Source organism: Gasterosteus aculeatus, chromosome 17 (genome assembly GCF_964276395.1).
Source record: "Gasterosteus aculeatus chromosome 17, fGasAcu3.hap1.1, whole genome shotgun sequence".
NCBI lineage: Eukaryota > Metazoa > Chordata > Actinopteri > Perciformes > Gasterosteidae > Gasterosteus > Gasterosteus aculeatus.
Window position 1 is genome coordinate 3,894,588 of NC_135705.1, and position 144,179 is coordinate 4,038,766.

The 144,179-nt window shown below is 42.7% G+C and overlaps 4 protein-coding genes and 1 long non-coding RNA gene across 14 annotated transcripts in view; 4 read left to right on the forward strand and 1 right to left on the reverse strand.

The window, feature by feature from the left end:
• Positions 1 to 247: 247 nt before the first annotated feature.
• On the forward strand, positions 248 to 77,940 carry LOC120835433 (metabotropic glutamate receptor 4). 2 transcript variants are annotated; one of them, XM_078092858.1, is made up of 11 exons: positions 248 to 1,264; positions 34,148 to 34,364; positions 52,117 to 52,252; positions 52,391 to 52,545; positions 52,887 to 53,027; positions 59,551 to 59,751; positions 65,786 to 65,922; positions 66,820 to 67,755; positions 74,136 to 74,382; positions 74,664 to 74,699; positions 76,171 to 77,940. In XM_078092858.1, the coding sequence occupies exons 1-10, from the start codon at positions 596 to 598 to the stop codon at positions 74,681 to 74,683; spliced, it is 2,859 nt and encodes a 952-aa protein (XP_077948984.1). In that variant the 5' UTR covers positions 248 to 595; the 3' UTR covers positions 74,684 to 74,699; positions 76,171 to 77,940. The 2 variants fall into 2 exon arrangements, with proteins under 2 accessions (XP_077948984.1, XP_077948983.1); XM_078092857.1 differs by lacking the exon at positions 74,664 to 74,699.
• A 24,479-nt stretch (positions 77,941 to 102,419) lies between these two features.
• LOC120835082 (uncharacterized) lies at positions 102,420 to 123,735 on the reverse strand. The gene is made up of 3 exons (XR_005714535.2): positions 123,633 to 123,735; positions 107,842 to 107,871; positions 102,420 to 103,216 (listed from the first exon to the last, which is right to left on the reverse strand). It is a non-coding gene; the product is annotated as an uncharacterized LOC120835082 (long non-coding RNA).
• igfn1.1 (immunoglobulin like and fibronectin type III domain containing 1, tandem duplicate 1) lies at positions 104,041 to 123,468 on the forward strand. Of its 8 annotated transcripts, none has more exons than XM_078092864.1 (26): positions 104,041 to 104,199; positions 104,470 to 104,766; positions 108,364 to 108,450; positions 111,672 to 111,791; positions 111,889 to 112,031; positions 112,276 to 112,375; positions 112,485 to 112,529; positions 112,914 to 112,947; positions 113,027 to 113,210; positions 113,319 to 113,432; positions 113,523 to 113,691; positions 113,931 to 114,203; positions 114,301 to 114,981; positions 115,477 to 115,581; positions 118,162 to 118,286; positions 118,416 to 118,557; positions 118,707 to 119,000; positions 119,110 to 119,406; positions 119,663 to 119,842; positions 119,957 to 120,085; positions 120,184 to 120,492; positions 120,907 to 120,992; positions 121,082 to 121,274; positions 121,377 to 121,673; positions 122,032 to 122,358; positions 122,480 to 123,468. In XM_078092864.1, exons 3-26 carry the CDS (start codon positions 108,402 to 108,404, stop codon positions 122,482 to 122,484), a joined length of 4,401 nt encoding a protein of 1,466 aa, XP_077948990.1. In that variant the 5' UTR covers positions 104,041 to 104,199; positions 104,470 to 104,766; positions 108,364 to 108,401; the 3' UTR covers positions 122,485 to 123,468. The 8 variants fall into 8 exon arrangements, with proteins under 8 accessions (XP_077948990.1, XP_077948993.1, XP_040059559.2 ...); XM_040203625.2 differs by lacking the exon at positions 104,041 to 104,199 and adding an exon at positions 109,580 to 109,615 and having other exon boundaries at positions 104,578 to 104,766; XM_078092863.1 differs by lacking the exon at positions 104,041 to 104,199 and adding an exon at positions 109,580 to 109,615 and having other exon boundaries at positions 104,745 to 104,854.
• On the forward strand, positions 123,736 to 132,453 carry igfn1.3 (immunoglobulin like and fibronectin type III domain containing 1, tandem duplicate 3). Its single transcript, XM_040203628.2, has 24 exons — positions 123,736 to 123,992; positions 125,343 to 125,416; positions 125,553 to 125,675; positions 125,775 to 125,911; positions 126,023 to 126,122; positions 126,218 to 126,259; positions 126,352 to 126,397; positions 126,467 to 126,650; positions 126,756 to 126,869; positions 126,990 to 127,152; positions 127,281 to 127,553; positions 127,660 to 128,127; positions 128,218 to 128,342; positions 128,429 to 128,570; positions 128,685 to 128,978; positions 129,063 to 129,359; positions 129,448 to 129,627; positions 129,741 to 129,869; positions 129,966 to 130,274; positions 130,362 to 130,447; positions 130,565 to 130,757; positions 130,860 to 131,156; positions 131,661 to 131,987; positions 132,084 to 132,453. Exons 2-24 carry the CDS (start codon positions 125,365 to 125,367, stop codon positions 132,086 to 132,088), a joined length of 4,086 nt encoding a protein of 1,361 aa, XP_040059562.2. The 5' UTR covers positions 123,736 to 123,992; positions 125,343 to 125,364; the 3' UTR covers positions 132,089 to 132,453.
• Positions 132,454 to 135,336: 2,883 nt separating this feature from the next.
• The window catches only part of LOC120835796 (immunoglobulin-like and fibronectin type III domain-containing protein 1), a 13,704-nt gene continuing 4,861 nt past the window's right edge, over positions 135,337 to 144,179 (forward strand). The window contains exons 1-13 of one of the 2 annotated variants that reach the window (XM_040205020.2): positions 135,480 to 135,615; positions 138,590 to 138,680; positions 139,311 to 139,337; positions 139,806 to 139,928; positions 140,128 to 140,267; positions 141,033 to 141,132; positions 141,251 to 141,332; positions 141,431 to 141,623; positions 141,705 to 141,818; positions 142,042 to 142,210; positions 142,338 to 142,610; positions 142,699 to 142,905; positions 143,273 to 143,317. In XM_040205020.2, coding sequence (XP_040060954.2) covers positions 138,635 to 138,680; positions 139,311 to 139,337; positions 139,806 to 139,928; positions 140,128 to 140,267; positions 141,033 to 141,132; positions 141,251 to 141,332; positions 141,431 to 141,623; positions 141,705 to 141,818; positions 142,042 to 142,210; positions 142,338 to 142,610; positions 142,699 to 142,905; positions 143,273 to 143,317 — 1,519 coding nt within the window. In that variant the 5' untranslated portion in view covers positions 135,480 to 135,615; positions 138,590 to 138,634. Of the gene's footprint in view, positions 135,616 to 138,589; positions 138,681 to 139,310; positions 139,338 to 139,805; positions 139,929 to 140,127; positions 140,268 to 141,032; positions 141,133 to 141,250; positions 141,333 to 141,430; positions 141,624 to 141,704; positions 141,819 to 142,041; positions 142,211 to 142,337; positions 142,611 to 142,698; positions 142,906 to 143,272; positions 143,318 to 144,179 lie in introns of both variants that reach the window. The other variant, XM_078092957.1, reaches the window with a different exon arrangement.

Genomic DNA, 144,179 nt, shown 5'->3' on the forward strand with positions numbered 1-144,179 from the left:
GCCCTCTCAACCTTCAGTGTCCATGGAAACCTTTTGAATTCAAAATGGTAGGCGTAAGAAGACTAAATAAGAAAAATAAACGAGGTTGGGAGCAAAACTGTCTATCCTTTCCACACTGCACTTAAGCACAAAAAAAATACTTAGTGTATTGAATAGCTCGAACCAATACGAATCCCATCGCCTCCTCTTTTTTCTATTTTAGTTGTGCATTGTCTCACTGTCTTCTCTTTTTCATCTTTCAGGAATTGGCTCTGAAGCCCGTGGACCCGAGCAAGCCTGAGGGCTCTGACATATACCAAAATCCCTGCCCAGGGGAACAGGGGAGATTAAAAACTTCTGATTGAGGTGGAGTGGAAAAAAAGACACAAAGAGAGAAAGGGAGAGAAAAAGCTTTCCGTTCACCTTTGTTCTCTCTAATGCCCCAAGTGAAGGATGCCCACAGGCAAGTCTGTGAATAACAACAAACGTAAGAGCAGCTGCCCACCGCTGTGGTCGGACGATGGAGTGAAAGACGAGAAGAGGGCAGGATTGCACCCCTGTGAAATAGCCGTCCTCGTATTCTAAATTAATTGAATGACAGGGAGCGAGGAGAGGCATGAGAGGAAGCCTCTTCCGTGCCAACCGCTTCGAGAGGCATCGCGATCAACCCTCCGGCCGTCCTAAAACAATACCCGGCTTCTGCCCTCCTCCGATTGCCGGGTTCGGTTGCACCGCGTCGCCGCGCGCTCGGGCCGCGGCCATGTTTCAAGCCCCGGTGTGCAAACCGGATTGGAGCAGGCAAACTCTGCTGCTGCTGCTGCTCCTCTGCAGCGCCCTCAAGGCCGCTCAGGCTGCCAAACCCAAAGGGTCGGGACAAACGCATTTGAACTCCATCCGCATCGACGGGGACATCTCCTTGGGCGGGCTCTTCCCAGTGCACGCCAGGGGCCACGACGGCAAGCCGTGCGGGGAGCTGAAGAAGGAGAAGGGCATCCACAGACTGGAGGCCATGCTCTTTGCCCTTGACCGCATCAATAATGACCACAACCTGCTGCCCAACATCACGCTGGGGGCGCGCATACTGGACACCTGCTCCAGGGACACACACGCCTTGGAGCAGTCGCTCACCTTCGTGCAGGCTCTGATCGAGAAGGACGGGACGGACGTCAAGTGCGTGGGCGGGGGAGCGCCGATCATCACTAAGCCTGAGAGGGTGGTGGGCGTCATCGGCGCCTCCTCCAGCTCCGTCTCCATCATGGTGGCCAACATACTGCGCCTGTTCAGGGTAAGACCTCCGCGTACCTTTTATTTGTGTGTTTGAAATGCACAGAACAAAGAACGGGAGCTGTGTTTGCTGTTGAATATCCCCGCAGACACGTGTGCCTCTGATTTGTGTTGTTTTTAATGCTATCGATCCTCACCCTCATATATTTGTTTAAATAATTAAAAGCGCTGGGCTGCAAAAAAAGGAACGACAGGAGTTGCAGAACAGGTGTGCTGGATGTCTGTTGCCACACGACGGACACTTAAGGGAGAAGATGGGATGGTGGATCTCAACACTGACTGTTGCCCTGCAGGAGTTGGTTGCTAAGCAGTGAGAGGTATTGCCTGTCACAATACAGAAGGGATTAATAGAATACGACTTAATTTCATTTTCACCCCTTAGCCAGTCTTCCAATCGGTCTGTGGTTTACATCTGCTTGCAAGGTGAAGAAGAATGTTGTGTTCATTTACATTTGATGAAATATTTAACACATGTTTGATCCAATGAAATCTTTCTACTTATGCTTTTTCTTGTTGTTTACTGCACGACTCACTGCAAAATAATACTTTTTATGAATTGCTGTCACGGGTCTGCAACAGTTTCATGGGTAATTAGACCTTTTAGCACAGATATTACTCAAATACTTTTTTTTTCTTAGATAACACTCAAACTTTAAAACCAGCTTTAAAATATATTACAGAACCTCTGTGCTCTACGTTTCACCTAAAAAGCCATTTTGGAAATGGAAAAGCCATTTTGAATCCTCACTAGAGAAAACCCGCTGTGATGTGATGTTCTGGGTGGTCAGCTGGTGGCTCAGTCACATGACTATCCCCGCTGCAGCAGGCCAGGTGTTTGGAGTCACCGTAATGTGCCCACTGCCACCATAGATTACATCATGCAAATAATTCTGGATTTCTGGTCCTCCAAACATCGATGATTCGGATTGCCGACCGAGGTTAGCTGAAGGATCACCTGTTTTGTTGTCACTTCACAAAGCAAACTAAGTGTCAGCTATGGAAACTGTCTTTTTGATGAATTAATAATTTGAGTTATTGAGCTTTTCTTCCGTTCTTTGATTACTTTACTCTCTTTGGTGATAATAAATTCTATCTTTAAGGTTTTTACAATGTCCACTTCTGCTATTCTCTGAAATGTTATCAAACAAAAAAATGACTGTATTAATCCCGGCTGCTCATTTAATCATGAAAATAATCATTAGTTGAATTCATGAATGATGGAAATGGAAGCTGGGGGGCTGCATGTCATGTTTTCTCATCCTTGTGTCTGCTCGCCCCTTTGAAGCTCTCTGTATTTAATACTGAATACTACACTCTCAAACCAGAACCGACCCTGGCATCGCTTCCACCGCGATCAACACTAAACCAATGCCTTGCTGGAGAGATGCTCTGCAGTGTGACAGGAAATTATCACTGTGGTACGATTAGTATAGCACTTCATGGGCAGGGGAATCCTGGCAATTTTCACTGCTGATGATCACGGTTGATGCGAGGATAGTGAGTCATGAGGTGAAACACGATTTCGCATGTTTAAGGCTGTGTTGTCGCATCGATGTCGTCATCAATGACAGGAATACATTGGTTTTACATGTGAGTCAGCGTCGTTCCACCGGTGATGAAAGGACACCCTATGTGATAGACGTCACGTAGCTCCAGATGTTGGTCATGTGAAGAAAAGGCCTTTGTTTCTTTCTCAGTTTTTCAGTGGAATGTGAAAGATTTGACGTCTTCTAGCGGCGAGGATGCAGATTGCAAACTGGTTGCAGAGTGTCACAAACCGAAAAGCGTGCAACTTCCTCGAGGAGATCCCCAGCGAAAACCGCCCCTGGGCGTCTTTCACATGTTCTACGGTATTGGTGTTCCTTTCATGCACGGTCGAGCATGCACGGACTCTACACGTCTTCATGTCTCACATTTAGAAGATGCGTGTGTGCACTCTCACTCAGGTAGGAGTCGACGCACAGTAATGAGCCTCTCCAGCAGCGTGTTCTTGATTCCTCTCTCACATTAGGCGCCGTAAATCCTTCGTCATTAGCGCACAGTTCCTTCCCTCTTCATTAATGCACGTCAGCGCCATCCTTGCAGCTTTAATTTATATTTCTCTGATGATGTTGTTTTTTCTTCATCCTGAACATATACATTAGCATTCCCCTCTTCTTCCCTTTTTTTTCTTTTTTTTTTTACATTCAGACAGCTGGAGGACGAGAAAGCCAGCAGGTCGGGTGGATCCACATAGTGAGATTTCATTTCTGCTCATCTTCCATCGCCTGCTTCATCAAGCCGCTGTATTGAAGGTCAAACACTTTTCAAGATAGTCGCCGATCAATCAACATCCACTCTAATTGAATAACGGTCGTTACAACAACCAAAAAAGAGAAAAAGCTCCTGACGTGAAGTAAAGCGATCCGGCCTGTTGTATAGATTAAACTGTAAACCTTTAATGGAGAGTGGTGTGTGGTCATTTAGGTGGAGTCTTGAATTACGGCTTCCCAGCAATCCATGTCAGGTCAGCCAGAAGCCAGCTGGCTCCTTATGGAGCTGCAGATGGTCCCGGCAGGTAACCGACTTATCTTTACGACCGTGTCATAAAATGCCGGTAAGACGCGATGCGGCAAGCGGAAAGAAGAGGTCCAACCCCCGAACACCGCCGCTGCTGCTCGACATGAATGTTTGCTTTGAATGGAGGCAACGCACGCGCTCGGGTACAACCGCAGCATACCGATGAAGAGCGGGAGGACCCCTCGGACACGTGCAGGCATGCAGATTTCTGTAGAGGCACACGCGTACTTTGCACAACTGTACCACTCAAACACGCACCGCGTCTGTGAACACGCCAGCGTACGCGAGCACCTACGCGCACAAACCACTTCAGAACGCGCCATCGGCGTCGGCCCGCCTGGTGTAGTTAGCGGGTTTACCGAAAAGTGTTTCCTCAGCACTCCGCTGCATACAGATGTGGTCCAGATCAGCATGATGAATATTTCACTCCGACCTTATGTAATGGTAACACAGGGACCAGGAGCTGGAGGTGGAGACCATGTACGCGTGGTTTGGCCGGAGCTGGGAGCCGCCGCGACGAGCAGTTGGGGGGAAAAAGATCATTCGTGACCACAGTGGAGATATGTGCGATGATTACATTATGCATTTGCACGGCAGACGCGCATCACCTACAAACATGTTGTACTACCGGGCCGGTCCCTCTTGACTAGTAAAACAGAAGTCGATTCTGACAAGGATTTCGTTTTTCTCCAAATCAACCGGATTTGAAAGGTTTAGCTGTTGTTATGAATTTGTTTCCTTCGCTGATGCACAATTGGAGCAGAACAGAGAGGCAGTGACCCGGGCATAAGAAGAACAAAGCCTTGTCGCCTGCACTGCTCAATGGAAAACATTTTGGCGGGTTTCTTGTTTTGACAGTGCAGTTCACCGATGGCTGGACAAAGCATCTCGCATGCACCGAAGTGGCGAGTATGAGTAGTAAAGGGGACTATTACAGAAGAGTAAAAAAAGGCTTTATTTAGTGGAAGGAAAGACGAAGGGAAATATAAAATTCATGCAAGAGCACACAGGCCTTCAGCATCCCACTCATTCTGGCATTTTCCCTCACCCCTTGTTAATGCCACAGAAGCTGCGTAATTGTTAATGCACCTTCATGTTGTGTAGAAAACTGTCTTATTATGGCAAATCATCTACGCGTCCCAGAGGGTCCCAGAGGGTCCCAGAGGGTCCCTTTTTTCTCTTTTTTACATTTGATCTAGACCCGCACTGCTACTGCACCACTTCACCACGGCATTGCTGTAATTGGTGTTTGGCAGTAAAATTTGTCTCAACCCTTGTGGGTAAGTTAAGCGCTTCAAACTGTCAACAAAAAGTAAAGCAAATAACATTTAGTGTTGAATAAACACTAAATGCAATGAAAAGTTGATTAGGGATCGCCCCGAGCTGCCATTGGAGTGTTATTTTCTCATGAATTCATTTTATACATCGTAACATTGCAAAGAAAAGCACGTAAATAGTGAACTACGGTGTTGAATAAAACATTTTTAAGGCAGACTAGCGGATGGGAATGTACTGGCTATTTTCTACTATAAGCTAATAAATCAAGCCGGAATCAAGAAGAAATACATGCTGTATTTTTTCAGCCTTTCTACTGTTGGATGCAGAGAACAATAAAATACCCTGTAGTTCCAACTATAGACGCTAACTTCCTCTTATAGTTCCAATCAGATCCTCAGTCTGAAGTTGCTAATTGTTTTTGCCACAAACGTTCCTCATTCACATTAAGGTCAGTTATTGTAAAGCTGCAATTACCAGACGGCGGTGGAGGTAAAAGCTATCAGTGTCGATGTGACTCAAAGTGAATGCGAAAGCCGCCCTCCAAGCGCACTGTGAGCGCGATGGCAGATATCATTAGCAGTTGACAGTTTCTTTTCATGATCCCTCGAGTGGCCGAGCCGATCCGTTCCGTTCTGAGGGCGTTTTCTTTTTTATGGTCAGAGCTCCGCCACATCCCTCTTTCCCGAAGGTGTTCGCCATCTGCTTCCTTGCCATCTCTTTTTAGCGGGATAATGATTATTGCCCCCCAGTGGATCCGCTGCTGCGCTTATCATTCTCGCTTCTTCACCTCGGCCCACAAAGTCCGAAGTCGCAGAATAAAAGAGAAGCGATAATTTCTCGAATTTGCAACATGTTGCCCCGTTGGCACATCAGGGCTCTAAACGAATGCACACCGGCGCACCGAGGACGGGGCCGCAGGGAGCAATTTGAGGTTCAATATCTTGCCCGAGGACCATCGGCCATGCGGACTGGAGGAGCCGGGGATCAAAACTGGGATCTCGCTAGGAGGACGACGCGCTCTGCCTCCCATCAGACATTGGGAGCTGCGCTCGAAAAACCTCAGTCAAAGCCTGCAATGCAAAAAAAGAAAAAAGAAAAAATGAAGGAAAAGGACATTTGTTACAGCTCGCAGGCCAATGCCCAGCCACTACTTTGGTAACGGGAGGGAAATGCGGACGTTTAATCGGTTAGTTCAGTTGACACGCAAATCCCTACAAGCAAAACATGCAACTTGGCCTGGGACTGGACTGGTAATATTGAACACAACACGCGGCGTTTCACCTCCTCCCCAACCGCTACTGACATCTGCTGAGTCGGGGGATGCCGTGTTGAACAAGATTGGCCCGGTTATTGTGTTTTATAAAAGAACATAATATTAACAACATATGTCATATTGCGTACCGCTAATCCAATAGAGGCTGAATTTAGCGCTGTGACGCTGTTGCCACAGGTTGCAGATGTGGGCGACTTTTCAATTTCCCTGAAAACGTCTTAGTGACTAATGCCCCCCCCCCCCTCGTCAGCTTTTCAAAACAACCCATTCGAGTTACATTTCATCTTTTAGCCGTTGGACTCGAAACTCATTTGGAACGAAGCAATAACCTGGATCGAGCTTCTATAGAAACTCAAATCTATTTATTTAAATGAATGCTTTTCATGTTGATTTAGAGTTTGTACTCAGACACAATTAGATCAGAGGTAAAAATAATTGAATCCGCTTGAAGAATAGGTTATTAATCTTGCCCCCCCCCCCAAAAAAAATCATGTTTTATTTCGGTCTTGCCTTTATGCGCATAAAAGGAAGTTGAAGATTGACAGTCCTTGCAATCTATTATGTAGCCTTATTTTATAAGGCACTGGTTCAACTTCTTTCACTGCTTGGTTGAAAATGAGTCCTTTTTCTTGTACTTTGTCCAAACTTTTAGTACCTCTGGATGAGCCTAATAAACAGCGTATGTTTCATCATTTAATATCTAATAGCATTTATTTTAAAGTCTTGTTATGACCTCCGTACTCCGCATTCTTAAAAAAAAAAAAAAAAAAAAACCCTGTTTCATCTCATGAAATTTTATGAATCGTCTCACCTTGTTCCAATGGCTTCCATGGTTTTTATCCCCCAATAAACCTTCTAGTGACACAGTAGAATGACGGCCCTGCGTCACAATTGATTTAGCAGCTCGTTTAGGGGAATGACAGCTGAATCAAGATGAACTAGTATCGGCCCATCGAGGCATCTCGCTTCAAGCGTTCAGAGAGCCAGCAACGGTGCGCTTGTTCACACGGGCTGCTCAAGTCGAAGCCATTAAAGGCAGTTTTCTTCCTCCAAGTACGCGTACTTCAATTTCATGCAAGAAGGTAATATTTTTAATGATAGTCTTTATTGTTAGCGAGAGCGATTTACCCTTTGCTACGTAGTTCTGTGACAAATGTGCATAACTCGGAAGGCCCATCGGAGAGCAATACTGAACACGTTTAATTGGCCAATATTACATGTGGATGTGCTGTCTGACTTTAGCAGATATTGATTTTTAAAGAACCTAATATGGAAAGGGGCGCCTGAATCATTTGGAAATCATCACATAGTTTACCCGGCAGAATATAGTCGTAGTCGTAGACAGGGGCAAACGGCCTTGCCACGAAAAGCAAGACGTCAAACCGATGTCTCGCAACACGAGGGGACAAAAACTGTTTTGCCGTAACAAAATACAGCAAATTTAACCAACGACTGAGTCCAGCTGAAGGCTTTAGGCAAGCATGATTGGAAAAGTGGGCCAAGCGTATCGCTACAACACATGCTAGCTTCCACTAGCTTAAGCCTATTACATTTAACACCAGCAGCCCTTTCCTAACTTGAAGCTTTTCTACTCTAACTTTGCTGTAAGTCACTGCCTCTCCCGGCTGGACACCACTATTGAATTTCAGCCTTCGTGCACGTTTTTTTTTCAGCCTAAATGCATTGCAACAGTCCAGCTAATAGCCTGTTGGCAACGAGGGGAACACGATAGGGAACTACCTCTGCTTGCAATGAGCAGAACAGAGGACAGAATTAAGCAAAAGAAAAAGATCTTCGCAGTGAACCGAAATAAAGCAAGTGCACATGAATCTGGTTAATTAGGGTATTTCTCCCTTTAAGGCAAGCATAGGTAAACACTTTGTACTATTATTACTCTTGAACTAGTTGGGTAGCCTAACACATCATGACCCTTAAAACACTCGGCTCGTATTTGACGGATGGATGCGCTGCATGGAGGCCTCTGCTTGCCCTGTTGACCTCTGGCGGTGCAGACGGTGTGATATCGTATATTGGTTCAAGTTGTTGATTCCCTGTTTTTTAGTCATTGGTTGTCGTTATGTTTTGGCTTGTTACCCCATGAATTGAAGCAGTATCTTCCCGTGGTCCTCGTCCCCGGCTACATAACAATTGCAACTGAGTTTTTTTATTTGAAGATGCACCGCACAAAAGGACAGAGGAACTCATAAGAAACAAATCAAAGATGGATTAAAGTTTAGAAGAGATTAACAGTATTTGTGATGTAGTGGTGGTAGTTTTTTTTTTAACTTCCTGTCATATTTAACATTGGGTTGTATTACATTGCCAGTGTAAACAACAGTTTGCTTTTACCAAGTGAAGCTCAATAGTGCTTTTAAATGTACAGCTGGTATGTCAACAGGGCACATTGCTTTACTTATTTTTAAAATGACATCCTTCTTCCTTTATTTAATAATGCATTTACACTTAAGTGTTTATTATCGGTTGATGTTGATACGTACCTGCAATTGGGCAATACAGATAAACTGGATAGGTCAGAATATCGGTCTAGTTCTAAAGGATAGAATTCCATCCGTGTATGTACTATGCACAGCACTGCGGTAATGCGTTGGGTACTTATTAGGGAAAAGTGGCATACTAGCAGTTCTGCTTTGACATAATGGATGAACTGATGCTTTTGCAGCAGCCTCACAAATAACAGTATCTTCTATATTGCTTTATTTTCCATTAGCGTGATCTCGTTGCTTGGTGAGTGTTGATTCACGGTGACTGTCTGTCTGAACACGTTTCGACATCACACAACATAGCAAGACCGACACTTTATATTGACGCCCGTGAGACTGTACGACAAATGTATCTCTGGTGTTTTACAAAGTTAAAAGCCTGAATGGAATTGTGTTTCTTTTTTAAGTCTGGAATAATTGCTGACTGCGTTTCTTGTGATTCTTTGCGATGGGTGTTTTCTTTTTCTTCAACGTGTTGGTTTTCCTCGCATTAAGGAGACAAATTACCGGTGGGATGTTTTGGCCTCTGTGAGATTTTCTCTGTGCTGTACACGTTGTGTGCTACTGTATAATTATATTGTTTTTCTCTATAATCATAGTTTTCATTTGTTGTGATCTCATCTTAGTGACCGATTGTTCCTGCAGATCAGACGTAACGACGTTTCTGTATCTTCGGTAGTGGACGAAGGTCCTTTCAGAATCCAAATCCAAACCGTCTACCATCTGTCAGCTTGCATCACATGCCAGAAACGTCAGTTTTTTTTCTGCATGTGTGTGGGGTTTGTGGGTTGGAACACATATGTGCAAGTGTGTCTTCAGGGCTGTGTATTTACATGTTTACTGTAACTATGTATGTCTGCTTAGTAACATGGACAGTCACCAATTCAATAGATGCATGTTTCTGATGAAAGTACATTTAAAATCTACATTTGGATGTTGGGAATCCTGTTTGGTAAATTACTCAAAAGACTGAACGCACACAACAAAAAGAACTGGACCGATTGCAATCCAGCTGATCCTGCACAGCAGCTGGCAGTACGACACACACACACACGCACGCACACACACACACACACACACACACACACACACACACGCACACACGCACGCACGCACGCACGCACACACTGCACTTGCCTGAGGGGAAGGTTATCTTTAAAAAAACATTCATACCATTGGTTTAATTATTTTATAAATCCAAAGTTCACATGGATCCTTAGAACTGGTCAGTAACTTTACCTGAATAAAAACAAATAAAATATTATTACAATATATTACAGTAATTAAACTGAGAGCAATATCGTTAAGTGTACAGCAAACATTAAATTATATAAAATAGAACCTAGACTTTATAAAAGCATCGTAGCTGATAAGCAGATGTAAAGAGACTTGAAAGTCGACAAAGACAATCATTTTTGCTATAAAGGTTTAATGAAGGTTGTTAAAACTACTGCATTCAATTGGAACATCAGCCTGAATGCCTTTTAGTTGCCAATCCCTGATTTTGCTTCATTGTAAATTTAACGAAATTGTCCGCAAAGCAGCAGGAGGAGAGCTAGTTAGCGGTTAGCCGCCAGTGGGCAGGAGCTCCTGTTTTGTGAAGAACTGGAGCGAACGGGTATTGTTCACAGAGTCGAGCTCTATTCAGGAATAATTAGTACAGGGTAGAAGCATTTTATAACTTTTGTAAATCTAGACTGATTGGACGGTTTGCGAGCAGCATTTTTAACCATTTTCTGAGCTTCAAAACAATCACCGTATCCCATTGATTCCGATAATCGTCAAGCTAATCCGTACTTCTTGACAGTTATTAGTCGCAGCCACAGAAGAATGTTTTTTCATCCGGTTCTAAATGCACACTGAGTCTTTGCAAAAAGTCCACACCGCATTGAACAATTTGTCCACTGAGAAATATCACCCAACTGAATGCAAACGGCGTCATTCGCGGTACGTCGATGCCGTGCCTGTAGTCACTGTGATCCTTGGCATGTGCTAATCTGGCTGTGAAACGTCTATTGATTCGCCATTGAGCTACACAAGCTTGATCACATATTTTCGATGGATTTACAGATCACTGAACTATGTGATTTCATCACGAAGGACTGTAAAACACATTATATGTTTTATAATACAGAGTCTCAGTAAACGCATGGTATGGATTCATCTGGATGTGGACTTGTGTGGATGTGGCCACGCTCCTGATTACAGAAGTCAATTTATCATGAAAGTTCCATAACTCCCCCCCTCCTCCCTCCTGCCTAATATATCTGTTGACAGGCAAATGGTCGAAGTGGTTTGTTATTGGACAAGATGACGTATTGATCTTTCGACGGGGCTTTCGTGGCTTAGCTGCGCTCTTTTCATCCTTATCATGCCCACACCTACAAGTGATTACAGCTGCTTACAGATTGCTGCTGTAATAGACTGGTGTCAGACAGTGAAAAGGCCACGCTGTGCCCACAAAACATTATCACCTGTCTATGGGAAGTCTGAACACTTCTTATCAAGCGGCACGGCTCAGCGGCACAGATCGATTGTCGAGATGCTGTAATATCAGATCGACCACGGCAGAGAGAGAAGTTAAATCCTGCTATGGGACTTTCATTTATTTTTCTCAGTGACACCTGGTTCATAAAACCGGACATATCCTAACCTCTCTAAACAAGAAAAGCCCCCCCCCCTCGTGTCTCACCTTCAGCTTCTGGGGCATGGTTGAGTGAGTAATTATTTAGAGAGGCTCATTTTCAAGACACCTCGGACAACAGGCGATTCGGGTTTTTGACCTATCGAGATTGTCGGGGGCTGACACAGAAGTCGACAAATGCCAAGCAGCGGAGAGAAACCGCAAACAAACTGTGCTCGTGTGCTTCCCCCCACAGCCGGCGCACCAGTGCGCTTGTGTGCATGTGTCTGTGCTTAAGTGGCTTCAACCTGCGTGTGCAGCCTGTGTTTGCGTTTTGGGGGGGAAAAAGGCCACCGGACCTGTCGGGAAATGTGGCGTTGACCCACCGTGGTTCGATTCCCTGCGTAGCTTTTTCCGCAGACCGAAGACAGTCTGCAGTGAAGCACGAGAGGGACCATACGGGCGTATTCCTCAATGAGGTATTTGGGGAGTTGTGTATGCTGAAGGAGGGTCACGCAGTCACAAAGCAGGTCTGTCTGCTTAATTCTGACCAATATCGTGACATCCGCCCCGTGTGGCAGGAAGCGGGAATCCGGAGTTGATTCGGTTTGTCTTGATTCAGAATATTACGATTATTATAGACGCACCAAGCAGCGAACCTTTGAATGTGTGGAAACAGAGATTAAACGTTTGAGCATTTTCTTTTACCTGTTGCTCCGCAGGTCTCAACGAGATTAAATCAAAGAGTCGATTACATGTAAAAAAAATCTTTATCTCATTCAACAAAATTAGTCATTGGAAAAAGTTGTTGATTAAAATATAAATTAAAAAACTTGCTCATACACGCCCAGATATATTTCTTCGTTTTATACTAATCTTATTCCAAAGCATGCCGATAGCTGCACATTTTAGCTGACATCAACTAATCAAATTCTTATTAGGGAATAAAATCACCATACTGCTGAGCATCAGCGTGCTGTCAGGAACCCAAGATGTTTTTAAGACCGGGGGGGCCAAAGTCTGTGTGACCTATCAAGAGACACTTTTTCAATTACTCACTTACTAATCAGGGCAACTTAATACAAATATCTAGTAGGATACAATGAAATAAGGAGATCTGTAGAAAAATGGATGTTATCCAGACTGAAATAGAATTTCATGTACCACAAATAAAACTCTGCAAGATAGCGAGAACCCTCACCAAAAGGTGGAGGAAGTATGTCACCACCAGGACCTCAGATCCGGCTGTACCTCCAAGATGGATGATAGTGACCGAGAGAGCCTCATCCAAGAGGCCAAGATGACTCAGCAACCTTAAAAAAAAGGGGCAGCGCCGTACGCAGGAGTCTCTTTTTGTCTTTGAAAGCCCCTTCGGGGGCCTCGTGTTGGTCTGTTGTTTTGAGTGGTAAAATGGAAAATGTGGACCAAAGGACCCGTTTTTTATTGAACAAGAAGACTCAACAAAGGATGAGGGAGCATGCTCTACAGCCAGGTTTAAAATAAACTAAAAAGGTTGGATACTAGTTGTATTGATTACTAAAATATTTCTTGGCATTTAGCCCGTCGGTGCACTGTGCACCAGTCAAGATGAATCACTTCACACCCTTCAAATCCAGAGGATAGAGCTTCTGCTGGTGAGCAGGATGATGAGAGCATCACGCCGTGCGCTTCTCTCCAGCGAGGGACGAAAGGTCTGGTCATGCTTGAGGAAAAAAAATGAACAGCTCCAAATACCAACATACGCTAAGCTGTGAAAACAATCTGCTGCCCTCTGAACAAAATAGAAAAGTTGGAGAAGGATGTCCATTTTTTACCATCACAACAATCTTAAACACTGAAAAATCCACCGATTTGAAGAGATTAGATTAGATAAGGAAACACTTGTTGCAATCATTACTGTACACAATGTTTGATACGTTTTCAGTTTTTTGGTAAAACATATATTTAATAACTGCACTGGATCGTGCGAATGCAGTGAGTCTCAGCTCAAAAATGCTAAACATTTAAAGTGCTGACATCTTCAACAATTCCGCGTTCCACCCGCACGTCTTCGGACTCCACGCGTCTATCTGAAGGGAGCAGAAGACGGCTCCTTGGGACGCGGGAAAGCAGAACAATGTCCCCACTAATGCTATAGGTTAGAAAAATAATTAGCCTATTCATGCAGCAAACAAAAGCCAAAAGTACAAGGTCTTGTTTTCTAACCAATATTTCTGAGTGAAGCGAGAAAGAAACGAGGCGAATGAGGCGCAATGTTGCGTCCCACACAATCCAAACAGGGGAATTTAGTGACCATGTAAATCGTCGTGCCCGACTCATAGTCTGTACTTGTTATTGCCAACATCAAAAATAATGAATAGTGATGAATCAAAATACAATGTGCCGATTGTATTATTGCAAAGATCTGATATGACATATTAAATTCTTTAATTTTAGCCTCCAGGGATCCAACTCAATAGGAATCAGCTGAAATAAAATCTTTCCCTCATGAAGTTTATATTAGTTTGGCAATGTAATTATCCAATGTAAATGAATATCTCATGTGCTTTTGTTTTACTGATTATCAAGCAGTGCCACGACGATTAATAACCAAGTTTTATATATGTTTTATAAACGCCAAGAGTTCCTAAAGTAACAAGCAATGCGAGCTCACTGTATTGGAAATTCAGACTTATACATGGAGACATCACAGAGCACCATTCAGCCAAATACACAACCCCGTCTATTTGCCACTTGCTCATTCGCCATCTTCCTCTTTGATTTGCAACCACAAGAGAAGGACACCCCCCCCGCCAGTCCCCCTGCGAATAGCTCGAAGGAGACATGTCTATAACTTCATTGCACAAACACGCTACAGTCAATCACATCTTTGTGTGATGTGATGCAGAAGATTTCCCATTACCCCAACACTGCTGTACCTCGGACATGAGTGAAAATGATCTGAAGTGAAAAGGCTGTCAGGCCCTTGTGGGCTCGGGCGATATTGAAATCCCCCTAATGACGATATTTCTTTAAGAAAAACAACACGTACAAAAATGGATGGATGGCGATTGTCAGATTGATCAAACCGGTAGCGACAGCCTGCGTTCGGTCTCGCCACCGTTTGCGGTCACACGCTGTCGCCTTTGCAGAAGTCCCAAAGGATTGATGATCGATTGCTCATCTCGACGGGAGTATCGGTCCGGGCTGCTCTTTGAGGAACGGAATCAGCGGCGGACTTCTGTTGGATTGTAAAATCAACAAACGGGAGCCGGGATGCGTCACTTTGTTCGCGTTCTCTAAGAGTTCTCCAAGGGTTTCGCCGACACTTATTACTCCTTACTCTTCTGTTTTTTTGTAAACCATGTGACATTTGACCGACGGCGGCGTAGAAAATGTTCTATGCGTGAAACTAAGACCCTTTATGTTTGATAATAATTGAATTGTCAGAAATAAGTGTAGCATATAATTGTATTTTGGACATTTTGCATGGCTGGCTTACTTAAAAAAGAAATTGAGCTCAGAGGTGAACGAGATGAAGTTAATTAAGCGTCCCCTCCCTGCAGCGTCTACCGGAACCTGTGGAATCAAGAAGATGAGGAATGTAACTTTTTGAAAAAACAAAACCCCTCCTCTTCTCCACTTCTGCGTCGTTACATTCATTTCTCTTCTCTTTTCATGGTTCCATTGTCAACCTTTTTGTTGTCTTTATCTGAAAATGTGTTTTGTCATTCTCCATTTCCATTGAAATGGACCCCCGCCCCTCACCTGGTCTACTTCATAGTATTGTTCATGTAGTAGTTGATGGAGCTCTCGTGGGCTGAATGACTTTCCTCCTCTTCAGTTATCCTGACTTCCTTCTTCCCACCGCGTCCCATTCAGCTCGGGAGTCTCCGAGGGGCCGAGCGCTGAAGCGGGTGTCTGATGCAGACCGCCGTATTACAGAGATTGATGGCATTTGTTGAACCGTAGCTTCTGCTGTGAAATAATAAAAGTCTGGCGTGTCAGCCGGGGTGTTATTTGAAATACGCCCCTTCTGGGAGAGATTCGTCTTATTTCCCTCTCTATTTGTAAGGTTTTGGAGAACCGATCGTAGTTTTTTCTAATTAATCTTTCCTGCTTTGAAGGGGTCAGTGTGTTTTCCTTCTCCGGCCTTCATCGGGGGCAATGCAATTCTCTCTCTCCTCCACATATCACAGGCTCGGGGGCTGAAATCTGATGATGAGCAGAGAATGTGGTCTTCTAAAGGAACTCCGCTGGGAATTCATGAAAAATGCATGAGTGCCGGCTGCACATGGATGCTTTCTTAAGCTGAGGCTCGGAAAATGTGACAGTGACAAACAGTGGTCCGATATGTCACTGCTACTTCACGCAGGAGGAGTATTTCAACGGATGTGTGGGTGGGTTGTGTGATTATATGTGTTTAGTTTCTCCGTGAAATCTTGTGGAACATGTTGACTATAACGCAAAGCCGTGATTGTGACCTGAGACCGAAGAGAAATTCACCCCTTTCCTTTTTTAAATGGTGCAGCCCCTGCAGTGCCATGTTATTGTATAGATAAAGAACGACGATGGAGCGTATCCCCCAAATGGAGATCAACTGTCAGTGACAGACTGTGAAGATGGGATCTGCTGTAATCCTCAGTGACACATGTTGCTCTGTATTCCCCCAGTGAAGCTCAGCCGATTAAAGAATTCCTTTATGAAACACGACCAATAAATCTTGAAGCCCCTTACCTTTATTCGCCAAAACAGGGGCCTCTGAATCAAATTGGGCGATTGAAGTATGAAACGAGGCAATAAATTAATTCCTGTAACACCGTTTTGTGGTCACGGTTATCAAAGGGGTGACACGGCGGGGGAGGGAAGGGAGGGGGGGAGGGCTGATAAGCCAGGGTCTCACATGAAAGACGTGAACAGCTAACAGGCCGATATTAGTTCGATTTCTCCTCTAATGCTGATAGTCATGGTCTATTTTCAAACCAGAGCTGATAACGCTGCTCCTGCATGTTTGGTTTTTTAAAATCAAACGGGAGGCGGAGGAAAGCTGAATCGGAGGAGGAAGGAAGGAGTTAGCGTGAGTAAGTGAAATGAATGAAACAAGAAGGACATTCTCGACTCTCGTTTTAGTGAAACAAGAGCGAGTTAGTGAGGTGAAAAGAGTAAAATGAAGCCAATGTGATGAAATAAGAAAGAAGAGATTAAGAGTTAGCCGAGTCAAATGCAAGCATTAAACTTTTGCCAAAGGGGGGAAAAAAAAGGCGGTGTTTTTTTTATCAGCTGGGGAAAAAGCACCATGATTAGAATTTTTGACTTTTTAAGAGTTTTTTGAACTCCGCATAATCCTTATTATTTTGGGTTTGATTTTGGCTGGGCGTTGCCGTGCATTCGCTCACGCCCAAAGCTCGCTCGGTAATGGATTTTGAAACCCCATTTTTGGTGACTCATCCCTGCTCGGTGGACAGGAAAAGAAGGTCACATTAAAAGAGGATTTACACGATGCTATCCGCACAACTATCCGTTCTAGAGCCATTGTGGCAGATTTTGAAAGGCACATAAATGCTTTTGGAGAAACATAAAAAAAAAAATGCATCAGAGACAAAATGATTAAGGATTCGGTGGCAGAAACATTTTGCCATCTTGTCTTTTAGTATTTGTCCGTGAAGTGTTTACCATTTTGTTACGAGGGCGAACGCATGATGTCACATAACTGCCTTCAGGGATTTAAATTCCTGCCCCCCCCCCCCCCCCTAAAAATGAATCTTCGTGCACCCTGAGCCCTTCCTTGTTGCTGTCAAAGTCTGTGTGGCTGCCTATCACTCTCAGAGTAACAGAAGAAGCGTTCGATGGTGCAGCAGGGAACACCACCGCAAAATGACAGGTTCTCACCCCGTCGAGCTCAAAGTTTGCACAATGTTATAGCGTTCGTCAAATGGTGATACAAAGATTTACGTCCCAGGTGGCCCTGTTCACAACATTGGACGTACTTGTAATATCAGGCAGCACATGAAAGACACTGCTCTATTCCAGGCTGGTGTTATTCCATATAGGCGAGCCGTTGATGAGAGCTGTCTAATTGAAACAGCGAGTTGAGCGAGGGATCGATGCGCTACGGCGATGCGGGGAGCTCTCCTCGCGCCAGTCATATTATTAGATCAGACCCTTTTGCTTTTGATTGATCTCTTCCATTTAAAAACGGTCAGTCCTCGGATCGATGGCTGTGCCGCTACAGCCGAAAGCAGCAGAAGGCCTGAAAACGCCGGCACGCGGCCATCACCCCCCCCCGGGAAACCCGCACCTCATCCCGTCCCGATGCTGAGCGCCACGATCGGCATCTACAAGCTCGCCCCTGCACAGTTTATTTTATCTCCCGGTAAGCCTCTGTCAAAAATAATTATGAAGCAGTGTTTCTTTAATGGCGCCTGTCAGATGAGAATACAAAAGAGCCTTTCACTCAAAGGGTCCTCACTGTATTCCCATCTGATCTTTCCACAGTGCCTTTCTAAAGACGTGGGGCTTGACAGTGAGGGGAGGAGGGCGAGCTAAGCAGAGCTAAGTGCCCCTCTCTAATTCTCTGAGCCCGAATCTCTCGACGTAGCCTGCTGGAGCTGGTGGGTGTAGCCGTATGAACCCAAAGGGCTGAATGAACTGTAATGAGATTAGTAACTACAGTGCGCTTCGTGGGGCCGAATGGCTGGTATTGAATATCCTCTGTGAGCTGATCCTGCTGCTGAGCTCAGGCTAAGTGTATGTAACCTGTGAGAGCGTAATCTTAAAAATGAAGAAACTCCTCGGCGTATACGTGTATAAGCTTCAGCGTGTGCAGAACATGAAAGTATGTTGTTTCTATTTAGGCAGAATGTGGTGCACAATAGACGGGAAGGGAGCAGCTAAAGAGACGGATGATTTCATCTGTAGTTGTGTTCAATTGGTCCATTACCAAGGGTCTGTGTTGTAATGCTATAATAACGTGACTGTATCACATTCTCGACACGAGCGATATTTTAAAAGATTGCCTTGAGCAAATCCTGCTAATGTTATAATCTTTTATGTAATCTTAACCCAATACCTCAAACACATCGTGATAGCCTCCGTTATTTAGTTCCAGCTGTGCTGCCCTCCGACAATTAACGTTGCATTTTTGAGGCATCTGTACCAAACACTGAAGCTGTCTGAGTCTGAAGAAGATACAGATGTTGTGCCTCCTGGAATTTGAAACCGGCAGCCGGCCATGTTGCCGTTGTGTGGTTTTATGTAGACATATTTGACCAGTTAGTTACTTAGCAACTTGGCTAATATGGCGTGGACACGCCCACTAAGGATTTAGTGACAGGAGATATGTAAGTATGGAGGTTTGAAGGTAAGCTAATATTAAATCCTTCTGCTGACTGTGTGCATGTCTCCATGGGACTGAATCATCACGGTTTGATTCCATCTTTAAGCATTCCTCTTCCGTTACGCTCTCCGGATGGAATTTTGATCCGATATTTGGGTTTTCAGAAACTCTGTGGTTCTCACACTGCATTCTTTCTACCCTTGAATTAATCCTCATGAAAAGTTAATGCATTCTCATATACAAGCGGAGAAAAGATTACCAGCGGACAAAGAGGGAATACAAGCAACACTCTTTCCTCAGTGATCTTTCATTTCCTTAAAGCCAGTAAATGAAAAAAATGAAAATGGAAGCGAAAGTACCATTTTGATCCATCTTCTCCTTATTAAATCGGAAACTTAAAGTTCAGCTTCCGAAAGGAGCTTTTTGTGTTTCCTAGACTAATCATTCAGACAGGCCGAGCAGGAGAAATCCACGGTCATCCTTGTTGCTGCCGGGCCTCATTGGAACCCTTCTCCAGGTCCTGTAATTAACGGCAAAGGAACAGAAACGCCCTCGCTGCTTTCAACTGGGTATCATGGCCACTTTCAATGTTCATTAGGATAATTGTCCCTCTCGTCACGCCGGATGACGTGGGATCCAGGGTGGGCTTAGATCATCCATATCCTCTATACCCAATTAATTCCTTAAAGTAACGTTAAATATAACTAATTGTGGTATTATTATCATTACAGAACTTTAGCCAATTTGCTTAAGCTCCTTATTGAATAGCGTATTTTTCATAAGCTGGCTTCTCCACTTGTGGCAAAGTAATTGCTCACCCTGTGATCCGCGGTGCGATCGCTAATGAGCTTATGAAAATCATAAGTTCCTGACAGAAACAACGCTGATTGTTAATGAACGGACCCCGAGCTGAATTGGGAGATGAAATTAAATATGAGGATAAGTCTGGATTCTTTCTGTCACAGCGGACAATCAGCTAATCCCCTCTGCCCCCCACCCCATCCCGCTCCCACAACATGGTGGAGGGAGAGAAGAGACAATAACAGTAATTGGTGGGCAGGGTCGGGTTCGGGGGCGGTTTGCGAGTGCCGGTCTGCATAATTAGGTGGAGTAATAAGGTTGTAGTAATCACTCACACAAAAGAGTAACAGAGGCTTGGAGGCATCTCCTAAATGATGCAGCCAAAGTAAGACCAACGTTAAACTAAAATGTCTTTTATTCATTTTTTAAGAATAAACGGTGCCGTTATAATCGATCAATCAAGCAACGGCAACAGTATGTGATTGATTTCATTCTTATACTTGGACTTCAGCTCTAAGTAGCATATTTTTATTTGGGGCCACAGACATAACAAGCACGACTTTAACTTTTGACTTTAACACATTAAAAACTCATCTGGCAAACGTGTTTATATCAGTATTCATCTGAGGTTGTGTTTCTGACTAATTCAAGTTGAATATTTTTTTTAATTTTTTTTTTACCTCTGTCAGCTCAGGAGCTGAACCTTCTTGTGCAAGGACTGAATCCAAACTTTGTGGACAGGGCGGAATCTTTTGCAACATGTCCAGTTCAATACCCATCCTAACATCCTGATTATGAAAAGATTAAATTTGAACTCACTTTATTCTGCCTGCCAGATCTAATTAGTCCTGGGTCTCATGGCTCTGTGCGTGGATACTTTTCTTATCTTCCTCCTCTTCACTTTCGTTTTCTTCCTGTCAGCGAGCGACTGCTGCCAGCCTTCTGTGACCCTGCCGGCCACCATACTGTTATGATCATTCCTCCGACCCGTCCTGTGAACGGCCCGTCCCCCCCACCGTGTGCCCGCCTGCCCCAGCCTACTGATCAGAGAGAGCCCCCCCCCCCGTGCCAGAAAGGGAGCGTCCCGGGGCGCCGTGCCAGGGCTATTTGAGGGTTGCCGTGGCAGCGTGGATTTATTTATCCTGCATGGATTCATATTCAGTCTGTCGTGCTGTATTTGAATCTGTTGCACGTGGGTCCTTTCAAGGAGAAGGATCCCTCCCATGTTTGCTCTCCCTCAGGTGTCCTACCTGGGAGGACAGGGCAAGTCGTCTATTGTCCTTTATGGTGAATTTGTGACTGGAATACAATAATAATGCAATTACTCCACTTGACACGCAACGACCTGCAGGGTCTGCTGAGTGCAGTTCTTTGTTTTGTAGCCTCATTCGAACGGTTCATGATGCAAATAATCAGAGAGAGTGGAAGAAAATCTAAAGTCGCACATCTCGACACGTCTGTGAAGAGACTGAACGTCAAACTAAACCCGTTAATTACTTTGTTAATTCCGACTCGAAGCGTGATGGAAGAATCCCGTGAGAAATAAGCCCTACCTTTCTAAAGAGGAGGAGTGGGATTTCATGGAGGAAGCTCACTGCTCAGAGGCTTCTGTTTGAATGACTCGCTGTGACCAATAGCATTTTCTCCAGCTGTTGCATTCTCTAGCTTATTCTTGGGGGCAGGGAGACCATCTTACCGACTTGCCAATAAAATGTCGGTTGCCAGTGGAAAAGAGCAGGAACTGCCAATTGGTTTTACCTTATCTACCTTAAACATGCCTCTGCTGCCGACTTCATGCTTCTTTCCATTTCCTTTTCTTTGCACTTTTCCATTGTTTTTTTCACCCCATCCTGCCTCTGCACATGCACATAGAGGATTTAATAAATTACTGAAAATAAGTCCTCAAGCTGGAGCTTTCAAAACAAGTAACTTTGCAACTCATGAAGAGTTGTATAATTATTCATTTAAACATTTCATCAAAACAATCCTGACCGGTTTGATTTGATATTGTCTCTTTACTATCCCACAACAACGGAGTTGTATAGTTTAAACTGCATATAATTAAGTGTTTGTACAGTATTTGACAGGGACTGGATACCTCCTTACTTACTGGAGACAGGAGAGGAGGCCAAGGGAGGTACAACTGGTCCCCAAGTGCCCCTCAAAAGCAGGACTCAAAAACAATTTGGGAAATATAGACGACAAAGCCTGGCCAGGGAATTAATCGCAAAGGGTCTGATTGAAAGCTTGCGTTAGGGAGGCTGAAGCAATCAAAGGACTTGTGTGTTTCGAGACAAAGGAGGTCATGTTGAGAGCATTGTGAATCCGGCATCCTGATCCACCATTCAAAGGCAGCTCTTATCTTTTGTTGGGGCAGGTCGCCGGTGTTTATCCCTCTGAGATGTTGCCCCTCCATCTGCTTCGAAGTGCAACAGTCCTTGTTGCTTCAGCAGCATCTCGTTTAATTACCCATTTGATATACTGTTGCATTGTAATGATGCAAACTTAATATTTTGAAGAAAGTCGTTTTGGGGGTTGAGGCAAACCGAAAAGGATGAGGTGGCAGGTTTGCTGGGGAAACAACCCAGTAATTAAGGAGCCGTCTGTCGGCTCCACATTCTGCCAAGATGCCAATTAGCAAAGGCGCAGGACACCTGCTTGCTCACATAGCAGCGTATTAAGGTTTTCCTCAAACAAATACATGTCAGGCACCCTACAATCATAACATTTTGACAACCTATCGATAGTCCAATTAGTTAGTTGCTTAATAGTAAGATTCTCCAGAAAGAATTATGCAAAAGCTACACTTTTAATTGTTTTTTTATATAATCATAAATTTTTTGAAAATTCACATCATTCACAAAATCTGTAAATTATTGACTTACACAATCTTAGTGAACGCAAACAATCGAGGGCAAAGTGAAGCAAAGTGAAGCTGAGAGGGCAGCGGATGACCTAAATGTAGGATGGCAGAATCATATCTCCAAATAGATGCTAACGCTTCGGTCTGTCGGGTTTGTAAATAGGCAATATTGTCGGTTAATGGTCGCCGCATCCAAGTCGTAAAGTGCTAATAACTCAGCGTTGTGTTTTCAAAAAAATCAATGTTTTTTTTTGTTGTGCCATTTTGCCCATTTTGCTTTCAATGGATTGAGACTGGTTAGAAGGAAGGAAGGGGTGGGGCGAGGGGGAGTTGGTGCCACAGGTCAGACTTTCCTTCCCACCCGGTTTTCCACCTCGTGACCCCTCAAATCATATAGGTGAGCACCCAGCACCAATCATCACATTTAAGTAGGAGCTGTTTTTTCCTTTTCTCCAAGTCAAGCACATTAACCCCCCCGGCACCGCTTTCAACTACAGGCACAATTAATAATTTAGGAACCCCCGAAATAATCAATAATTGAGCCGCTTATTCACGGAAACCAAAAAAAGGGGGAGCAAGCAGGGAGAGAGTCAGTAAATAGCTCTGCAATACGCATCACGAGCTGACAGGGAAGCCCCATCTTCAGACTGCAGATAGGACTAAACCAGTTACTGCATTACAACGTGGGAGTTATATCTTCTGCGGTTTGATTCCCCCGGTGGGAAGACAGATATGTGGTATGGATAATTGGGCTGGCGATAACTGTCAGAAGAGCACTTGGTTCGACGGCTCAGTTAAGGCTATCTAAATAAATTTCCCTCCTCTGCATACTTTTCAAAAACGTTTTTTTTTTTTTTAAATAGCATATTATGTCTTAGATTCACATTGTCCTGATTTGAAGTTAACATTTTCTGTGCTTCAGTGTGTTTTATTGTGTAGCAGGATACAAGCACGAGTACTCTTAGATCTCTCACCTACCACTTCATTACAATCAGGACCAAAGCTGCTCAAGAGCACTATTTAGGGAAAGACTGCAAGTCTCCCTCCAACAGCTTGGGATTTTTAAAAGTATTTTTGTTGCATCTCTCCTCGGCTCCGCAGATGCCGCGCGCACACTGTTAACAACTGAAGTGCTGCTGCCATCAGCAACTTGCATACTAATGCGAATCATGGGAAGAACTTTTATTATTGCATTCCCAATTTATTCCCCGTTAACAGCTAGCAGCCACGCATCCCATGAAAAAAAGGAAAGAGGTAGAAAAAGAAAGAAACCGTATTATTCTCAACGCTCTGCCTGAACGCGCTCGTACTAAGTGACACATTTACATTTGAGAGGAATTCTGGACAGCGCTTTGCTAATTAATTCATTTGTAATGTATTCTGCGATGAATTAGCAGCGGGTAGTTTTTGAACCGTACTTATAGGAGGAAGTGGTGGTGCGTAAATGGCAGCATCGCCCTGCACGTTTCTTTGTGTGATTTTGTTAAAAATAGGAAACTTGAGCTGATGTTCTGAAATGAGGTGCGTTCAGCTTCACGCGTATAGTAATGCAAACATCACCGAATGTTATCATGGTTCGAACTTCTAACAAGGCCACTGCAAAGTGATTTATCTCATTGACCAGAAGGAGAAAAACAATACATTTCCTAAATACAACCAAACGCAATGTGAGTCACACACCTTGAAGCATGACAAACACACCCGCTGGTTGTTCTTATGAGATTCATTTTAGACAATTTATTTTCCTTGACTACGCGAGGAACACTTCTGTCAGACCAAAGCAGCGTGTGCGTGGTTTGTGCACTGGGTTTGTCTGGACAATTTGTAGTTTTCCTCCAACGTCAGATTGACAAATATTGTATCTGCTGATGGTTTGTTCTTTTTAAATGTCGTAAAATAGAGGTAAATGCCTGTGACGGCTTCTTAAAGCCAAATGTGACGTCTTCAGGCGCCTTATCTTTGTCTGAACAACTACAGCTCATTTTCACCTACAAAATCTGTTGCACCTTAAAATGATTTGTGTTTACTATTAATAATATTTCCCATCCATCCTGTTTTTATATCTTGTAGAAATGCCAAAAATGTGTGACCATGTGACCTCAATGATTCACCAAATTCCTTAAAAGTCTACAGTTCATGATAATATGATATAATATAAATATATAATAAAGTGTAACTCGACTTGTTAGCGGAGTCATCCAACCGTGAATGATTGCATTTTTTTCTTTCACAATAGAAAACTGTCACTGTGGATCAATCATTGTGAAATATAAATACTGCATTCGCTTCACTCACTCTACATGTCAAATTTCCATAAGATAATTGATGTGAATGAATGCAAACTGTTTTTCTCAGTATGCGGCATGTGGACCTGGATCAAATTTGATCTTGCCTGGATTTTATTGAATGCCTTTATCAATAACCCCTGAGTAAAGACTAAACTCCTAACAGTCACACAGAACACACACAACAGCAGACCAGGGAAATGATTAATGCGCAATCATGCATGTTCACTCGTTTTTGCTTGCTTCCGCTGATAGAGGGTATGCCGATAATCTGTCAATGCTTGCAAGTCCAACAATGTGTAAGTAAAACAAAAGAGAGCTTTTCCTTTTTAGGAAATATTTTCAATTGTGTAACTAAATGTTTCCTCGGGGCACAGAGACCATTTTCCACATTGATCATTTCATTTTGTGATGAGTCAGCCTTGGGGAGCATCATCCCCGTGACACGTTGCCTCATCCAACGAGAGCTCCTATGAGCTGACAGCTGCTTCAGGGTTAACGGATGATCTGGTTGGAAATGGTTGGAAGTCATCATCTTCACTTCACGTCCTCAACCACCAGCCTGGAGCTCTGATACAAATATTGAAAATGCGGGCAATCTCTTTTCTTTATTGACTCGCGCGTCTGACGAGAAGAGCATCCGCTCATGTGAAACAACCGTTTAGGCAAATGTAGAAAAAAAACAAAAACGGTCAAACGAGCTGGTGCAAATCTTTCTCTGTTATTGTGAAGCGGTGTGTGTGTGTGTGTGTTTCTGTGTGTGAGAGAGAGAGAGTGATGTCTTGCACCCGGGTCTCAATAACCCTCGCGTTTCCTCCGGAGCGAAATCAGACCCGGACGGATGGTGTGAGGATGGGTGATGCATCCGTGGGACCAGAGCAGGAGGAAATGAGACACACCGAGCCGCCGGATACGGTGCGAGAGCAAAATCCCCCTGTCGTCACAGCAGAGGAAACCCTCTTGTTTCCCCCTGCGTTCGCAAAGAAGATGCTGAAAAACTGTATCAGCTTATCAGTCTTCATCTGCGGCACAAGATTGTGAGGTTGTTGTTGTTTTTTTCGGGTCCCTGGAACAGCAGCCGGGCCTCTCTCGTGGCATCCAGGCACTCGAGTAAATTGTCTACTGAACTTGTGCGGCTCGAGTAGAAGGTCACTAAAGGTGCCGTCTTGTGTGCACACCGAGAGCAGAGGAGAGGAAGGAGACCTGCACAGCAGGGAGGCGATTCCTCACACACTTCCTCATGAGGTCTTTAACAGATGGAGGGTGCTATGTTTAGCACAAACAACACACAAGCTTTTTGTGTATTCAAAGGGCTCTGGGGGGAACCCATGTGACACAGTTTGGACTTTTAGCATGTTCTGTATTAATAGTGAATGCGTGCTTCATTTTTGTTGTTGTTGTTGTAGTAAAGTGTTAGTAGAGTTGTAACTCATATAGCGTGTTATATCAAAGTCTGTGATGAATGAAAAAGGCACACATCACTGATTCTACCAATTGTATTGGTGATATAAGGGACCATATCTTAAGGAACATAAACATGTTTCCAAAACATATTTTGATTAACTCGAATATAGATAATTGAATCTGATTTTTAAGGAGGAGCCTGTTTTTTTTAACTTCTTTCTTTTTTATACCGGCTGGAAATGGACACCACACTGTCCCTAGAATAAAGTCATATCTCCGAAAAGGAAGGGAAAGCCGATTTAATCAAAACGTGTGAGTGTTTTTCATGAAGAGGCGGATATTACAAAACTCCTGCGGTGGCCTAAGGTCACGTCGGTGGCGATCGAGAAAGCTCCCACCAACAGGGTTTAGAGATGGAATTAAAGGTGTTTTCATTAAATGTATCGGAATAAACACAGGCGGTTCAACCGGTCTGTTGGATCAGAAGGAGTCTCAAAGGTTTAGGATCACAGACCTCTTCATCGTCGGTCTGAGCTTCTCCTCTCTGGGTGAGATTTACATTTACATCTTTCAAAGGGTAAAAACGTATTTAATATCTCACCATCACCCTTTTGAATACTGGAATACTGCAATATGATATCTCACGCGAGGAGTTTTCCATACCATGAATGCACATGGTATGTGCATTCATGGTATGAAATGGTCTGATAATGTTTTTTTAGTGGCTTCAAACACACTTTAAGTTTCTTGTTGTCGCTCAACCTATTCTATTATGTTTTACGTAACTATGTGTCTCTACAGCATCTCTCCATTTAGTTCAAGTCCCTGTGAAGCAGAAGTTTTTGTATTTTGAGGGATCTTGATCAAATCAAATCTGTTGCATGTGATTGGATCGCTAAAAAGAGGAGGTCACTGCAGCATGCGTTGTGCATGTTGATGAAGATACTGTTGGCTATATATATATATATATTTATATATATGGACATATAAAGTGAAATAATTTAACACAGCAACACAGGTGATCTGTTCGGGACAGATTGAATGCAGATTTATACGTATTTATGCTCTGGCACTGATACATAATCAGTGACTTCTATGAACAGAAACAACTTTCACTTACAGGATGAAACATTAACCTACATTAGGTGTTACTGCACTGCGACAACTTAATTTATCCGTCATTATTGTATGAGTTAATTGACTCTTTTGAACAGCTCATTAGAAGCCTTTGAAAGTTTGAATAACATTTAAAAGTTCTTCAGCATATGAACTTTTTAAAGAGCTTTTTCCTCCAAAAATGAATAGCTTCAGATCGGGCATACGGTTTAAGTTTGTGGTCTAATGCGGGTAACATTTATTTCTAATCAATCTCAGGTCAAACACAACGCTCCGCCGAGTAACAGTAAGGTCATTGCTCTCATCAATTCCAAAAGGTTGACAACTTGTTGAGCTAATCTGAGCCACCAATCAATACCTGGAAAGTCCTCTGACCGAGAACACACATGCAACACGGCAACGGCAACACACCCCGAGTGTGCAGGGCGGCGATCCGGGTCGATGCTGTGCGATGGTCGAGCTCAGCTGGTCCGTGTGGATTTCAAAACAGTAAGTATTGGAGCATCGCTATATGTACAGAATGGCTTGAATGTAGATATAATACAATTTTAATGAATTAAGTTACAGCAAAACTTCAATATTTAATCCACGGATTTATATTGATTTGACCAGTTTACATTATTTAAGAACCAACGATCAAGGAGCCGGCAAGCAGCTGCCTGTTATTAGTGGGGAACATCTCAAGGTAACCTGTCAAGTTTTACACCATCCTTACTGGTCACATGACCAGCTTGTTCAACTGTTCATACAACCTTTATTTGAACTGAAGAGGTTCGATCGCATAATTAGAGCTGGAGTGGGCGCCGGAGAGACTTTGGTGCCCTGGAGCGATCTGCGTGATTGAAGCGGGATTTATGTCGGGCTCGGTGAAAGACAATGCGGGGTGGGTTCAATTCCGTCGGCTTTTCACTCGTCTCTCAATTCATTGGAATGTCAAAATACCGAAGGTCAGGTCTGAGCGATGGAAATATTATGAGAAGGTCCGAGGCGTGCTCCGGGATTTTATTGGCAGCCCCTCGGGGGTTGAGCATTTGGAGGTGGACAGTATGGACTCAGTGTGCTGCTGTAGCTGGACGGTGGCTCACATCAACACCTCCCAAAGTTCTTCCCCTGCTACTCCGCCACACTGTCACCACCTGACTAAATATGACCACATTTCTGTGGTGAAAAAAAGATGTATTTCTATAGAGCCGCAGACAGAAGGGGCTGCAACATGCAGCACGCGGCTTTACCCACGACGTGGGATGTAAAACCGATTCACCCAAAATAAAAAGAGCAAAGCTGATGGCTACAGATCGCAGAGTGGGAGTGAAGCACCAGATCACCTGGAAGTTGAGTGACACCATTAAATGAATGCAATAAAGGAACAACAGTGTTCCTGTAGACCCGGGTGGTTCTCCATTAGAAGTGTCTGTAGTCATTCTGTCTAACTTTGTTATGCAGGATTGCATAGTGCTACTTAATCTGTACTCTGCGACCATAAATTCCACAGGTTTTTAAGTAAAAACACAATGTTTTAGTAACAAACAACGAGTATCAACATTGCAAATGCCGAACACAAAACCTGCCAGAGCAGTTAATTCAATGTTGACCTAAACATTATGACTATGCATTTATACAATGGTGATAATGAATTTTATTTCCACTGCTATACTCATGGCACTGGTCCCGAGTTGTGGCCGAACGTCTCCATTGTCTTCCAGGACGTCGTCGTTCATTCCCTGCGCAGTGAAACTCTGTTTTCCTATATATCGTTACGCGGGAAATTGGTTTTCTATTCGTGAGGCTCCGCTATTTGCTGCTCCACTCACCCCGAGAGGAAGAAAGTGAAACTTTAATCTCCCCTCAGTGCCGACAGCAGCTGATAGCAATTAAGGAGAAGGCCTTGATACTGAAGGGGTGCGTTCGACCGAGGGAGCTGACGCGCATCCCTCCCTGCAAAATATAAACCACTTCTCTCCACGCAGCCGCTGTCCAGGCCCAAATTTCTTTTCAGGCCCTTAAATTGAATTAAGGAGCTGCGTGAATGAAATAATTCAGCGGGTCTCTATTGTCTGTTTCAGTGCCGACGTTGAGCACGTATTAAACTTTTTTTTTGTCATAGTTATTGTTGTTTTCATTAGAGGTTCCACTATCGCCGTGAGTGGCCATTACATAGCTAAACAACACAAATTAGACGTCATCATTTCAGTGAATTTAATCTACGTGAAGCTGGGGCAGAAAACTGCCGGTGTTATCTCTCCGTGAATGAAGTGAGTTCCCTGCAGTTTGGCCCGTTGACAAATACAGTATGATGATAATAAAAAAAGCAGCTGTTGCATCCAACACACACACACACACACACACACACACACACACAGCTCCTGCTTTGTGAGTGAGGGGCTTCTGCTCGGCGGCTCTCTGTCACAAAGTGAGACAAACCCTACCGTTGGTGGAGTAGAAAACCTTAAACTGTTTAGACGTTGGAGCCCGGCGGATGTTTTACTGTCTGATTAGCTCTGCTGCTTGTTTTCACATTAACGCAGCCCGACAATGCTGTGAAATGGCTTTTGCACAAAAATATAGGCTGTGCTGAGGAGAAAGACGGCAGGTGGCCTCCTGAGCAGTTTAATGCAGTTTTCTATTTTTCTCTCTCATAAAGGCATGACTATCGCCAACCAAATGTATCCATAACTTGTCACTTGAGATCATCCTAGCAAAAAGCTTGCTTGCTGCTTCTTCGTTTCACATTGTCAAAGTAGAACTGCTGTGTGTCTTCCCCCTGGACCACCACCGGTAAGTCAATGGAATATTGCGAAACCATTATCGGGACACGCCGTTGCATTGGAGTGTGAGTGCATCCTTCAACTCAAACTTCTAATGATTTCTCAGCCTTCATCGTCCCTTCGTCTTTGTTGTGTAATGTGAAAATCGAATCGGACTATTCAAATTGTTTGGCGTTATATTGTTGTTATCACATGTCCAGGTCCTGAAGGAAAACAGCTTGGCTGGCTGAAAACTGCATTCTTTTGTGCTGGAATAAGATTGCCAAGTAGTGGGGATAAACCCTGTTTACTCATCCATGTTTTCCATATACAGCGTGATTGAAGCAGATGCTCTGCTATTGCAACGCGCTGCAGGTTGCAAGGATCTGTCAGGTGCCTCGATTACAAATGCAAATATAGTCAGCGGTTTTGCATGACGGCATAATTTGCCCAGGAAAATACTTCACACTACACCCCGGGTCCCAACATTATCATCGTTAAGTTGATCCTAACCTGAACAGGATGCTGAACCAGCCAGGCGAGAGAGATGTGTGTGTGTGTGTGTTTGGCGCAAGACGGTCACTAAGAACTCCACCAGGCCAGGGGATGCAGCACAGTATTTCTATGTCTCATTATTGTTTTGGAGAGTGGCCAAGGACAATGGTAAAACTTTAAAACTTTAGAACAGGTTATTAAAGCTACTCGAGCTATTTGTGCTGCACTGGATTCCCAGAGAGTGTCGAGAATCAAATCCGAGGTGAAACAGGTGCTGCAGTAACCCAGTACACATTAAGACAGGCGAGGCACATTTCAACAACAAGGCAATTCAAAGTGCTTCACACATAACCATTAAAAACATCCAAACATAAACTGATTTATAACAGTTAAGGACATTGGTACATTGAAACATAATAGAAAAACAGTCATTAAAAGGATAAAAAATGTCTTTAAGAATTCTGACTTACAGAAACGGTCAATTAAAGGCAGCAGCAAACAGAAAAGTCTTTAATCTGGATTTAAAGGAGCTGAGGGACCTGCAGAATTCACATGACTAACTGCTTTTCTTGAGTGGCTTTAAATGTGTTTTTCCACATTGGGAAACATTCAGGTGGTAACAATGCAATATTCTGTTATTTATGAACACTTTTACATCGCTGCCAGCAAACAGCCGATTATCACCTTCACAGAAACTGATGCAGTGTCACAGAAATCTGGTATTCTTGTCAAAAATGTTTCTTTCTTGTCTAAAAGTCACATGGCGAGCAGAAGAACAAACTTCTACTCTCAACCCTTATTCGCTTTCTGTTGAAAGACCTCGTTCAAAAAAATGCACTCTTGAGATGCCGAGAGACGACAACATTGTGCTGACCTTGATACGTGAATCATGTTCTGCAAATGTTTTCTTATTAAAGAATTCCATTTATTCTTGATCATTTGGTGCAGTGCAGGTCCATTTTGTTCCTAATTTGTGAAGGAATATGAAAGAAGCAGCTGGATGAAGAGGAGGGCACACCAAGCCTGTAATTAGTAAGATTTTTAATGGCGATAACGTAATCAAACAATTACTTTGATTACAAGGACATTTTACAAAATGCATTTAAAGTGCTGACGGAAAGGCCTAAAGACCGAGATAGAAACATCACAGTAATGGAGAACAAGACAGTCAAAAGGCTCATGAAACATTTCTCAAGGAGCCTTTTAGTTACATGAAGTATGTATTATTCTTCCCTAAATAGCCTCTATCTGTTAGGCTTTCATAGGGGAACTCTTGAAATTCCAGCCCATGAATACACATTTCCATTATTTCAGAATGTATTCCATATCCCCGTTTTTCCCCTGCTGAGGCTCTCTTGGCGAATCATCTCCAGGTCCTTTTACTGAAGTGATTTACCTCGGGGACTTTTCATCACCGATCCTGCATAGAATGAGGTGAAGATACTAAAACTATTGGTTTGGTTCGGTTGCATTTAAAACCAAAGATAAACCAAACAGAATACGCAAGCTTTGTTCCTAATCCATAGTAAATGTGCATTATATGTACAACATCCTATATATAACTTAGTTCACAATCTATAAATATATTTTGAACTGTGTTGTGCTGGATAAACTTCACCACCAACAAGCAACAATTTTTTCTTGATACCGGTTCTCTATTTCCCTTTAGTGCATTGCATTATGGGAGAAAAGAGTAAATACAATTCAAAATGTGACTGTATCTATTATGCGTTCTGTCTCCTTTCAGTGTTCTTTATCTTATCACACTTTTACTATTGATAGGCTACGTTGAATAAATAAAAAACCTGCTTAATTAGTTCATAATATGGAATTTGGACAGAGTGACATTTTCAATCCAACATGAAACAAAACACACAAACTAGACAAACCCTAAAACAGCACGTAGCATAGAGTGAGTATCTATTACTATATTAAGTCAAAGACACAGAATATAAACAAGAAATGTGCATACTGTTCATTTGCTGTCTTACTGACCCAGAACACAATGTGGACTGTTGTTGTAAAATACAACGTTTCTTAGTGAAACCATCTCAGGATAGCAACTTTCATGCTGCTGTTTCCCTCCAAACCCGGCAGAAAAACCAACAGGGGACAAACAGGACCGGCTGTGTTCAGTTTTTCCAGAATCACTTGTCCCAGCATCCGCTATCCGCAATCCGCTGCTGCTCGTTGGTTGCTGGGGAGAGCCGGCAAAAGCAACCGCGGGAACTAAAAGCGCCGTCAATTCAAATCAACGCAATTTCTTTTTGCTCAATGTTTGACTCCTTTCCTTTTGTGCGTAAATGAAGAAGGGAGATTTGAACACGTGTGCTCTCAATGCCACATTTGTGCAATGAACATTTACTTGATGATGATAAGTTAATGTGTGTCTGTGTGTGTGTGTGTGTGTGTGTGATGGAGGGGGGTATCTGTTTCACAGGCTGCCAGTCTGGTGTCTGCGATAATGAAATGCTACATGCGGGAAAGAGTCCTCACGAGTGAAAACGTGGCTGTTTTTCCACGAGGATTATGTTTCAGCGTCTCCTCTTTTTGTTTAGGGACGCAACACAATGACGACAGTCCCTGGTCGAATGGGCATATCATCACTAGGAAAGTTCCGTGAGCATGTAAGGATACAAAATGCCGAAACACGACGACAACCACCACCAGAAAATCAAAATGATGGTCGCTGAAGACCGGCGTCGTGCCTCAGCTGACCTATTTATTTTCCGACTGACGCCTCTTATGTAACTTTGTGCTTTCTTCAGCACGCGCATCAGTAAATCTTTGGAGCAACAGAAGCCCGCCGTGACGAGAGACCTTGCGTTTACGAAGCTTCACTCTTTTAAAAGCTGCTCATCATCATGTACCCTGTCAAGATGCTACGGCCAAGCAGGCACATTCTGCTGGGTGTGAAACATGTGTTAAGACGTGTGAAGCAGGTGACCCCTACGCCTGAATCTGACGCGCTAATCCTCTGGGAGTGTGAACTCTCCAGCCCGCTGCGGCATTGGGAGGTGGGGAGGGGCCTTACCGGGTGGGGGGCGTTTAAAGACTCGGTGAGGGTTCAGGGGAATAAAGAATAGCGATTATTTAGTCTCGTCTCAAGGACTTGCATCTCAGCAAGATTCCATGTGTTCATCTCCACTACTGTTGCGTTGTGTGTTGTGTTCACTCGCATCTCCGTGGGAACAAAGTTGATGGCTTCAAACCATTTGTCACATTTTGAAACCGGCTTTGTCTTTGGTCTACAAAGCGCTCCATGTTTCAGAGCCTCATCCTGACCTCTCAGATTGGTCGGCTTTCTGTCCCTGGAGCTTTTAGCTAGTTTTGCAGTTAGTGAATTGCAATCAGTTCATTTTTCCCTGACTATTAATGTTGCGTTGTGTTTGTTTTACCGTTTAATCCGTTTAATGGTATTGAATCACACGTTTGTGTTTCGGTAGATCTTTGTCTCAAAGGTTTTCTTCCCCCTGTGTGAAGCATTTTGAAGTACCGTGTTGTTGAAAGGTGCAACGGAAGACAAATCGCTTCGCCCTTAAAACTTTCCTCTCCCCGTCCCGCCCCATTTTCCCCAGACGTTACGCCGGCGCTCCTGATGTCATCAATGTTCTCTCTCCCGTGCAGATACCCCAGGTGAGCTACGCCTCCACAGCCCCGGAGCTCAGCGACAACACCCGCTACGACTTCTTCTCCCGCGTTGTGCCTCCGGACACCTACCAGGCCCAGGCCATGGTGGACATTGTCAAGGCCATGCGCTGGAACTACGTCTCCACAGTGGCCTCGGAGGGGAACTACGGAGAAAGCGGCGTCGACGCCTTCATTCAGAAGTCCCGGGAGGACGGTAAGCACACCTGGCCTCATGTATCATCCCTGCGTGTCTAGCACCGGACCCGGAAGGGTTTTATGTCCTGCAGCCGTTGTGTATTTTAGAAAAATCGGTAAAGCTTATAAAAAAAAAAATCTGATACTTTAACTGGAAATCAAAATGACTTTTATTTGTTATTAAGCATTGAACAGACAGGCAGTTAAACTAATAAGGGATTGGGATGACAGTAATTCCTTGTGCTTCATTATTGCATGCTCACAAGGTTGTTATAATGGATCGACTGGTGGAAATGAAAGCTTTTTTTTTCAGTCACACTCTTTTTTCGTGTAGACGGTAGCAGTGTTTGGTTTCTTAAGACTGATTGTTTTTCGTCCCCTGGTCCAGAAATAAACTGCAGAAACCCATTTTCAGACCAACAAAGTGGATACTTCCTGTCTCAAAAAAATCACACAAAGCTGAACTATATATTTTCATTTCATAAAAGTTGAGTATCTAACAGAAGTTATCTGGTGAAGATGGAGATCAATGGGATTCTCACGTGGCTCTGTGTGCTCTGGATGTGTAAGGCCAAATTAGCTTTGACAACATTTTTAGTTGACGGAATGCCAGTATTGAATTTCTGAGTTTGTTTGGGAGTTTTATGTCATCAGGTGTTCGAAAATAGCTTGTAAGAAACCAGAAAATGGGCTTTTGGATTGAAGCCAAGTCTTTGAAAGTAGAAATAGCTTTCTCTCAAAAAACATTGATCCCAGCAACCCAAGAATAACCCCCAGATCTGAAAGACTTTAGTCTGTTTCAGAAATCAGCCCAGGGGCTTAATGTACAGGGTCAATAAGAAAAAAAAAGAAGGATGAAGATGAGGGTGAATTTGAGAAAAGTAACTTCTCTCCATAAGTGGAGCATGACCTTTCCGTTAGACTGCAGCAAAAGGGTCGGGATCCACTCCCATTTTCCCCCGATCCACAAAGTGACTGCTAAAAGATCTCCCCAGGAGTTTGAGTGTTTCGTTTGGCGAAGCACGAGTGTAATGAAAAAGGGATGGAACCTAATAGATGCTGAATTTTATGGAGTTTAATCATCGTAGAGTTCCGGCCAAGTTTGTTTTCAGCTCTGAGTGGATAACAATTTCTCTAATCAAACTTATCAAATCTTAGTAATTGAATGTTTTCCTGCCAATGCAATGGCTTTGAACCCTTAATTGAAATGTTTCCCACTAGTGGGCTTTTTCAGCATTAAGCCCGAAAATCCCTTTACTGTGCAAAGATTTTATGTTGATACATAAGGCCTTTTTTGTATATTCACTGTTATTTTGCTGCTGCACCAGCACTCTTACTTTGCCAGCGTTGTTTTGAGCAAAATGCGCCATGAAAAATGATCCAAGTCAGCTCCCAGCAGCCCCGGCAGCCCGGCATCCACCTGCTGGGGGTTGCACCAGCTCACCTCTCCCTTAAGAGGGCTAGCAAATATAACTGAGTACAATGTGGGGAAAAAAAGCAGATGATGAAAGGTAAATACGATTTCCAGGAGGGGGGGTCTCACAATCTTTGCTTTTGTATCTCAGAGTGCCTGGAGCAGGTAACCCGTTGGCCTCCGGGGCTCCGGTTCTTGGGGCATTTGAAGGCGAGCGGCTTCTCATCTCTCGTGCACTCACCCGGGATGTCAATCCTCCTAAAGGGAGTTATGAGACTAGATGCATAGAGATGGAGAAAGAAAACAAAACACTTCAGGAAAAAATCAGTTGTGTAAAAATGCAACTGAGCCGGTTGGCCTTCAAATACTAACTCAGAAGGTACCCTATTAGCAATGTAATACGTTGAAATAAATGTATAGTGTATATGATTTTACAGCCTCATCTTGACCCTTCTTTGCTTCCACACTTACAGAAGACGCTCAATGCACATCTTGTAATTCTATTTAAATGTTGAATAAATGAAAGCAAACAGCAGGAGAGTGGGCCCTTGAGTCAGCAAATAATTCAAATGGAACATCTCAAGTGATGTATTATATCCTGGCTGATATGAATCCAGTTCATTTCTTTACTTATCGTTCATTTCTTTACTTTCATAAGGCCTATTTTTCTGAAACACGCATTCAGTTTTCTAAAATGGAAAGTTCATGATGATCATCTTGGTGTCTAGTTTGGTATTCATGAACATGAAATGCTTTTTTGAGTGCAGCCTTTTGAAAACAAACAGGACACAGAGAGGATAATCAGGTTCGGGCAGAAGAAGATCAGAGAGTCCCATCTTTGACCGCAGACAGCTCCTCTGGCTACAGATGTTGATTACTTTGGAGCAGGGCCCAATAGATGTCATTAATCAAGTTAATGAAACACGATGTCAATAAGAAGCCTAACAGGATTCCCATGCAAAGCAACGGCCTCCCTTCAACATGGGAAACACTGCTAATAGAGCATCTGATGTCCCTATTCGACGGGTAAGCATTAGCCACAGAGTTGGGACGAATGTGGGGAAAGTAGAGGGAGGGAGAAGTTCTGCGTTGCTCCTGGGTGATTTATTTCTATATACATACACTATTAGACTGCATTGGAGTTATGCCTGGCAACAAAACGTGAAATATGAAGAGGGAGGTGGCGCCTAATTTATCACTTTATTACCTGATGCTTAAAAAGAAAAGTTTTTAGGTTCATCAGAAGTTGGTTTCTCTGAATAATTTATTAAGAAGGAAGCTGGCGATATTCTATATATTTCCTGTAGTCAGCAAATCCTGTGAAAAGACCAAAAGGTATAACTAAAAGGTATGTGTATATGGGTATGCGTATATGAAAAGCAAATGTCTCCACACAGAGAGACATTTCAACATCTGTATTCTAAATGGCTGCCGGGGGGAAACCGATCACATCACACTGATGTTCCTGTTTCCATCCACATGGCCTTTTGATCTCTGGTTCACACCTGTGTGTGTGCGTGTGTGTGTGTGTGGTGTGTCAGGCAGTTACAGCTTTATTTATTATTTGAGAGCTCGCAAAATGACCCCTGAGTGCCTCAGAAATGTTCCGTTGCAATTTGCTTCTGCAGTTACTTGTCATCGCTTAATTGGTCAGAGCGAACGGCTGAGTGATCGTCACTCATCTCTCCTCGCCTCCCACTCAGGGCCTGTCAGTGATGTAATGGTTATACGTCTCTTAATGCATGGATATCGTAAAGCCTATTTTCTCCAGCTAGTGTTGCTGCTTGAACTTTGATCTTTATTATAAGATACCCAATAGAAATATTATCTCCTGAGCTTTTCTTGAACTGAAAGGTAAAGACACAACATTTTCCCTTATTTTTTTCCCTTTATTTTGTAGTGTCTATAAGTCGGTGTGTCTGTTACTAAATATTAAAAAAAGGATTAAGTTGTGGGGGAGGTTACAAATGAATTGACCATGAATTACCCTGTGAGTGCTGCACAAACTGGCCGCAAAAAGCGACGCAAATTGGTAAAGATACGGCGGGTGGTGGCTGCTGAACTAATATACATAATTACTTGCAAAATAAAAAATAGATGAAAGGAGGATACTAACTGAAAGAGATCAATAACGCATTTGCTGCCAATCGATAGGCCGTTGTGTTGTCACGTGTCTAAAAGTGGAGCTGAAATGAGAGTTGTTGGGTGTCAGGTTGCACTCACCACCAGGAGACAATCAATAAACTGTACAAGAGGCATTAAAGCCTCACATTAAACATGTTTGTGGAACTTGATGAAGCAAAACTAATTCCGTTGTGTAATAGCTCCATATTTCTTATTTAAGAGTTTAAACAATGTTTCGAGAATGAAGGATGCCACCTGTTATCTTCCCTAATTATTAGGAAGGAAGAGATTTCAATTGTTCATGAAACAAGAATGTAAAGAAAATTGCTGATGCATCTAATCTGGATTACAACTGTGTAGCTAATCCACGCAGCTCTTCTTCATTTAAAAATATCTATCACTTTTTTTCATAAGGACACTAACATTAGTACTCTACAACACAACTGAAAACTACCAGCTCAATAATAGTTTATTAAATTACAGCTAGAACAAGTAAATAGTACCTATTACATTTTGGTCCGCGTAGAGAGATAACGAGTTGTAATTTTCGGCTGCCCACAGTTTTCAAAAGTTCAACTTAAAATGCATCACTTCGTCGTCATGACCTTTTTGCAGCATCTGTAGTTTTTTCCCTCTTTTACATATTTTACATCTAGATTACCACACCCAGTGTAGCCGGTGGCAGCGTGTAGTGTGCTGATTGAGCCATTGAGTTATTGATTCCCTCAGCAAAATCAAATCATTCCGTCAACAAAAGTGATACGATTTTGCAAAGAAGAGGATAATAGGATCCCACAAATGTTCACTAATGAAAAAGATTACATTCAGAGTAGGGGAGTGATCATTCAATGTTCTGTTTTTGTCACTCTTTTCACTTTCTTGACTTTGTACAATGGAAAAGATCTTTTGTGAACCGTATATAGATTTAATAATGTGTTTTTTAATGCAGTATCTGCATCCGAGCAGACGGTTTACAACGGCTCTGTTGTAAACCGTCTATAGTGTGTAAAGCAGCGCACAGCATGGAGCCCTGAATGGAGACCAGATAGAAGGCGAATGCATCTGTCAGCGCATTCCCCTTCAGAAATGTTCAGACTCGTTCCTGGTAATGAGCAGATGGAAGATGAAATTGTTTTGTCAGCTGCTCCTCTAATCGGATTCTCTATCCTGATACTCCCTTCCTAAGACAGAAGCTTTAGCTAAAAAACACATAAACATATATTTTAACTCCAATTTAGCGTATTTCAGGATAACACGGGAAGTGTTTTGATCTTGCCTTGAAGTTTATTTGGTTGTATTTTGAGTTTTCAGTTAAGCCAACAAAGGCATCGTGGAGCCAGCAACAACACCCTTTCCTTCAAAAAATAAGTAGCTTTCCACTTTGAGTGGTAATATTTTGATTCGAAACCCCCCCCCCCCCCCCCCTCTGTTGGTGTCATTGCCCCTGTCATATGTCAATCTGCAGTGATTATTATTGAAATGGTAATTATCTGTAATTAAAGTTTAAAGACGGTTGCAAATGAATATTGCGCAGACACGATTATTTGCACATCTGCTTAGAGACCCTGTTGTGTCCTTGGTCTCCTGCGACACCCCAAAAAAACAACCTTTTGCCCCGTTTCCATAATAATTTCATTACTCTGCAGTGCTCACCACTGTCAAAAAGTCCCAACAATTTCTTCAAAACTGTATGCTTCCTCTAATGGAACATAAATCCAATTTCATTCCTGCACGAGCACCTTGAAGGGTCAATTTGGGAGCGATGGTAAGGCACCCTTGTGTTAGCGCGGTAGCGAGACCACGATGGGGGAGGAATATGGGAAATTGTGCACCAACCCACCGGTGACTATACAGGACAATCTCCATACACAGTGTGCGGAAATTACCTGGATGTTCGGGACTGAATTGGACTTAAAAATAAATGAATGGATGCCGTGTTTTGGATGCAGCGTATGGTAATAGGCTGCACGGTGAGAGACAAATTGTGCCATTAGTCCAGATGAAATGCGGAAGGCTGAACATCCACAATTGATTGAAAGGAATGTCAATGCAATTATTGTCATTTGTGTCAAAAAGCATTCGTTTTTCTGACCACGGCTGCAGAACAAAGGTGTTCATCTAATCTTTTAATGTAGTGTGTGGGATTTTCCTCGAAGCGTTTGGTCCAACAATAAGCGCACAGCGTTTATTTAACAATATGTTGATCAATGTGTCTCTTAAAAAATCAAGTCTGTGTGCATTTCTGACCAACTGTGCATTCAAAAGCACATTGTATTGTATATACATTTTATTTGTTTGCTACAATTTAAAAGTCGAACATAATGCCCTTCATTTGCTCGGGCAGATTTCATACCCACCAAAGAGGGAGAGGAAACTGGCAGCTTTCTCTCTGAGGAACTTGAGCCAAAGACTTTGGCCAGCATTCGTGATTTCAGGTGTTACACTGGAGCCTTTTTGGGGATTCATGCGGGACGTGTGCAGGGGTTTTCTAATTTTATTGTCAACGAGGAATAGGGCAAGAGGGATTTAGCCTGGCGGGAATCACGAAATTCAATTTTGACACTGTGTCACTTTGACTCAGGGCGTGTCATTACCATCACAAATGACAATGCGCTCGCCAGTCCTGGGGAAGAGAGAGAGAGGGGGAGAGAGAGAGAGGGGGAGAGAGGGAGGGAGAGACGGAGGAGAGGCGTATTGGTGAGACGAAGCAGGACAGGATTTGGAGGCCGGGGAAAAAGGAGATGGTTGCAGAATCTATAGAAACAGTTGTTTGATCAGCCAGCAGCAGGGAAGCCGCTCTCGCTCTGGAATTCCCATTACGGGGTTTTCGGGTTGAGGAAGGTTTGATCAAAACGCTTCACTCTCTGCTGTTAGTCGGAAAAAAAACAACACAATTTGTTCAAAAAAAACTCCCACGTACGTTTTCTCGTTTCTCACAGTCTGCAGGCGAACCGGTCGCAGAGGAGAGCGGTGGGATATTGTTCAGGGATCATTTTTAATCTCACACTTCCATTTTTTCTTTTGTATTGATCCGTTTTGTACCATCAGCACGCTTTGTGGATGGATTAAGCCGCCGCGCAAACAAAGCGAAACGCGGTGTCCCAACATCAAGGGTGTCAATCAATGGCCGAGACTCACCGGGTCAACAGTCTCAACGCCTGTGTTTACTGAGGCAAAGCATTGGAGCAAGAGGGGCTGCTGCAACAGAGGGTGCAAACCAGAATCAATACGGCAGCTATCATCATTCTCGGGGTTTATTAATGGCTTCGCCTCGAGCCGACAACGAGAGAGAGAACACTCACTTGCATTTAGGGAACCAAGAACTCCAGCGTTTATGCAGCTCTCCACCCATCAATCATCACAGCGCCGGGTGCCCCCAGCAGTGGTCCAGCTACCTCCACTCACCTCGCAACCACGAAGCCTCCCTTCCCTCAATCATGTAATGAATGGCATCAATTTTGTGGCCAGGCTGCCAAGATATACAAATGATTCCTGAATGGGTCGCAGTCTAAAGGCTAGAAAATGTGCCGGGCTGGGTTCATTTACTCTATTTCACCCTCCTCCTTGCAGGCGGCTCAGTGGAGTTTTCATGAATTCTAAAAGGTATATCCACCTGTTCGAGACTGACAACGGGATCAGTCACACAGGACACAGCCACGAGGCACGAAACACTCGCACCCACAGGTGCTGCCCAAGATTTCCCCGTAGATAAGAATCTCTTCCCAACCAAAGAACGTGTCGTCTGCTACATCAGACAGCCGGCAAGGACACTCGCTGCTTTTCATAGAAGTCAAATTGTTTCCAGAGGATGTGGCAAAATCGGTAAAATGTCATGGCTGTGTAACCAAATGAACAATTCCTTTTTCCCTTCTGTTGAAAAAAAGAGAAATACGGCTCTACGTGACTCATTTGATCAATGTAGAGGAAGAGAAGCAATTCGATAGTTTGATTTCTATCAATTAAAAGCAATGGCACTGACCCTAAGCACAACATGTTCAACAAGTTCTCCTTGTTCTACTTCTGCCGTGTGGCTCACAGGCCAGACTGGTACTGCACCTTGAGGTGCTGGCCTCAAGGTGCAGTACCACGTCCATTGGATTATCCCGCTTTAACCCAGCTCTCATTGCGCTGACCCGCACATTGAGAAATTGTAGTGCCGCTTGGGTCTGAAGGTCTGCTCCACCTAAAGCGGATTAGCATATTTGATATGAGGTACCCTGATGCGAGTGATCCGCTTGCCTCTTCTTTCACCATTGTCGTTGTGCTGCTGTTAGAAGGCGAATGTGTCACCTTGTGTGCAACTTCAGGAAATAAGCAGCATAACAAAAGCAGGAGTCTGATGATCTTTGAAGATGTATCCACATTTTTTTTACAGTACTTCATCTTTGGTCGTACTAAACAAAACAAAAGGCTTAATTGAAAGCTACCGGTGAAAAAAAGAAGGGTTATTCATCATCTTGGAGATAAGAAGCGTGTTTGTAGTGATTTACCACAGGACAAACATATTAACGAGTTGTCTGCTGAACGTACTGCTTACTAGTGTTCTTTCATTACGGGAAAAGAACAATGTCTCCATTCCGCTGTGAATTCTCCACAGAATTCTTGACAAGGATTGAAAGAGAACGCGGCCATCACGTAGTCAGATCTCAGTACGTGTGGTTGTGGAACTAGAAAGCAACTTGCATGCAAATCAAGTTGCTTTTTTCCCCAGTTTCATTAAAAAAAGAAGAGGTACTTATCGTGAAGTCCATAAGTCTCCGTCAACAAAGCAATTAGCAAAAATCTTAAATATATTTAATATTGCAATAACTTCAATAATAATGTTTACAGCTGGGGTTGTAAGATAAACCATATTTTTAAGTAGGCACTGATCACATCTAATTTTTTTTAACAAAGTTACGGCAAATCTATTTCGCACATTTAGCTGATTCAAATTATCTTTAAATACAATGCTGGTTCACAGTTGGCCTTCAGTCATATGTTGGGATATTTACTAAATTATGCATATCAAAAAGAAATAAGCACATGAAAATAGACGGGGCCGGCTGAGTGGTTGATACGCCATGTCTTCAGGAAAACATCACAATGGCTCCGAGGCCACCGGCATATTAAACTCTCGTCGTTATCTGACTTCACTCAAATTGTTTTTACCGAACGGAACGAGTGTGCGAGGGACGGCTGAGATGTCTCTCGCCGAGGGCACTCTTTTAATGTGCCGCCGTGCTTTCAAGAAATAGTTAATTAATCGACTTAAGCGGTGGCCCAGAGATTAAAGACGGGGTGGGGTGAGTGGGGGGGGCTTTCATCGTGTCAAACCCCCTCTCAGTGTCCTCATATTACATATTGAGGTCCTCAGAGAAGACATCTGCAAACAAACTGACAAGTGTTGTTAAGCAGGACGTGGATATTTCAGATTGTACTTTTCACTTTACAAAAGACTATTTATCAGATTATGAAGATATACACGCAGGATACAGCGTTTACGTTCAGGTCTGTAATTTTATTGACTTTACCGAGCAGAAAAAACCGTGTTTGAATTGCGGTACAAATAGAGCATCCTCCATCTGTAGAGGAAATGTTGCTGCAAATTATATCACTGTCGCTTTGAATTCTTTTCATGTGGATCCTTTGATGCAAAATTGGTTTTGTGCATCTGAGCACTCAACAACATCAAAAGGTATGAGAAATGTTTTCCTTTCTGAACACAATCCTGTTTTGGGGGATTGTTTCGTCTTTGTTCAAGTATTATCTCAAATATGATCTCCAAAGTGGAGTCTTAAGATCAGTGTGTGTGTTTCACACTGTAATTATGCCACCACTAACTCACGTATATATCTTAACAAACACAAGCGTCAATATACACACAAATGCATTACTATTATGCAACTACTTGAAAACCACATGATCAAACAATTGTTTCTCAGAACAAACATTGTGGGTCTTTATAGCCTAAACATTGAATTCAAATTCAAAAGATTTTGAAAGAAAGTGAAAAAACGACTTGTTGGCGGATCGGTGAGGCTCCACGTGAACCGATGGCGCCTTATTGCTAAGGTCAGCCGCTAACAGCTGCTGGCTTTGGGAGTGTTAACGCGGGGATGTTTGGAAGGTACGTCACGTCCAGCTCTTTTATTCTGCCCCACGGCAATCTTTACATGATGATAAAAACCACAAGTGTTCCAAGATAACCGAAGAAACTTCTATTTATCTCAAGGGGGAAATAAAGCTCTGTACTAAATTCAATCCGTCCCATAGCTGGTGGGACATTTCAGTCACAGCTACACATGTGATCCTGCTGACGGTGCCGAGTCTCGGGTAAATTTCACGGCTATCTGCCCGATAGCTGAGGATATAAACCAGGTGGACCTGGAACCCTCTGAGTCCGTCAGGTCAGTTTGTGGGACGATTACTGCAGAGCTGTGCTCACGCTGGAAGCCGCGGAGCTGCCACAATGCTTTCTGTGCTGAGATGGGAAACTACTGTCTGTCCCGCTGGGTTTTCTGCTGCCATGTTTAACAGCTTTCACAAGTAAAATCCGGACATGTGGATCAAGTTTTGACAGCGAATCCTATTGGCATCATAAGGGACTAATTGGAACGAGTCCAGTTTTAGAAATGTTTAAATGAAGTTATTTATTCATAGTCATTTATTTTGAGGATATAGTGAAAAAACAGCTCAAACTTCAAGCTGTTAACTACATAAGCTCAAAAAGGCGAGCTGTGGTATTCAATTGTGTTGTTTTCTGAGGTGTTGTTGTTAATTGGTCAATTTGTGTATTGTTGGTTGCCAATATAACAGATTCATTGATTATTATAAAAACTTTTTTAGAGATATCTATTTCTTATGTTCTGGAATAAAGGTTGATTCGGTATGTGAAAAGAAAATCTTCTCGATACATCAATGCAAGTAAGCAATCAAGTATTGATTAAGGGTTAGAAGACATTCTTCAGACATGCTTTTTTGAATTTTAGTTTTTTTTAGTTTTTCCATTTTTTTGTTTCCTCTGCAGGCAGTTTAAAAAAGATATTTATATCATATGTTTTCGCAAACGTTCACAGATGTTTGTATCACCTGCGTCACAGGGCTAAAGCTGCATTCTATAAATCAAATCAACCACTTTAGGGAGTTGCATCCTAAAAACACCACATGGATCGTAGTTGATAGAAAAACCTGAAAATCAATCAGTCGATTAGAAGATGAAAGCAGCGGTGTTTAATTGGCGGGGCGGGCATGACGACGAATGGACAGAGGTCACTCATTTTCTTTAGGACGGGAACAATCGAAGGCTTCCCTTTCAAGGTTCAGGGAAGCAAAGAGGTTTTCATTTAGAAAAGGGAGTGGGCACATTATTCAGCCATTTTGAAAACACTTTACTCCGCGCCTCGGTCTTGAGGTTGCTCTTACTTTCCACTCCTTGGCAGTGTTCCTCCAGGTCTGCATTCATTATGCATAACACAATTCTTGATGTGATTTATACAACCCAACATAATGAATTTACAAAATGGTTTGTCGCCCACATATTTTACCCGTATCTCTGCAGTTATGATTTCGCAGCACTGTTATCTCACAGGCCTGGAAGCTTAACGGCTCGGTGGAAGCTCCTGTGCTCCCAGGCAACAGGTCTCTCTAATGATGGGCAATTATGCTTGTGGCACGTCAATTATGGTGCAAACATACTCAAAAGCGGCTGTGTATCATTTTTTGAAGTCTCAACATTTTTCTGTGAAAAGGTTTTCTGTGCTATTGGGTATCTCTCACCGCTCACGGTATCTCTCACGAACCGCCCCCCCCCCCCAAAAAAAACCCATATTGATATTTTTTTTTACTTAGTAAGAATTACTTCTAAAACAAATTCAAGATGACCTTGTTCCTGCTTACATCATAGAAGAATGACACGGTGAAATTCAAGAATAATAGGAACCTTTCTGTTCACTTTGTCCTCCCTAGGGAGCCTGTTTATTCTCATAATTTCCATTAACACCTTTTAATTGTGAGCATTGGTCCTTTTTCTACCCGGGACAGAGACACAATCTCTGGAGGAGACCTTGGCTCTGCAGTGAGGATCGACTCGGAAATCCTAGTCAATTGAATTTTCTCAATAGCTCTGCTAGAATTTAAACTCTAACATAAAGAGAACAGACACTGTAACGAGCGCATGCCCCCTTTGCTGAAATGGCTAGCTTGTTAGCATACATTTGAATATTTAAAAGGACTCTCAACCTTAACATGTTAATCTACGCGATTAATGTTGCCCGAGATCAATGCGATAAATTATATTAACGCAGTTAATGCAACTTTGTTTACTCCCAAAGCTGACCGCCGAAACGAGACCGCCGCTACCTGCAGTCAATTAGATCGGAGAGCGCAAGTCGGAAGCTGAAGATGGAGAGAGCCCATCTGCATTGGAAATAAGTCAAACAGAGGCGCGACTGTGCAGAGGAATGTGTCAATCAGAAGGGGGGTGAGTGGCAAACGGACCACTTTACGCACCGCTAGGCTAAGTTAGCTGCTAGGCTACTTCCATCTCAACATATACCCTACAGAGGACCACCACTGTGTCAAAAAAACAACAACATTCTTTTAATCGTGATTAATGTATTTCAAAATATGCGATTAATTAGTTAATTTTTTTTAATCTATTGACAGCGCTATTAATTAAGTAAAACAAAATAAGCAATAATTTGGAGTTGTGTTTTCTGTCAGCTAATGGATGTTAGTCCACTTACTCACTTTTATGTCCCTTTTGCTCTCCAACAACCCCCTATGGGAATATCAGGCTAAATGCTTCTGTTTTCCATCAGTGCAGGTAGTGAACGGTCGTTTTCTACCTCCTGCATTAGTTTATTTCCCAACAGTCTTGCAAAAGCTTGTCTGAAAACTCTTTTGGTGGCACTGAACTATGACGGTATTACAGAGTCAATTAGGTAGGCAGCAGTCAGGTACTCGTGTTTGTATGGCTTAGTGTGCGGACTCAACTCTGCTCGAAGCATTTCTGGCGAGAGAGGTCGTGCACAAGTCAATTGGTTTGATTGAAACCGCTGCCCTGGCTTCAAAGAAGAGGTGAAAGATACACTAGAACTATATTAAGCCACCCCGCTTTGCACTTCTAAGAGGGATTGAAATAAAGGGAATATGACAAGCCATCCGTTAATGGGATTTCTCTGGTGATTAGAGATGCACCGATCAATCAAAATGACCAGAATTGGAGGATTTTCGGGTTGCTCCGCCATGACCAATACCCAGTCCATCAATCTTGGATGCAGCCAATTCCTTGCTGGTGAAAATGTGAAAGCACGGTGGGTGGCGGCAATAAGGACAGTAGGTGACTACCGGCTCCTTGTGAGTATTTCACAGTGCCGTCGGTGTGCGGAAGACAGGCGGAAGCTACACGCCACAGGATTGGGAGTTGTTATATTATAACACAAAAAAAGTATGAACATACTGCTGATTTTCTGATTCGTCAATTACAGTTCTTGCGAATGTATAAAAGCGGCTGCTTAGTTTGGTGACATTTCAGAAGAGCAGACTGGCGGCTCTCTTATTCAGCTCAGATTTCCTTTACTTGAATGTGATACGGCAGACGCTACCTCCATTCAACGTTGTGAAAATGTTGAGGGGTGATTCTTTCCACCACTTTGTTCTGACGTTTTAAAACCTAACAGGGATTAGCTCGATTGGAGGCAATAATAACTAAAGGTCAAATTGGAAATGATGATAGGTTTTGACTCCTCTCTCATAGCCCGATCCTAAGCATTGTGATACACCACAAGGTTGTCATCTTCTTTACCTCAAACGTATTTTTATGTCATTCGTTATTTTGTGAGGCAATACAGTCGACATCACGAGTGTTATTTCCAAAGTATTTTTCCGTTTGATGAAAGTCAGAATGGACTTGTAACTGCTGTTATTTGCCATATTTGTCAAAATATATCCTTTTTATCTAAAGAACATGGAGGGAGGCAACGTACGGAATGATTATTTGGCGGTTTTATTTTAGATGTATCATTGCTAAACGGGTAACGGGTCAGTAATTTAACATTTTATTTAACATTAATTCATCAAAATAGCAGTTGTGACAAACCTCCCTCTCTATTGAGTCTTACAATAGCCTCTAAAGAAGTATCTAAAATTGAAATGAGTAAAAAGCTATCTAAAAAAAACACATCTGCTGTACAATTTAATATGAAACAATAGTCTATAAATGAAGGCAAACGGTTGCTGAGGCATCACCTTGAAGTTGTTATGCATAAATGAACAGTGTATTTACACATCCAATAGATATATAGAAAAAAGTTTCCTTCATTGTGCAAATAGTAAAACAAGAATCCAGAACTAATACACTTGGGTCCTAATTCTTTGTGGTTTATTCCTTACTTCATTCACACATGTCATTTAACCCAAAATTGATATGACAGTATTGATTATTACACTTGTTTTAAAACAAATGAGGCTGATTTATTTTTCCATTGCCGGTGTTTCTCCGGATAGCGGCCATGTCAGAAAAATATCTGTGACATGTTATTAGATATATATAATTGCATTCATATAATATGAACACAGTTGGAATACAGATGCTTCTGGTCAGGCATTCACTCCCATTTGATTTTGACTTAATATTTCAAGTCTGAGATTAACCGATTCTGCCGCACTCCAGAAAGTCGTCAACATCTGGAGCTTGAAAAAAACAAAATGAAAAACAAGAGAAAGTCAAGATAGTGCGTCCAACTAGTTAATGATTTACTTGACTTCCTCCACAGACAAAACACACAAAAGGACCTGTTTAATAATGGGGGAAAGATGTACAATTAGAAAACACACTGGAGCGGAGACGGAACAAATTGCCTTTTCGTATTGCTTTGTTTTAATTGAACTGAGCACGGACACAGCGTAACAGATTAGAGTCTAGTATCAGCCACGCTGGAAGATGCGTCTTGGAATTTCTTTTAAATGCCTTCGTTTGACAGGAATTTCTTCTCCGGCACGTCGGAAGAATACTCACTACACACTTGGCAAGAAGAGAAAATCATTTGCAAGAGGAGGTTATTTCAAATCTCCTCACACAACCACGAAACAACCTCCTGACGGTAAGAAAGAAATCCAACAGCAAACACGAGGTTCCTCTTTGTATTGTAAATGCAGTGGGGAGGTAAAACCATCACAGAAAAAAAGTTTCTTTCTAGCTTCAAACGGTTTGTCAGGATCCGGTTTCCCACTCTTGAATATGTTGTCTGTTTGTTACTTAAAACCTTACATGAACTTTTGTGACTTCACTGCGGTTCACATCTCATTTGTAAAACTTTAGTTGGGCTGCTGAGGACGCGGTGAATAGTTCACGCGTTTCCTTTTCAATGTCATACCACCGCTGTTCATTAATCAAAGATAAATATTATCAAAGTCCTGTTGACATACGTCCTCGCTAATCTACCGCAACTGATCGTTATCAGTATTCAGCATGAGGACATCTGCGTCTTGTTGTGTCTTTTTTTCAATGACTAACTGCTCCCTGACTACATAACGTACTCAAATTAGAGCACAGAGCAGCATCACTGAACTTTTCAATAGAATGAAAACATTGTTTTCTTTTTCTAGGACCGCTGCAAGGTTAGCGTGCTCGCTGATGTTCTTACAAGTGCTTTTTTGAATAGGAAATCACAGAATGTTTTACTTTGAATTGTTTTCGTGAAAGCCATGCAACAGAAGATGTGCTGGTGCTGAAGGCACGGTGAAGGACGAGACACTAAAGTTTGTGCTCAAATGACACGCGTCTGTCAGCTCATGTGGAGTTCAATGCCTTTGAAATTATTGGATTCAGGAGGAGCTGATGACTACTGTGCAATGCATAAAAAAAGCTCTATATTGATTCTCATCCATGCCTTTCTTTAAAGCCAGTGGGATTTTAAGTGTTGTTTGTGTGCGATTGTCTCATGTGTAATTTCTGTGTACACTAATCTTGTGGTTTATTTAAACTAACTAGAATCTCACAATGTGCTGAACCTTAAAACAGAAGTAAGTGGTGTTTTTGGAAACATATAAAGCTGATAAGGAAAACTTGTTATTTGGATGGATGCAACAACATTTAGTCCATTTTCGTTAACATCTCCTGTCCTGGAGCGGCAGCGTTTTGTCACCATTGTTAGCACTTTGTTAAGAGGGCAAACGTTTAGTCCTCTGCTGGGGAATGTGGGAACCTCAAAGTGAGGCTGCGGTTTGCATGATTCTCACTTGTCACTTATCTAGTTTGAGTTAACACCCCAAATAGACGATAATACAGCATGTTTCAGTCAACTGGACAAGTGGGTCATCACACACACACACACACACACACGCACGGCTGAAGTGATGAAATTCCTTAAAGACTGAAGTGAAGGCAAAAGCTCCCTGCAGCAGTCCGCCTTAAACTAAAGGAGGATGACCAGCAGCCAAAACGTGTGTGAGATTTTCTTTTTTTCTCAGTGTTCCAAAAATCCCTTCATGGATCAAACACCCAATGCACTTCCTGCTCAAAATCTGTCATCATCCCTAAAGGAAGGATGTGTCAAAGAAAACTTTCAGAAAACGGAAACAAGCCGAAATAGTGGTTTCTAAGAGCCTTCTCTTAAAAAGACTGGGACAGAAAAACGGTCACTAGAATCATCAGTTTGGATGAAATTGTTGCACCTCTGCAGGATTTAGTTGATTTACAGAAAATCTGAAATTTGCAAATGTCTGATCATTGTGAAAAACATTTCTACTCTTACCCACAAGGTTTTCCCGTCGTCTTTGAATCCTTAATATGTTTTTGGCATTTCCTTTTGTATATCTCGGCACTAATCCTGGTGGAATGTGTATTCCAACATTGGTCACCCCTGCTTAAATTATATCTGACTGCAAGCAAACTGCAGGTCTCCTGCTTTAATATATTTGTAAAACTATTGTATGCTGAATTATTAAACTCGATTGCACTATATGTTCCTCTTACTATGAGCCTAAATCCATGGTTTCTTTTTCAGCATGTGGGGTGGTAGAATTATTTTTTTATCCCCTCAAAAAGAGGAAAACAACAACAGCAAAAAAAAATGACCGAACTGATTCTTGATGCAGTGATGAGCATACTTTAAAGATGTGGCGTAAGTGGGTCACACAATAGTGTTTTTATTTTTGGTGCTGAGTGATCTTGATTTCCTGCTGTCCAGCCTTTTTCCTGCCTTTTTGGTTTTAGTTTTGCATAATCAAGTGAAACCTCAGCTTAAGAAGAAAGAGACGCTGACAAAATATTTTTGTGCAGTCATATGTGCTGACAAAAGAGAAATTTGTTTCGGTGCCAGCTGATATACTGTTGGAAGGAATGCGTCAGAGACGTGGATTCCTTCAAAAACTCTCATTAGCTACTCCAGCCCGTCATTCTCAAAACACTGTACACTGCTCTCACTGCAGGATTGTTGCAGCTCTCTTATTTTGCTGACAAAACATGCATTATTGGAATACACGCTCAGAAACTCTAGAACCTACAGTCTAGAAGCTAAAAAAAGAAAAATACACTAAAATAAGAATGACGGAAGCCTTTCTGCTGTTAGATTTATGCGTGATGTCGTTGACGTGACTCAACTGGAAGGAAGGTGTTACTTTAATTAACAAGCCGTTATTTTTTTTCTATCATTTAATTGGTTGTTTCCTCTGAAGGCTTTTCGCAAAAAACAACACGTTGGGCTGTTGTGTCAATCTTAATTTAACGAACTATAAATAATGAAATACACGGTTTAGTTTCCCTCACTCCAAACTGATCTCGGTATTCAGCCCCGATAGGTACAGCGTGTACCTACTGCACACCGGCTGTACAGTGTGTGTACTTGATGTACACACACCGTACATATCTTAGTTGTGTCCCCACTGTCCCGAGAGCTGCAGGAGGCTGAGAAAACAATCCTTGGGAAAACCATCCCACACTCAGGCGCTCTAAATCGCCCCCGAGAAAATCCCGTTGAAGAGGCACCGGAGACACTGCTCCGGCTGCAGAAAACATATCCCGAAATCCTTTTGTTTGTTCTTTTGCGTACTTTTCAGTTTGCTTTTGCAAGGACTCCGGTTGGAGAGTTGGTTGTATTGCGAGTGTTATTCGTGAGGTATTTTTACCTTATTGCATTTAAATTCTGTTCACACAACAACAATGTACAGTGACGTCTTTTTTTGTGTCTGTGAAGCCAGTATTCTACACCTCCCTTTGAATCATCATTAATTCCATCTCCTGTGTGTTTAGGGGGAGTGTGCATCTCCCAGTCTGTCAAGATTCCCCGGGAGCCCAAACAGGGGGAGTTCGACAAGGTCATCCGACGCCTGAGAGAAAACCCGAATGCGAGAGTCGTCATCCTTTTTGCCAACGAAGACGATATCAAGTAGGTGGTAACGGCTGCGCAACACTTTGACAGAAGATAAAGAAAAACAACAACATCCGAGCGACCCCGTCCGTATGATGACAGAACCCAAGGGGAGCTGGTCGGGATGTTGCAACATCTGTTTCCTCACCTTTGCAGGCGGCTACTTCACGCTGCTAAAAAGGCCAACCAGACGGGTCATTTCATCTGGGTGGGGTCGGACAGCTGGGGATCAAAGATCTCTCCAGTCGTGCACCAGGAGGAGATGGCGGAGGGGGCCGTCACCATCCTACCCAAGCGCCAGTCCATCAGAGGTACAGAGTGGAGCATTGTGCTTTGTGCATGTATCAGACCCCCCCCCCCCCCCCCCGCCCAACCCCCCCTTCTCTGAAACAAAAGCATGTGCATGTTTCGGCGGAGCCTTTCATGTGATGCCGGGCTGAATCTGTTTGCAGAAGAATACAAAAAACGTTGCGATGCTTAACTATTGATCATATCATCATCAAGAAGTCAGTCAAACTAAGCTACAGAGTAAGATGTCATATTTAATCAATTATACTGCAGACAACATCAGAGCTGCGGTTCAACGGCTGCACCAACATTGTTGTTTACGCTCATACACTCCGTGTCGATGACAATGAAATGCTGTGTTCAGGGTTTGATCGTTACTTCATCAGCCGAACGCTGGAGAACAACAGAAGGAATATCTGGTTTGCTGAGTTCTGGGAGAACAACTTCAGCTGCAAACTCAGCCGTCACGCCGTGAAGAAAGGGTCCGGCCTGAAAAAGTGCACAAGTAAGACACTCGCTCGCCGTGGAAAAGGCTGTTTAATGTTATTTTTGTTCAAACTTTTAAACGCCGTGAGAACATTCTTCACACACATTTGGCTCAGGCTATGTTTTGCCCACCTATAAAAAAAAAGAAAAAAGAAGTAGAGTGACTATTCATCCAATGTTCAAACCTACAGTTAATCTCACTGCTCCTTTCAGGGCTTTCACAGTTTAGCGTGTTTACGCACATGGCTGTAACACGTGAATGGTTCAGCTGGGCTGCACGGGGAAGACCTCCGGCTCTGTCCCGTACGTTCTGCAGCTGTGGAGAGCACAATCTGTCGTGAGGAAATCCTGTGCATTTCTTTTAAAGATGTGAACACCAATTAAGTGGTACGACGCATATTTAAATAAGGGATGAACGCATGTTTTGTCTTCGGTTAATTGGATTCTCCCTGTTCCTGAACTACCTGCTGGAATCATAGACCTCTCGCACCTTTGGCTTAAGGAGCCAGACGTTTTATCACTCATGCTCAAAGCCAGCTGAGGACTGAGCTCATACCACGATCTCAAAGCTAGATCCCGTAATTCTAATGAATGATGATCAGGTTTGAATTTACATTCACATGTAAAAATGTATCTTCAGGTTCTTTTGTTGAACCTTGGAAAATGAAAAACACTAATGTGTAATTATGGCCAGTGCGGCTCACGCGTGCGGGAGACTCTTCTTCAGGGGCACAAGGCTGCAAACTCACCCGTTCTCACATTATTACGGCCGATTTTACGTCTCTTGCCCATCTGAATAATGTTTTTTTGGGTGAACTTCAGACACTCACACGGAATTAAAGGAACAACCTCCTTGCTGTGAGGTGACGGTGCTCAGCGGTGCTATTGCGGCCATTAGCACTTTACTGCACATGAGGTTTCCTTTCCTGATTAATAATATTAGGTATTTAATATTCAGTGATCTAGATTTATTCATCAATTTGTTATGGCATTTACTTAAATGTTCAGTCAATCGGTTACCCAGTTTATACAGTCCATCAATTTTTAATATGAGCCTCATGCAGCAACGTCCTTTTACATGCTTTCTTCAAAAGTCACCTCCAGATCCTCTGCTACAGGTGCGCCCAATGATCGACCCCACTAGGACGTTAATGGGAGGCGCGTGGCTCATGTGAAAACAAATTCATTGTTAATTGTGTATTCGAAGAAAAATAAGAGAAAATGTGTTATAGATATTTGCTCCATCGTGAGTTTGATTACCTTGCAATGGTGAACGCACCATTAAAGACACGGTCATTGTTTTCTGGGGGATGATTGGTTGATGCCACTGTCTGTGCCGCACCATTAACGGTTAACTCCCAGTTTAATGTGTAATGGGAACAGATGGTAATATTGAACTCCCAGCTTATTGAAATCAATGTGATGAAGAACCTTGAATAGTCTGACAGCTAATTAAACGTATTTCGACTCCATCACAGATTCCCGGCTTGTTGTTTAGTACTAAAACTGTCAAGATATGATATATCGCTATATGTTTACATTGCTGTGTACATTTAAGTCAATAAATGTAAAGAATATTTTGACTCAATCCCCTCAAAGGCTTCCCGGAGGAGGTTGACAGGTAGAACATAGAGATTCTGATTTGTATATTTACAGTTTCAATGGAAGGGTTGATATCCCCTTATGTGTAATTCTAGGAGTGACCAGTCCAATATTAAGAGCTAAGGAGTCTTTTGTAGAGGCTCAAAACTGAGTCTTTTTCATTTATAGACAATAAAATAATCCAGATAATAGATAATCCAACAAACGAAGATCTCGGCAAAACTGTAAACCAAACCAGTTCTGCCTAAAAGAGCTCTGACTAAATCCACTAGAGAGGAATTAAAAGTTTTACTCTTTTACTGGGCGACGTCTTCACAGTCGCAACACTAAACACAGAGGGTCATCTGTCCTGTCGGGAAACGCTTAGCTGGATAAGCTAATGATGACGGATGAGTTAGTCGGCAGAATGGAACGAGAGGGCGAATATCGGCGAGCTCCTCGGGGGGCTTCCATGGCGTTTCCGGGAGCACGCTGTCCGATCGGCACTCTGGATAACGCTCAGAACACGGGTTTTTAGCTATAAATAAAGTGTAAACACAGGGGTTTAAACGCAAACGCTTTTGGTCTTGCATTTAAAGAGTTTCATGGATCTTTTCATGACCCTGGAAAGAAAGAGGGTTAACGGGTTAATGTCTATATTACTATATTGTATATTAACAGCTTAGATGAGGAGCGGGATACAAAGGTGTTTTCTTGTTCTTTCCTTAGCAGTAATTCCAAGGGCACAGTTTATTTTATTTTTATTTATGTTATTTTGTACTTTGTCAAACATTGAAGCCTTTACCCGCAAAGTGATGCTTGAATCTATTAATCGGCCTTTGTGCAGCTCAGTCTGCTGCCACAGAATGATTCATAGATTTTCTTTTTATATGGAGTCATATTTTCAGATAACGTGGTTAAGATGAATACAATTTAACATACAGAGTATCGGATTATGGTCACATAGGCGACACGACGAAGACTGAGCTGAGTTTATTTATAAAACACATTTCAGTGACAAGGCCATTCAAATCCCCTTACATTAAACATCAAAAGAACCCCATTAGGAACGGACATTTAGACACATTAGAGGCTGTTAAGCCAGCAGAATATGAAACAGAGAAACATCTAAAATAGAAAAAGCTAAGGAGAGAAAATGATCAAATATCACCCGACTTATCTCTTTAAATAAAGATGGGCTGAGTGAAAAGATGAGGCCGTTCACTAGCTTTGTATTTCCTCTTCAGGTTTGTTAACAAGACGATGAGCATTAAAACACCATGACTCTATAAAACTAAATACAAAATAATGAAACTGAAAGTTGGAAAAACATGTCGACCATGGTTCTGATTACACTGATTGGGAATCCCGAGCACTCAACCAAATAATTGACTGAAGTTTTACTGTAAGACATAAAGTACCCAGTCAAAGTTAATCTAAAAGCTGACGATCCTGCAATGATTTCACGTTTTGACTACACCTTTGTACTCGCTTCACTTCGTGACTCTTGCGGTGGTAAACCCTCTCACCAGCGCCAGGTACCTGCAGGACGCAGTCCCTGGCTCTTCTATGACATCCCTCCTCATTACAGGCGTTTAAGCGTGAGCCATCCATGAGCCCTGCTTCACGGGGAGACAGAATCTTGCAGCATTTGTTGGAGGTTAAAGTGTGACACTCGCGGGGTTTCTCCCCCTGGAGGAGAGCTTTGCAGAGTGTCTGAGGCAGCTGTGAGAGAACCACATGGGGCGTGCTGCAGAATTATCGGTGTCCTGAGAGGGTTAGACGGCTCAGTGTGATCAAAGGATAAGGCGGGCATGAGAGACTGGGAGAGAGAGAAAAAAGGGTGAGACTTGTCTTTCATATGTGTACGAAGGAGGTTTAAATCTGACGTTGATTAATGTGCAAAAGAGCAGTAAGGTAGAGCAGAGCTTCATCCCATAGGCTCCCTCTTTCTCCTGCATATTAATGATGTGGGCACAGCAGGAAACCCAGCAATGCAGATAAGCCAAACATGTGCTTGGCTTTTTCATTCTAGCATCTATTTTTTAAACCGCTTACCCTGTTCGTGGACGCGGGATGCTGGAGCCTTTCCCACCGTGCACGTGGTTAGAGATTGGACATTGTTGTACGATGGCAATAAATACAACATGGATTATGTTGGAGGTGTTTGAGGGGATAGTTCCGTGCGCAGATCAGACAGAGGTCGAATTCAAAGGGAGTTTGGGCACGTTTTACTTGTCTTCTCAAAATAGTCTCACAGAATGACAGATCTTGAAAGACATCATTTCTGATTTTAGGATATTGCGATTAACATCTGTCACATTTGTGGATATTTTGTAGTCTAAATAAATGTAAAAACGTTTTTCAGAGATTAATCCAAAACGACAATAATTGTGAGCCCCAACCCTAAAAAGAGCTAGTAAGCAAATACGAGCTTTCAATTCAGATACAAGAAGTTATAGAGTCCAATGAAACAAATATTGAAATAAAGAAGAGCAGCCCACAGCGCCGGTGTCAGATTGGGTTAAGAGGCAGCTAAAATATTTTGGCAGGAAAGAACAGGATGGCCTGTGGCCAATCGCGAGATGAAAAATGGTCAAAGGTCTAAGCCCACACACACTGTCACAAAATGTCTCGCGTGACACCTCAGAGAGGAGGACACCCACACACTGCTTCACATTCTACTCCATCATAATCTTAATGGATTTCTCTGAAAAGACAAAAATGCCCACCATCAAAAAATGTGTGTGCCGGAGCCAAAACGCCAATGAGCGAGGGAGCTGGAGAGGGAGACGGAGGGAAAGGACGGAAATGGTCTTTCGGGGGAGGAGACAATACAAAGTTAGAGTGGTTTGCCCGCCAAGCCTGCGAGAGAAAAAAAATCACTCTCACTCCCGTCCTGGCTCGCGAGATTCCCAGTGGCATAAGCATGTAGGCCAAACTGTGACAATCTCTGTCCAATCAATGCCCCGTGGCCCTTAATTACTGAGCCGTAACCTCCAACAATAATTCATGCGTTTCAAAAGCCTCGTGAGATAATCGGGGGGCATTAAAAACCCTTCTGATCTGAAGCAAGAGCTGGAGATGCACTAAATGAAAGGTGGCGAACAGAAGGAGACCTTTGCTGATTTGGGGGCCAGCTCTCTTTCAGACCCAAGTGGCCTTTGGAAATGGCTTTCGCGTAAAGAGGACAGACGGATGCATGAAGAATTACTGATCCGTCATGACATGTTTTGGTGATGCGCCGCCGATCAGCTCAAACGTGGACAAAACAAGCATGAGCCAAACTGCATGTCAATTTGCGCCACTATAATTAACATGTATGCAAAGTGAAACATTTGTAAAACGTTTTGAGCCAAAATATTACAAGTTTGTGCTATATACTATTCCAGATAAGGACTTTGTACTTTCTATGCTGTATGTCATACAAAATCAAGAATTTTGAACACAACATTATCACAACAAATGTGATAATCCATCTAATAGCTATTTAAATATCTTGTTCACCACAATAGGAGCATTATTTTAATTTGCTAAATATGATGGAAAACAGCGTCCTTTTACATATCCACAATGAATACAGATATTTCCTAAATGACTGCAGCACATTCCTCACTGTGTGCTTGTTAACTTCCAAAGCTTAACTAATAATTCCATTTGGCATATCCGTATATTGGGCTCCATCATTAGCTCCTCCCTGGTAATTAGTCTACTATTAATCTCAACTGAACACACCTGCTTTGCACATAAAGCGGAGTTTTATTGAGACAGCTTTACGATTCGAGGCTCGTGAGGAGAAAGGAAATGTTGGGATTGGCATGTTGTATCTCCCCCTGATGTGCCACCTCCTCCGAGCAATTAACAATCACAAAAACCAATGCAACACCCTGGGCCAGGATTAGTAAAGTCCTATCAGAAGTTATTACATTGAGTCGAGGGGATTATCCCTGTCCTGTGAATGCTTCTCTCCATTTCCTGGGTCTCTGATTCCTCTCTGACTTAATTCACAGTTGGACACTCAGTCAAGCAGGTCAGGATTTGATCACAATGGAACATATATCTGTTTTTTTTGTAAGTTGCTAATGGAAAACGGCATGAGGTGAGATATACTGTGTGCAACAGCTAATGGAATAGACGCTTAGGTCCCAGTTCTAATGTGAACAGAATCACTCAGAGGAAAATCCATGCATTCCTGCTTGAGAGACGAGGACAAGTTTTTGTTTTTAACTTGATGAGATTTCCCGGAGGAGAGAACCTTGCACTCCAGATATTGGAATTGATTTGCTCCTCTGCAGCGGCCCAGATATTTACCTTCTAGCTAATTGCACGAGGCAAGACCCATTTAGTGTAGAAAGACTGCGACTCACCCAGGAGCAATGTGTTTTATTCTGTTGGAATGATGCCACGCCCCCCATTTAAAAAGGTTCATCTCACTGCAAGTGGACAGAATTGCCCTTTTCCATCCAGTGGGTGTTACACAAGGGTAGAAGAGTCGTATCTTTAGTTATTCTGTGAATGAGGTTCAAAATGGATGCTTCAAAAAAAAAAAAGATTTCTAATATTATGGATATTAGTTGTCTGGGGACAAGCGCTAACTACGCTATTCGTTATCAGCCTACTTCAAACGAGGGTCAGAGATGGACTCGTTGATACTTCTTCAAGCTGCATCCGTTCATTCATTCAAGCACTCGAGTCCTTATTAAGTGAACACATTTTTCTTGGTTGCGTGATGTGGCTGATTTGATGGAGGATTTCAAACACACTTGTGAAATGCTTTTCAGCCTCCCTCCGGATTGTTCAAACGTGCGACTCACACTTGACACGATTAACCGTGAGCTTACCGAGCGACCACGCGGGTTTCATCACCCGTGATTTAACGGCATGTAAGCAATTAGCAAAAACTGCACTCGTGCCGTATAATAATGCACAATGTCTGACTTGCAACTTTCTGTGTCTTACAGATCAGGAGCGGATTGGAAAGGACTCAAACTACGAGCAGGAAGGAAAGGTGCAGTTTGTCATTGACGCCGTCTATGCAATGGCTCATGCGCTGCACAACATGCACCAGGAGCTGTGCCCGGGGAAGGTGGGCCTCTGCGCTAAAATGGATCCCATCAACGGCACTCATCTGCTGAAGCACATCCGCCGTCTGAACTTTGCAGGTCATTCGCGTTTACTTTTACTTGATTGGGTGTTTGTCTCAACTCAAGAGCCATTTAAACGCACTCAGGCAGTTCATTTCACAGTCTTGTCAATGATCCGGGTGGCTCAAAATCAGCTCTTGAATGGAGAAACGAGACCGAGAGGCTGCAGACACCTCGGCCTCCCTTTGATGCTAAGCTTAGGCTAACGCGCTGTCAATGCTAACATGGTCTTGTTGTGCATTTACACGTTCACCAACTCCCTTCAGGTCGCATGATAATGTTTAAAATGTAGTCGTGCTGCAAAGATGAGAGTAAGAAAGTTTTTCATGAAAATAAAAAATGAGCTTCGCAAATCATATCACTTTTGCAATATATGCAAAGTAATCAAATACAGATGTATTTTATTCATCATTCAACCGATATAAAAAAGTAGAAGAAATACCATAATTTTATTCCTCTGTCAGAAATGTAGTGTTAAATTTCCTTGAGGGTTTTGGAAATGCTCAACATGTTTAGGAAACTGCCTTGTGAACCTTTTCCTCCATGAAGCCTCGTGTTACATTCAGCTCACAGTTCACATTCACGACTGACGCATTAATAATTAACCGCATTGACAAAAAGAGCAGTGGTCCTTAGTTTCATTATAGAGACACTGAAGCAGTTTGAGACAATTAAAATGTCCTCCTCAGAGACTTGAGTATGCAGTGTTTGTACAGATAAATTATTCATTTGAACTCTTCAAACCAATTTGTCATTTTAATATCGACTTGTTGCAGTGGTAAAATGTCAATTTAATAGTTAATTTATGTCTGAGAAGTGAAAAAGTATTTCTTAATTGTATTTAATGTGAGATTTTGAAGACTATTGCGTTACAAAATAAGTGTGTGTGTGTGTGTGCGTAGTGAGTAAATGGAAATATTGGGAATTTTGGTTAGTGTCCGAACAAACGTCTATTCGACATGATTCTCGTGGTTTGTTCAGGTAAATTCACATTTCATCTGTATGTCATCTAGTTTTCACATTACTACTTATGGCAAGTGAAGAGTTTGAAACTTAAAAGGCGAACACGTGGCGGCTTTGTGTTTTGTTTTGTGATCATTTATACCAGACATTGCGATCATAGTTAATAAACAATAAACGAATGAGAACGATGGCATACTGCTAGTGATAGTGGAGGAAATTTCAGATTCATAGATTACACAGTTTCACATTTCACCCCGCCAGCACATGAAGCTCCAGTGAAGCATTTTCCTGAATTTTGATCTGAACAGGCAACACGATGTGACCAGAGAGGTTGCCTCACACTACACTCGTGCAATTGCATCAGCACGCTTTGTTGTATAAAACCTGCACAGATACATAGAACAACATACTGGACTGGCTGGTTTCTGAGAAAATACTTCTCTCTGCTGTGCTGTGGTGTCGATATCCTACACGCCAGTAAACCTGCAGCGTAATCAATCCTTTTCTTCTCACAAACGAACAGCAGACTCAACAAATGAATGCAAAAGTAGGGCATTTCTTGTTATTGTGATGACTCATTCTTGAGGCAGAGCCAGCAAGAATCTATTGTTACACACGTCTCTGTTTGCTTTCAGCCGTTTTAGTGGACATCAGCTAAAAACAATTTCACATTTTCTTCCACTGCAGAGCCGCACAGCCCTCGAGAGTCCACTCAGACCGAGTCCTTAAACGCATCGCGTCTTGCATAAGTAATGAAGCTCTGTTGATAAAGGTCAAATGTCAAAAATCTTTTGAAAAACCCAAAGGCCCTCGTAGTGGCCTTACAACTGGCACGCTCACGAAACCTTTTATCCGGGATGCCTCGGTGGGCCGTCAGGGTCTCAACAGGGGACACGGTAAGCTCGCTCATGACAGATAACCTTTTTAAAAAAGATGAAAAGACTCGGTTGCACCGTTGGGATATTTCCGGTAGTCTCTGTGGGCTCAAGTACTTTTACTTAAAGGCTGTACAGTTCATATTCCAGTCACTTGTACTTTATTTGAGTATTTTTATTTTACTTCCTCCTTCTACTCCATCAAACCTCTGGGACAAATGTTGTGCTACATTTATCTCAGAACCACGGTCGCGGTTGAGAGGACAAGTCATATTCTTCCCATCCAGTGAAAACATCCTATCCTTAAAATTATACTTTATAGTACCAGAGCAACAAGCTGAAATCTGCTGTTTTTCTTTGGGAGATGCAGGGTCACATGATCATGATAACATGGTATTTAAATAACAACCCAACATAAACATTTAGGCACTAGTCATATTAATCCAAACATCAGTAAAACACATTTATATTTTATTATGTCTAGCTTATGATACATTTACTTTTATTATTTCTATTGTGTTATATTAATAATGTCTTTAAGAGACATCCAGTGGTGGAAACACTAAAGTTGTAGCTTATTCTACATCCTCAACTCTTCAAGTGCTCCTTTGCTTCTTCGGCGGCGGCCCACGGAGCCGAGCAATCAAACGCCTGCAGCCTTTGTGCTGTTTGACTGTCGCCTTCAGAGATTCCCTCTGTCTTCTTCCCACCTCGGCGTTCCTGCGTGTCGAGGAGTTGCCCGGACTTCAATGCGCCACAATTGAATGAAGCTTCTCATCGGGGTTTCATGTCGGGGTGAAAAGTGCTTTTAGCTTTTTGCCGCAGACCCAAAGAGCGGCGTCCTTTCCGCCGTCATTGTCACCAGAGGCAGCTGTTTTGGTGTCTGGGAATAACGTCGAGTTCTGAGTGTTTCCCATCACTGCACACGGTGAGAACACGCTTCTGGTGGGGAAAATGTCCTTTTGTCATTTTCCTTTCCCCGGCACGGTGAAAAGGCCTGTTTGCGTGCAACAACAAAAAAAATGTCTATAAGCATATTGAAATCATAAGAATGGAGAGCAGCAGATACAAGGCTCAAGTATCCCACAACCTGTTGTGCGCACAGTAAGATGTGCAATAGCCTGTCCATTGTATTATAATGTTCAAACAGTGGCTACTCAACAGAAGAGAGAAGCACGACATTATTTAAACACAATATATACCTGTGCAATTCTACCGCGACTTAATCACAGAAATCGGTTGAAATGAATGAAAGCAGTATTTTGGTTTTGCAGTGAGATTACCGCTGTAAATGTTCAGAACGATGAAACAGAATTCCCATCGTGTGGTTTCACAAAGTTAGAGATCACTTGTGGATAGAAGAAGCTTCTGATTGAAGCGTCTCGCAAAGGTCTCGCCGAGGACACGCAGGAGCAGGAAGGACACGCGGCGACGTTGTGTCCGCGGAGTGCACGCGCGTTGAATTCCGCACGACTGGCCGGCGTGCGGGTCGTTGAGAGTTAATCACCGGGTACGGGGGGCGGCGGGCTGTGCTGTCACTCGCCGAGGTGTCCCGCTCGTGCATCCATGCAGGGCAAAGCACGTGTTGGGTCAACGGTCACGGTCAGGTGACCCTTCAGGTGTGTGGGAAGAGAGGCGCTGCGGTAATGCAATAATCATTAAATATCACATATAATTACATGCTCCTCATTAACCCCGCCACGTTTCTTCGAGAGGAGGCCCACGCGTGCGCGACCCCCGGGGGGCCCGCGCTGTCACATTAGTGCACGGCGCGTTGGCAGCGGCGGCAGACGCCTGTGATGGGACGCGTTACGCCCCTGACTGCTGAGAGGACTGTTTAGACAAGCGAATTTGTGCCACATGACAGGCCTAATTCCTCATTCCTCCAACATTGACCATGTGCCCCCAAATGCACCGCTGTCTTCACTCTTAATGAAGTGGACGACGGAACAGCGACAGCGACCCCGACCGTTATTCCCCCATGGAGCCTTAATCTGTCGATTCCTTGCTGTGGACACAGAAGACGGATTTGTCTTTTCCATTTGTTTTACCGTAATGGGGGGCACCACATGAGGTGCGCGATGCTCTGTTCAAACACGCAATTCAATCTTATTATTTTGAATGTCTATTGAAATTTTAAAGTGGCATTAAATGAAACTATTATATTTATTTGGCTGTCCTCAAGGAAACTCTCTCAATCTGCCGTGTGGAGATAAATAGACACAAATGAAGTCATTTGGCTTCCGCAGCTGGAAGCACCACAATGGAAAAAGAAGTAATATGCGTAACTACTTTAAATTACTACTTTTTAGTTGGGGACGTTGTTTAATTTTTGAGCTACGCTTCCCAGAAATGATTCCATCAGCGCGATCGGTGCTGTGTTACATTCGCGGTGGTTGTCGCTGATTGAACTCAGTACACAGATTAGATTTGTTTTCTCAGGGAAGTCAAACCCGACACCTGAGGCAGCACAGTGGAAGCTCCCGTGATGAGAGCGGTGTTTCAACAGCAACTTCCATCAACAGGGAAATTAGGATAAAACCGACACACCAGTCAACTTATTGTGCATAATCGAGCAGTGGAAGAGAGAGCTGTCAATCTATGTGAAATTTCTTGAACAAAACCAGGTAGCAAATAGATTATAATCATACACAGTAACCCCAATGATGGTATTCAGGGTCCATTTGCCTCTATCAGCGAAGAAGGCTTCCATTTGAGCACTTAGAGCCTCGAGTACACAACCCCAAACAAGACAGCGGTTCAAGAGCTTTTAACGGCCCAGGAAAATGGTGAAAAAGGGAAAAAACGAAATCTTCAATGGAAAATATAACAGCTCACAAATAGTGTTGTTATGTGCTTAATATATTTATGTAAACATATTGCCTCGCAGCTTTATAAAGTCACCGTAATCCTCCCATGATCACCGACTGCTTTGTGATGTGGGCGGCATTGTCACAGATGCGAGGCTGAGTGAAACCGTGCCGCTGTAATCCAGCGGGCTGACTCATCGAGGAAGGGATTAAGCATCCTTCCACCACCAAAACACAAAAGCAAGAACAACAAAAAATAAAATCCTCATCGGCAGGAACCCATCCGCAGCAATTGGTCACGTTAAACTTTTTTGTTCGTGCTTGATTTGTCTGTTTCTGAAGGTAAGGAGTCTTTTTTGTGAAGGTTGATGTGAAAATCAGACAAACAAAAGTCCCCCTTTTCTCCCTCTGAGGAAAACCGCCCCACCTCGCTCTCCTGGAAGTGCGTTTCAACCAGTTACAGAGACATCTGCGGTGGGCTTTTCCCTGTGACGCATCGCCACAGCTGGTCTTACAAACGGCACACAGGAACAGTGTAGGAGGAGGACACGGTGTTGTGCGTTTGAGGGCTTTTGTGCGCTCTGACGGCAGATTGTCATCCGGTATGATCTTTTTTTTCAACACCATTTCAAATTGCTTCCTTTCGACAATGTTTGAAAATTGCAAAACACTGTATTTTTAAGGTGAGGACACTTCAATATTCAATTGAAGTGTGATCTAATTTGATAATCAGACTGAGTGGCCTTTTCGATTTCTCTCCAGGCGGGGGGATGTTTTGTTTCGCTTCATCCAATCAGTGCCAATTGATTTGTCCGTCTTGCTGACATCATTTTCGTTTTAGGACTTTATGACCCAATTTTTTACAGAGGTAACCAAGTTCTTAGCCACCTGTATTATGTGGCCATCCCACCAACAAGGCTTTGGGAGAATGATCGCAGATGAACCACTGAACAAACCTCAGACATTTGTGTGGTGATTTTAAAATATGAAACCCGACTTGGGGAGGAATGTAAAGACATCTATTTTTGGTCCGAGGAGGGTACTTGAACCACAATCTTCAGCACGACAATTTGTCGAGCTAAACGCCGGCTCACCTCCACAACCTCACATTTCCACATAGCTGGCAAGCGGAGCTCTGCAAGTGGGAAATGAAGATGAAGCATATGCACTCAACCGGTCCAAAATGAACATAATTCCTTGTGTACTTGCTGAAAGTTCTCATTAGGACACCGTGGTGACTGCTCGGCCATTTTGACAATAAAGTATTGCATAATTTGGGTTTGTAATTTAGTGGAATGACAACTGTGCCATTAATGACAACACATTTGTTGGTCGCCACACAGAACGTGACAATGTGCAGTAAATGATGATGATGATGATGATGATGATTGTTCTCTCATTTAGGCATTGCTGGAAATCCAGTGCTCTTCAATGAAAACGGAGACGCTCCTGGACGATACGACATCTACCAATACCAGATCCAAAACCAAACCGCAGAGTACAAGATAATTGGCAACTGGACGGATCAACTCCATCTCAACGTAAGCGTCGCCTTTGCCCTTTGGTGTATTGGATGGAGTCTGTGTTCGCTCACAGACTCCATCCAAACCATTTGATAGTGCTTAGTGCCAAAGGTGTAAATATCCACAGGGCGCTTTTAATGATTAACAGGTTGGACTGTGATGAAAAGAAAGCCACTGGAGCCTAAGTACAGACATATTTAATATCATCTCTCCAGACACGGCATTATAACAGTGAATTACATAAAGCTACCAAACCAGTTCTGTTTTGACAAAATAAAGAGGACGCCTTAGGCAGAGACTACAACTGAACAAATGAAGCAGCTTGAGAGGAGCTTTGCTTTCTTTACCTTTTGAAAAAGGGCAAAAGCAACGTTTGTGGTGGTCACCTACTGTGGAACGGGCCAGTTCTGACTCTAAAGCCGTATTTAATTAGGATTCTTTGACTTCTTAATTAAATGCACATTTAGAGACACATTCAGCGGCTTTGAATGAACTGCCAAAATTGAATAAAAGTGATAACGTAACATCACAGAGCGTGGACATGTTTGAATTGACGTATTTCATTTATCTGTAAGAGTAAAGCAGGAAAATCCACAAGAAGAGCAGTACCCTTAAACGGGATTAATCTATTTGTCTTCTGATCGTAAACAGCCGAACAACCACATACCAAAGAGAAACCCTCTCAGTTCCTCATGTTTCCTCTTGAGTCTAATTTTTCAAATTCGACCCCCAACAGGAAGACATTTGAACCCTTGTTTGCCGTCTCCAACCCCAAATACGAGTTCAAACATCAATAAAGTATCCCTTTCTCCACATTACATCATTTTAAACAGTCTAGCACAAAAAAGATGTTCCCATCTGCATTTTGTCCCCCGTTGTCTACCCGCTAATGTCTGTCCGTGTCCCCTTTTGCAGGTCAGTACGATGCAGTGGCCCCGCGGGGGCCGCCACATCCCGTCCTCCATCTGCAGTCTGCCCTGTCAGGCCGGCGAGCGCAAGAAGGTGGTGAAGGGGATGCCCTGCTGCTGGCACTGCGAACGCTGCGACGGCTATCAGTACCAGGCGGACACCTACACGTGCAAGATGTGTCGCTTTGATTTACGGCCCAACGGCAACCACACCGGCTGCGTTCCGATCCCCATCGTGAAGCTGGAGTGGAGCTCTCCGTGGGCCGTCTTCCCCGTGCTCATCGCCGTCGTCGGCATCATGGCCACCGTGTTCGTGGTGGTCACGTTCGTCCGCTACAACGACACCCCCATCGTGAAAGCGTCGGGCCGGGAGCTGAGCTACGTGCTGCTGACTGGCATCTTCCTCTGTTACGCCACAACGTTCCTGATGATTTCCACCCCCGATGTGGGAATATGCTCCCTGCGGAGGATCTTCTTGGGTCTCGGCATGAGCATCAGTTACGCCGCCTTGCTCACCAAAACCAATCGCATTTACCGCATCTTTGAGCAGGGTTCCATGTGCGTCAGCGCACCCCGCTTAATTTCTCCAGCCTCCCAGCTTGTAATCACGTTCACCTTGGCCTCGGTGCAGCTGCTCGGGGTGTGCATCTGGTTTGGCGTGGACCCCTCCAAGGCCATTATCGACTATGAGGACCAGAGGACCTCGAACCCGGTGATGGCTCGTGGCGTGCTCAAGTGTGACATCTCGGATCTGTCTCTCATCTGCCTGCTGGGCTACAGCATGCTGCTCATGGTCACCTGTACAATCTACGCCATAAAAACCAGAGGGGTGCCGGAGACCTTCAACGAGGCCAAGCCCATCGGTTTTACCATGTACACCACCTGCATCATTTGGCTGGCATTCATCCCGATCTTCTTTGGTACTTCACAGTCCACGGAAAAGGTACGCTTACAACAATACTTTTTGTTTTTCTTTCATCAACTAGCTCTTCATATACAGTAATTAAGTACATCTACTCAAGTACCTGCTGATGTACAATCTTGAGTTACTTTTTGAGTTACATTTTTTTGTTCGTATCCTTCACTGCATTTCAGACGGCAGTGTGTATTTGCACCATATTTCTTTGACATTTTTAATTACAAGTTACTTTACACAACGTTTGTCTAAAGTACTAAACATAATATATGATTAAGCATCGTTGACGATCAATTACTTAGCAAAGGTTACTAAGCTTACTTAGTAACTTTAGGCTTGTCACTAGAGAGAAAGTCTTCCTGGCATCGCTTTCTCTGACCAGGGAACAGCTGAACCAAATTACGTTTTATCCTCCTTTATCCTAATTTTTTAACCGGTCACATTTGTGATAGACCTTTAATGGGGGTTTCGGCCCACAGATACGTTTTGATTAAACTACCCAACAGTAGGCCTATTTAAGGCACATATAATGAGGTCAGCTACATTATACTCCAGTTTACACATGAATATAAATCATTATTATAGGGAATTATAATATACCTTTTATAATATACCTTCTCTATTCTCTAGTAACTTCTCTAGTTATTCTCTAATAACTCTAAAAATCGATGTGCCTGGGACCTCGTGTGCCTGCACACCTGGATCTCATCCATTTGGAGCTCTGTGGGGGGCGGGACCACGGGTCAAGTGGGAACCGAAAGGGTCATGGGGGCTGCCTGGCTCGGAGCGCGGAACTCCCATTCGGGGCGGACGACCCGTCTACGGAGCCAAAGCGGTAAAACAATGACAGTAAAACTGTGTAGATTCAGTCAAAAGACGGTATTCTGGCAGCTCAACGAAATGGACTCAAGTGCAGAGGAGTGCTGAGGGGAAAATCCTCACACTGGCATGGACACTATCAGCGGTGCCAGCGTGGGTTCGACAGATGCAACAGAATAATCCTTACCTCCTCCCCTCTAGGATTAAACAAAACAATGCATCAAAACCCTGGCCCTGAAAAACTGGCCTTGATAGTTACCTTTGTGGGAGAGGAAGAGAGAGGGAGAGGGCGAGAGAGGCCGTGTGCATTGTGTCACGCTCAGCATCCCAAACAATAACTTCCAGTAAAGTCCACTACTGCATTGCAGGATATCTGCATATGACTGCAGTCAATTGAATTACATTAATAACGCAGTATGTGACCTGCAGCACAATGACTTATTTTCATATGCTGCATGTTGTGTTGCAACCGTGGTCCTTCCCTCCTGTTGCACAGCAGCAACATGTTGAAAACAACCAGGGACCTGCTGCTGCTTAACAGATGCCGCTTGTTACGCTGCATTTACTGAAATATATCAAACGAAAGTGTTCCGAAATGTCAACCAGAGCCTCGTCCCTATATTAGGCACGCAGCAAAGAAAAAGCAATCCGAGTTCAAAGTCCACGTTATTTTTTAATGTGACTGTTGCACATCTTAAGTCGCATGTCAACAGCATCCGGGGATATCAGCGAGTTCTTTGTTTAATCATTCCATCTCTCTGAAGATGAAAGAGAATAATGCAATCTCGGAGAACTGATTTTTTTAGGAGGATGAGGTAATCCATTAGCTAGCATGGCTTTGAATAGTAAAGTAGCAAGGAAAAAAAAAGTGTTGAAGGGTATGTCCTACTTTCTGCTCCCTCTTCTTCCAAACCCTGAGAAACTTTTCTCATTCTGCTTAAATAGGAGGCACTAAAATGATATTGTTCACTCATTAATAATTATTTCCCGGAGAAAGCTGAACAAACAATGTCTACAGGACAAACTTCTACCATTGCCCTTAGCGTTGTTAAGGTGATGCATAAAATGGGGAAATCTTGCTGCAGGGAAATGTGCTACTTTTCCTTCTGCACATGAAAGGGAATAATCCTACATTCATGCGTTAGAGTGTAGGAGAGTAGGACAAACTCTAATTCACACTCTAATAGTGTTTATTCTAGACCATGCAGAGAGTTGCTTTGTTATTGAAGACGTTCCTCCCAAGAAAAACGACAACTACAATCCATAAAATAAAAATATGTTTACGTTAATATCGACAGCCGAGTGACGTGTTGTGACGCGATCAGACTCTGTCTCCTAATTCCAACTTCCCTCGTCTGTTAACGCATGGCCTGAACCCGGCGCTTGCTTTCCTAACCTTGACTAAGAGTAGTAGTTTTAACACAAACCGTGATGATAAGCGAGTGGGTGGTAACTAAGTGCGTATTTTTTATTGATTTATTTTTGATTTAGTATTGCTTAATACTTTCTCACATGGTCTGAGTGTTTTTCCCACCACTGAAAACGAATAACAAATAATGTTATTGTGTATATATATATGTATGTATATATGTATGTATATATGTATGTATGTATGTATGTATGTATGTATGTATGTATGTATGTATATATATATATATATATATATATTGTATGTAACAACATATTTTGCTTAATTAGCTCTGCTGTGCCATGCATCATGTGAAAGAAAAAAAAACTTTGACAGATTCGCTGAGCGGTTACATAAAAACATTCTTATTTACGGAATTAACCCGTCAAAGCAAACACACCTCGTAATCATTTGACTGTAAGTGACAGCCTGCACAAAGCCCCGCAGCCCACTTTGACACGTCTTTCAGAGCAATTAATCGCTCCGCTTCCTCCGGGTCTTGATTTACCTTATCGCGCCGCCTATGTGCTCATCACCACTCTACAGCGGTGCCTCTCCGCCTCGGCATTACGAGCGCACGGGCATCTATTTGTCATCTGGTGCCAGGGTAAGTGTAACAAATGCCATGGCAGTCTTTCACCATCATTCAAACGGGCACATCTGGTCCGTCTATGGAGCGTGATCACCGAGCGTTAGGCCGGCATGGGAAATAGACGTGACGCCTGCTCACCTGGAGGAACGGTATAAATCAGCGACAGAGGCGGGAGGCGAGGCGGCGGACAATAGCCGCGCAGGGGAACGAGGCTTCGCCACAATGGGCTCAGTTCAAATGCAATCAGCCCACACAATGGGGCCCTGCTATTACGGTGCGTGAAGGCACTGATGAATTGCGGGGTTTTATTCATTTCCCTATGAAGTCTCCCTCACACTATTGGCCGTGTCGACCCGACCACAACAACAAAAGTAAAACTGCTGTCCGTGCACAACGCGGACAAAGAGTGGGAGTTTGCAGTGAGCCCAGCGAGACCAGATGTCAGACGGGCGCGTTATTCTCCGCTACCTGTAACCGCGTTCCCACGGCCCCCTTCCGTCTCTCTCTTCTTCTCAGCACAAAGCCTAACAGCATTATTCGCACTAACGTGCCGCAGGCCCGGTGTTACGTAATGAAGATTGACGCATCAGAGCAGAGGGAGCTGCTCGGCAGCCTCTCCGACCCTCGGAGAGCAGTCGTTGCGTTCATTAGGCCTGTACATGCGAGCAGCCTTCTTGGTCGTGGCCATTGACCCCTGGGTGCTCCAATAATAGCAGCGAGACGTCGTGAGGCTAATCAGGCTGGAGAAATCGTGATCTTGGTAGATGACATTCTCCCATGAAGCTATATCACTGTGTCCCCCAAGGCTTCAATTTGTTTATTAGCTTAATTAGAGTGTAATTACAGTGAATTCTAATGGAGCCGGCCCCACTGCTGAACACTTCCACAGCATGCTGAGAAACAAGGCGGCTGCTTGATGTAGAAAGTAATTTGCATCCTGCAGCAGAAACTCTCTGGAGTCGCTGGTTTGAAAATAGAATCTGTTTGCATTTATTAACCCTCAAATTGATCTGGTGTTTTCAGCCAACGCAGACTCTCTCACTCGTCCTCTCTGTAGGCAACAATGTGTTATTTCATTAACTCGTCTCATCATGAAATGATAACCCCCCCGTTGTTTTCCTCTGCGTCTAGTTCAGTCATTAATGCTGCCATACAGCGCTGCTCCTGTGTTGTGTTCTGCTCGAGGCAAAATCTGCTGATTGCAATGCGACAGGCGTGCGAGGCACACGGCAGCTGACTGCTCCGTGCACGTCAGCTGCACAGAAATCAGGAGCAATCAAATGAATTGATTGAAAACAAGGAAGCAAAACAAACTCAATGGCTAATTTCCCGTATTAATTGCATTGAAGTGCATTTAGATTGCTTTACTTAATGCTTGAGAGCGATTCAGGGCGACCGAGCTAACTAGCGGGGTAAGCTAACGGATCCTACATGTCGCACATGTTTGTCCTTCTTTCGCAATCATCCTAAAATCCAATACAAAGTGACCACAAGCATGTCCGTTTCATCTGGGGTTGAAAGGCGGGACAGAGTTGGTTTTCCTCTGCGGGCAGCAGCTTGGGTTCAGCCGTCCGTCCACGAGGCAGCAGTGAAAGGAGCCCGGGGGGTTTGCTTTGTCACCCTCCCTATAACTGGGTGGTGGGGGTGGGTGGAGGGGGGGCACGGCAGCTGTCCCTCCGGCACACGGGCCACATTCTTCCATCCTTCTCTCCGGCCAGCAGTCCGACATGGTGTGTTTGTGTGGGGGGATGTGGGGGAGTCACAGACAATAACCATGCAAAAAAAACATACAATTCAAGTCAAGGTGGCTGATGACAGCTCACTTTGCAAAGTAAAATATTTACTGTTGAAGCTAAAAGGCATCTTGTATCATGGCCACGTGATCGTGATCTGCAGTGAGACCGCATATACTTTAGTCCGCAGTGGTTTAACTACTGTTGTAAATCACTTTCTGCAGCAGTGTTTCATTTTGAGAAGCTGCTTTGTCCTTCGTTCCGTTAGGAAAAAATAACGCTCATTCCATTATGGCAATAGTTTTTGATTGGAAGAAATCCATTTCTGTATTTCTGTATTTAATAAATTGCCTTTGGAAGACGGGAGCTGCATGTATGACTCATTAAATGCCTTTATGTGAAATAAACAAAAGCAGCTTCCGCTTGAGGCAGAGTAAGAACCTAAAGTGGGAGAAAACAGTGGTGATAGATTAAGTTCTCTACAATAGCAGACCAGATGCTGGAACGTCAGGCACTTTTTTTGTTTTTTTTCAGAAATACAAGCAAGTCAACAAATAAACTATATTTCAATCCGGAGAGACTTGTTGAAATTTGAACAATGCTTTATTATAACAGGTGTAATATGATATTGCAAGTTGTTTGGGGCTTGGACTCCATCCTGCCGCTGGATAGACCCGGGGCCGGGATCTCGAGCCGAGACGAGGCATATCCCCCCCTTTGGGAGTCCAAACACTGGTGGTGGTGGTGGTGGTGGAGCCCAAGTTGCATAACTCTCCCGCTATGCCAGGTTCTGCTGTAGATTGGAGGTGTCCGGGGTGGTGGCGGGTCACCTTTGGAGCGTGCTGAAATGACAACTCACAGCAAAAGAGAAGAGAACAGTTTTTTAACGTTTGCCTGCCCCAATGCGATTGGTTTACGGTACCGACACCCACGTCTGATACTACCCGACCCCGCCCCTAATCAGCTGGCCGTGCCCCCCCAGGGAGAGAGGAGGCCACGGCACAGCCTGTCCAGTCTTCCTGACTTAATTTTTGCCTAAGCTTCATTTAACCTGATATAATAATTTCACAATTGTGTCCTATTCACTGTTAGCCAATCAATGTCTCTGCTTTTTAACGTTGTGTTTATGTGTGTAATTGGAAGCCTGTGCCTTGAACATTTTTGTCATTTACAGGTTCAGATGAGCATTATCACTTTCTTATTAGCTGGTTACTACACAACATTATTTCTCAAACCTCACCAAGTGGGTCGAACCATAGCTACAAGACATCTGCCTCAGATATTACAGCATATAGCCCGAATAAATAACAGTAAAATACTAATACTAATAACTAGGTGATGTTTTAGAGCATCATCATGAGCAGGTATCATCTTGTATTCGTCGTCACTCCGTTTAAAGCTCCGCACAAGAGGATGCTGATTTGGATTTCAACTCATCATCGGTATTAATCATCATCGCCTGCATAAACTACTCGATCTGCTTATTCAGCAACGCTGGCCAAGTGAAGAGGATCCAATGGGCTGCGGTTATCAAACGTGTTTTCAGGATGGCGTGATGGTCATATTAAAAACCACCGTGGCAGAAAATTAAACAAACAAAGTGGCCATGGCTGGTTCAGCACGCGCCGTAAAAGCAGATGTGATGCTGATTTAAAGTAGGTTTTTCAACACCACGAGTAGTTAATGGTTTTAAAAGCCGCGATCGGACTCAGTAGAAGGAACTTTCACAACCGCTTGGCAGATGTCACTCCCCAAATAGAAAGATCTGTGAGCTCCAGTGCCAAGGAAAGACTAAACTCTGTGTGTGTGTGTGTGTGTGTGTTGTTGCATGTTGTTGTTTTTTTGCCTCTGGCAGATGTACATCCAAACAACCACACTGACCATCTCCGTGAGCCTGAGCGCCTCCGTGTCCCTGGGGTTGCTCTACATGCCCAAGGTCTACGTGGTGCTCTTCCACCCCGAGCAGAATGTGCCCAAGCGCACGCGCAGCCTGAAGGCCGTGGTTACCGCCGCCACCATGTCCAACAAGTTCAACCCCAAGGCCGGACTCAGACCCAACGGAGAAGCCAAGACCGAGCTGTGTGAAAGCCTGGAGACGCAATGTGAGTGAACACGGCCGCTCAGGAGGAATTCTCTGACCAGGAACGCGCCGTTCCTTTTACCCGGGCATGTTGTGTCCTGCAGTGTGTTGTGATGATGCAGAGTTGAAATGAATTACCTACAAAAAAGATATGTGGCATGTTATTTAACAGCTCGTTGAATCCAGTAACCACTGTTGTTTATTTGCGTGTTACTGAACGTACTCTGCAGCTCAATAACAGATTTATTCTACTTCAGTAAAACCTTAATTGTCATTCTCTTTTCATTATTTCGTTGAATTTAGCGGCTACACCTGAAATCTAACGCCACATGCTAAAAGGTATTTTCCTTTTTTTGGCTATTTACACGTCTAATACTGAAAGAGTTGATTTCTTGATCAGTCAGAATACAAGTTTGATCCTTGAATAATTGTTTGTTACGTTTCTAAGTTTCTTATAACTAGGTTGTTCTCTCCTGGTGCTGTTAGTCATAGATAAAAGGTTTATGTTGGAAAGTTTGGCAGTAAATAAATCCAGTGATAACATTCGCTTAGGAAATGTCAGAAGACAAAGCTTAATGAGACCTATTCGACTTACTTATTTCTATCTGGCCAGTAGTCAATACTTCAAATGTATTCACTGTTATCAGATGTCACACAGGTCCTGACCTTCAAGCTGCTTCAACAAGCTGAAAAAAAAAGACTAAACGCTTTCAAATACGTATATATGTATAAATGTATTTGCTAGTCGTTTCTGCTGAAGACTTTGGAGCTAATTGTAAATAAAGAAAGAACCACATAATTATTAATCAAAAATACAACAACCTGTTCTGAGGCAGCTGGTTCTCCTGTTCCTGATGACAATAGCATTACCGTATCAGTGACGCAGCGCTAAAGTAAATATTGACCTCTTAATCATTCATGTCTGTATTAACAAGGAAACTGAGCCTTTGTCACACAAATGTCAAAGCCGGGTTGAGTCCAGAAATGTTTCCCTCCACAGAAGAATAGAAGAGCTGACAATGTATTCACAGAAAAGCAAATCGGATAAAAAACACTGTGGCAACAGATGGCACATTGTGGCGAGGCCCATCAGCAAAGATACATGTCAACACACATTGCAACATTAATTCCTATCTCGCTTCAAGTTTCTGTGGAGGGTTAATAGGGCCTTTCGTTACAATAAGTCAGACGGCAACGGCGCTGAATTGATAGCCGGCGGCAATTTGTCCTGATGGGCTTCTCGTTTACAGGCGCCGTACAGTCCGTGGCTATTTGAATAAGCAACATTTGTCATTGTCATCGCCACCCTGGATGCATCGCTTGATGAAATTGAAAAATTCCTCTCCGGCTCGGCTCCCCGGCAACTGCTGCTGTGATTGGGTGGCGATGTGTCAGGATTTATCTGCTCCACCTCAGCGAATCAGCTAACACAGTTTGGGGAAACAAGTGGAAAGTTGAAGCCTGATAGCTGGAGGAAAAGGAGGTGTGATGGGGGGGGGGTTGGCTTTAGTAAACCCTGCTGTAGGTATTACAGGCATGTATTCAGGACAAAAAACAGAAGTGGAGAGTTGAGGGATCTTTGGGAATGATTGGCATTTATCCTACAATGCAACATGGGGAGTAAAAAAAGCAACTGAACACATTTTCTCCCTTTATTTGACATTTTCTCCAACACTCGTTGCATCAGGAAAACAAGGCTAAAGAAAATGGCCACACTCGCTCATTAGTGTTCCTCATCAATAGTGCAGAAGTTATCCCTGACTCCATATGAGTCTCAATACACCCTCTTATTCTTCCTCTTCTCTTTCAGCTTTCCCGACAAAGCAAACCTACATCAGCTACAGCAACCACGCAATCTAATGACCACAATGTCCACATCGGCGGAGTTTCACCCGGTCGGCATGGGAGACGGGCGTGCCGTCGTCCGGCGGGAGATCACCAAAGCGTTGCCCAAAGGCGCCGCGCGGCGAGGGACCGCGGGGGGACCGAAACAGAAAAAAACACGGCGTGGTTGCAGTTTCCATCTTCTGTCCTCCTCACAAGATTACACACACACACACACACACACAAAAAAAAGAAAAGAAAAAATGTAAAAATACGTGCATGGCAGCGGCTGATGGATGGAGCTTTCCTTTTGAGTGTTTACATTTCAGCTGTGCCCTCTTTCAAAAACCCTCTCCGTCGCCGCCGGCGTTGATGACTGAAACAGAACTAAGATCAACAACGTGTTCAGGTGTTCGCAATGTCGTCTGCCAGTTTTGGAGACTGTAATCAATCTAAAAACCCTCGAGACGCCGCAAGGGATTAATCGACACCAAAAAGGCATGAAAACATTGTGCGTGGATTTCTGAACAGGGGAGGAGGCTTGTGTTTTGTATTTTATTTCCAACTGTACTCCGGCCTCATGAGTCTCAAGCGGCTGGAAGCGGTGATCATCCTCTCGACAACGCAACAAATCCCTGCCAGACCAAAAGTTTTTTGTTTTTTTCAGGAGTCAAGAAGGAGTACGCGTATAAGATGGTCTCTGCTGATTTTGAGCATGCCAGTTTTAACATCCTGTGTTGTGTTGTTAAAAAAAAAAAAGAAACGAAAAAAAACCCCAGATATCTTTGGAATGCGTTTAAACTCTGTTGCAGCGTTGTTAACAATTTGTTTTGGGCCCGAGCCCGTCGTACGTTTTAGAAACTGTTGGTGACGGTCTAGTGAGTGATTATTTATCTGTGCTTAAAGTGAGGCCATGATTTGTATTACCAGCTAGCCGAAGGCTGCCACTGCCCTCCACACGCCTGTATGTGCTTTGAAACAATGGCTCGTGGTTACCATCAACCGTGTTTGGACCGCGGGAGACCGCTGCAAGCCGTCGTCCAGGATCGACCCCCCCCCCACCCACCATCACTGCCACCAGCTTTTCTCCTGGTCACACGTAGTGTAAGGGTAAAGCTTAGCTGAAGACATCCATTAGGAGGGGGAATTAAGATGAAGTGTGCCCTTGAGGGGATTGTGCAATATGACCTGAAGGTGATATCCGTAATGGACCAGCTACTGAGAAAATTCATTACTACACGTGTCCCCCTCAGGCACTCCCGTGATGAGGGGGGAGGTGTCGGGGAAGGTGTGAGGCTTTTCAACAAATGAAAATTTAATTGCATAAGAATAAAATATCTTTATCGATCACCGAGAGCTCGCTGAACAGATGAATGGTCGGCTTTGTGAGGTAAAAAGCGCTCTAATGTCCCTGTGGAAAAACATTGGAGGGGGGGGGGTCATTTGTGTTGTGAATTCAATGCTGCTCTTCATACCTCACCCTGTATTACTTTCAACACCATTTGTGTTGCAGAATAAAATGTGAGTGCTGACCAAATTAAATGGCAAGTTAATGTATGTTATTAAATAGAATAATGACGTCTGCTTTATGTCCTGACATATCCTTAATTTGGGGTAAAATGTAGAAAAAGATACAGTGCCTGGCTATCAAAATATGTATTTGTAAAACCCCATGAAAACTAATGGAGTGTGTGAAGCATGTTTAGTTTTTTTTATACAAAATTTTATTTCTATTAAAAATGTTTTGAAACTTCAACGTACGTTTTCTGGTTCTTTTGATACGTTTTTATCGTTAATCCGACCATAACAAAACTAAAATGAAGAGACTACTTTGCTTGAATACTTTATTTTACTATGAACAGATAAGGTTGCATAAGGAATTGTACATTAACAAACGTGCAGCATCTTCAGCTAAATCATTGGCAGGTGTGTGTGTGTGTGTGTGTGTGTGTGTGTGTGTGCGTGCGCGTGTTTTTAAAAGTTTTTCTTGATGTAATAATACAGATTAAAAAACAGTTTGTCAGCCCTTTAAAAAATCAAAAAAGACTGGCTGCTATCGTCTGAATAATACGTTGCCACTAGTGCTCTAATATTAGCAGCGGAAAGATGTAGAACTTGCCAACATGAAATTATATGAAATGACTGGTTTGCTGGGAACTGAGGCCTCTGCATTCAGCGAGCACTCTGCAGCGATCCGCTTCTCCACGCCCCCCCGATTCTGTGAGCCCACGACACAAAAGGCTCGGCCATGACAGTCGCTGCTTAGCGAGCTTTGCAAATATATGTAATGAGTGTATATCATCTTCATCAGCAGATACAGGAGAAGATGCAATGACAGTCCAATGTGAAAAACAGGGTTTCACGTTGATTTGTTTCAGAAGTATCTTAACAAAGAACAAATGGTTAAAGAGTGGTGTTCATTTAATTCATTTCTATATGTTTAAAGACAGTTTTGTCAAAGTTGAATGTTGTCACGTCGTCATATTTATGCACCGAGAGTCACTTTCTAATGACCCACGCGCACTTATTGAAGGAAGGAATATTTAATACAGAGCTTTTGACTGGCTGCCAAATAAACATCGATATACAGAATGAGAGACACTGCAGGGCACTGAGGTGGGAATTAACTAAATAAACCAGTAAATCAATATTTTAATAAATAACACTTATTAGCATAATCCGTCCATGGTGAAAAAAATACAAGTATTTACTGTTTTTTGCTCAAAAGTAGTTTTTTAGAATAAAATACTTGATGTAGATAGTATAAGCAATGAAACAGTTAGGACATAATGTCATAATATTGTAGTAAATGTGATGAGATAATGTAATTCTAATATTTCCCGTATGAGTGAAGAGAAGCATACTTATGGTTAATGACTGAGTACATATGAAACTACTACTGATTAAATCACTCTGAGCCACAGTGACGATGTTAATGCAAACCGCTGCTCAAGGAAACCACATCTGGCGTGATTAGATTGTGAATAAGCTGCAGGGAGGAGGGGACTTTTCCTTTACTGCAGCAAAGAGAAGAGAGCATAATGAATCTGTACAACTGAATAGTGTGTTCTGCTTTGGTTAGAAAGACGACCTCAAACCAACAATGTCGAGACAATGACGTGAGCTTATCGATTCGTTTTCTTTCCGTCCACTTATTGTTAGGAGTCTGTGACTAATACAGGGTCCTCAACCCAGCAGCTTTCTTTCACACTGACAAGAAGCTGTGCAGACCAATGCACATTCCTGCAGACATAGCAACTATGAGCAGTATCATTTTTCCTTGTGCCAGATCTGAAATACCAATATGCCGATTAACGGGTCAATCCAAGCAAACCCTGGTAACCCGTTTTTCAATGCTATGAATTGTAGGTAATTCCTTCGGGGGAAAGTCTGCACACTTTGGTAGAGTGTGAAAAAAGGGTCTCTCTAGGAGTTGAGGATCCGGAGCCCCGGTCCCTCCCAGAAAGCACCTGAGAGCCTTTGAATGTGGACTTTGAGATTCAGGGAGACAAGAAGACGCCTACAGAGGGATTAGTGTATTGTGTATTTATAGTCCTTTCTCTACTTGATGTTGTTTTGTCTTTCTTTGGGTCGTCGCGTCCCAGATCTTCCGTGACCTGCGTGTTGTTTGTCATCCGGACTCTCGTTTCTTTCATTGTAATGTCCCAATGCGTCTGCCTGCCTCTGACTCTGCATTAGAGCAAACATGACCTTTTGACGAGACACTAGAATATGAATTTGTAGAATTTAATATTCAATAACTTCATGGCATACTATACCGTGACATTTAAAAAAATCTCATACATGGACATAGTAATATGATAAAGTACTATGAGTTTGTTATAACATACTCTACTTTGACACAGGTTGTGAGAACAGCCGAGAAGCCAAAAATCAGTTTTTTGGAGTTATACACACAGCTGTACTTACTTATTTTAGAACATGCTCTACCTTTTTAAGACTTTTGTCACACTTTTGTATTTTTAGGACTGACTAAGGTAATCATCCATTCATTCATGTGTACAAACTATGTTTCCACAAAAAAAGTAAAAATGCAGTGAATAACACAATAACAATGTACACCCAGGAAAAGGCACATACATCGGCAATGCCCAAAACTCTCTTGATCCTATTAGTGAACCCCCCCCTCCTCCATATCTATCAAATTGGATGTCCTAACATAATAATTATTCCCCCCTCTGTGTTCATCTGATGTACAGCACACGCCTGCATCTGTACAATCAGACACACCGATGATCCTCACACGACAAAGCTTTACAAATCTAAATTGTTGCTGCAGTGGGGATGAAAATCTTTACATAGCTAAAGCAAGAGCTTTTCATTCTGCCTACGCCATAATCTTCCATTGAATATTATACTGTATATTCAATGGATATATATATATATCATCATATTATAAGAAAGAGCCTTATAAAATGATGAAAGCCAATGGTGAATATGATCATGCGGGTATTTTCACCTCGTTACTACCATTCCGTGTGCTGCTTTTATTCAATATTTAAATAACAAATACTTGGTGAGGCAAGAGAGGAATCACCTTCAGTGAAACGCAAGAAATACTCAAATCAATTGTTTCCAATAAGGTCACTGGGATTCCGAAGGTTTTCACCCTTGATTGTTTCTTTTTGTGAACGCGATAAACACTCGAGTTTAAATTGGCAACATTTTCTTGGCAGTAAAAGTTAACAATTACTTAATGCAGCAACTGAAGATATGATTACATGAAGTGGGTGGATATTATTCTAAACTATATTCTATTTCATTAATCATAATACACTGTCGGATTGCCATGGCCAACGTATCAAGGCCACCGCGAAAGCGTGATTATCTTCGCAGATCGAAAGCGTGTATCTGCTGCCTCTTCCCCGCGCACCTGAGGATAATACAACTGCCCTCAGATGACAGAATGAGCACAGGACCTCGTTCTTTCTCCAATTGAGCCCCAATATAGAGGAGGATTAAGAGAAGCAATGCGGCCATGTTTCTTTCAAGGGTCCTTTGGCTGAGCTCTCTCAGCGGTGTAGCGTTGCCATTGTACGCCATCGTAAACAAACGGAACGCTGGCAGCGGCGGCCCGCCTCGCTGTGAAAGCAATCTGGACTGATCTTCCAGCAGAAGCGGCAGCGCTGGCTGCACGAGGCCACCGATTTGCCGCGGATGCCAAGAGAAGAGCCCGATAAGGAAGCGACTGAATGCATGCAAGAGGAAAAGATAACGGGGGAAAAATGCAGATGCTTGTGAAGTAGCATATCTGAGAAAAAAAAACATGCAGAAGTGCTCTTAAGAGGGCATGTTAGTGCTCAAAGAACCACGGCCTATTTCATTCACCTTTTGTCTGCGATAGTGATGAGTGATCAGAGACGTGGCGCTGCGTCTTATGCACAGCGCATACACTATGTTGCTAGGAAACAGTTGCTCATGAATACCCTGCAGTTATTGCACATCAAAGGAGTTATGTTCGTATAGTTCAGTGGACGCGTTAAAAAAGAAAAATAATGGAAGGGTACTTCTCTACATAGATATAAATATTTCAATGTGAATATTTATTTGCAAATACTGTATATGTAGCACAGAATGAATAGTATATACTTCAGATATGCAACAATGTAACCACCATAGTGCTCTTTCATGTTTTTTCATGACAATGTTTTGCACCATCATTTGTAGTTTTTTTTTGTAGTTCATTTGTAGTTTGCACCTTGTATTTATAAAAAGAATGTGCCCTACATCACTTCATAACAACACATTAGCAAATGAGGATTCGAAATCAGTAAATCGGCGCACCCCGAATGAAAATACAATTTATTTTGAACTGAACAATCGGACAACTGCAGGAGGGCATTCAAGCTGCATTTCATTTACTTACAATAAATGCATTCAACCGTAACTACTTTGATTTTCTGAAACATCTGGATAGCTTTTGGGACTATTTTCAGCGGCGGACTAATACACCTTACTCCAAGTGAGTATTTACAACAGGAGGACCAGGCCTTTGGGATTGACTTTAAATAAACTGTGTTTGAGGAACATGCTAGCAGTGTTAACAGTGATTTTTAACATATTTTTACTGTTTTGTGAGAAATAAAAATAAGTTTGACCTCTTTAGTAAGATCAACTCGATGTGGATTTTGGTCGTCAAATGGGATTGGTTAATTGTGCAAATATATAAATATAATTGCTATTGCAAGTAAGAGATCCACATTATCCGACGTAATTATGGAATGCAAATCCAAAAAATAATTAGTGTTAAGAATAACACATTCTCCCATGTATCTATAAATAATTAATCAGCATATCATGCATCCCAAGTATGTATGCTGATTCTCCATTAAACTTTCATTTGTCCTTTCTAATTTATTTTCTTAGTTTCTAGGACTATTTATATTAGATGTGGATTTACCATCGGTATATATATCGGTATATGGTTTGGCAGTGAGCTGAATTTTTCTTTTTCAGGTTAGTATGTATGACTATGTATGTAGTTTATTTATACATGTATACATAATCATTTTCATTACATTACATTTTATTGTTCAAATCTACACCATCAGTCTTCAAGTGTGTAAACTAAACAATAAAAAAATTACACTTCTTTTCTTGAGATACTGCGTCTTAAAAATCACTTCCTTCTCCAACTTCACACCTAATTAAGTTGATTTAGATTTCTTTAATTTCATTAACTATTCTGTAGCAGATGTGTGTCATAATGAACAGCATATAAATGCGACCCATAGCAGATGAAAATGTGATTTGTCGACTTATCCCCGAGGTGGTGATTTCTAAACACTGCCTGTCTTCGACACGCCGCCAGTGATCACCTCGACATGTTGAGTCCACTGAACGATGCGTCTAATTGAGCCCCGGGGAACGCGTGGAACCAGACGAGCGCTGTACGTAAAAGATCCTCAGGTTAAAGACAGACGCTCGGGTGACACGTTTCCCTCAGGGACGCCAAGGAAACCAGAGCGAGGAGGTGGGTAGAGCCTCCACAATGAAACTAGGCCATTCTAACAAGGAACCGAGAAGACTGTGACAGAAGAATACACAGCAGACTCTCACATTCACTGCTTTTCATTTGCTATGCACCATTTCACTCCCTCCTTTATGCTCTGTGGACATTGAATGCGTTAACGTGTCGAATGGTAAATATATTTCCTTGTATTGTATTGTGAGAGTTTCACTCCAGACTAAGAAAGGGTTGTGGATGCGCCGTGTGTCCGCTCTCACATTCCTTTATTGCGCTGCAAATCAAGTAGAAGGTATATGTGTAAATATTTACTAGTTACAGGTTCTGTGGCACTTTTCTTTTTGCTTTCATCTTTGTCTTTCATAACAGGACTCTTGGATTCTGAGAAACGACCTTTGAGGAAAAAAACTATTATTTTACAGAGCTCGCAATGATTGCCGGGAAATAACAACGCATGTGATTACATCACACGTTTTCTTTTTATACACTGTATCATATCTCCATTCTCTGTTCTATTTTTAAGGGATTTTCTCAAAAAAAAATGAAAAGACAAAAACAACAAAGTTTGTGTGGACTTTGCTGAGAAGTAGGTCGTGTCAAGCTGGAGCCAAACTGAAAAATTGTGATTTATTGCGAGCCATTCAAACCAACAGGGACACTGTAGGTAACGCGTGGGCTAAAAAAAGAATTCTTCTTCTATTAGCAGATATACATCTAGTGAGCACAAGACGCACAAAAGGAAAATGACTGTCGATCCACTTTGAACGTTAGCACGGCCCTCCTAACACGACCTCTTTAGGTTTAACAAACGGGATTCACAATGAGAAAGCTCGCTGTGTTTGGTCCACAAAGCTCGGTGCTTCTCATCCATAAGAATTAAAGAGCAATCCAAGCAGGTTGACAACAAAGACTATAGATTAAGAGTCGCCAGGGAATGTTTATCTCCAACAGATTCAACTTTCTGCCACAAAAACTATAATTTCCCCGGATTTATTGGGCTGTTTAACCTTCTATTGAGATTTATATTACATGCCCATATTTTCTCGACCAGGAATCTGTCGCACCGATAAATACAGCTACACTTGATGATGTGGCATTTCACAGAAGTACTTTTTCTTGTAGCCGACCGGTACATTATTAAAAATGTGTTGACACGAAAGTGGACAAAATAAAGTACCCCTCACTTTGATAAAACACACAAACATTGTCTTATACAATACAAAATACACGCATCTGTTCTCACACAGGAGAACACAACAAGTATGTCACGGTGTGGTTCACTTCCTGTCTTATTTTGTAGTTTTCTGCCACTCGTGTCCCCGGGTAACTTCACTTCCTGCCTTGTCTCGTCATCCCCTGTGTTCGTCTAATAGTTTCCACCTGTGTCCAATCACCTGCACCTCCCTTGTGTATTTAAGCCATGTGTCTCTTGTGTCACTTGTCGCGTCATTGTCTTTCGTCTCACATGTTGCCTGCTGGTTTTCCTCCCGGTTCCTGCGTTTTGACTATTAAAGTCTTTTGTTTCCCGCAAGTCTGCGTCTGAGTCCTGCCTTCCCTCAACCCTGACAGAATGACGCGACCAAAGAAGGGCTCAGCAGACCCACTGCCAGACTACGGTCCGGACTACCTGGACGTAAGGAGTCCCTTCTGGCAGCGGAAAACAAACTGTGTTTTTGGTCCCAGGAGCTATCAGCTCGCCTGCCTCGAGCTCAGGGACCTCCTTAACCCTAAGAGGAGCAAGCGGAAGAAGCGATCTCCCGTTCCCGCTGGGCCGCCGCAGCGATCTCCCGTTCCCGCTGGGCCGCCGCAGCGATCTCCCGTTCCCGCTGGGCCGCCGCAGCGATCTCCCGTTCCCGCTGGGCCGCCGCAGCGATCTCCCGTTCCCGCTGGGCCGCCGCAGCGATCTCCCGTTCCCGCTGGGCCGCCGCAGCGATCTCCCGTTCCCGCTGGGCCGCCGCAGCGATCTCCCGTTCCCGCTGGGCCGCCGCAGCGATCTCCCGTTCCCGCTGGGCCGCCGCAGCGATCTCCCGTTCCCGCTGGGCCGCCGCAGCGATCTCCCGTTCCCGCTGGGCCGCCCCGACTCTCACCCATGCCCCCGACCCGACCAGTTCCGGCCCCACGCTCCATGCCCCCGACCCGACCAGTTCCGGCCCCACGCTCCATGCCCCCGACCCGACCAGTACCGGGCCCACGCTCCATGCCCCCGACCCGACCAGTACCGGCCCCACGCTCCATGCCCCCGACCCGACCAGTACCGGCCCCACGCTCCATGCCCCCGACCCGACCAGTACCGGCCCCACGCTCCATGCCCCCGACCCGACCAGTACCGGCCCCACGCTCCATGCCCCCGACCCGACCAGTACCGGCCCCACGCTCCATGCCCCCGACCCGACCAGTACCGGCCCCACGCTCCATGCCCCCGACCCGACCAGTACCGGCCCCACGCTCCATGCCCCCGACGCCCCCAGTCCCCGCTCCGAGACTCAGGCTCCCTCCCTCCCATCCCATGGTCCTCTCCCACCCTCCCGTTGGTGATTTGAGGGCCGTCTGGGATCCGGCCCTTGAGGGGGGGGCTACGGGGTGGGTTATGGGGGGGGCTGAGCCGCCGCAGACTACGGAGGTGTTCCGTGTCCCCGAGCTGGAGCAGACTGCGGAGGTGTTCCGTGTCCCCGAGCTGGAGCAGACTGCGGAGGTGTTCCGTGTCCCCGAGCTGGAGCAGACTGCGGAGGTGTTCCGTGTCCCCGAGCTGGAGCAGACTGCGGAGGTGTTCCGTGTCCCCGAGCTGGAGCAGACTGCGGAGGTGTTCCGTGTCCCCGAGCTGGAGCAGACTGCGGAGGTTTCCCGTGTCCCCGAGCTGGACCTCACTACGGAGGTTTCCCGTGTCCCCGAGCTGGACCTCACTACGGAGGTTTCCCGTGTCCCCGAGCTGGACCTCACTACGGAGGTTTCCCGTGTCCCCGAGCTGGACCTCACTACGGAGGTTTCCCGTGTCCCCGAGCTGGACCTCACTACGGAGGTTTCCCGTGTCCCCGAGCTGGACCTCACTACGGAGGTTTCCCGTGTCCCCGAGCTGGACCTCACTACGGAGGTTTCCCGTGTCCCCGAGCTGGACCTCACTACGGAGGTTTCCCGTGTCCCCGAGCTGACGACGACTACTACCCCGGACGTTTCCCGTGTCCCCGAGCTGCCGACGACTACTACCCCGGACGTTTCCCGTGTCCCCGAGCTGCCGACGACGACTACTAACCCGGACGTTTCCCGTGTCCCCGAGCTGCCGACGACGACTACCCCAGACGTTTCCCGTGTCTCAGAGTCTGCCATTCTAGAGACGTTCCGTGCCCTGCAGTCGCCGCTCCGGAGCCGGATTGGTGACCGCCCGCCGGGCCGACCCCCCCAGGGCTCCCCGCTCGTCTGGCCGCCCGCCGGGCCGACCCCCCGAGGCTCCCCGCTCGTCTGGCCGCCCGCCAGGCCGCCCGCCAGAGTTTCCAGGGTGGTCCGACCAACGTCTCTGGTTTCCCTCCCCACCCACCCCTTGTTCGCTCTAGTGTTGGCCGTCTGGAATTCGGCCCTTAAGGGGGGGGTACTGTCACGGTGTGGTTCACTTCCTGTCTTATTTTGTAGTTTTCTGCCACTCGTGTCCCCGGGTAACTTCACTTCCTGCCTTGTCTCGTCATCCCCTGTGTTCGTCTAATAGTTTCCACCTGTGTCCAATCACCTGCACCTCCCTTGTGTATTTAAGCCATGTGTCTCTTGTGTCACTTGTCGCGTCATTGTCTTTCGTCTCACATGTTGCCTGCTGGTTTTCCTCCCGGTTCCTGCGTTTTGACTATTAAAGTCTTTTGTTTCCCGCAAGTCTGCGTCTGAGTCCTGCCTTCCCTCAACCCTGACAAAGTATGCTGAATAAAGGACACCGACCTATGAAACCAGATATCCCGCACCAATCAAAAGCCAATCCAACGAGCTGATTAAGCCATGAGCCGAGGTGCCGAGCCAAAATGAGACATTTTCTGAGGAGGTAATGGTGACTCTCTCTCTGCAACCACGCTTTATCTTTCATCAAGAGCTTAACCACTCCAGTCCCCACTGATGTGTCAATTAAGTGTGAGGGATGAGAGGGTGCAGTCTGCTAACCCTTTTCTACAGCGGAGCCAAATATAACGCGCGAGAAAGTGACATATTTCAGCCTCCTAATTATCAACCGCCATCTGCAAAGTGTCTGAGGAATCATAATGATTTGTTTGGAGAACCCTTAACAATGAAGTCTGACAAACCCGCTGTGGCGTGAAGCGAAACCAGTGCTGTAAGGATTTGTGTTACTGCATTCATAAGATGCTAATAACACAACAAAGATCTAATGTGTCGTTCTGCGTGTGGAGAGAAACGCACACGATGGCATCATGTAAGGGGCAACAAGAAGCTGGAATGTCTGCAGACATTCTAATGAACATCTTTGTTTGTTTTTGTCCTTCTGGCCTCCTGACGATGACGACGCTTTTAGCTTTGTTTTGGTCTCCACCGTTTTCTGACCACAACGTCTGGCTCAGCTCACTGCCAACGCTGGCCCAACGCGTACCAAATGACACGTTGTGTCTCGTTTGTTTGATCTGTGTACACAATTTAGAACAATGATAATTTGTGGTGCCCAATGGGACACGGCGTCCAACTGTTGCCCAACTAAGAAATAAAAACACAAGTTGTTGATTTTACACATGTAGTCTTTACGCTAAGTTGCTCGCCTCCTGGGTGCAGCTCCATAAAAGACACACAGACATCTGGTGACAGTGATCTTCTCGTGTAGAGAACAGGCGTATATCCCCAAATGTTGAGCCTTTTCTTAAATACTATACTACACTAACACTGGTGATGCTACGAAAAAGCACCAGCAGGGGAAGCGGAAGAAAAACAAAAGAGAGTGAGGACTGGAGTCGTTCACAATCATTTTGAATGATACGTTTTTAAACATTAATCACCAGCTGAGCTGTAATATTATTTGGCCTTGAAATGAAAGTCAACTATCTACATAATTCCAATAGATTCAGAGCCAAAGATGAAGGATTATTAAGGTGTTAAAAAACATCGACGCCTCTCGCAGGGCTTCCGGTTGAAAGCACTTCGGTCCGGGGAGCTGCGGCGCACACGCGTGAGGCTTCAGACACCGCAGAGAAATCATCACAGCTAACTCGCATCTGGTGTGACAACCTACACGTTTCCCCGGCATCCTCAATCTGTCTCGTTTTAGCCTCAAAGTTGCGCTGCCAATAGACATTACCTCCTAAAGACCCGTTTAAAAAATAGTCCGGGGAATATGTCAAAGAGCTCCAGATGTATCTGTTCTGAGGCCAAAGATGTTTTCCTGTTTTGTTTTTCTCTCTCTCTCTCTCTCTCTCTCTCTCTCTCTCTCTCTCCTCTCCTGCTTCCGCAACATACTCCCCATCTGCCGGGGTCCGACTCGTCCGACCCGCCAACTGCTACGGTAATTGGAGACAGGTGATAAACTGTGTCAGCCTCCTTCTACCGCATGCGTGCCTAGTGATGATGATGGGAGAAGAGATTAAACCAGCAGTGGAAAGCCAGTGTGTCTGAACGCTCCATCACTGTCCAATTAGAGGTTCCAGAATAGTCCCCACCCACAGATTAGGGAATCAATGAGTATTGTATACTAATGATTAAACCTGTCGTCCCAATTGGAAATATTGTCTTAGCAAAACGATAAGCAGCATTATTGTTTAACACAAAGGCCCCAAAACTGAATTGGCTTCATTTTGCAGCATTCACCTCCACAGCAGAAATCTGAGCAATTGGTATAAAATCAGGTTCATATTTTTGTTTCCTTTTGGTGACGGTCTGAATTTCAGATGCCTCTTGGTGTCACTCCAGAATGTGTATGGAAGGAAAATAATAATGATTTCCCTGCTCGGGGTCAGCATAAACTACATACCCACTCAGAGTTAGATCCTAAACTAATAGAACGAGACGAGCTCCTTTAACATGAAAAAACAATAAAAAACCTGTCATGGCAGAAAATAGCTTTGGGCTTTTAGACCTCTAGACGCCCCACGAGCTCAATATTCCCTGTGCGCAGTTGGTTGTGATAATTGAATCCCCCCCAAGTGGTGAATTATTAAAGATATATCAAAACACACAGAATAATGATTATGTGTCCCATATATTTCTTACATATAATATTATAAATACATAATAAATGTGGTCTGATATGCGCAGTGAGTGAAGGGTCAGCAGGCATTCAACAGGAGTTTAAAAAGCAGAATAATTCAACAGTGTTTTGAGAAAAGTGTGAGTCATGACCGCGCTGAGACGTCCTTGGGCACGAAGCCGTAATCGTCCATCCGAATTACTCTCCCGTTTGCCGCAGCAGAATGCGAGATTAGCTGTGGACCGTCGGCCTCCCACGGACGCACGCGGGAGGCGAGCGGCCAACGGACAAAAAAAACCCCAACACCCGTGTTGACCTGAGGGGGAACAGGAAGGTGGAAACTGTACTTCCGGGCTAGCGTCATCATTCGTGAGAGCGAGTCGTAGCCCGGAGCCGGTGGGACACAAGCGGCCGGTTGCGTGAACGAAGGCCACGGAAACCAGCAAACACTTCGCTCTGTGCTCTGGTAGATATTCCTGTGCGCTGCATCTTCACATTGTGAAATACTGCAGTTCTGAAAATGGTTTAGAAAACCCTCAAGGTTCGTTAAGTAGGATGATTGTGGCAAAATCAACTGAGGTCAGGGGTCGGCAATGAAGGAATGGAATGGAAAGACTGTGGTAAAACATGAATAAACTGAAATGAATTTAGGTTTACTTGAGGCATCTAAAACACTTTTTTGGGCTTGGGAAAACTGCGGTTTGTTTAGTAAAATAAGTGTTTGTGTCCCCAAACTGGCTTGCTAATTGATCACAAAACTAATTAAGCCAACATATACTTCACAATTAACTAATGAAGCGCCAGATACTAACGGGTATCTTGTTGATCTCAGATGTTAAAGGGGACTCACCAGGTATTTTCATTTTGAGGAATCGAGTGAGAACTATTTTGCTCGTTGACTGTGTGTCGAGTATTTAAACATCTGAATAAAAATACACGTAGACCGACGCTTCAGGATTGTTTGACGAAGATTCAATTGACTTTCTTCAGCCGTTCACAGCCTTTTTTTCTCCATGAAAGACCGGAGGGTTTTTACCGCCGCCTCTTAGCTCTGCAGAGTTTAAGCGTTCAAGAAGAAGACACTGTAGGTTCCGGGTCGGAGTGTGTCACTCGCGGAGCCTGCAGGCGCTCGGGTAATTCCCCCGCGCTGCCCGTCGTCTCCTTGGAAGAGCTTCTTTTGTCAAAGCACAACCACGAGTCGTCCTCCGAGCTGACAAACTGCTTTAATCTGCCTTTAATGACCGACGACATTGGCGGGGGAAACAAACAACACCAGAGGAAGATAAACCTCCGTTTTCCATGTAGGGCGAAATTAATGAAGCGCATCAGATGGGATCATGATTCATAATCTACAGACACAGGTGGGCGAAGCCAATGAGTAATTCTGTCCCTTTCCCTCGGAAATGAATGTCAACTTGGCCTTGTTGAAGGTACTGAAGTTTATATTCAGCAGGGGGGCAACGGCACACGTTGACACCATCTCCAGGGGGGATTTCATTCGCTGTGTAATGTAAAAAAGAAAAAAAAGGAATAGCTTGTTGTGGAAATGTAACACGCGTGTGTGATTAGTATCACTGTTGTGGTAATTAGTGGTGCAGAGCATGGGGCATTTGTTTTGTTAAAAGAAAGAGGGTGGTAAATTAAAAGGATCTGAACTGAATCAGCAACAGAAAAGTGATTCACATAAAAATGCATTTTTCATCCTGGAACGCCGATGAGCGATCCGTCGGCCCTACGATGGCAAATGCTTTTGGACAGTTGGTCACAGCCGATATTAAAAATCCCACCAACTTCCTCCCCGTGAGACTGAGCAAAGGAATTCCCGTCAATCGAGTATGTGTGCAGCGCTGAAGCAGACTGGAGAAACAATTAGTCCAAACACCAAGAATTATCGCTGCCGCAGGTGAAGACGAGTTTGGAAATGCTAAATGTCACAAGAAAAAATTGTAAGTGCTACCAAGAGATTGACAGAAAGTGGGAATGAGTAGTGACAAATCACACAAAAGTTTGTGTTTATTTGAAATGTTTTACCTTTTGGTTTTCGAATCAGGTTCATCTAATATTCTGGCCGATAGATTTGATTTCTTCTTAATATACATGTTCAGATTGTTAATTAAAGAATGCTGATCAATGATGGCAGTGACCCAAAATCAAGGTGGTAAAAACATTCTGAGCATTGACAAATTTGTGTTAATATAACATAGTAAATTATTTCATTTTAAAAAGGTGCCTCAAGATCATATTTCTCATGCGCCATCTTGTTTTTCTCAAATCATGCTGTACAGTAACTGTGTCGGCGCTGAACATTAAGGCTGCGAGAACATAACAACACTTAAGGAAAGTGGATGCACTGCAGAGTGGAAGCACGAGGCTGATGACAAGGTGATGTTCAGGAAATGTGAGTGCTACTGAGAGCGTGGACGCTGCAGGAAGGCCGGTGTTCCTTCCACTGGTGAGTACACAGATACTTTCGTGTTTACCACCGTTAACGTTCCTGGTTGGAATCCAGGATTCTGTGCGGTTTCCTTATTTATGCTACTTTTTGCTTCTTCTTCTTCTTCCTCTTTAGCTAAAGGAGCTTAAAATAAGTGAAGACCGGACACAGGTAGTGAGCCCAAAGAGATGACTGTTTCAATGCTTCTTACAATAGAGTCATGCTGTAGTTTCTTACCCTCCACCTTCAGAGCTGCATGTGTCGATCTCACCCCTTCCTCACCCCTTCACATTGTTTATACATGAGGGTCTTTTTTTTTGCTTATTTGAATGCTGTGTATTTTCTGTGCGGCAGGTTTGGTTTGCATCAGCCAGACTACGGAAAACGTTGTTTTCCTCTAAGTTGAAACAAACAACGTTGTTTTTTTATTCTTCTTTCTTCCGTGTGAGAAAAAAAGAATAGACAGCCAAACGCATTAAATGACCTATTCAACTCCGCATATATAAGCTCAATTGTTGAGTTTCTCATCTTGTCGAACTCCATCCAAAAACATATGTATCCTTTTAAACTGGAAAAAAGGATGCTTCCTTTCAGAATTCTGTCTTTGAGATTGAGTTTTTAACAAAAGGTACGGCATTATCTGAGCGGCTGGAGTGTACGGTCGTTTTATAACTCCCCCGCCTGTGACTCTCCGGAGGTACTAACCACCAAAAGATGACTCACCAGCCTGAATATCTTGCTGGGGTTCACGGGTCAAGTAACAAAGGGCCATCTGAATTTCTCCTTCATAATCCAATTGCCCTTTCTCTACCTTATCCACACAAAGAGACGACGGGAAAGTATCTCACAGGGCGATTATTATAAGGCTTATCAGACAACTAATTAGCTACACGCAGAAGAATGGCGTTCAGCATCAGCAAAGCCCGAGATGAGGACCTTGAGATATTATAGTAGTGATGAACACTGCTTTCCCGTTGAGGAGGACACGTATCTTTCAGTGAGACAGGTGCAAAATGAAATCAACAGCAGCAAAAACTAATACATAGCAATAAGTATTGGTATACTTTCAATTATATTTTTAAAATGTGCAATTATATTTAAAAAATGTGCTTGAATGGAAAAACACAATGGAAATGTTTATTGTCTTGAGAACAGGAAGCCTGTTTGGGCTAAACGGGAAAAGACGTCATGCTAACATGCACATACAGTAAGAGATTTTCAAACGCGCTGATCTGATCTAGCAGGTACGACGTCAACCGTGTTTTGAACCAATAACAGCTGAGGCTCATGGGAGTGTCAGCTTGCAGGTAAGAGTCAAATTCAAATGAGAAGCTAATCATGCGCTAAATGAAAAGTCATGGATGACTAAAGCACTTCATCCTGACGGGACCATGAATGTCTGTACCCAACTGTGTGCCAATCCATCAGGTCCATAAATGAGCCGCTTGTGGCAGATGTCAGTCGGTGGGGTGGATCCTCTGGGGGTCTTGAATGTTTGTTCAAGACTTCACGGCATTACGTGTCTGAGTAGTTTAAATAAGTCACTCTAAACCAACATGGTGGGTCCTCAATGTTGGAATGGGTGGAAATAATGACTGAGCTATAAAAAGTTGACCTCTGACCCCGTGAGGCTGAAATGTGGTGAATAAAATACGCTTATTAAGTTTCTCCAGCGCTGCTGGACAGGAAATGATTCTGCATAGTGACAACCTTGGGCAGCTCACACATACACAGGAGCAGCGTGGGGATTTAATTTCTCCTGAGTTTTATCCCAGCAGAAAGGACCTTTATTAAAGAAGTGTGTTTTATTAAGAATACATTCCTACAAGAGGAGCTCGTCTATCATCATGGCTGCTCAGAGGTCCATTATTACAACGGAGTTATGGCTCCTGTTCCTGGTAACAGTGCAGTGCTCAAACAGCTACTATAAGGAAGAGTTATGGTGAGCAAAACAGATATATAACAGCCAAGCATCACATGATGAATTATCGCTTTGCCTGGGCTTATTTTCAGGTACTTAGGGTTGGCCGTGATATATACTAAAAAGGTGTGCAGGGTACAGCGGAGGTCTGTGATAGTCTGCCAGGGTGGTTGGGTTCAGACAGGCCAACGAGCTAAGAGAAACAGGTCGGTGGGGGTGAGAAAAAACGAACATAAGTGGATCTCACATGTAAGGTGTGCTCTATTCTATTCTATCTGTAATATATAATTACCATGAATATAGATGTCCTTGCAGGCATGCACAGAATAAGCAGGATAGGTGCAGAAATGTATGTATCTGATCTACCGTTTGAAATATTTACATGAAACTTAACCAATTCTTACCAAATCTTGCTATTTATTTGCTCTATGCTCAACAATCGTGATGACAGGTCCTGCTGATGTTGACTGCTGAATGGAGACCAGAGTTTTTTCATCAGGTGAAACGCACACCAATCCACCAAAAGGTATACTGCACATACAGTAGATGGTAAGGTATATCAGATCATAGCAAAGGTCAGAGAAGAACTTTCTTGGGATTTATAATACAAGGCAAATCAGGAATGTCTCACACCTTTAGGAGAACAATATTTTGAAGTTCAGAGCTTAAGACTGTTTTTTTGGAAAATAATAATGCGTCCTGCTGGGTTTTGCATGATGCAGACATGAGTCACATTATTGCTTCAATCACAAATCAGCAAGATTGTGTTTTAAACCTCACACCTTTAAGAGAAAACTATGTTGAAGTTCAGAGCATAAGGATGTTTTTTTGGAAAACAATAATGCGTCCTGCTGGGTTTTTCACTATGCAGACATGAGTCACATTATTGCTTCAATCACAAATCAGGGCACATTTTCTTGGCTGAAGTTCCGCTTTGAAGCTTCACGTTTCAAAATCGTTGCTCAATAAAGAAATTATATAATTTCATCCAGTAGCTGTCAGAGCCCTTAATGTGGTTGGAAAGGGTTCATAATGCATGTCATTTATATATTTGTTTAAAGAAGTAAAAAACAAAGACTACTGTCATTGATTTATGTTTCAGCATTTCAGGCATTTTTTCCATTTAAGACTTTATTTCAATGAAAGAATTGCTCTGTTATAGCTTGTGATCTTCTTAATTAAATGTTATACTAATATTATCTATGAATTGCCTTCAATGTCACTTCCATTGTATTGTTCCATTCTATTTTCCAAATGAGAAATGGTTAACGGGATTGTGTTGGTTCCTCCTGGATGAAGGCTTGGAACAGTAGAACAAAAAAGAAAACACTTTAGCTTCTTGTACCTTTGCCTTCAATTCACTGCTGTATGTTTCCCAAGAAATGGAGGTCTGTCTGTTTATGTACATACACATTCCTAGACACCACTTACCATCTAAGTGAATTTCATGATGCAATCAATACTTCATGGGAACAACAACTGCATCAACGCAATGGGAGCCCGGCCTCGAAGCCGCATAGTTATTCAGGATCTATACATTTTAACCGGATGACTCCGCGTGTTTTTATTTTTTAATGTATTAATTGCTTCCCCTGCTTTGAAGGAATCCTGTCCTCAGATGGTGGCGCAACACAATAAAGTATAACAATGCCATCTAGTGGCAACACCAGACGGACCACAACACAACGAGCGGCACATCTCGAGGACCAAAGTCGATCTTTTTATCGACTTTGGTCCTCGGTCGGACCTGCAGTGGAAGAAACGTAACGATTATCAGACCTCATCAGTGCTTCAACGGCTCATCCACAATGTTGTTGGATAATGCTGACGGGGCCCTTTATGTCCTGACCTCAGTCTAATATGGAAGAGAAATCTGACCGGAAAGGTTTTCACTGCTGCTCAGCAATGCTGATCACTTTCACAGGAACTATTTTAAACCCTGCTGGCCACAGACACCAGATCCACCCCCCCTCCCTCCCTTCCACAAGCGACCAAGTTTATTCACAAAGCAAGAAGCCATTTTCTCATCATGACTAATATGTCTTGCCTTCATTAAATATCTATGGACGAAATACGCTTATTGATGTACACGATGAGTCATTCTCTCACCAGCATGTCACAAGAGGTCATCTTCCGTCCCCCTGCTGATCAACAGCCAGATCAGTTCCACGGAGACGCTCCGGTTCAAAAACATCTGTGTGGTTAATCAGGGCTGTCATGTACTGTGCGCGGCGTGAAAAACCAACGACAGTATTTTGTCGGTTAAGATATGGAAAAAGGAACTTGAGTCAATCAAAAAGCGGCGATTTAAGAAGAGGTTGTTTCCTTAGAAAATGCAGGAATTTATTTTCCTCCTCTTGTTTTCTGCCAACGTATCTTTACATTTGTCTGTACCTCTGCCTAATTAGGTCTCTGAGAGGAGGAGACGGGAACAAAGAGTGTTCCATGTCCTGTAGCCATGGAGACCGAGGATAAGTTCTCGAGATACTTTTAATGCCGTATTGATAATAATAATTGCGATGCACTTCATTTTTTCATGATAATCTAGAAATATCTCAATTCTGTTTCATCTTATGTTCAAAGAACGAGGTTATGAGGAAAATGGTAAAACAGAATCTAAAAAGAGAGGATCTATGAATCGCTTTCATGAGCTGGCACTAGATATTCTGTCATCCAGCATCTTAAATATCAAAATGTACATTTATTTGGGGAGCCGTGTCGAGGATTATCACTTTAACCAGAGAGGCATTCTGGCGAGTCAGTGGGGACCTCTCATAGAAATACTGGAGCTACATAAGAAAATGGATGCCGATCATGTGAGAAATGTGCTGGCGGCTCAAATGTCAAAAGGCGCCTCTGTTTAGTGTTGGAGTTGAAACAGGGCAGACGCTTTGGATCAGCCGTCATCCATCATCCAGCGCGCAAGGTGGGACGGGGTGAAAACCAGTGACACTCGGCCTATTCGCACTGATGATAAAAAATGATCAAGATGCAAAAAGATTTATCACGCCGTGACTGATTGTTTAAGGTCAGGGGGTGGCAAAAAAAAACAAACAGAATATGGGCTAGTTATGCGACACAGAAAGGAATAACAAAAACTTCCCTTAAGTTTTATTGTTTATGGTTATGTAAATAAGATGCTTTGTACATTCTGGAGGATGCTCCTCGGACTGAATGCATCCCATGCAAACTCCGTGAAGGAAACTGCTGTTGGGTTAACATTTAAAGGTCAGATAAATGGATGAATAATGAATGATAAAAGATTAAAATGTGTGAGTGTGTTATGGCCAGCAAACTTCATACGTTGATGAATCATTGATGATATGTGGTGGAAGCCAATAAAGTCTGTGGGATACGATTTGAAGAGACGGTGTGATTAGAAGGTGTTTGACATATTTCATAATGCAGATTACTCCCAAAACGGTCAACTGTGTATTTAATACATTCGATTTTCATCATGTTCATAACTGTTTATGTGAGGTGCTGCGCTGTGAGCGTGTTATCTATTAAACACTATCATTCCTTTCACAGCACATTACAGGTGTTAATTTCTCAGTTATGTTGTCAGAGTTAAATTGTTTTTTCATTGATGCCTGAGGGTTCAGTTTTAAGCCGTTGGATCTTTAGTAGATTTCATCAAAGCTACTTCATTTATTACCCAGGAAGGTTAAGGCGTTAGAAAGCAGATGATTTGTATCTTTTTTACTGTATAATATATTGTGACTGAGTTTTTTTTAGTTAGTAGATCATAGATAATGTAATCAAATGTAAAGAGATGATCACTGACGGTGGGACACGGAGCCTAACGTTGAGGATAAAGATCTAAAGTAGTCTAAGTATTTCACATCAAGTGCACTCTGCAGATCAACCAATAGGAAAAAAACAAGAAGTAACAGCGAAAGCCATTCAGATCTCCTTTAATTTGTGAAACATATTTATACTTAATAAATTACCAAAGGTTGTTCGATTTAGAACAATTTACAATATCTTGAGTATTGTGTTAAAATCACTAAGCCTGCTGAGCCTTAAAAGGTTTAATCCCAGCAGAAGCCTGAGCCGAACTGTTTAGACCCCTGAGACTTACTGTGGAAGCTGTTTGGATGAATCATGAACCATGAGACTTACTGTGGAAGCTGTTTAGATGTATCATGGACCATGAGACTTACTGTGGAAGCTGTTTAGATGAATCATGAACCATGAGACTTACTGTGGAAGCTGTTTAGATGCATCATGAACCATGAGACTTACTGTGGAAGATGTTTAGATGTATCATGAACCATGAGACTTACTGTGGAAGCTGTTTAGATGTATCATGAACCATGAGACTTACTGTGGAAGCTGTTTAGATGCATCATGAACCATGAGACTTACTGTGGAAGCTGTTTAGATGTATCATGGACCATGAGACTTACTGTGGAAGCTGTTTAGATGTATCATGAACCATGAGACTTACTGTGGAAGCTGTTTAGATGTATCATGGACCATGAGACTTACTGTGGAAGATGTTTAGATGCATCATGAACCCTGAGACTTACTGTGGAAGCTGTTTAGATGTATCATGGACCATGAGATTTACTGTGGAAGCTGTTTAGATGTATCATGAACCATGAGACTTACTGTGGAAGCTGTTTAGATGTATCATGGACCATGAGACTTACTGTGGAAGATGTTTAGATGTATCATGGACCATGAGATTTACTGTGGAAGCTGTTTAGATGTATCATAAACCATGAGACTTACTGTGGAAGCTGTTTAGATGTATCATGGACCATGAGACTTACTGTGGAAGATGTTTAGATACATCATGAACCATGAGACTTACTGTGGAAGATGTTTAGATGCATCATGAACCCTGAAACTTACTGTGGAAGCTGTTTAGATGTATCATGAATCATGAGACTTACTGTTGAAGCTGTTTAGATGTATCATGAATTATGAGACTTACTGTTGAAGCTGTTTAGATGAATCATGGACCCTGAGACTTACTGTGGAAGCTGTTTAGATGTATCATGAATCATGAGACTTACTGTTGAAGCTGTTTAGATGTATCATGAATCATGAGACTTACTGTTGAAGCTGTTTAGATGAATCATGGACCATGAGACTTACTGTGGAAGCTGTTTAGATGTATCATGAATCATGAGACTTACTGTTGAAGCTGTTTAGATGTATCATGAATCATGAGACTTACTGTTGAAGCTGTTTAGATGAATCATGGACCATGAGACTTACTGTGGAAGATGTTTAGATGCATCATGAACCATGAGACTTACTGTGGAAGATGTTTAGATGCATCATGAACCCTGAGACTTACTGTGGAAGCTGTTTAGATGCATCAGGAACCATGAGACTTACTGTGGAAGCTGTTTAGATGCATCAGGAACCATGATACACATACTGTGTTTCTTTAAATGATTGCCATTGAAGGATTGATTGCCTCTTTGTCCCTCAAGATGTGTCGGTAAATATTTATTCTTCTGACACTTTGTTCATTTTCATTCACCCCGCTGTCGGGTTACTGCAAGTAAATGTTGTATTTTCTCATCACTTTTCTATCTCTGGCTCAGACAGTTGTAGACGTTTAACACCACTTGTAAAATATTCACCACGTGTCGATGCAAAACCTTCAGGAAGCAGCCGTGTGCTTTTTTTTACGTAACATGTACCTTCTGTTACCAGTGGACTCTACACCATATATCGGACCCACGTCACCAGTAAAAGGATACTCACAAGGCGTGGAGTGTGTGTGTGTGTGTGTGTGTGTGTGCGTTTGTGTGTGTGTGTGGGGGGGGGTAAATTACCCAGTTGTGCCAAGTTTGCTGTAAGCGTCCCAGCATGCACCAGCAACAGGTGGCACCTTTATAAATGCCGTGAGGGTTGCATAACAGTGACAGCTTCGGGTTTATCACCACGGTCACGGGGAGCGAGACGGGCGAGAGGGGGGGGAGAGGGGTCAGGAGTTGAATGTCAGTGTATGAGACGGTAAAAGTGTTTTTACTAAATCAGAAGAGGGAGATGACATGTGGGGAAAAAAGGTTAATGTTGGCGAGAGAGATTCTTTTTTCCCCCATCATGCCACCAAGAAATGAAGCAATTTGCCTTTTGGCTGAAAGTAGAGACGTCTCAAACGTTCCCCCAGCAGCCGCACCACATGATGAACGGAGGATTCCAGGGAGGCCACGCTGACCTCGAGCGGTTAAAAGCGCTTGTGATCGGGGACTCAGGCCAGTCTGGCATCCCCAAAAGGATCTCAGCCAATCACAAATCTGGTAACCTACAATGAAACGGATGAACAAAATGACGGTGCAGCATCATATCCATCCAGCTACACCCCCACATCCTGGGACCTACAAGCTGAAATGACCCACATCCACACTCACATCCATCATTACTAACTATTGTTAGTATTAGTTTAGTGAATTAGCCTCTGTCCACAAAACTTTCTAATGGTTCAGGTCCAGAGACGAGGGAGCAGGCGTACCTTCCTGTATTTGCTGTAATTCATCACAATCGCTAAGGTACGTCCTTTTTAGGAGATGCTTTCACGACTTGCCCCGGGAATCACAACACAGAAGCGAGGATGAAACTTGTGATTAAATCGATTAGTTGTTGCAGCCCTGGTGTCTGGTATGGGCTGTACTTTTACACCTTATTGTTCAGCCACTCACACCCATTCGCACACTGCCGACAGGAGCCACCGTGCACGGATACACCGCCTGTTTCTGCTCTGATTCGAGTGCAGCTTCAGCTTCGGCATCGCACCGGCTCTCTTAAGACCCCTCTAATCACCGTAACCCTGCTCGCACGCACCCACGTAATTAAGCGCTAATTCCGTTTACGTTCAACTTCACCCTTCGGCTAATAGCCCAGTGAAAACCCATTTAGCCCTTTATGTCGTGTTGACACCAGCTCTCGTTGTCGTGACGGCGACGTGCCGCGGCGTGGCCGTTGTGCGTTGCTGCAGAATTGTCGGTTGTGAAGAGCGTGTCATCTCTCATATCGAAGGTGCTACAAGCGTCTGCTCAACCATCTGTTAACGGCGCCATGTGGCCGCGCAGCTCTGTTACTACCCGACACCTTGAATGCTACTGGAGTAAATATATTGGTAAATTGTCTGCTAGGTTGCACTTATTTATCTTACACCATGTGATAAACATTGTACTTTTCTCGACAACATCTAAAGCGAATAGTTTCTGCGCAGAATACGAGCTTACGTGCAATACAAAAGGAACATATTACATATTATACAGATCTAAGTGTTTACATCTCTCTGAGTTTTATTGTATTACCACAAAAGAGAAAGACAGATAAGGACTGTTGTAGTTCATTTGCCATTTTGAGCACATTTCACTCGCTCCACTCAACAGCTTGTTCAGCATGCTGAACAGCATGTTCCTCGATGCTCTATTAATCACAGTGATAACACGGTTTAAGGCCGACTACTATTGAGAGCTGGGATATTAGGATGGAAACCAAAATCTTTCCCCTTAACTTTGGGAATTTGAGAATCTAACCGACAGTCGAGTGAAAGTAATGCCACATGTAAAGCCCACTGATTCACATCAGACTGCAGCTTTCCTGGGTGTGAGAAGCATTTTGCTACGAGGGCACTCTGTTCAATGTCTCAGGGTACATTTTCAGTAAAGTATTCCTTTGAAGGTATAATTCTCCCAAAATTGGGGTTTCCACGCTGTCGAGTCCATGACGGGGACGTGATGAACACCACTTTCCAGTCGGAGAAGTGTGAAAAGTAAGCTTTCAATTGTACTCTGGAGGTAAAGTACGAACTGGTTGGGTGCGTGTGAGGATGCATGTGTGCTTTAAAGAGGTGAAAGGGGATTTATTTACTTGAGCATCATGGTGCAGAGGTGAGATAGAGGCCAAACTAAAAAAAAAAAAACGCTGTGCAGCAGGAGATTAAACCATTTCACTCTCCATTTAATGTCTGTTTAATGCCATATTAATACACGCAGCCTTTTTGACAACGGTTCTTTGTGCCAGAAATAGAGAAACGCCAGTGAGCAAACTTATCAAAAGACCTGCGCAAAGCTGCAAACTGCAACATTTTTAAAACTTACTTTACCCCTAAAAGGTATCAGAGACATCTCCTGATTTGTATTTACCGCTTTGGGCTGAGTTCTTACCAGGATGTCACAGCACAGCAGAGCAGTGAATCAGACACATGGTGTGACCTCATCAGCCTCTGGCTTCTCACACGGATTGGGGGCATTACCTTTCCTGATGGCGTTGGTTCACTCCCCGAAGCTCCCAAGAATTCTCCACGGCTGATAAAAGGGTCTCTCTGATTCTGACAAAATCATCCTGATGAAAGTGGTGCAGACACCTGAGGAGGAGAGATGGAGGACGGCACTGTTGCCTGAGAAAATGTAACCTTGGCATTTTAGCTGCTCCCCAGACTCTTCTTAAACTGTAACTTTGAAATAACGTTGTGGCAGCTTTTAAAGCAGCTTTCATGTGAAACGATGGAAACTAACAGAACGATGGATGCTTCACAGACAAATATCAAACACCTACGTCTGGCAATGATGAAGCGGCAAATTGCTATATTGACTGATTCGGATTCAAATGAAAGAAAGCGAGGCGCCGCTTGAGGGAGAAGGCTCAAAGGGAGGACTGGAATATAAAAGAATAACTAGAAATGGACGATAAATGAAGTGGGAGAAAGACAACGGGGAGACAAAGACCATAGAAACAGATGCAGAAAGAGCCAGTGGGCATGTAGGTATGGGAATGAAAACTTTAATCGGGGAAAAAAGTAATGTGAGGAAGTGAATAACAGCACAAGAGGGGAGAACTTGGACAGTCAAATGCAGCCCCTGTAGGGTCGCTGAACCCGCGGGCGGAGAAAACCGTTCGTACCTTTTCGTTTTTGGCTTTCGGTGGTGAACCTTTTGGTCGCATCGGACGGCGCTGAGCTTCGGCCAGGGGCCGTGCCGAGAGCGACGCCATTCTCTGCTCGGTTAGACATCACTCTGTTGTATCTGAATCAATTTCATTCACGTAATAAAACAGATCTCAAATTTGCCCCGCGAGACTCAAATATCCTCGCTGACATAAATGGGGTGAGAAAAATAATGGGATCACCTGTAATTATATGCAGCATTGCTCAACAGAGTGCATCATCAAAATAAGCATTCAGCGGAATGAACAATATTAAAAGAGTTTCATAGCAAAACTCACATTATTATTATGACCTTCATAAAAGATCATCTTCTCCCAGATTGTTTGTCTTAAGTTAGTGTATTTGGCGTAGCTGGAAAATACATTTTAAATACAGTACCAGTCAAAAGTTTTCACATTTTCTCATTCATTTCAATGAGAAACCCTTTTGCGCATACTGATTAAATGAAATATTTTTGAACAGAGGGATTTGTTACCTCGTTTGTGGTTTACAATATTACAGTTTTTTTCTTTTCAATGCTATCCGCCGCTGCAACTCCCACTTGGCCCTGACCGTGGGGCGTGCTTCAGCTCCGGCGTGCACACCAGAACACGCCCGCGGTGTCATCTTCTCCTGCAAGTGAACCAGTAAGCCAGATAAGCAGCGTGCGAGATGTACGTATGCTTGAGCATGAAGCACTTTGCGTTTGTGTGACTCCCAGAAGAACACAAGCGGCTGCTGGCGTGGCCGTGTTTTAAATCCCATTCAACACATTTCAGGGTAGCTTAACACGACCGACATAAAAGCAGATTAAATAAGGGTATTTTCGTAAAATTGTACTTCACAATTCAACATGAATGCAGATCAGCAACGATGTTAGCCGTGACCGTACGTGGTACATTTAGTGTGTGACTTAAATAGTTACAGAACCGTGATGTCCACCTGTTAGAAAGTGATACCTGGAGGCACGTTTGTTTAGGTGAGACAGATTTATGATTGTTTATGTTTGCTCAAAGCAAAATGTCCCAGTTTTACTGTCGAGGCCATAAAGTCATGCGGTGGCAACACATTTCAGGGAGATCTGTCATATTAGATTGTAAACCATGACAACAAATCCATAAATCAGAATCAGACTGAATCAGATTGAATTCAACCCCCAAAACACAGTACATACAATAACAAGGAACATGAAAAACAACTCAAGCAATTGTGTTGTGTCACAAGTTGTGTACATAAAAGTAAGTTGGAGACGCATTAGTAAGTGTTTTATTCTCCTGCTTCATTTACTGTATTCACGGTGAGACTCTCGATCGGGTTCCCGACGTTCCGAGGGCCCAAAGCTGGTAACAGCTGCTCCGTGTTTAGCACGGCGCCCGCTGCGAGGGAACAATGTGCCACATCCACACGTCCCTTCTTTATTGGAGCCTCTAAGGACAGCGGCTGGCAACTTTGACACTGAGTCCTAAAATAACACGGCTCTCGACGCGACACGCAACTGGAATACGAGTTGGTAATAAAAGACACGAGAGAAGAGCATTCGAGGGCTGCGGCCTCATGCCTTAGTTTAGCTGTTATCAGCTACGAGTTTCAATCCACAGAATCTATTTTTATGTCATGTGAGTAAAAACCATTTGCATTCCGAGGTTGTTTTTAAAAAGAAAAGCCGTACGGAGGTTCTTCTTGTTCTTTGTCAAACACTTTCCTTCATTTAATAATTTAATAAATATGTTCATATTGTGGTCATTTAAATATAACTACTTTCATTAATCCCATTAACCTTGACACTAACCATACACATGCAGTAGCTGACCTGATCAGGTCTGAAACTTGTGTAACATATCTAGTTGGAGGCTTTTAAACAAATTTCATCTACATCTGGTTTACAGGAACAAATGATTCTCCAAGGAGGTATTTAACCTGCTCTCTGACCCCCCCCACCCCCCTCCAATGTGCCCCCACTGTGCTTCACCGCCCACCCAAGCACCAATGTCTTTGGAGTCAACACAAATACAAAAAAGGCTAAAGAGCTTTTGGCAGTCACTGGTTGTAGGCACGAGAGGAGCATCAAGCACAGCCGTTCACGCCGCTCGAAGGATCTATTACATTGAAAAAAGACGGCACCGCGTTACCAGAACGGCTGCGTGAAAGGGACCGGCACTCAGCGCACTGGGGACTTGGAGCAGGTAGGTGGCCCTCAAAACGAAGGCATGCTTGCATAAGAACATGTGGTGAGCGGAGGGAAGAAATGGATGACGGCTCAACCCATTTCTTGTGAGTTCGCCCCTGTAACATAATCAGCATGAATACAACGCGCGCCATCACTATTTGCATCTGGAAGGCGTTCTGCAAGCGGGTGCACAAATCGTCACGGTAAACAAGAAGGAATGCGATGAATACACGCTTGTATTTCCCTTTACAAAGAGGGGAACTCGCTGTGGCTAAAGAGAATACAGTTACTCAGAGTAGAACTATTAAGTGCTATAAGTGCTCAGATTACATGTAACCATGTTAATGCTTTTCTAAATTCAATATATTCAACATCATACATGATTTAGTCACACACAGAGTGCACCCAAATGTGGTGGTGGTGCATGAAATCACTTCAGTAAGGTTTGCAGGCTGCTCGGTTTTAAATCCAGGGAAGCCGGATCACAGCGGCGAGGTCAGAGCTGTGAGCCGGTTTGGTTGATGACTAACTTTTGGATGGAGGCATCGAGTCGATACGTAGGCTGAGGAAACAAGAGTTCTGCGTGAAGGGTGTGGGTTGTGTTTTGGCAGAAAACAGGACCTCTATCGACATTAAAAACAGCTGCAGCCCTTCTCTCTACGCCGGGGTTTCACATTATGCACATGCAGAATGTGTTTTTTTTTTCCGGAAGGCAATTATCCTCAGCGCAGTCACGCCTGAAGGATCCGAACAAACGCGATTAACTTCCAAGATAAGAGCAAAAAGTAAAACGAGGAGAAAACACACAGACTGATCAAAAGCACGCTGCCGCCCACCACGCTTCAGCTTAAGCCGTTACGCGCACTTTGAACAGCATGCATCAACGTGTCGGCCCTCTTGAGCAAATCCACCGGGAAGCTGAAATAGCAGCGGCGTCGCTCATCCGACACCCAGGAGCCTTGTCACCGGGTGCAGTTTCCTGTAAGTTACACAGATACTTTTGTACACTCTGCTGAAGTCAGGGGCCTGTGGAGAACCGCAGAGAGGGACATCTGAGAAGATAGCAGATATGTTGTCAGCGGAGCAGGGATCTGTGTTGGGCGACCGAAGCGCTCAGTCCGTTATCATTTTTCTCTTAGGTGTCATTTATATTCATTTCGATCGTCAAAGAACACTGCTGACATTGAATTTGATGACGTTAATTCGATAGGTCAACTTCAACTGATGTAATGTGTAGGGGATTGGTAAGCATCCAAAGATGACATCAGAGGTCAAAGGGTTTGACCATGGCGACGGTCAAAGAAGCTCACTCGATACCGCAACTCATTTGGTTAAAAACAGCCACAAATAGATGGATATAAGTTGTTTGAAAAATGATTAAAAAACTGGATGTGAAAAGTATTACCACCATTACGTAGGTAACATTTAATTAGGATAAAAACCCATCATGTTTTTACGACTTGTTGTTGTGTGTAGAAAACAGAGAGAGATTTCACAGGTGGACTGAATGTAACAGCTTCAGCACGTGTTCGACCAGATGGCATCTTTTAAAGACCACCCCGATATTTGGATCTTGCAATATATATATATATATATACGGTCAAAAGTTGGGACACACCTTCTCATTCAATTCAATGAGAAGGTATGTCCCAAATTTTGACTGGTTACTGTGACTATAACATAATATAATACATTATATATATTGACTGGAAGGTTAGAAAGCTGGATATATTTTCCTTCTGCTACAGTTAAGCAACACTTCAGCCTGTATGTAATTTGAGGCTTGGTGGCAGTACGTTCCCTTCCGTGGCAGCGAGTCTGCCTGGATACTGCTTAGATCTAATGATGTAACGATGTTACGAAGAGTCTTTTTGTCTTTACTGTCACGCAGTCGGCATCGCAGATCTTTAAAAACTCCGGCGTGTTGTCTGGAAAAGATTCTCAGGACCTGTTGATGGCTATTTTGTCTTCAACGTTCCCTCCCACCAAGAGTCGGGTTTCATTTAATCCGACGGGAGCCGCAGCCAAACATTAAACTATAAATGCAGTGAGCTACAGCAGCCAAACTGTTTCAGTGGGAGGGACGAGGAGCAAAGGGCTTCCTGCCAAAATGTCTCCTATTGCAGGCTGTCTAGCTTTTACCATATGTGTTCATTTTCAATATCCATTAGCAGCCCAGATCTCTGCTGCAGCCCGGCGCCTTTTCTGAACATATGCTGAGCATGAGTACAACTAAAAATAAAGTGTTTGCTTTTTTTAGATAGAAGCTTTTATTTTCATTGGGAAATATTTTATATTACATTTTTTAAAGTAAAATATTTAAGATAAGTATTTTCTTTTAATTACAGAACAAGCTTTGGTTTGACATTTCAGTTTTATAATTGATGAGGTTGAAAGCGCTAACAAATATGTTTCCTTAAACAGCTTCTCATTATGATCGCAGATCATTGGACTGTCACAAGTACATAGTACCCTAATAATACAAATTATAAAAAATAGGCCTTGTTTCAAGATAATTAAATGAATACAATTTGTACCATCACTGTTCCATCAGGAGGACAGTTTGGAAGCACACACGGTTTGAGTTCTTCTCTGCAGGAGCTGTGTGCAATGTAGTGACTCAGAGCACAATTTTGATTGCGCTTATTTCAGCTCCTTTAATTCCTTTTATTCACAGCCAAGCATTCAAAATGTGTCAATAATTGTTGTTAGAATTTCATATTTTTATTTAGAAACGTAGTCCGTGAAAACTTTTTTATGGAGATTAAACACTTTAGAGGAATTGGAGAAGGAAAAAATGTGAAACCCTTTTATAAACCGGGCAGCACACTGGATTTGGTTTCTAACTATTACAGGAGACAGGAATGATAAATGAATGTCAAATAAAGGATCAAGCAATCAATAGTTACAAGGACTTTTTGGGTAAAGTGCGCTATGCAAAATAGCAGGCATTGAAAAAATTCCTTATCATAGATAGTTCAAGGCACCTGGTGGAAGTAATGAGTTTTTATCGTCGTGGTTCATTCAGGTGAGTACAGAAGCGTGCCGTTATTCACACTGAGCAATGCACGCAACATTCAAATAAACTCACCTCTTCCAAACTTTGTCTGAAAACGTAAAGCTGCAAAGTAATAATGAAAATATTATTAATGTCTTTTGCGCATAACCATACCTGCTTCAAGTTCCTGTCCAATGATTAGGGACCAATTGATTTAGTGCAAAGCATTGTGATGGCATAAAGAGATGCATGTGACACTTTTTGTACCAGAGGAGACATTACTCATCTAACAGTTCAACATGTGAGTCAACTCTGACCGTCATCAATTGCACCTCCCTAAAGCCTGTGAGGAGCTATTTTAAAATATGTAGTGACTAATATTTAATGTGGACCATGACGTGTGAGTATTTATAAAGTATTGTCTCATGTTAAGGCCCGCTGCTACTGTACACGACACTGGTTGCTGCCTCATACTGACTGATCGGAGTAACTGCAATGAGCCTTAGAAGAAAAAACCTAGCCGAGTAGTTCAGTCCATTTCACAGCTTTGCTTTTCTCATGCAAGTAATGCAGTGCTAAACAATTCCTCTTGCATCTGTTTTTCGTTTGCTGCAGAACATTCTGAATCAGCAGCGCTCGAGAGGCAAGGAAAGATGTGGAAGAGGTCAAAGGTGACAGATCAAACTGCCGCTGGGCAGACGGGTGAGTCGAGGTGATGGATGCTGTCCTTTGGGTCAGTCAGAGGGTTTGTATCGCAGCTGTCTCCGCCTTTATTTCCTTTAATCTGGGGATTGAGGATGAACAGCATCTATCTGACCTACGAAATAGTATAATAATACGTTTGAGGTTAAATTGTAATCACGGAAAATAAATTAAAAAAAGAGAGAAAAAAATTGAAATACATGGGAAATTTACCCTGTCAAAGATGAAACGCAAGGATGCATCTTTTTAAAAAGACTCGGGATACCCAGGACATCCGGAAGGTGCTGCATTATGTTAAGGGATCACCATTTCCACTGAGAAAAATGAAGACAAGCACCTATATTTGCTCCTTTGTCAACTGCAGCATTCCACAAATGATTCAAGGTTCTTCAAAAAAAAAAAAAAAAAAAAAGGAAAAGAAAATGTTTTGACCTCAAGGACACTGACGCCACTTTTCAAAGGAAGCTTTTTGATACGTGAAAAAAAAAAAGGAGCAGCAACGTATTTTTACGAGAGATGAGATTACAGAGATGCCTGTCAACTCGAGGAACAAGGGGCGTCAGTGATGCAAGAACACGACATGCAAATAAAGCCGTGATATCACTGAAGACAGAAGCAGCTCTCTCTGTGTTCCTGATGAAACAATGCAACGAAGCCGCTGATTGCTGCTGGTAACAGAAGGAACGAAGGGAAGAAACGGAAGGCGAGGTTAAGGCCTCTGCAAATTCATTTCCAGGAAGTTGCTTCTCCAAAAAGTATTTGCACATAATTTCTCTCAAGCACTGCGCAAGAATCATCCTGAGATATCCTGAGAAAATGCGAGTTGATGCATCGATTAACATGCTGGTGCAACAACATATGGCTAACATACCGTATTCTCCTTTGTCTATGACTAACCATTGTTGTGTCATGTGTCTTTGAAGATTTTGTTCTTCCCATGTTTTGTCTGTGCAGGTGTGTGTGTGTGTGTGTGTGTGAATATCCCATTCCTGGGTCATACTGTATATCGTGGTGTTTTATGTTTATTGTATCCATAATCCTGTCGAAGCTCCAACCTGCCATGGGGCTTTTGTCAGGATTAATCTTCACCTGTCCTGTTCCCTCTCCTGCTGTCACGTTGCGTGTGTAGTCGACGCTTCAGAGGGAGTTCAACCAGACGACAAAGGTATGCGAGAAAAAAAAAAAAAATCAAAAGAAATCAAATTACACAAACGACTCACCTCCTGTAAGTGCATGACTCCCTGCTGGGAGAGTTGCATGTGTGATGTAATCCTCATCACGCCTTGAAAGGTGTCATCGGAAACGGATGATTCAACTTTCAGTGTCACAACAGATTCATTGTGACCTTTTAATCCACCGCCACAGGAATACAAAGGCCGTTGCTGTAGGGAGCTAGCGGGTAATTTCCATCTTGTTATTTAGAGAATAAATGTCACTTTGTTAACATACGTCCACGTGCTGATTAGTCCTGGAAGGTACGCTGGCACAGTCCAGTCCCACTAAGTGAACTTGCTCTACACGGACATCTCCAAAAGGAGTGGCACAATCTCCAATAGCCCTTTAAAAATCAAATGAATCCTCAAATTTAGCATATATGACTTGGAGGTTTAGATTTATGCTCTGCTTGTCTCCCCTGTGACGACCACAACTGTCACTAAATGCTATGAGCCGTGCAGTTCAAAGGTGATATAAAGAGAGCTTTATGCTGTCTACTTAACACAGTACATTGGGGCCTGGAGGTAATTAGCACATTTGACCTCTGCAGGCCTTTAGGCCTCAATCCTCTCCCAATAGCCTTTGCTCTCTTGTATTCCTTTTACTACTGCTTTAGTCACAAGGTGTCAAATCATAGATAATAGTCGCCATTCTCTGTTGACATGACCGTGGACTAAACTTGAAATAACGATGAATCCGAAAATATGAGTTTGCAACAATAAAACGAAAGCTGGCAATGTAAGTAAATGTCATGAATACCTTGATTAATGTTGTCCTGGATGGAAAAGACTCATTTATTTGGCCTTTAAAACCAGCTGTATTTATCAAGTCCCTTTTATTCACAAAGGCATTTGAAAGTTATTTATAAGCCATAAAAGACATTAAGTCAGCATTATTTACTTTATATCTGCTTAGGATTGATAGTGTCCAAATGTTTATGCAAATCATACTGCATGAAGCATTTCTTGAAGCTTGAACCATGAAATCAAAGCCCAGCTTAAACCAGCGGATTTGAGTTCACTGGTAAAAGGCCCGATCAATATTTCCATACGAACAGATTGCTTTTGATGACGCCGCCGCGTCAACTTGACAACATATAAGGTGACCTCACCTAAAGTATGAAGCTCTATAAATATACTTAATATAGACTTATTAAACGTAAACATTAATTGTCTCATACCCTAATTAACATTAACTCAAAGTCTCCACTCACGTTTTCAACATGACATGAACATTGATGTTGATGAAAGAGTTCAATAACATCGGATATTAGCTCATCACGCTTGCTACTTACATATACAAGGTCCATTCGGGTTGCATGTTTATATGCAGATTGGAAACTCACCACTAATGTCAAGAGGCCGATGAGGGGGGAGTCTAAAGAACATTATTAAAGAAGATTTTTGCTGGATATTGTCTAAATACATAAGTTAAAAAAATCACAATCCTTTTGGGAAGGTTTCTGGCTTTTGACCTTGTTGTTGCACTGCTCCTTATGAGCACTCTGCTGTGAGGGAATAGTGCTGGAGTCAACACACAGGAGACGTGAGAAGTAGGTGGGGATGCAAATGACCTTACTTACATTCTGTTCTTCCAGAAAGAGCAGTAGAATTATTGCAACAATTGAGAACAAGTGTAACAAACCTTTTGCCAGGGGTCAAATTTAAGGCAGAAGAAAAAATCTTGTAAAACTTTTGTATTTGCTTCAGTTGTCCATATTTAGTTTATTCTCTAAAAAACTTCTAGTTAAACAGCTAAAAAAATGTTTAAACTGACATTTGGTAACTGGATATATACCTGAGTGGATATAAGTTATCCACTTTTGAACAAAAATCTGAATACAGTCTTATTAATTATTTATTTAAAACATGCTTTTCTCATTCAAGTGCACCGATGTACGGAGGTAAAATAAGATTGACAGTCTTATGCATTGAAGAATATATTGCACTATATCATCTAATACTTTGACTGTGGGCATATTGGTCATTTTTACTTTATCTGATCAGGCATCAAGAAGAAGTCGAAGGTGCCTGGTGTCATGATAACGCAGTTTGTGGAGGAACTCCCGGAGGGAATGTCAACTCCAGATTTCACCCGCAAACCCATTGCTCTGACTATTCAACAGGGTAAGTCTTTATCTAATTGAGCAAAGGACTCGCTCTGTCTTAAATTTAAGACTTCCCCATTTTTAATCCATATTTGATGTATTTTATCCCATTGCAGGTAAATGTGCTGTGTTTAAAGCCATAGTAGTGGGCACCCCAACACCTACTGTCACTTGGGGCAGAGCAAACGGAGAAATACATTTCCACCCCGACGTGTGCATGCAAAAGTATGATGAGATATCAAGAGAACACACCATTGAGGTAAGTGTTGCATGTACAGTAAAAAAAAGGATATCACAGAGAAACAAACATTCATCAGCGAACACAGACTGTCAACATAACACTAAGGGCGACGCAACAATTTATATTCATTTTAATACTTTTTTATTTTAAGTGCGATGAGTTTAGACGCAACAAATATTCGTACACTGATATTGTAATGTGAGAATCAATAATATAATGTTAATGGCAAAATGCTGTTAACTCTGTGTTTGCAATTGATTAGTTCCCAAAGGTCGCTCCAGAGGACGCCGACACCTACAAGTGTTTTGCAACAAATGAATACGGAAGGGCTGTTTGCACTGTTGCCTTGAATGTTATTCAGGGTAGGCTCCTGATCTTTCTTTGCAACACCGTTTCCATCAAGTGTGACAAACAGAAATTGAATAACTCATATGAAAATGAATGAAAATTATGTCATCTGTTTGTTCACAGTTGGATTCTCTAAGACTCAGGAGCTTCAAAAGACACAAGTTGAGGGTGAGCTTGAAACCACATCTTTTTTTTATTTTTTATTAATCAGCACCACAGTTTGTGGAATTGGTCTTACTTAGTTTTTTCCTTATTATCCATTTAAGTGGATTTTCACCCCAAGTTGAAGCTGAGACGCCTGAGGAGGGAGGCAGGGTTCATAAGACACCAAATAAACACATTTACAAGGTTAAATTCCAGTATACATACATTTATAAAGAAATAGCACAAGTCTGTGTTTCATCAAAGTAAAGTATCAGTTGGATTACATCTCATTTCCTCAAATAGGAAAAAATCTAGTCGATTTAATCAAACAATTACACGTGAATTATAAATCAATTAATACTTAACCTGCTCTTTGTAGATAACACTCGTTCTGTCATTATTCACCAGATACAAAGGACGTCAGAAAAAATCTGAAAAAGCGGTGAGTAAAAAATAACCCAAGTGAACACATCTCTTTTATCAAAAGCACATCTAGGGCCTCACAGAATATCTCTCCGCAGCAAGGACGATGGAACACGTGAGGAAAAGCAGATGGAGCCAGAGGAGAAGGTCTGGGAAATCCTCCTCAGTGCCGAAAAGAAGGACTACGAACGCATCTGTGCAGAGTACGGTATCAAGGACTTCCGCCACATGCTGAAGAAACTCACCGAAATGAAGAAAGAGAGAGAGGAGGAGATCGCAGAGGTATGTGTCACTCGTTTAGAAGCATTTGCCGTCTTATCGCACTACGAGCAGACTCACTAAAAGGTGTTGATCAATTTGTTGATGCTTTCTTTTCCATTTCCATCCTAGTTTGTTACACACATCAGCACGCTGAAACATATCGAAGTCAATGACGACGACTGTGCAACCATCGAGTTGGATATGGACCTCAAGGACCCTTCCAGCAAGCTTTTCCTCTACAAGGTGAGCGGCGTTGACTGCCTTGCCACGCCACGTCCGGCTGCGTTTCATTATCGATTAATGAAAACGCTTTCATGCACGTAAATTCCGCAGAATGGCGTCATGGTTCCGTTCACCACAGAAGAAAGCGAGTCGATGAAGCACAATTTGAAACAAGTGGGCAAGAAATACGTGTTCACAATCAAAAACCTCGGTTCAGAAGATGCTGGACTCTACTCAGTGGACGTCGGGGGTATCAATGTGTTTTCCACAGATTTCAAAGGTATGTCTCAGCTCATTGAAATCAGACTAGGTTTACGTCAATTCCGTTCACCCTTTACTGGTTTCATTGTTGTTGGCCACAGCTGTTTTTAATAACTTTACCTAAATGCACAACATGAGACGGACCAGATTCCAATCAGCCTTTACATAATCGATCGCTGAAGTAGTAGAGATAGATGAAGTCTAAAAAAGTTCTCCGCTTCTTTTTTTCTATGTTTTTCCTTTCTGTAACACCTATAGTGCCTGAAGTGGACTTTGCTGTCAAAATACAAGAAGTTAAAGCAGAAGAACGACAGGACGCCCTGTTCCAATGTGTCCTGACGGCACCCACGAACGAGCTGAAATGGTTGGGAAAAAGCACTCCGCTGTCAAATAGCGAGAAGTTTGAAATCACTGTATCTGAAGACAAGCTCATACACAAGTTGATTGTGCGTGATTGCATGCCTTTGGACGCCGGCATCTATGCTGCCGTGGCAGGAATCAAATCTTGCAATGCCTGGCTCGTAGTCGAAGGTAAGAAAATGACAAATTCCAGGTGCACGCATGTACCTGCAAACCATTTCCGATATTCAGCTATGAACTAAACTACGTTCGACATTATCTCTGACAGCCGACAAGGATTCCGCCAGCAAGGGCAAGAAGCCAACCCGTAAAACCACAATGGCTGGCGGCGGTAATGACGAAGATCTTATGGCAATAGCCAAGGAGCAGCAGGAGATATATCAGAAAAAAATGGATGAAAAAATGGAAGTTGCCAAGAAGGCTCAGGCGGAGCGAGAAGCAGCAGAAGCCATTTCCAAAGTGGAGGGTGAAGCAGCGAAAAAGGCAGCGGCGGAAGAAAAAGCTGCGGCTAAAGCCGCGGCTAAGGCCAAGGCCGCGGCTAAGGCCAAGGCAAAGAAGGCAGCAGCCGCCGAGGATGCAGCTGCCGGTAAAAAGAGAGCAGCTGCCGGTGGGGCAGGAGCTTCTGTTGGCGCAGGTGGCGAAGGTGCAGCCGGGGCCGGTGGTGCTGATGCCGTCGGAGGTGGAGGAGAAGATGGAACTGCAGCTGGAGCTGGAGGCGGAGCTGGTGAAGCCAAAGGCTCGGGAGGAGACCTCGACGGAGAAGAATACGATTCATTTGAGGATTCTGATGAAGAAATTGACGGGGAGGGAGGTGGAAAAGGAGCGGGAGATGGAGGAGCGGGAGATGGAGGAGTGGGAGACGGAGAAGGAGTGGAAGGAGAAGGAGAAAAAGGAGGAAAGCGCAAGAAACGCGTGAGGAAAGGGCCACTCGTTCCAGATACAGTGATAGGTAAGAACTATACTGCAATTCATGCTGAGGGCCGACAAACACTTGCTTCCAAAACGTGGCCTTTATTCTCCTAAACGCTATAAAAACATCTTTACTAATGAACTTCTTTCGATTTGAAACCGTCATCACTAACATGAACAGTAGCAGTAGAAGGTGTTTGTATTGTGTTATTGAAGGTGTTTATGTTTTGATATTAGTCTCTTTGTTGTCTCTTCTTTCGGTGTTTAAATATTACTTCTGTTTGTAGTTTCCTTCAACTTTCTGATTCAATATTGCATGTACCCATTGATCTTTAATTTTTAAATATATATGTTGAACAATAACAGAATAGGAACTAACAGCTAGAACTACTAGTAAATAGTTTGCTCAGATCATTCAAAGTATATGATATTTATTTTTACTCAGACTCAAGTTATGATCAGTTTAACATTGATAGCAAACTATTATAATTTGATGCCTGACCTGAATAAAGTTGCTACTTATCATCACTAATAGGAGATAATAACGATGAGGGAACCACAAATCAACCAGGTGAAACATCTGGGAAAAAAGAAAAACGTCACAAAAAGAAAAATGTGGCGGTTGAAGAAGCGGCTGTTGGTAAGACATGTCGAAGGCTGCATGTTGTAAACAACTTACTGACGATGGAAGTCATTTGGGAATGAAAATGACTTTGACATCAGCGATGTGGGAAGCTTTGATGCACGCTGACAAGGCAAAGCTCCGTGCTGCTCCGCTTTGCAGATTGTGGTGAGAAAGCTCGACGAGGGCGAATTAAAAAAACACAGCTCAGAAATAGTTTGACAAGCCATAGCGACATAATTCACTTCATTTTATATTCTACTTAACGGTTTCCAATTCTCTAGAATCACTGCAGCTCCAAAAACTAGAGGAAAGTTTAGTTAAACATTAACAAACTGCTAAACATTTTAATTATTTATTGACAAATGAAAGAATTATTTATTTCTATGTTTGTTTTTGTGCCTCTTTCTGAGAAACAGACATGTATGTGCTGAATTCTGTTTCCTCTTCCATCTAATGCTTCACCTCAATGACTCTAGATGGTCTTCTTCCTTGTTTTCTGTGTATTATGTACGCTTTCATGTTGTCATGTTTGTTGACTTGTTTGTCTTATTGTTGTTTGAACAACCTTCTTTTCTTAAAAGTGGCAAATGGAAAAGGGGACTTTACTTAATATTTCTTTTTGTTGTGTTTTGGTATATTTCAGAAACAGTAATACTAACTGTTGCTAACACAAAACATTTGGAATCCCGTTCGTTTTTTTACATATTACCGAAATAAAAATCAATTAGGTTTTTCTGCTGATATTACCCACTCATTACGCGTCAACATGTAACAAGGAATAGTTTATTTAATGAAACTACACTCCGCATTACAAAAAAAAACCAATCAAGATATCCATAGAAGTAACATAAAAAATAAACATTTATTATTGAATTAATCGGGGTGTGACGGTGGTGCATGCAGTAGAGCGGGTGTGCTGGGAACTGCAAGGTTGGCGGTTCGGACCCTGGCTGCTCCATGTCGAAGTGTCCTTAAGCAAGACACCTAACCCCTAATTGGGTATACCCCAGGGGTAAAACGTAAAAAACCATGGGTTGAAAAAAGCGTCAGCTAAATGACCTGTAATGTAATGTAATCTAGAATATCTCCTTTTCCACCGGACTCTTTTTCAGAAATCAAGTCAATGTGTGTTTTTTATTGGCTGATCTTGTTGTCATGCTCCACGTTAACATTCTGACTCTTACTGATTCCATTCATTTTATTTGTAAGGCTTATCGGACAGCAAATGAAAAACATTGCCTTATTGGCTGATTACGATGACATCCACTAAAACTGAAAATAAAGCAAAAAACAGAGAGGCGAGTGGTGCCAGTGCCGATGATGGCAGCGGGTCGGCAGCGGAATCCGCAGCATCCTCGTGCACGGCAAGGCCCGTTGATGGTGGAGACAGTTAGTGGTAAGATTACTGGCGCCGCATTAACTGCTGCATGGGAAGCGCTGCCGCTGAAGAAAGTCATTTCATGAGTAGATGACTTAGCAACCAATCAAAGTGTGTGGCCACTGATCATAATGCTACAATTGATCTCTAACTGATTAAATGGCCTTTTACAATGATCAGTGGATTTGACCGGATTTAAGAAAACTAAAGGCACTAAAGGTTCTGTTAATAGCACCCCATGTAACAGTGAAATGGTTCAAAACATACTTAAGTCTTATGTTTTGTGCATTACAGCCTTGGTTACATAATTGTATTTCTGAGCCCCACAGGTTGGATACCAGCAGGCGGTATTCTTTACATCCACCTCCATTATTATGTACTATTCTGCAGACTGTGAGTGTGTGTGTATGTGTCTTTGTAAGTCATGTTTGACCGCAACTGTGCACTGTCTTAACAATCTTGCTTGCCTTTGGAAATGGTAATTCAGGATGAGTCGGTGCATTGAGGTGAATTATCTAGAAGGGCAAATGCAGAATTGATCACCATCTTGATGCGGCATCGGCAACACATGTATGCAAACACACTCGGGCATCATTTGAAGATGGAAGACGAGCCAAGACGAATTTGGAGGATGAATATGCTCTAAAAACCAACTTCTGTACAATGAAGATTGAATTCAGATCAACAAGACAAACACTTCCACTGACCAAAGCAATGTCACACTTGAGTGGGATCTTTTATATTTTAAGGGGGTGTGTGTGTTCTTTCAAGAGTAACTAAATGAACAGAGGCAAATGAGAGCCTCGCTGATGACATTCTTTTTAGTTTCACCTTTGCAGACCATTTCACGTTGAAGAAGAAAGGCTTAAGACAAGACACTTAAGCTCCACATTAACCAAGAAGACATCTTCAGCAAGATATAAAAAAAAAAAAACCAAATACGCTCCTCTTACACCCCGTAGAAACTTGGTAAATATTGTCTGTTCAATTAAGATATTTTCTGGCATATCTGAATTTTAACATGTATTTTATATTGAATACCACTATAAAATACATGATATCAACCAAAAATGCACAAATAAAAAAGCTGGATGACTTTGAGGTAAGTGTGTAAACATCCATACATGGATGTGTTACAAAAACCTTGTACAACACGCATGCAGAAATGAGCTGTTGGCCGCGTACATTTGATAACTTAGTGGTTGATGAATCTTCAGATCCAGGAGTTCACTTTCATGCCGGGCTTTCGGACTGCAAAGCCATCATTGGAGAAGCAGCCGAGCTGGAGTGTAAAGTGAACAGAGAAGACTGTGAGGGACTCTGGTACAAAGATGGAGAAGAGGTAAACCCACAGTCTAATTTTCTCATTTAATTCAAGTGTGTGCAAACGTTTGACTGGCCACATATGTGAGCGCTTCAGTTGGGACTTAAACAATATTTGATGTTAAAGTAATATTTTTTTTTTTTATAGATTCAATCATCTGAGGACATTACCATTTCAAAAGATGGAACTTTCCACAGGCTCAAAATTCACAAAGTCACAGAGGAATTTGCTGGAAAATATAAATTTGAGGCAGATGGACGTAAGACAGAGTCCCTGATTGTTGTTGAAGGTAGGAATAATTTACATACAGAAATGACTCATTTGAATAAAGCTGTGCATCATTCAGTAAAGACATCCCACAGATTGTGATACAAAATTCTACTGCAGGTTTCAGTCTTAAGTGTGTAACCAGAAAACTTGTTTTACAAATTGCTGCAGATCCCCCCAGATTTCCTGCTAAGGAACTGGAAGCATTTAAAAACCCAGTAACAGTGAAAAAAGGACACAAAGCTGCCTTCAAGCTACCGTATTTTGGACGGGAGCCTATCAAGATTCAGTGGTATCTCGACGGTGAAGAGCTGTCGGAAGAAGCGACTATAAAGTTAGATTACTCTGAGGGCTGCAGCAGTCTGCTTCTCACCAAGCTTCAGCGCAAGGACAGCGGCGAGGTCAAGATGAAACTCAAGAATGAGTTCGGCACCGTCGAGGCCATCAGCCAGCTTATTGTACTGGGTATGTACACACAGGTTATATGACAGAATTGTGAACGCTTTTATAAAGTAAATGGCCAACAAACGGGCACAGATCAATATTCGATATGCCAATTTGTTTTTCCGGGCAGATAAACCCACTCCTCCAATGGGACCTCTGGAGATTGTGGAAGCCTCCTCTTCTACAATTGACTTCAAGTGGAGGCCCCCAAAGGACAGCGGGGGCTGCAAGATAGACAACTACATCCTTGAGCGACAGCAGGTTGGCCGCAACACCTGGAAGAAGGTGGGGCCGATCGGTGCAGAGGCAAAATACAAAGACTCTGATGTGGACCACGGCAGGAGATACTGCTATCGCATCAGGGTGGAGACTGAAATGGGCACCAGTGAGGTGATGGAGACAGAGGACATTCAGGCCGGAACGAAAGGTAAAGTCAGACCAATGTTTGAGATAAAAAGGCATTTTCAGTTGCAAAGAAATTATGCACACACATTTTGCAAAGAGTGAAAGTTTGGTCAAGCAGTAGTTTGGAAAAGATGAGCTGTAGTTGAAAGTGTTGATGTTCAAATGGAGTCCGAGAATCACAATGCATTTCACTCAGCCTCTTTTAGGTGTGACTGGGTCTTGACTAACCCCATTTTTCACAAAGAAATTCTAACAGATCCAATCTTTTGCATGCACAGCATACCCTGGACCTCCATCTTCACCAAAGGTTTTGACTGCCTACAAGGACTGCATTAACCTTTCTTGGTCTCCTCCATCCGAAACCGGAGGAACCAATATCCTGGGATACAATCTGGAGAAACGCAAGAAGGGCAGCAACCTGTGGGGCGCAGTCAATCCACCTGATCAGATGATCAAAGGTTACCAATCACTCCTACGTTATTACCATTGCATCCTGTTACAATGATCTATTTCGACTCAAAAGGGAACATCTGATCATGTATTGTATTTGCATTTGTCTTTCTCCTATACAGGTAAGGGATGTGGAGTTAAAGATGTGGTTGAGGGCATGGAGTACGAATTCCGCGTCTCAGCAATCAACAACTCCGGAGCGGGGGAGTTCAGTACACCATCTGAGTTTGTGTTTGCCAGAGATCCTAAAAGTAGGTGGACATTTAGAGCACGTATCACACCCATTATTTCATCAACACGTCACATAGGCTACGACTTGTGATTCAAGAATGTGATTGATGCGTTACAGAGCCTCCTGGTAAAGTCATAGACTTCAAAGTGACAGATTCCACCTACACCACCCTGTCCCTGTCTTGGACCAAACCCAAGATCATTGAGGGGGTTGAGGATGAAGCCAAGGGATATTTTGTGGAGATCAGGCCTGCAGAGAGCACAGATTGGGACCGCTGCAATTCCAATGCAATAACCATGACTACCTATACAGTGAAAGGTTTGAAGTCAATGGGCATGTACTGGGTGAGAGCAGTGGGTACTAACGATGGAGGAGAGGGAGAGACACAGGAGCTGGATAATTACATCCTCGCGACGCCCCCCCCTGGTAAGAAAATCAGTATTGTGATTAGAAGGGAAACCACTTTAAAGCTAAAAGCCCAGTGGTTGTAAAATTGAAATAGTCTAACCAACCGACAAAGAAAATCTGAATTTTTAACTGATCCAAATCAACTATGTAGATTTCGGGAGCACTAAGCGCAGCTTATTGTGAAAATACAGACTCAAAGTTAATTGGATAATTAAGATCATTAATGCCTGATTTGAACAATCAAGATAATTACAAAAATATGAAATTAGTAAGTGAGGGTTGTAGCAACAGGCCACCGTGTGTATTTAGAAATAAAATCTGCCCATTAAAGTTGGAGGATTTTTCTGCTTGGTACGTTATTCTTAATAAGTCATCGTAAACAGCAACAATAATGACAATAAATGAACCACTTCTATCCTTCCGTTCACCCAGTGAGACCACGATTCACAGATGCCAAAATGAAGAGTTTCATGGTGGTCAGAGCAGGGAATTCTGCACGATTCACCATCAACTTTGAGGTACTTTCAGAAGAATATCCATCATAATGAATATAAAGTAATGCAATTACGTCTTCCACCCAAAAATTATACTTCCTTATTTTTTGTAGGCATCTCCTTGGCCCGAGGTCATCTGGCTGAAAGATGGATCGCCAGTGCCTAAAAAGGTGACCATCAGCAATGCAGAGGGAACATCCCAGCTGCTGATTCCTTCCGCCGAGCGCTCAGATACTGGAATCTATACCATCATTGTCAAGAACATTGTCGCCCAAGAATCATTCAGCATTGAAATAAGAGTCACTGGTGAGTTCGACAAAAAGGCTGTACTTTCTTACACTATAAATCATTTCCACCTTTTCCATATTCTGTGGACAAAAATGTAACAATTTGCATCTGCAACTCAAGATGAGCCGAAGCCGCCGGGTCCCGTAGAGACTGACGAAAACGTGCCGGGCACAGTGACTATTTCATGGACCCCATCGCCGGATGAGAAACGTGACGACAGGCTGCACTACATGGTGACTAAGCGCGACTCGAGTAAAAGCACGTGGCACACCATTGCAGATCGCATCTTCAACAACAGATTCACACTCTGCAACATAATGCCGGGCAGAGAATACCAATTCAGGGTCTACGCAAAGAACGATATGGGCTCCTCTAAGCACTCCGAATCACAGAAGTGGCTGATCCCCAGCAAAAGAGGTATGTAAGTGCCGGGCTCCACAGTTTGTGAAGAAACAGACAAATATCTCTATTTGAAAAAAATACACAGAATCAAGCACATTTTGGTGAGTGAATAAAAAAAAAACCTCCTCAGTCTAAGGACGAACCCTTGGTTTGGCAATTAACTATTTTGGTCATTTTGTCAAGATTTAACCATGCATAGTCTGTACATATTCACCAATTGATTTGGGTGATATGTTGGCTTTTAATGATCTGATCATCAAACTAACTTCCTGGCTTGGCACAGAAACAGTGAACATTGCTTACTATGGTCAATGTTCTTTTGTTAGATGATTACGGTTATAATTTGATGCAATGCAAATGTCCTCTTTTCCAGAAAAGTTCACTGTGTCCATGCCAGAGACGAAGCCATGTGATCTTCAGTGTCCTCCCAAGTTCCTTGTGCCCCTGAAAATGCACACTGCTCCTCAGGGGTACGAATGCTACATGAGCTGTGCCATTAAAGGGGATCCAACACCTCATGTGACGTGGCTCCGCAACAACATCAGTCTGAATACCAACACCAACTACTTCATCTCCAACACCTGCGGAGTCTGCTCTCTGCTCATATTGAGGGTCGGATCTAAAGACGTCGGCGAGTACAAGATTGTGGCGGAAAACTCGTTGGGGAGGGCTGAATGCTCCACTAAACTGACAGTCAGAGGTACATCTTTTCCAGAGTGAAATGTCATTTTAAAGATGCTTTCACCATGTCTGCAGGAATAGGAATGTTATACGGGGAGGAAATTTCCAATCTGAAAGTAACAACTGTCTTTTTTTTTCAGAATAAATGAAAATGGAAGAATTGCTCCAAAATGCTTAAAGACAATTTGTTGGAAATTCACAAATTGTCAAATGCAGATGAATGATTATTTACTATTGCTGTGATACTTTACCAATTGGTTTCTATTGGCGGCATTTGTTTAAAGTTTAACTCACAATCAAGTCTTACAGATGCACATTTTGCTGAGATAAAAGCCACAAACTTGGTTGGCTTGTTTGGATTTCTATTGGATAATCTCTATCAAAAGGAAGATTTACTAGTGTGCAATGCCTTATACTATAATGCATGTAGCATTCATGTTAAATAGCAAATGTATTTTCAGTATATGTAACAGTGTTTTTATTGATTTTTAGTCATATTACAAGAAGTTTGACTAACCTAACGGAGCCCTTAGTGTCTTTGAATTATTTTTTGGGTGTGGTTTTGATCAAATTACTTTTTTGTCATAATTGATTTACAGTTTTCTGCCAAATGACTTAACAGCAAAAAATGAACAACAAATGTATATGATACTGACTGTTACAGTGTGTTATGTGATAAAACTGTTTCGGTGTAGTATAAATAACTATGTCATACTGCTATTGTGAGGTGGGATTTTTAATCTGATTTACATCAATTTGAAAAATACTTAGCTCCAAAAAGAAAATGTCCAGTATGCAGGTCTTGACATGGCATGGAAGTATCAAACTTCATACCACTTGTTCATCTCCATAAATGTTTATGTGAATAATTTATGCCCAGTCTTCTTGAATTACCACACTGAGCATTTTTTTTGAGAGGTCAGACATATGTCCAAGTTTAGAGTCACAGAAGAAGAGAGAGTGAACAGTTGCACCATGGGATAAAACGTGTATGACGAGAGCAGGATGACACCTCTCAGTTTCAAAGTGAAGTTCTAGTTACAATGTTATAAAATATATGCAACTTTGTCAACGTCATTTCTGTTGGGTTTCAGTCCAAAATGTTAAAAAATTAAAATTCAGCTTTCCATTTTTGTGTTTGCTTTTTGACTGGTGGATCCAGAGCTTTTCACATCAATAACAAAATACAAACATTCATGCAAATTCTCAACTTTTGCTGAATCACTTGATCGCTCATTCATATTTGAGAAAATTAATGCACGGAAAAACAATCTGAAAGTAATTGGCACGTACCTCCTGTTGAATGTTGGGATGACGATGGAGACGCAGCTCAGCTCATGGCACCTCAATGTCACTTCCGATGAGACTTCTCTTCTAAACAAAAAGTAGCCTGTAGCTGGAATCCCAGTTTAGAGGGAGGGATTAGGAGGTCCACTCCTGAATTTGATATGGTGCCCCTTTTTGAACATCCTATAGGACTTTAGGGCCCAGGTGCATGCCAGTAAACCTATCCCCAGGAGCCACAGTGAGAAAAAGCAGTGGGTTAGGTGGTGTTTCTCTGAATGACTTTATTGCCTCTCAAAAGGAAGAGCCCTTACTCAAGAATCAGCTGCAATCCGGCCGGGAGCAGAAATTCACTTGAAAATAAAAATAGTAAGTACAAATACTGGCAAAATTCTCTATATTTCCTAAAAACATTCTGTGAGCCAATTTGTGTACATATGTATGTACATACATTGGCCAACCTGACACTACTTTGCATATTACTGAATATTAACCTTAGGTATGTTGGGTATTTGACATCTTACTATTTAGCCAAAGTCAAAGTCAAAATTCTGAAAAGCAGTTCAGTACCTTTGAGGCTTGATGTTGTTTGTATGCTGTTTATGAAAGCAATGATGTGTTTCTTAGGCCAGAATAATTGATTGATTAGCAATAAAAAAATACAGGATATATCAATAATAAGATTAAGTATATCAGTGCTTTTCTAAATAAAGCTTTTGTTAGTTTAACTTTGTATCTTCCAATCAAATATATCACTCATATATGATATCATTTAAATAATTTAAAAATGTTGTCTTTCAGTCTAATTGCAACAAAAATCTATTCAAATTAACACCTCCAATGAGAATGTTGGTGAAAAATGTGTTTTCAATACATACTAAAATACTACAGTATTTGATTTTTAAAATTTTTACATTTTGACGTGTGGGGACTGAAGCTTGCAATTTAATTACCAATTATACTTCCTCCTTCTCATAGTTTCAAAACAATTTTAATTTAAACACATTTAGACTTAGAACAACACAACTTTTAGGCTTTACTTGTGGCGTTTTTTTTTTAATCCTATTTCATCTTTTTTACCCCAAGAGAATTCTGGGAAAAAATAATATAAAAATAATTTGGACTAATTTGCAGTAAGGCATGCATTTGTGCAAACTCCTGAGTAATGATTCAGTACTGTAAATGTTTTATGAGGTATGTGACCTATTGCCTGCCAAATTAAGCCGTCCACTGAGGAATCTACAAAGGGTCGATCCCAGGAATTCTTTCACATATAGAACAGATAGAGTTACGCATGTCTCCTCACACCATTTGCGACATACATCTTACGGCCATAGCTCAACCCTGACGTCCCACAATGCAGCGCTTGTAATAGGAAGGAGGAATACATTGTGTCCCATCACATTTCAATGGTCTCTCGAAGGATAGGCTTTACTAAGAACTGCAGTGACAGTAAAGCTGCTTTTAAGACACAACGTTGTGTCTTAAAAGCAGGCATAATAGGTGTAATACCCACTCAGACAGATGGTTAGGAAGAGTTGGTCATGCAGCTTCAGACTACATTTGAAATTTAGTATAAGTTGGGCATTGATTATATAATTAAATAAACCATTTAAGTGAAAACTAAGTTAAGCAGTATATGAGATAACGTAATGTTTCCTTAATAAAAATGAAATGTTATAAAAGTGCATTGCAATGTTGTGTTTTTTCCATTAACAGAGAAGCTTTTGTCAAGATCAAGATGTTTAATATACGTAAAGCAAAGGATGAGGAGCCAACTGCTCCGGGACAAGGTAAGAAAAACACCCGCCTTCAAATGACGGACAAACAGTAGGATATGTGATGAAAGCCACATGCAGTTCAGCTTATTCTGAGACGGATGGAAGTTGGTATACCGTCCTACATTATTTTTTTCTCATTGAATGACAGTGAAAATTAAAAAGAGGTCAAAAGTGCCTGGAGTTATGATCACCCAGTATGTGGAAGAACTACCGGAGGGCATGACCACCCCAGATTTCACTCGCAAACCTATCGCTCTAACCATTCAAGAAGGTAAAGTCAAATTCAACCTCTAGTCAAATGCACAAACCTATTTAATTTACAGTTTTTTTAAGAATAATTAAAAAAAAAATGTTGCTGCCATCTCTGTAGGAAAATTGGCTGTTTTCAGAGCAGTCGTCACTGGCAACCCAAAGCCGACTGTTACCTGGATGAGAAATAACGGGGAGCTCAATGGAGAAGGGAACACAATCGTCTATGATGCGACTGCTGGCGAATACCAACTACAGGTGAGATCATTGTGTGTCTTAAGGAACGCTTCATATCTAAAGAAGAGAAGCTAATCGATGAATACGTTGGAATCATCAGCCGGTCGTCTCGCACTGTTTTTTGGCTTTTAGATGCCTGATGTAACTGCGGATCAAGCAGACACCTACAAGTGTTTTGCCAGGAATGAATACGGAAAAGCGGTTGTGACCGCCACGCTCAACATTATTGAGGGTCAGTTACTCACTTTCATTGCAATGTATATCGTTCTAATATAATTTGGGAAAAATAACAACTGTCTATGTTCACTTTGTTATCTTCCATTTTAGTTGGTTTTAAGAAGAGCAAAGCCCTGCAAGAATCGAGAACAGGTACAAAGTCTACATTTCGTCTATCTAAAAGTATATATACATCTATAAGTTAAAGCTGCCATGCTAACAAAATGCTATTGGTTGTGTTGTAGCGGTCAGAGAGACACCTGAGGACTTCAAAAAGGCCTTAAGAAATAAGTAAGAAATACATTCACATTGTATATTATTAACCCATAGTGTTTACTAATATGCTTGGTTCTTTTGTAGGGTTGATACTGATGCAAAAGAGAACACAAAACCAGAAATTGATGAAAGGTTTTGGGAACTGCTGATGAGTGCAGACAAGAAAGATTACGAGAGCATCTGTGCTCAGTACGGTGTCACTGACTTCCGTGGGATGCTTAAGAAACTTAATGAGCGGAAGATCGAGAGAGAGTACGAGCAACAAAGGGTATGTTTCAGCCTCCTCAAAGTGACATCTACAATCACATGAATAAATGCTATAATACAAGTCCAAACTCTGAAACATAATTATTCCTGATTCCAATTAATACAGGTTGTTGAAAGGCTGTGCAACCTAAAGCCCATTGCATTGAAGGACGATGGTGATGCAGAGTTTGAGCTGGAAATGTCACTCAAAGACCCCAGCAGCAAAATCTTCTTGTTCAAGGTGAGATGTCTCATTTGAAATATTTTAGTTTTTGTCCTACAGGTGAATTAGGTAAACAAGTGAGGCTGAGTCTTAAACTAAAACCTGCTTTAACATTTATGACCACTTGTGTTTAAACAGGATGGAGTTATGATTCCTTATGAAATCGACACGGATGTAAAACATGGCCTGAGGCAGGTGGGAAAGAAATTTGTGTTCAGCATCAATGGTGTTGACCCAGATGACGCAGGGTTGTACCAAGTGGAGGTAGATGGAGTGAAGATCTTCTCAACTGACTTCAAACGTAAGAATATTCACCAAATGACTTATCTTCACAATACACACACAGACGTTTTACACACAATTTGTCTTTAGGAAGGAATCGGAAAATAATAATTCATGGTTTTATAATGCTGTTTTTTGTTTTTCCAGTTCCCCCAGTGGACTTCTTGGTCAAGATTAAAGATGTGAAAGCAGAGGAAAGACAGGACGCTGTGTTTGAGTGTGTCCTCTCACAGCCCCTGAAAAAGTTAAAATGGATGGGAAAGAATGTGCCACTAGAACAAGGGGAAAAATACGACATTAGTGTGTCAGAGGACATGCTGATACACACTTTGGTGGTGAAGGACTGCCTGCTTTTGGACAAAGGAATCTATGCAGCTGTGACTGGAACTAACTCCTGCAATGCCTGGCTTGTAGTGGAAGGTGCTGTATACACATTTTAAACAACATATATTCAGACTGTTCGAAATAATCCAAAATCCATCTGAAAACCCTTCAAATGTGTGTGTGTGTGTGTTCCGTCTTTTAGCCGACAATGATCCAGACACACGCGGAAAAAAGAAGGTTCGCAAAACTACCAGAGCGGGGGGTGGTGGAGACGACCTTTTGAAGATTGCTGAGGAGCAACAAGCTAAGATACAGCTAGAGAGAGAGACGTTGATTGCGAATGCAAAGGCCGAGGCGGAAGCCAGGGCTGCTGCCGCAGCGGCGGCGGCGGCGGCGGAAGCAGAGGCTAAAGCTAAAGTGCAAGTGCAGAAGGAAGCCGGAGCCAAAGCCAAGCCAAAAGCAAAGGCCAAGGCCAAGGCAAAGACGGAAGAAAGGGTAGAAGTGGGAGCAGATGGTGCAGATGAAGCAGAGGAAATCCCTGTGGTTGAGGAAGAGGAAGATGTGCAAGACGAGGCTCCGGCAGAGGTTGCTGATACTGAAGAAGAGGAGCCGGCAAAAGAGAGAAAAAAAAGAGTGAGAACAGCCCCACTTGTTGCTGACACAGTCATTGGTATGCATTAAAACATAGTAATTATTCCTAATACTGCTTTACTGTGCATATATTACTATTCCCGATTAACTATGTTCTTCTTACATTAAGACCCGGGAGTATATTTTACGGCTGGACTGTCAGATGTGACCGCAATCATTGGTACTGATGCAGAACTGGTCTGCAGGCTCAGCAGTGAGGACTGTGATGGAGTCTGGTACAGAGATGGGAAAGAGGTGAAGAGAAGATGACACAGGAAGAGCTTCCATCTTTAACTTTCTTCTTAAGAGGGTTTACATGTGAATCATTCAATCATTTCCAGGTAACAGCGTCAGAGGATATCTGTATTGTTAAAGACGGGACTTATCGCAAACTAATAATCAAGAACTGCACAGAAGATGATGCTGGAAAGTACCGCTGTGAAGCTGACGGGCGTAAAACAGAAGCTGCGCTAAGTGTTGAAGGTATTATAACCGGAATTAATTTGAGGCATTCAGCGTAGACATAGCAAAAGGACAGCCTCTGTAAAACAACATTAGAGTTTCAGATTGATAATATATGTGTGTTGTTCCCGCTAGATCCTCCAAGAATTAACCCCGATGAACTCACTGAGTTCACAAAACCTGTTGTAATCAAAGCTGGGAAGGATGCAGCCTTCAAACTGTCCTTCGTGGGCCGGGAACCCATGAAGATCCAGTGGTATAATGAGGGTGAAGAGCTCTTGGAGGACAACCACATCCACATAGAAAAGTCATCGTCACACAGCCGCCTGGTGCTCATCAAGTGCCAACGCAAAACCACAGGGGAAATTAAGATTAAGATTAAAAATGAATGTGGAACAACGGAGGCCATCACCCAGCTGGTCGTGTTAGGTGAGGTTTGTACGCCGCATGCTGTCACACATGTCAACGGAGGTGAAGACGAATGTGTTTGTTCTCTGTTTCATCTCCCCACAGATAAACCAACACCACCCCTGGGCCCAATTGATATTATCGAAGCCTCGGCAGCTTGCATTAACTTCAAATGGCGGACTCCCAAAAACGACGGCGGTTCCCCCGTCACAGACTACATCCTGGAGCGTCAGCAAATTGGCCGAAACAGCTGGAAGAAATTAGGCAAGATTGGCCCAGAGCCTAAATACCGGGATGCTGATGTAGATCATGGCAGAAAATACTGCTACCACATCAGGGCGGAAACTGATCAAGGCCTCAGCGAAATGATGGAGACGGATGACATTCAGGCAGGGACAAAAGGTGCGTCTTTTTAGACAACTTGTGTTGAAGGGTGTCTTGGATATTTAAGGCTTTGTCAGGCGAGTCAGTTTTCGATTTCATCACTCAGCATACCCTGGACCTCCTTCTACACCAAAAGTTGAAAGTGCTTTCAAGGACTGTATCAATCTGGCTTGGTCTGCACCCACTAATACCGGAGGAACCAACCTTTTGGGTTACAACGTTGAGAAGCGCAAAAAGGGAAGTAATCTGTGGGGCCATGTCAACCCTTCGGAACAGCCCATCAAAGGTACAGTGTTGCTGTTGGAATACTGGCGTAGCATTGTGCTTTGGAAATGTGTGAGAGTCTAGAATTAAATGCTACATTGTTTTGTCCTTGCTCTTCCTTTGACATGCCACCAGAGAAAAAGTATGCAGTGAAAGACGTCGTTGAAGGCATCGAGTATGAGTTCCGCGTATCAGCGGTCAACGTTTCTGGTGCCGGAGAGCCAAGTTCACCTTCTGAATTTGTGTGTGCGAGAGATCCAAAGAGTGAGTAATGAGCCAATAACAGCTATGATATCATTATCTCACTTTATTGTCTAAAATCTCCACTAAAATCAATGCTTAAATGTTTTATGCTTCCAGAGCCACCCGGTAAAGTTATTGACCTGAAGGTGACCGACTCCACCTACTCAACATTATTGCTGGGCTGGACCAAACCAACAGAGGAGGAAGGGGTCCAGGATGAGGCCAAAGGATATTTTGTGGAGATCAGACCAGCAGAAAACCCGGAATGGGGTCGCTGTAACTCCACTGCTATCATTACGACCTCCTATAATATTATGGGTCTTAAGTCGATGGCCATGTACTGGGTGAGAGTTCTAGCCACCAATGAGGGTGGAGACGGGGAGCCTCAGGAGTTGAACAACTACATCATTGCAATGCCTCCTCCAGGTGAGATGGTGCAGAGTGTGAATTTCCTGCAGTCGAAATGTTGTACATTTCACTTTCCTTTTTTATTATTTTCCCAAACTGTTACAGTGAGACCTCAATTCACTGACAAAAAGATGAAGAACTTCATTGTGATGAAAGCTGGGAACTCTGCTCGAGTCAACTTCAACTTTCAGGTTCAGTACAACATTCAGACAGAAACCTTTGCAGCATAAATGTCCCAACGCTTCTCCAATGTTCTACAAAATGAGCAGGAACCCACGTCTTAGCCCCGTGCCTCCTGTTGCTGGCAGGCGTCTCCGGTACCGGTTATCAAATGGCTGAAGGACGGTCATCCCGTCGGCAAGCATGTGAACGTGAGCAACACAGACACATCTTCACAGCTGATGATCCCCACGGCAGAGCGCCACGACACCGGGATCTACACAATCATCGTCAGGAACCTCGTTGGTCAGGAGACCACCAGTGTGGAGATAAGAGTCACAGGTAAAGGAGAAAAAAAAGACTAAAGATTTCAGCTAATTCATGAGAGACAAAAGTTGTATTCATCAAAGAGAGCCACACAAAGAATTTCCTCTCTGTTCCTAGATGAGCCCAAGCCTCCGGGCCCTGTGGAGCTGGAGGAGAACGTGTCGGGGACAGTGACGGTGTCCTGGACAGCCTCTCCGGACGAGAAGAAAGACGACAGGCTGCACTACGTGATCACCAAGCGAGACTCCGTTAAGCGCTCTTGGCAAACTGTGGCAGACCATCTCTTCAATAACAAGTTCACTCTCATCAACATCATGCCTGGGAGGCAGTACACGTTCCGGGTCTATACCAGGAACGACATGGGGCTTTCCAAGCCTTCTGAGTCCGCAGTCTGGGAAGTGAAGAGAATAAAAGGCAGGTTTAACAAAAGTGGTACACAATTGTAAATAAGAGTATAAAATGCAACCTTTTCTGCTTTAAGTCAAACCATGACAAGGTGTCGCATGGTTTCTCAAACGTGTGATCAAACTGATCTGACACAATAGTCGTTGGTTGCAACCTCAGTAAAGTTTAAAGAACATTAACCCAGGTCTAAATAAATGTAGATACGTATAGAACTGCAATCAGTAAGTCAATCCGTCAAGTTCCACAGTCAAAACTAATACATTTCAGTAGTTATTAAGCCTGAAAGCCAAAAATTAACATGTCAGGACTTGAGGTTTTTCTTCGTTGTACGCAGCAATTATTGTCTTTTGACGTCAAGCGATTAGAAAAGAAATCACAGGCCTCCATGGGAAGAAATGAATAATCAAATAAATGAATAATTGTACTTAAATACACGCATGAAATGAATCATGAAGCAATCATGAAAAATGAACATTAACTGGCTTTTATATCTCTTCTCTTGTATCCCTCCAGAAAAACTTTCTTTGAAGCTTCCTGCCACTAAAACCTGCAGCTTTGAGACGCCTCCCTCATTTACTGTTCCGCTAAAAACGCACAAGAGCCCCGAGAGCTACGAGTGCTACATGAGCTGTGCCGTGACCGGAAACCCAAAACCACATGTCACCTGGTACCGAAATAACGTCAGTCTCAACACCAACACCAACTACTACATCACCAACACGTGCGGCGTCTGCTCCATGGTGATTCTCACCGTCGGCCCGAAGGACAGCGGCGAGTACACGGTCGTTGCAGAGAACCCTCTGGGCAGAATGCAGTGTTCAACTAAACTCGCAGTCGAAGGTAAAAGCTCACTGGAATATTTTTGCTACGTCTTAAACTCTATTCCCCTCTGGCGACATGTTTGAGTGATGACTCTCTCTCCATCCTTCGGATTAGGATAACACGGTGGGCCTGAACTCCCGACGATGCCGCGGTCCATTAAAGATGAATGGGAAGGAAAAGATTTGCCAGTTTTGAAACCTGATTTTTGTGAATTTCGCTTTTTGTGAATTTTGTTATTACTGGGTTTCAATAAACTGGGGAGAAGAAAATACAAAATAAAGTGAAAGAAAGCTCTTTGGAACGGGACATTCAAGATGAAAAAAGAACAGTGATTAGATGCTGACCTTGCACCAAACCTCGTGTTATGAAAAGCACACAAAATATCAGCTGGGTTCCACATGTTTTAGTGTTTGCGCATGCCTCCGTTTAAATTATTAATAATTATCCAACAACTGTAAATAAAGCCTCCCTGTTCAACACTGAACCGTGTTCCTTGTCAATCTTTAACCTAAATGTAATCCTGTGTGTCACATTTACGTTCAGAGACACTTGAGCTGGTCTGAGAGGCTTTAGCTGGAGGCCTGGAGGTAAATGATGACGCCAACATGCTCTCAGTCCGTGTCGGCCTCCTTCACCGGTATCCTCCTTAGTCTTGAGAAAGAAGTCAGACGTAAACCGTAAGACAGTTTTTACCAACGTTCGAAAAGTAAATGATTCTGTTGTACTCAATAAAACAAAAGCATGTACGACTTTATCCACATCGGCAAGTAAAGGCTCTGCCGATCCCCATATAACGGTCGATATGCAAAAAGAGACTGAAAGGAAAGGTTCAGGAAATGAAGTGAAGACGTCCAAGGAGGAGGGCGGGACAAAGAGTGAATGTATATCAAGGAAAGTCAGAAGTACATATAAAATAACACCAAATAAATCAATGGGATGTTTTTACTCGCTTAGTTTGGCTTCTTAGTTTAGTGCTTATTTATTTCATATGTACTGAAGAAGTGAAGGAAAGGCTGTTACCAATAGATTTACAGAAACATTTCCTGAGTGCATGTATTCTCCTGAGTATGCGTGGATTTCAATTTTATTTAACAATTAAGAAAACGTTGCTGAAAGAAAAAGCAATTCACGCTGTGACAAGAACCGCTTGATATCCTGTACAAATTTGACTAAAGAGCCAGGAAATGAGTGAAGGCACACAGTGTTATTTTTTTGTACGACTATTAACTGGTCCAGTGGGGCAAGTAAAATGCTCATGCAACATTCTGGAAAACAACCAATAGTTATAATATATAATATATATATATATATATATATATATATATATATATATATATATATATATATATATATATATATATATATATATATATATATATATATATCACCTGGGCGCTGTGAATGCTTTTACCAAACACCACGGTAAAACATTTAATTGTGGCTTAGAGTGTTGCATAAAGAAACTAAAATGTCAAAACCATGAAGGTATTCCAACCTAACATCTTTGAAATAGTTCTGTCTGGCACAAAGTGTCAGACCAACAGACCTTCATCTGCGTGGTTCAGAACAAATTAACACAATAAATGTGTCCTGGTCACACATCCTGTTATCCAAAATGTCGATGTCTCTGCGTATGGTATGTTTGGCCAACAATCACCTATTCTTCACATTGCAACACCAAGTGCTTGCCTCAAAAAATATTTGTATGTATTTTTAACATATAAGATCCCAATCCCAATCATTTTGGGCTAAGCTTATCCAGTATTTCACCATTAAGTAACTTCAATCCTATTTAGCTCACCACAAATGCTTGTCAAAGAGTGAGATATAGATACTTGTTTCTCTGCCTTTTGTGCGCTGCATCAGCAGCCACCTGTCGCATGGCTTCAAATGACTCTTTGACTGCCTGCATGTGTTTGCAATGTTTTTAGAGCATATTGCACGTCTATTATGGAAAGTCATAAAAGACACAAATGTCAAGTGCATGACTAACCCGGCGAACAACTGTTCATCTTCCTGTGTTAAGTCTTGGGACACAACAAAATGACCATTAGCCACACGGCATCCTGTTATTTTCCATGCAATAACTGGCCAACACACATCAACAACAAACAACACAGCGCTGTGCTTCGTGATGTCATTTCTTTTGCACAGTAGAATTCTCAGCACCTGACCTTGTGCAATAAATGCCTTCAAGCACATCAAGCCTCTTATATCAGCCGCCGGAGAAAAGTCGCAGTTCCCGTGCCACACATCCGCTTTAACTACACTGCTTGAAATATCTACGCACACAAAATCCTGCTCAAACAGAGCACAGCTTTGCTGTTACTAGGACCACAATAACCGTGTCGTGGTTTAAAGAATCTTAACAACTTCTCACATGTAAGTCAATACCCTCAAGGTTATTAGTGGGTATTTCAGATATAAAGTAGTAGTCGAAAAGCCTTTTTCAACAAAACTTTTTCTTGAGATGGAGCTCTGATTCAAGGAAGCCAAAATGATCAGTGCACAATTGCATCATTTTTATTCAGATTATTGAGTAGATAGAGTAGACTGATAGATTATTGCAGATAATTGCAGCTCTATGGTTAGGAAACCTCCCCAAAAATGTAAATATGATAATAATACTGTCACAGTAAACATAAAACAATGCACATGCATGTATTATGAGACAGAGGAGTACCTCTAGGTGCATTGGAGGAATCCGGTGGGATGAAGATGAAAAATGAGAAGAGCCTTCTGTGTGCTCCGTCGTGACTGAAGTCAACATGCTGAATTAATTAAAAAAGTCGCTGACACAGTCAGACTAATGGCGCTGTGGGGCACACAGCGGGGCAACAGCACGGTTCAAAACATCCAACAGTACAGCAATACTTTGAGCACAGGAATGTGTACTTGCCCACATAGAATGTTGCAATATAAAATATGGGAAATAAAAAAATGGGAAAAGTGTGTGTCTGAGTTTATTTATTAAAATTCAATTAGTGAGGGCATCGGGACACCAGCCAACAGGATACCAGCCAACACTAAACAGTCCATTCAAAAGATTAATTGGTTTGATTCCATTTTTTGAAGGAAGTATGCATCATTTAAAGCACTCCTGAGGAATGGTACACAGACTTGCTGTACTTTTTAACATACTTCTGTCCTCAGACCACTCAAAGTGCTTTAACACTACATGTCATCCTCCACACTCGCTTATATACACCAGCATGCATGGTGCCATCTGCCCGTCAGGACTTTCCAACCACTCACACCCGTTTATGTGCAGCCACCTAATCAGGTCATCCTGCGTAGACACATTGGAGGGGATCGAACCGCCGATTTTCTCATTGAAGGGGCGACCCCGGCCTCCCCGCTGAGCCCCAGTCGCCCCAAGAGGTCACACGTTAGTCAGAAGAAGCCAGAGTCACGGCCGTCCCGCCGGGATGCTTCCCCCCTCCCCCTTGCTGGTGGGTGATGATTTATGCCAAAAACAAAAAAGCAATCCCCTTTCTTGGCAGGCGCATTCTCCCGACAAGGTGGGAGCTTGTCTCTGAGTCATTGGCACCCCTGTAAGCATTTAATAGCTTAAAGACCAGCGAGGCAACACTCAAATATCAGACTGGGATAGAGCCTCACTCAAGAGGATCACAGGCGCACTGAGGTAAGTTCTTCTTCCATCCTTCATACCACACCACTACTGGTGGAAGTGTTAAATATTCAGCCTTGGCTCCAGTCGACAATGAACTAATCGCGGGGGCCGATTCACTCGGGAGTCCAAAGAGAACGTTGCGTTAATGTGGGAAAAAAGCTTTTGCCAAGAAACATAAACACAAGGGAGCTGCCATGTTTCAGTGCTGTGGTATGTGCAGTGCAGCATTTTAGTTTAGATTTAAAAGCATGACGAAATGACTTCAACATGTTGCTTTTTGAGAGGTTCTGCACATGTGTACTTGTGTGTACACCTCCCATAGTGTGAGTTGCTTCTTACCTCACTTGTAAGGTGAAAAAAACACTGCAGTGTTTTTTTGACAACTTGGCAAACAAAAAGAGTGTTGTAATATTCATATAGCTCTATCCATGCTTTGCATCACAGACAGACTGTGGCTGAGGCAAAGACAGATCTGGTGTAATAACCCAAATACAACCTGCCACTCTCAGATATTGCAAACGGCAAGCATCAACATCAACCCCATGGATAGTCATATGCCTTTCGACATGCCCTCAGTAATATCGAATATCTCTCCGACTTCTGATAATAAAATTAGAAGAGCACTGTTTGGTGAAAAAAAAAGGTTCAGTAGCAGGCGACGTGTAGTCATGAGAACCGCTTGAGAAAGAGGTTTAAGGAGGTATATAAATCTCTCTCTCTCTATTTATATATATAGAGTTATGTGCAGATTTTCACCCCATAAGACTCATAATGTCAGGAGTGATTTATGTGCATATTAAGACGTTCGAGACGGGATGTTCACAGTTTAATGTGTCATATCGTGTGACGATGACGATACATTCTCTCATCGCACATGATGGTCCGTCGACACCCAAGAATATCACGCCACTATATTGGGTGGTGCTGGACCTCGACAATTACTGTACACGAGAGGTCAAACTTCTCAGGGATTACGGTTCAACGTGACAACGTTTTGAACCTCGTGTAAATACTCATTCAGGGTCACTTTTAATAAAATGCTTAATTTCCACCTAATAAAACATATGCCTCTTTTTCAATTAAATAGTTAAATAGTTTTGGTGGAACTGAACAAAAGTACCAGGAAATGACTCCTATTCCGTGACCATCGAACAAAGATGTAGGTTTAAGTTCAGGGTTCAGTTAGTTAGTTTAGTTTAGTGGCACCTCAGCTGCAGAAGCAGATCAGCATTACTATCGGCAGCACATGGGGGGGAAGTCAGTTGGTCAGTCTGTCATTCAGCTGCTCGGTGGCTGCATCTATCTGTTCTATTCAACTTGAAGTACAAGCAGGGGGCCGCCTTTGGGTCTGATAAGTGAAGCCAATGCGTACTACCCTTTAATTTGCAATTTATTTATTTATTTTTTACTTATGGCCACCGGGGAAAAACTCCTCCAGTTGCAAAAAAAAGTAAAGTGGTGGTGTGTCTTGATTTACTACCTCAGTAAACACGGTAAACATACGTCTGTGGCCTCAATCACTAGTTTCAACTGTTCTCCCTAGCCTGATGTAAATGTTGTGAATTACAGTCCCATTCAGAGTAAAATAGACATTTCAGCAGTGAGTGCGAGTCAGGTCAAGACCCTCGTGTGATTGCAAATTCTGGTTGGCAAAACAGCGAGAGCGCAAAAACAGGCAATAACCAAAACACACACATATATATAAAACAAAGACCAGACAGCCTCAGCAATGTGTCATTCTTTAACAAATTGATGTCTCGCAATTCCTTTTATGAATGCACATTCACATTCAAACAGTTGCAAATGTTTGTAGTGAGGGGTTAATCACACCAGTGGGTGATTGTTTTCTATCTTTTCTATCTATCGAGTGAACATGAGCGAATGACACCAAAGCTTTAAACCAAAGGTCTAACAAATGACCAGACGGCAGAACAACAGACAACAGAAAATATGCTGTAGCTCCACTCACTGCTCTGCATGTTGTCACAGTATTATTACCATTTCTAATATGTATACCTCCTCTGTAGTTATGGCGAGGTCAACTAGATAATTGCTTGCCAAAGAAAAGAATCGGATTTTTCTTCTGCAAAGGTTTTTTCCTCTATTTACTTCTCCATTACCTGTTTTTAGAAGGTATATTATATTGACTGACTCTCTAATGTCAATAGGATTGTCTAGACAGGCAGGCTGCTCTAAAAGCAAATATTTTACCATTTTACTAGCTTAATTTTATTTACGTGTAAATACCACGTCTGTAAATCAAATTAAGCGATTAGCATCACTTGTCCATTACAATAATGTTCTGTCTGTGTATTTGAGGGAAGTGACATCATCAGCGTCATTCTAAGTTTAGAAAACGTGTTGGTAAAGATCGCAATGTACTAGCAGAGATCAATGCACTGACTGGATCTGATGGATCATGAAAAATGTTCACACTAATTATAACATCACGCCTGCCTGCAAAGGCTTAACGTGACAAACATGTAAAACCTGCTAAAAAAAATGACATGAAAAGGAAATAGAAACTCCTGTTTTAATTTGAAGAGGCTTTTTAACTGAAAATGTGTTAATTCTCAGCATTCAGAAATCAGATGTGTGGCAGACACCCACAGACGATCATCTTTTGAGTTTTAATATAGTTATTCATCGCCAAAGGTGATGTTTGGAGAAAGCTTTCTTTGAGAAAGAGGAAAACAGCCAAGCGACAGGACATTTTTGAGCATAACTTGCTTTTAATTTTGTTTCATTTTTAATGTATGTGGCTTATCTTCGAAGAGGCTTAATCAAGAATAATTAACAGATATTTAACGCATCCTTCTCAAAGGGGTTTGCAATTGGCGCGTTCCCTTTATCTCAGCAAACTTAAGGATAACTACGCACTTAGTCAAATGAAGGAAGAGTCTAGGTCAAACCAAATCAAATTAATACAAGGGGAACATTTGTCCCAGCTCTTGTCATTTAAATTGCCTTCCATTCTCTTTTGCAGCTGCTGAAATTCTGCTGAATCCATCAAGGAATCAAAGGATTCAAGATGTTTAGAAGAACAAAAGTGATTGATGGGACAGCCACTGGACAAGGTACGCACTCAACTCTGATCTCCTTTTCTACAGAAGGAACGACATCACATTTACCTTTTTTATTTTTCTTCTAAACTCTACAGAGCTATTAGAAAAACTGGCCTGACTAGTGACTTCTCCCTGACACACTGACAAAGAAATAAGATGACACATTTCCAAACTAAGTCTAACAGAAATGATAGAATGAGGTTGGCAAGAAGATCCATTTAGGAATAAATCTTCATGAAATTTAGTTAATAACTAAGAACTATACCTCAAATGGGGAAATACTCATATAAAAGCTACATCTTACCTACAGCTGCCTTTCCCAGTGGTGCTATTCAAAACCAGGCTTACTCTACTCAGCAAGTTGTCCATCAGCAACCATTTTCAGATTTTACATTGTGCACATAGTCTGTCAAAGATCAAGAAGAGCTCATTAGGTGGCTTCAGATATGAAGCAGACTAACACTGCGTAGTGATGAGCAGATGAACTTTGATGCTCCACTAAATCTGAAAATAAGAATAATATATCCATGTTAATATCTATCACACATCTCACTGTCCCTCAGTTTCAATATTTGGATCCTGAGTCAAATGTTAAAACCGTGCTGACGTGCTGTATATGCTCTTTAACGTGTGCCTCATCAGATCCTGCGGCAGAAAATGTTAGAGAAGGTAGGTTTAGCGTACCACAGAGAACCCGCCTTCGGCCATAATTTTTATCCTTCCTGGCTGCTCACAAAGGCATGACGAACTGATTTGCAATTGATGTATTAATACACTGTACAGCGTGCATGTGATTTGTGCACAGATATGTAGGTGCATCACTACATATCTGATCTCAGGTTAAATGTTTGGTATAGATTGCAAAGGAGAAAAAAAAAACAGGATACAGGGTAGAGTTATTGAAAGTGTAAATGTTGGGAATATGTGACAGAAGCGAGACTTTGACGCCAAAGCCACAAACAGTAACCCGATAGAGTGAGTAACATCAAACATTCTAATACACCATGTACTAGAATGTATTTCCGCATGGTCTATGAGGGTGATGAGCTGATTACAACAACAGACTTTGATGGTCGTGTTTTCCCCATTCTCTTCTCTGCGTGTGGTCACTGACATTTATTCTTTCAATGCCGACAGTGGGGATAAAGAAAAAGTCCAGTGTCCCCGGGGTGATGATTACGCAGTATATTGAGGAGCTGCCAGAAGGAAAGAGCCATCCAGACTTCACCCGCAAGCCCATTGCTCTAACCATCCAAGAGGGTACGTCTAATAGTGTGCAAAAAAATAAATGTGATCATTAGTATGGTCTATACCAAATAGTCTATGCAGGAATTCCCAATATTCTGCATAATTGATTAGATCCGTGACTTTTGTGCAATGGGCCAGTGGGAGCAGCTGTACTTTCATTAGACAAACTGTGTCCACTGTGAGATGATCTCATCTTTCCTTCTTTTTACAGGCAAATTTGCTTTTTTTAAAGCGATTGTCATTGGAGACCCCCAGCCGACCGTTACATGGGACAGAAACAACGGAGACGTCTCTGACACGTCGAGATATCAGACTAAATACGATCCCAATACCAATGAGCACACATTTGAGGCAAGCGAAAAGAGGCTACCAAATAGTATTGAGGTTTTACAGCAACATGCTGATTTAAGGGAATGACAAAAAGGGCAAATAGAAAATAGAAATAGATTGATTCACAGAGGAGGAGGTTGGGGGAAAAAGTAATTTCCTAATATCAATGTCTTTCAGCCTTACAATCCATTGGTTAACTTTGCCAATTACTTTTTCTGCAAAAGGTCAGTTACATAAAATGGATTAAACACGTCCCTCAACATATCCAGTCAATGCAAATTAAAAAGGCAAGCAGTTACACATTAATAAGAGGCCATCTACCAATCAAGCAGAGTGCAAGGGCACGAAATTGTGTTTGAGTCAAATTGATCTATCAAGGGAAATATGTCACATTAGTTTATGCATTATATCACTATTCATTGGATGCTATATAGCAGTCATTCCTCAACGGGGGTAATATCTGCATTGGGGGTACAGGGAAATAGTTCATTCATTTAGAAAAAAGTGTAATTATGATTTGGTAAAAAGGATGTATCCACTAATCCAATGAGCTGGCTATAATAAGCTGAACTGTGAGTTTTAACATTGTAATATGAAGTGATAGAGTCATTTTAGCTTTCCAAAGGAATCGGGTGACAAGATACAGCCCCTTTAACTTCCATTTAATTAAAAAAAATGAAAATTCAACCATGTGTGGGTGCATGACACGAGACTAAACATGTTTAAAATAAAATATAGTTAACACCCGCTGGGTCTATTTCACTGAGCATGTTTCATATCTTCCAGATGCCGAATGTCATGCCAGATCAGGCAGATACCTATAAATGCTTTGCCAAAAACGAATACGGACAGGCCATAGTCACAGTAGTTCTAAACGTGATTGCAGGTAAGCTGCTTGCATTTTAAGTGGCATCACCCAGAGTCATCTGATACAGCATGAAGACTTCAAATCAACTTCATATCGAGTTCCTTTTAATAACGTGAGTGCCTTGTTCTGCTTGCAGTTGGTTTCAAAAAGAACAAAGCCCAGCCAGAACCGGCTGAGGCCCCCGGTGGGAATTTTAAGTCTGTGCTGAAAAGGAGAAGGTGGGGTTGCGTTACAAGTGCGGACGGCTCGTGTGTGTGTTCCAAAAATGTGCCGTCGTCCTTCCAACTAAGTGCTCCTTTTTTGTTAAAATTTCCAGTAAGATCCTACCAGCGTCTGAGCAACCTGAGAGAAAAGAGGGAGAGATCGATCCTAAATTTTGGGAGATCCTAATCAGCTCTGATAAAAAAGACTACGAGAGCATCTGTGCAGAGTTTGGAGTGACTGACTTCCGTTGGATGCTGAAGACACTTAATGAAATGAAGAAAGAAAGGGAGGAAGAACAAGCTGAGGTTGGCATTGTCATTATTGAAAAGTAAAAAATATATATTATTATGTAACAACACTCATGTCTTCTTCCATTTTTCTCCTAGTTTGTCAGCAGCCTGTCCAACTTGAGACACATACGAGTCAATTCAGATAATACTGCATCCTTTGAGCTCGACATGGACCTCATAGAACCGAGCACCTCTTTATACCTGTACAAGGTTAGTGTGATAACTCTCATAGTAACCCACTACGGATGAGGAAGTTGGACAAACAAATGAACAGATGATCCTCTGGGCCTGCTTATTATTCATGCATCAAATTTACCTGAGCGACAGCTCGATTTGAACTCAAGTGGAATTTTGTCGGCTGTTTTCTTGCAGCAATATTTTGCAGGCACAATTTGGAATGTACCAGAAGTAATTTATGCTATTATCCCCGCAGGATGGTGTAATGGTTCCATATACAAAAGAGCTGGGAGATTCAATGAAGCACAGTCTTAAACTAGTGGGGAAAAAGTATATTTTCAGCGTGAGGGACCTCATGCCGGACGATGCCGGACTGTACCAGCTGGATGTAGGGGATGTGAATGTGTTTTCCACTGATTTTAAAGGTAAGTAAGTCACCCTGACACACACACAAAACATTATTATTCCCAATGTGTTTGATCATTTTTTTTACATTTATTTATGCAAATATAACAAGCTGTAATCTAAAATGCACTGGTTCTCCCTTTTCAGTCCCCCCGGTGGACTTCTTGGTGAAAATTCAGGAAGTGAAAGCAACGGAGAGAGAAGATGCTGTTTTCGAGTGTGTCCTGTCTAATCCCTTCTCCAAGATTCTGTGGTTTGGCAAGAATTTACCTCTGGAACAAGGAGATAAATATGATATCCAGGTTTCAGAAGACAAGCTCATTCACAAACTGGTGGTCAAAGACTGCTTGATTGTAGACAAAGGAATTTATTCTGCCTGTGCAGGAATAAAATCTTGCAATGCCTGGCTTGTTGTTGAAGGTAGGATATTATACTCCACCGCAACACTGATCTACTGTATGCCGGATTAATTTTGACCAATTATTGGTAAATCTTTCTTCCAATTTAGCTGATAAAGATGCACAAAAGGGCAAAAAAGCAGCAAGGAAAACCACAAGGGCAGGAGGATCTGGGATGGACCTGCAGAAGGTCGCCCAAGAGCAGCAAACAAAATTAGCAAAGGACAGAGAAGAAAGGAAAGAACAGATTAAAGCTGCATCAGTTGCACCACCTCCTGCACCCACTGCGGCTGAACCAGAGGCGACGAAAGAGCTAAGTAAGAACGCAGACCACAGCAGGGTTTGTTTTAATTCACAAACGAGGCAGCGGCATTGGACGCTTCTTTTTCTTTTTTACTCGAGGCTACTTGGAATGTGATAACCAAAATGTAACATTAACATCAATGTCGTGTTTGTGATCACTTTGTTACTTCTTTTAAATCTTAATAGCAACATTTGAACTTATGCAATAATGTTGCCATAAGCAGCAACAACATCATTTATTAACTTCAAGTAATTTGCAATGGACTGGGAGAAGGTTGCTAATTAAAACATTTGATAAAGAAAACAGTTGCATTTACATGAATTACTTGGTGAGGTATTTTGTTGGTTTTGCAACCACTAACTAGTTTTAATGGTTATTAGGCGATGTGAGCGAACCAGCAGCAGTCGTGGAGGTAGCAACCGCTGGTAAGAAACTCTGCATTTTTCAAAGCACGCTGTCATTCATGAGATCTTTATGATTATTTTCCACTATTGAAAATGCAGACACCTATTTAAGTGTATATGAATATAAATCTCATTCTGCAGAGATTTTAAATGTACCTGATCCATGTCAGTGTTGTGCCTGGTTTGATGTTATTGCTGCAATCGCTTTAGTGTCTATGTGCAGACTGGTTGGAACGGTTGTTAATAGAGCAATACAAAAAACAATATGCTAAATATTTAGGTCGGGTGCAGGAGTCCGGTCTCATCGATAACAATAGTCTGTAAATAATCTGTGCCAATTAATCCGTTTTATTTCCACCCTCCAACACTCCTGTTTTGAAAGAAGAGACAAAATTAGTATAGCAGATTTTTCCTTAATTTCATTTCATGGCTGTAAATTCAAAAATGGGAATATTATTGGACCGCAAAGCAGCATAATTCACAATGAAATTACATTAAGCGTAGCGGCGGTGACACGCGGCGCCCGGGAAGCTTTGAGAGCAACTGCAGTTTTCATTAAAAAGTTTTTGAAAACGGTTCGAACTTGCTCGTGTCGTGTTGATAAAGATTTGTGAACTAACTTCTGTTTCTGTTCCATGTTCGCTGCCTGTTAATGGGTTTGCTGTCATTACACAGTAACTTTATCATAAAATAGTATTTCAACTGCTTATTTGCAAAGATTTTACTGAGAAACAAATTTAGCTTATGGATGTTGTTTAAGTTTTAGACTATTTACAGAGTTGAAGAATTAAAGCAATAACTATTCACCAAGGTAGAGACAATTAAAACATTAATCACCTGATGTCCTTCATATCGATGACGAGTAAAGATTAAAAAGCACATG

Coding starts and splice junctions, on each gene's coding strand:
- igfn1.1 (XM_040203625.2), top strand. CDS start 108,402: ATGTGGAAGAGGTCAAAGGTGACAGATCAAACTGCCGCTGGGCAGACG. Junction 109,616..111,671: donor AGTTCAACCAGACGACAAAG/GTATGCGAGAAA, acceptor TTATCTGATCAG/GCATCAAGAAGAAGTCGAAG. Junction 112,032..112,275: donor CAAGAGAACACACCATTGAG/GTAAGTGTTGCA, acceptor GCAATTGATTAG/TTCCCAAAGGTCGCTCCAGA.
- igfn1.3 (XM_040203628.2), top strand. CDS start 125,365: ATGTTTAATATACGTAAAGCAAAGGATGAGGAGCCAACTGCTCCGGGA. Junction 129,360..129,447: donor CATTCAGGCAGGGACAAAAG/GTGCGTCTTTTT, acceptor TTCATCACTCAG/CATACCCTGGACCTCCTTCT. Junction 131,157..131,660: donor GGAAGTGAAGAGAATAAAAG/GCAGGTTTAACA, acceptor GTATCCCTCCAG/AAAAACTTTCTTTGAAGCTT.
- LOC120835433 (XM_078092857.1), top strand. CDS start 596: ATGAGAGGAAGCCTCTTCCGTGCCAACCGCTTCGAGAGGCATCGCGAT. Junction 1,265..34,147: donor ACATACTGCGCCTGTTCAGG/GTAAGACCTCCG, acceptor TCTCCCGTGCAG/ATACCCCAGGTGAGCTACGC. Junction 52,253..52,390: donor GCCAACGAAGACGATATCAA/GTAGGTGGTAAC, acceptor TCACCTTTGCAG/GCGGCTACTTCACGCTGCTA.